Here is a 144,179-nt window from a genome sequence, read left to right as displayed (position 1 = left end):
ACTGAAAATCAGCATGACGTATGAAGTTAGGTGTTGCGCCACCACAAGCTGCCACTAAAGCTTTGCCATAGTTTCTACAAGAGGAGAGCTCGATCCAAAATCTCCCATAGATGTTCAGTTGGTTTGTGTTCTAGCATATAATTTACATCATTTCCACACTCATCAAACCCTTCAGTGACCCCTCAAACCTTGCAAATGGGAGCATTGTGAATGTGGAATAAACCACTAACATCATGATAGAAATGTTTTGTCATTGGATAAAGGTGATCAGTCAGAATGACTTTATAATGATTTACAGTCACCCTTCACTGAACATGCACTCGCCCACTTGTGGAGAATTGGTGAAGAATGACTCTTCTGACCATATCACTCTTTTCCAGGTCTTTGTTGCCCAGTGACTTTTAACAGTAGACTTAAGCGCAGGTGTCACTTTTGTCACTGTTCCTTTAGAAAATATAGTCAGTTGAGCCGTCTTTGAAGCTCCTGCCATCCATGCCTCAGTAATAAACGCTCTTTCAAAGTCATTTAGATCTTTTGCCATCTTGATTCAAAATTCATGTTGACTGGGTCTGTTCAGTATTTTATATACTCCACAAAGCCATAGCAGAATGTTGCTTAGTTACATTGAACGGTACTCATATCTGGAAGCTTCTACACTCAACTCATTTATTCAGGTTTTTCCTTTGTCACTCATCTCTATTGTAGTATCTAACTTAATAGCCATCACATTACAAAGGTAATTTCACTTCAAATATCAAGATAACATTTATGTTTACATTTACGTTTACATTTACTCTAATCCCTTGGAAGAAATGGTTAAAATTCTACACAAGATGAAAAGTTTTAAAAGCATTTCTGATGGAAACCTCTCTCTCTCTCTCTCTCTCCTTCAGACTTGGCGTTTGTGTCTGTGTGGGTTTTGGAGGTCATTGCTCTGCTCTCGTTGTTAGCAGGCTTTCACATCTACAGCAGAATCCACAGGAAACAGAGCACCAAACAGCCCAAAAGAAGAGTGGAAAGTAAGAGATCTGTGTTCATTACACTGTATAAGAGTCAATAACCTTAACAAACCTTAAAAAAGTATTTATTAAAGGTTCTTTTGTAAAGGCCAGTGGTGAACCATGATTAGTAGAGCTAGGCCTTCAATTTGGGCCTTAAATATCAAAACTTGGTCAAACCATGAGAAAAAAAGCACCTCTATAATAATGCTAATTTCTGCCAGCATCACTTTGGGATTCGGGTAGTGTGTTATTACTAAGCCTTACATAAACAGACATTTACATATACATTTTTTGGCCATTCTAGATTGAACACAGATATTTGAAACTTCTTAAACACACTCCATGTTTTATTTGAAGCACATTTTGTTGATGTTTAAACCTTCACATTAAATAAAAAAGTACACTGTAAAACATGGTTTGTCACATCAACCTAAAAAGTACTTCATGTAGTAAGCAGTAAATTAACTAATTTTATTCAACCTAAATAAACACTTTGAATGACCATTCTTTTAATCAATGTAATTATTTTGAGTTGAATAAAACCAGCTCAGTTGCTTGTTATTTTTTTTAGGTTGATCTGACAAGTCATTTTTTACAGTGTAGCAAATGCACACAGGTTCATTTACAAAAAAATAAAAATCTGCAGGGACAATATCCTACCTTAGATTCTACCTTAGATTTGGCCGAGCCCCAGATCTTTATGTGTCCAGCCAATGTCCATATGAAATCAGACTTTTCTGCTAAATGCAAAGGCCAAATTACTTTTTAAGTGGAAACATAAGATGAAACCTATTCCACTCTAGTGCAAGCTGTGTAAAGCTGTGCTAAAATACAGTCCAGGTAGGTTTTGAGAAAACAAAAATCTCACTACTTATGATTTTAAATAACATTCAAGAATAACTTCTTAAAACAAGACAGCATGAATATTTTCTGGTTCCACAGCCATATCTTGCTATAAAAGGCTTATCTGTGGAGATACAACTCTTTGCCACCATCATTTAGCTTGATAAATGATCATTTCAGACTAATAAAGCCAGTGCACAGGACCATGAACACTCAGAGCCAGTTCAATTGAAGGTGAGATTCTGAGGGCTGAGGTTGTTTTTAGTGTGCAGTTTATATAATTCAGTGTACTTCTGTAGGCAGAGTGCTTGAAACTAAAACTTACTGAAATACAGCAAAAAAAAACAAAAAAAAAAAACAAAACTTCTGCAGTACACATCGCACCCCAAACCGCAGCATCTGTGACCTCGGTAATAAAGTAAAAATTAACAGTCATGAAACCCCTAATATAGAACTGTGACAACTGTGACAAACATTTGAAATGATGAAGAGTTCTAAGTACAGTCAAACAATGAAAAATCAAGGTCACACAGTGTCATTGATCCAAAGCACTACTATTATGAGGCAACAAAGGCCATTTGCTTGCTAATAGCTCCCCCTTTGTGGAAACTTTTCTGCCTGCTAAACATAAGTGAGTAAGTGTGTGACTAGGCAGCTCCATCAACATCTAAGAATAGATAAGAGATAGATGGCTTTTTGTTAAAAAGGTAAGATCTAGCAGTACAAATGCAAAATAGCATCAGTGAGGCTTTGTTTCAAGGTGATTATTTGTTGATAATGGCTTCAAAAACATCAGCTGTGAACTAATATATAAGAACGATATTTTACCCAATGTAAAATCCTATGTATTTATTATGGATTCCTTTTATCTTAAAATGTTGTGTTAAGTCAGATACCCACAAGAGTTTACAGGAATTATGCAAAGTAGGAAATGAAATGAAAGCTTATTGAGTTAACTCAGCTTGGCGACACCAGTGGTCACCTAAATCGAACTACTTAGTCAAATGTTCTGTCAAGGTTCAGAGGTGATTCGTCCATTATGGGTGCTGGGGCACCGCCTTACATGTTACCCCAAGCAAAAAAGCACAAATAACCACACTGCTGAAAAGTTTAACATAAAAAATGACTTCATTTGGTAACAAGCAATTAAACTATTAAACTTTTTTAGATTAAACTGACAAACCTTCTTTTCACAGTACATATATAACTGAAATATTTCAGTATTTTGGCACTACATTTTTCAAAATGGTAATAAAATACTACAATTTTTTTCTACGTAACACTTTTTTGTTTGTTTTGATATGTCTGTAAAACTGGCCTGTACAAGTTGTACATGTTGTGAACATGTTTACAACAACTAGAACCTATGGCCGTGGTCTCTGATCACGGATGATCAGTATGCAAGGAACTGTGTACATCTGCCTTTAGAATAAATCTTGAAGATTCTATTTTGGTGCTATTTTTCCATTGTGATATTAAAGTATTCTTTTCCATTGTGATGCTAGGTAAGGAGTAGGAAGTGTTGGAAGCTCTGTACACCAACCTGGATCACAAAGAGGACATCATTCAAACACCATTTTGTAGATAATTTCAGTGAGATGTGTGCTATCCATTTTTTTTATTTTTGATAATATTTATGCATTTTAAAAATATTTTAGGTGAAAATGATTTTCATATGAAGTTGCGTGGTGGAATCTAAAGTTCAAATTTTAGCTTTACATGGTAAAACTTTCCTGCAACTTTAGTTGCTTGAAACCTACATGAAACCAAATTGCATTTGACTTGCAAATGTGAAGTGCCCTGCAACTCATTTGAAACTGAGCCGCAACAGCTGCAGCCATCTTAACTTTGAGAAGTTTCATGGAGAAATCAAACAAAACACCGTTAATGCATCATGTGATCATGTTGACCGACATAATGCACAAACAATTAATTTCATGTTGTAGATCTGTTTTAAATACATTTAAACATCAGATAGATTAGCAAATCTGCTCATTTATCTGATGTGCTTATAGTTAAAGTCATAGTTAAAGCAAAAGGGGTGATGTTAGCCAATGTGCAATGGAGTCAAACCACCTTGAACATAGTAAAATCACTGTAAAACACTGCCTCAAGTGGCTTAATGCTTTTATAAAATGCAGACAAAATGCAATATTATAAAATGTAATCTTAATAATTAAATTATAAGTTAAATTCAATACTAATTATCGTTGCAATTACAATTTTATTCATTGAATATGTGTGCCAATGTGTGCTGTCCCCTTTTTACTGCTATCTGTAGCTTAACTGCGAAATAGGGTCCCATGTAATAACAGTGTTAACATTTATGCCAGTAAAAAAAGTTTCAAATGAAATATGTAAGAGAGCTCACAAAAAGAGAAAAGTATGTGTGCAATATCCTACTTGTATGTGCGATACCTCCGTCCCACATTTCCCCCTGTGTACTGTTCATCTCTTTGTCTGTTACAGCATATTGTTGTAGTGTGTTTTACTGAATTTTTTAATGTCCTGTATTCTAAATGCAATTGACAATAAACCATCTTGATCTTGATCTTTTGATGTTGACATTTATAAATTTGGCTTTATTCATTTTATGCAGTTGTATGCAAATGTTTGTGTCACGCATCCCTCCGGCTCTGAGACGCTCACAAACTCCATCTCCTAGAACCCTCTGGGGATCACATGACCGATGACTCTTCTCAGCGCTCCAATCACCGATCTCATTCTCCTGAATGCTAATCTTGTACACCTGCGCTGTCATGTGTCTAGTGAGATTTAGTATAAAGCCCGGGCTTTTAGATTTGTTACTTAGACTAGTATTGCTTCTTCAAATGAGAGCTACTGAGCGTTTTTTCTGTTTGCCTTCATGTTACTGTTTTGTCTGCCTGGAATTTTCTGACTTTGTTTGCTTGTCTCTGCCCCTTTGGATCTGGGTGCCTGGTTGTTATGGTGTTTCTTTTCTTTGTCTTTGGATTTTTTTGGATATGACCTCTGCCTGTTTTATGACCACGAGTTTCACCCAAGCCCTTGACAATAAAGCCTATCCTTTTGATTTTTACCGCAAGCATCTGATTTGTCTGGTTGTGTCACAGTTTAAGCATGCCTGACCAAATTCCATACTTTGTAGATTTTTGAGGTGAAAAGAAGTAAATGCCTCTGTAGCAAATTATTAAAACTTTTTCCTGCAAATGCTAATATTACAAATACTTTGCATTTGATTAACTTAAAAAAATGTGGCATGTGCAAAAGTTTGTATACCTTTCCTTTTGTAAAGGCTCAGAAAATAATTTACTTTTAAGGAATTAATGAACTTGTTAGGCCTTATTTGACTGTTAGGTCTGGTTAGGCAGGTCAAGTATTAGCATTAGGAATTGTCAGCTGGTGACAATAAACTTTCTTACTCTTTAAACATTGTGCTGCCACTCAGCAAGCATGGGCTCCTCTAAGCAGCTGGCTGAGGACCTAAAAAATTAAGCTAAGTGATGCCTACAAAGCAGGGGCTATAAAAAGTTGTCACAGTGCCTCCAACTCACAAATTACACCCGAAAATATCATTAAGAAATGCCAATTAAGAGAAAACGGTGGCTGTCAAAGATCTAGAAGACCAAAGAAATGCTCAGACAGAAGTGCTCATGTGCTCAGAAAGGCAAAGCAAAACCCCCATATGACAGCCACAGACTTGCAGGAAGGTCCAGCTGACACAGGACTGGTGGTGCACCATACTACTCAGCAGGCTTCCTTGCACAAATATGATCTGCATGGAAAAGTCTTTAGAAGGAAACCTTACCTGTGACCTCATCACAAAAGTCAACATCTGAATTATGCAAAGCAACATCTAGGGGTCATCAACGGTCCAGAAGCAGACCCAGAGAAGTGAGCTAACTGAACCAAGCAATTCTGTAGCTAAGCTGATTAACTTAATGATCTGTTTAATGACAACTTCAGTTACACACAGACACTCAAGCCAGAAATGAAATGAATACCATTCGCCGAACAAAATGGGCTGTAAGATGCTTCACAGACTGGCTGAAACAAAACAACATTAATATTGATCTAGCAAAAAAGACAACACTGAGCTAAACTTGATATTGCGGCAGTTTTATGGCTCAGTCTGTATTTCAAAAGGCGAGGCTTACAGCAGACTGTGCAGTGAATGAGCGTACTGTGATGTAGGAACAAACCAACTATAATTTGGTGGAAGGAACTGCTAACATTAAAACATATTAAATGCCATGTTTATGGTCCAATTTATTTATTTCTTACTTTATTTATTTAACTCCAGTATAAAAGCAATAGGACACTCAAGGTTGTGTGTTATCGTGAATAACATCACGTGGTGTCATTTCACGATAACGCACTCCCTCTCTGTTCTGTTCCTTAAATAAGTCAATTTAAGCCAAGTGAGGTCAAGTGGTGAGTACTGACATTCTAAATACACACACACACACACATGGATGGACTAGGCAGCTGTAACAGGCAGCATGGGAAGTTCCTTAAAACAAGCGTAGTTATGTTACATTTATGGACTTTGCATAATCAATAATCTTGGTAATTTCACTTATGAGATGTTTTTTTTCTGCCAATTAAAAATTCACAAACATGCAGATCCGCTGTTCACCATTCTCTCTCCATGGTGTGTTAATGTTTATGATAACTTATAAAATAAAACATTACAGAGAAAGTGGTGAATAATTAGAAGAGAGCAGAATGTGTGGCTGTTTATTAGGAGAAATAAACAGCAGCAAATTCAGGAAGAAAATTTGACATCACTATGGCCAAGTCTGACTCTATTTTGGTCAGTAAAAGCTCTTACATGAATTGACTGAGCGCCCTTCTTTCCACTTGAGTAGATTTAGGTATGTGATTTATAGGTATTGCTATTACACTTGAAATGTATTGTAGGTTTACTAATGGATGAACTGATACATTTCAGTGCTACATTTTGACCTATACTACAACTAAAATGCACTAAAATCTATTTTTGAATTAGATTTCAATATGGTTCAATAATGCTAAATATTATTATTTGATGTATTTCATCAATACTGAATATATTCAACAAATAAAACATAAGTAAATGTGCCTTTACAAGAGATAATTGAGTATACACTAAATGTATTACTTATGATAAACTAAGCAAAATGCATATGCGCATAAATTATTTTTGAAGTAAAAAAAATGTTTGTAAAGTATTCCTTTATGGGAAGGAATAGCAGCAATTCAGATAAATACTAAAGCAGACTATACACTTGTGGTCTATCACTTCAGTATAAGAGTCAGTGAAAAGATCAGAGGTTGAGGAAAGATTGCTAGTACCACTTTAAAATACGACTACCCTTATAGTTTATGAATGGTTCAATATTAATTAGTTAATCATAATTAAGCTGCAAACACCTTAAAAGCCATTAAGTACTTAGGATACATAAATACAAAGCAGTTTAATAAACAAAAAGCAACAGTTACCTGCTGCTTGCCAAATAGTAAATCCAACTGAATCTATATAATTAAACCTCAAAGCTCTAGCAACATCTTAGCAAACACCAAAGGTTTCATAGCAATAGTTTTCTGTTCAAGCCAACTGAGTTTGTTAAGTTTGCTTCCTGTAGATGTCTCAGCTTATTTTCACTTGCAATTTAATGAGGGGGTGTTCAAACTTTTGCATACAGCTTTACTGTACATAATTTCTTTCCATCTGTGGGCATTATACCTGTAGGCTTCATCAGATATTCTTACATTCTGTGCATTTATTAAAACGAAGCAGGAACTGGGCTCACATAAATGTGATGATACTTCCTGTTCTTCTATTTATAATTTCAGTCTCATAGCTCATCATCAGAGTGAGTGTGAGTGACAGAAGGACTGACTATGTGGATAGATCTTCAGAGAAAAGTCTGGGAAAAAGTTAAACGAGTATGCTGGTCATCTTTGGGGTCCTGGTGTTGTTTGCTGGAGATGCGATGGGTAAGTTTCCTCCAGTAGCATGCAGAGATGAGCAGTAACTAGTAGCATTTTTGAGGGACACTTTAACTTACTCAAGTGTATTTGTAAGGAAAGAAATCTGCTTGTTTTCTCAGTTATACTGAAGACTTTTTAGCCAGACCATTCAGATTTGAAGTTGCAAGTGATTTGTATGGACAGACTGGTCACATTTGCTTGCATGTCCATATTGGTTGCTGTAGTAATGATGCATATGCTGACTAGGTAGGAGCAAAACTTAGCAAACCTTATGATAATAGCTAGCTAATAGAATAACCACACTATTTTTCATGACAGTGTTTCTTTTTTTATTAACTAAAGCATTAACAGAACATGAAATGTGTGTACATTGACCTGGTCAATAGACTCCTAACAAGATATAAGGCTGTATTTGAATTTGGTTTCAGCCTAGCATAATTATGATATTTAGTCTTCTGTTTTGCTAACTGGCTGTTACTCAAAGGGACACCTTTGCACTAACCTAGTTAGCTAACAACATTTGTAGTTTAATATTGCCAATCAGAGTTAAATTGATTACTGATGTTTGGTAGGAAGGCTGGAGTAGCTTGATTTCAGTAGCTTCAAAAGTACTTTTCCTAAATCTGATTGGAAGATATTAAACATTTCGTAGTAAAGAGGTGAACCATTTCACAGGTTTTGTGGACAAAGTGTATTGTCTTTTAACAGTTTTTAGAAGCAGGAAGCAGGAAACCCAAGCAAACCAAAGAAAAAAAAGAAAAAAAACAAAAAAACAAAACAGGAAGGGTGATGTCATTATGAGGGACATCAGTCTTTGGAAGAGTTTAGTTTGCTAGTTAATAGGCTTTACCTTGACTTTCATCTTTGTCAGGAAAAAATCAGAAGTTATCTTGATAATTTTGTTTTTATTTTAATGCCCTGGACATTGGTTGCACTCATTCAGAGTGGGTATTGGTTGGATTCATTCAGAGTGGGCATTGGTTAAATTTATTCAGAGTGGGTATTGGTTGGATTCATTCAGAGTGGGTATTGGTTGGATTCATTCAGAGTATGTATTGGTTGGATGCACTTAGATTGGGTATTGGTTGGATTCATTCAGAGTGGCTATTTGTTGGATTCATTCAGAGTGGGTATTGTTGAATACATATAGAGTGGGTATTGGTTGGATTCATTCAGAGTGAGTATTGGTTGGATTCATTCAGAGTGGGTATTGGTTGGATTCATTCAGAATGGGTATTGGTTGGATTCATTCAGAGTGGGTATTGGTTGGATTCATTCAGAATGGGTATTGGTTGGATTCATTCAGAGTGGGTATTCGTTGAATTCATTTAGAGTGGGCATTGGTTGGATGCACTTAGACTGGGTATTAGTTGGATTCATTTAGAGTGGGTATTGGTTGGATTCATTTAGAGTGGGTATTAGTTGGATTCATTCAGAGTGGGTATTTGTTGGATTCATTTAGAGTAGGTATTAGTTGGATTCATTCAGAGTGGGTATTGGTTGGATTCATTCAGAGTGGGTATTGGTTAGATTCATTCAGAGTGGGTATTGGTTAGATTCATTCAGAATGGGTATATGTTGCCCTCATTCAGAGTGGGTATTGGTTGGATTCATTCAGAACGGGCATTGGTTGCACTTATTCAGATTGGGCATTGGTTGGATTCACTCAGAGTGCGTATTGATTGGATTCATTGAGAGTGGGCATTGGCTGCATTCATTCAGATTGGGCATTGGTTCGATTCATTCAGAGTGGGTGTTGGTTGGATTTATTCAGAGCAGGCACTGGCTGCACTCATTCAGAGTGGGCATCAGTTAGATTCACTTAGAGTGGGTATTGGTTGGATTCATTCAGAGTGGGTATTGATTGGATGCACTTAGATTGGGTATTAGCTTGATTCATTCAGAGTGGGCATTGGTTGTTTTCATTCAGAGTGGGCATTGGTTGCACTTATTCAGAGTGGGCATTGGTTGCACTCATTCAGAGTGGGTATTGGTTGTTTTCATTCAGAGTGGGCATTGGTTGGATTCACTCAGAATGGGTATTGGTTGGATTCACTCAGAATGGGTATTGGTTGGATTCACTCAGAATGGGTATTGGTTGGATTCACTCAGAACGGGTATTGGTTCAGAGTGGGTATTGGTTGGATTCACTCAGAATGGGTATTGGTTGGATTCACTCAGAATGGGTATTGGTTCAGAGTGGGCAGTTAATGCCAAACTTTCAATACATATCACATTTTTTGTTTGTAAGTAGAAAAAAAGGTGTTCTTCCACATACAGTTTTGTTTTGCAGAAAGAAAATCCTTCTTTTATATTTTTATATTTGTAGAAGCAGATAAAGATTAATTAACGCTGGTCTCCAAGAAGACTTTTTTTTTGGATTTCGATCTTGACCCAGTTTCACTTTCATTTGGACTCGTCTTGTTTCGGCTTCACTTTTAGTTGAACGTGATTTCCTCACTTTGACTTGGTCTTGCTTTCATTTAGCCTCGGCCTTGACTTTAGCTTTAATAGCCTAAGAGGCTGTAATAGTAATGTAAAAGCAGATTTTAGATGGCTGTCTGAATAATTCCTGAGTCACTTTTTATTTTTAATTTCATTGAAAAGAAAAAAATAGTGCCTAACAAACTTAAATTCATATGCTTAGAGTTGCGGGATGTTTCAGTGCAGTTCTATAAGTTATTTAGTACAAGTATTGACCTAATGCTAAGGTCATTTTTATAAAGTTAATTTTACATTTACTACAGTCACTGAAGGGTTTAGGCCCTACACACATCTGGTAGCATGTTTTATGTTACAGTTTGTTAAAAGATCAAAAATGATAAGCAGAGATGGAAAAACACAGGACAACTATAGTATACTTGAATGAATGTACAGGCACTGTGTAAAAATCATACTCAATTATATATATACAATATACATATTTTTGAGTAATTAGGATCGTACCAAGGTCCATGTTGCAGTTGCATCTTTTCACCTTAAGAGGCGATATTTATTATGCTCATTTTTAATGTTTCAAATTTCCTTTTTTCTTCAAACTGTCCTGCAGTTTGTAGTCTAGGACACGCAGAGTAGAGATAGGGTATAGTGTGCTTTGGCTGTATTCATACAAAATCTTCCTGTAGGATTGTATGGATGTGTTAGAATGTAACTGCTGTGAAACAATCAGAAAATAAAGTTTTATTTCTCTTCTAACAGAGAAGAGGGCTGGAATGAGGCATTTCAGGCAGCTGAGAAAAGTGGTTTCTGTGGGAGAGAGTTACTCCCTCTGGAGTGTACTTTGAGTTTTGTAACTGTTTACATGCACAAATCTATATTATATCCACTTATTTTCAGCAAAAAACACTTTTTATCATTGTACCAAAATAGTGAAAACTCATTTTGGACTTCATTTGGACTATTGCTTTGAATGATGCTATACTCAGTAAAAAAAAAATAATAAAACAAAAGATTGAACATTACATTTTGTCAAAACAATCAAAGCACTACAGAAACTTTACCAAATAGTTAATAGCAAAACAGGTAATGACAATTTCAGTTAATTTTAAGAATGCCAGCCAGTAAATGACCAGCAAACACAGCTTTGAACAGTTGTCCACACTTTAAATCATAATATTTTTACTAAAACAAACAAAACCATATGTAGTTTTTTTTACTCTCTCCCTCTCTATCTCTTTCTATTTGTCTCTCTTGCTCACTGATTAATGAAAAAGCAGGCTATAAAAATACATTACAATAGGTTCTCTTTACCAAACCCCAGGTCGACTACTTATACAGTTAATGAGACAAAATACACAAATGTACCTTCTGATTGCTTAATTAAGATCATATGTCATCAATATGCTGTTTAACAGAGAACATCTTCATGCTTTTTGTAGTATTTTATGAGTAGATAACGCAGTACAACAACACTGAACTACTATTCATTTCTCATTTAATCATTCATTTACCCAAAGTACAGAGCCTGTAGCCTAAACTGAGCAGCTACACTGTTAGAAACAAAGGTTCTGTGCAGGTATATTCTTTGTTAATTGAGGTACAAACAATGTAAATGTACCCTCAAAAGTACAACAGTGGTTTTAAGGTCCAATTTTGTACCTTACATACGTTTAATGTAATGTTAAATCTAATGTTTGAAACAGAACAATAAAATAAAAGCCTGGAGATGAGACAGGGTGTGTGGAGTTAACACAGCTTAGATAATATAATTTCAATGGATTATGGTACAACTATGTTCCCTGAGTAAAGGCACTGAGATCTATACTTGAGTGCACCACCACAGTGACAACAGAGGTACTGCCCCAGTGACAGTTTTTATTTTATTTTTTTATTTTTTTTATGAGCATGTACTGGATGAGCTAGAGCTAGAAAAAAACATGCTGAGTAAGCTATCAACCAGTAGTCCAAAAAAACATGATAGAAAGATAGAGGGCAATTATGTTGTCACAGCAGCAGGAACTTAAAAAAACAAAAAAAGGAAAAACAAAAAATTAACAAAGCAGACGAATCATCATTGTTAAGTATCTCCATATTTGTTGGTTTTTATTTTCCTAAATGATTTGAACACAGCAGCTGCCCTTTTCATTGTGTGTACATTTCATGATGAATAGACCAAAAGAAAGGCTTCAAAACAGCTTGGATTAAAATCGTTTTACATTAACTTACATTTACAAAAGTGAAGAAGATTTTTGCTTTGTCCTGGAAAGTTGCCATTTTGGAGGGAGATAGGGTATAGCCCACAGTATGTGTGTTGCATATATCTGAAAAAGTCAAAGTCACTTTGGTTAGTATAGCATCTCAGAAGTAAAAATAGCAGGAAGTTAGGTTTATGGCCAAACCACAGCTATTCTGAGATCAGCTGACAACCAGTCAGTGTTGACTGGTTTCCTTCACACTGCATCTCATAAAGCCCTTCCGTACTCAGTGTTCTTATGCTAGTTATGGCCATGACTTGAGTGAAGGCAAAAAAAGTATTTACAATTAATAACAATTTTCATATTAATACGTATGTATATAAAAAAGTAGCTGTTTGAACATATAATATTAGAAAGTGTCTTCTTTATTTGGTGGTGTGGGGTGGTGTGGTGGTATTGGTTGTGGTGATCAATGAACAGTACTGGTACTTGCACAAGATATTGGTGTGGGCAGTTTCATTAGCACTGATAGGAATTCCATTGGATGTCTTAAAAACATTGTAAGTTTAAATGCAAGGAAAAATGACTAAATGAGAGAAAAGAGAATTGTTGACCCAGTTTGGATTAAGATTCTCTTATAACTGTGTAATTACACATTAACAATACATGCAACAACAATGTAGCTGTGGGTGATGTAGTCACTGTTATAGATGGATCATGCATATCTTAAGTGTATCTTTTAACAGTCTTTTTTGTAATGACATATGTGTAATAACACAATGATAATTACATGTGTATGAACTCTTATTTTCCTAACAAGCATTTAGTAATTATAACAAGAGCAATGTAATTACCTACATTATAGAGAGTAGTAACATTTAGCTAGCTTTAGTAGTTTGTTCTTATACCAAAAATAATACTTAAGTACACTAATGATGTTCAGTTAATTGAGTAATCAATGATTAAAGGTGTGATCATAAATATTTAACATCAACCTATTTGTTTGTTTTAGCAGTATAATTTCATTATTTTATTATAGTCAAACACTTCATCATTTGACATAGTTAAAAGCTTTGCTGTAATGAATAAAACACTTGTTGACTTCCTTCTTCAATCTTAATATTCAATTATTTACTGTGAACTGCACCCTACTATTCAATTACAACTGACTGTATTAGATTGTATCAGATTAGTGGCAAATGAATGTTTGTTTTTCTCTGCAGGTTTGCTGTTCATGATCCCTGACTCCAGATTTACTCAGAGTGATCCATCTTATGCAGCTGTGGGACAACCACTGTACCTGCAGCTGCCATCTAAGTATGAATTAACCTTAAAGAAGAGCTACAGTGGAACCGCTGATCTCATTTTCAGATTCAGACACCAAACAATCAGACAAAACCCTTCAGATTATCCAAGATGGCAGTTTGTTCCTAATAACAGCACCATGATAATAAGCAGTGCAGAGAAAAGAGACTCAGGAAGATACACTTTAGATACATTTGATTCAAACGGGACATCAAAAGGCATTTATCATCTCCAGCTGATTATTGAAGGTAAGTCTACATCTCTAATCACATCACAAAGCTTCAAAATATATACTACACAACTGACTTTTGTCAAATAAGACTACAGCATGCTGTTAGGAGCCAAGATACAGTACCCTCCACAATTATTGGAACCCTTAGTAAAGATGAGTAAAAAGTGTTATAAAAAGAGTTATAAGAAATTCCCATTTTGGTGAATTAGCTTTATCTTACATTGAAAAAACGAAAAAAAAATAATAATAATAATAATAATAAAAAAAACTGATCTTTAACCCTTTAAAAGGCCTGGGCAGGACCTAAGAATAGCTAAACCATTTGGCATTGAAGTACATGTAGTAACTGGGATTTTAAGGGGTTAATTGAAGTAAATTTATTCCCCAAAAAAATTAAATCCCTGAAATGTTCCTTAAATATCTTTGTAGCATTGTTGTTTTTTGGTTATTGCTTTTGGAGTGAACTAAGAGTGACTCATTATCAGTTCTCTTATTTGTTATTGTACAAAATTGGTGTTGGAGAAATTCAGGCCACCAAACAATATGAAAAGAATAAAAGATAGATACAACATGTAAGATAGTTACATTATATATATATAATTATAACTTTACAGGAAAAGGAAAAAATCTATTTTACTTTTAATGTAAGTCAAAGGAACCAGACTTTATTACAAGTCATTGTGTGGCACTTCTTTTAGTCCATTCTTCATGAAATTCACATCCAATGTAAAGGGCAACATTTTTTTAAAGATATGAAACACAGTCCTGTATAAAGTATCCAGGGTGCCACAATATGAACAATATGATTGGAAACTGGATGATACATCTAGAAATGGAAAAGACAAAAGAGAAATATATGTTGAAGTGAAACTGTAACAATTAAATCCATGAAACATTACATGAAATAAAGTGTAGTGACTGATCTGATTCCACTAGTTCTCTAATAGTTCTGCTAATCTGCTGGGTTAGTGCATAGTGTTAGGTTAGAACTTCCACTCTTTGAAAAAGAGGTTTCCCACCTCAGAATGCAAGTAAACAAATAATTTGTCACCAAGCTTTTACACAAGAAACGTCTCGTGATGGGTAGAGGTAAAACCTTCTCAAGGCTTTCACGACAATATAGTTCTGCAGCTTAGAAATGGTAGTGGTTACAGATGGATTTCTCAACTCCTAAATGTTCATATAAGCACTACTGGACATTATCCACAAGTGGAAAGAACATCAGGCGAGCATCAACAAGCCACACACAGGAGCTCCTCACAAGATTTCTAACTGTGCAGTCAGAAAGTTAGTCAGAAGAGTAGCCCAAGAACAAAAGACCACTCAAAAAAAAGCTAAAGAAAGGCCATGAAGCAGCAGGTAAAGTCATCATACAGAGTCATCCACCACCACGGCCTCTATTTGCAATCACCCCAGAAGATTCCATTACTGAAGAAAAGGCATATTGAAGCTTGTTTCAGTTTCACTACAGAAATTTTGGAGAAGCCAGTAGATTACTGGATAATGTGTCATGGTCGGACAAGAAAAAAATGGAATGTTTGGCAATAATACAGTGTGCCATGTTTGGAAGAGAAAGGGCTCTGCATACCTACAATGAAGTTCAAAGGTGAAAGCTTCATGGTATGAGACTGTTTTCCATGTTATAGTAATAGCAGAATCCAAATTTTCAAAGAGAAGATGAATGGAGCCATGTATCAGGAAATTCTTGGGAACATTCTGTTGCCATCCACCAGGATGAAGATTATAACACATAGCTAGAACTTCCAGCAGGACAATGATCCAAAACATACTGCAAAACACACTATAAATTGGTTCCATAGGAAGAAAGTAAAGATATTGGGATGGCCCAGTCCATCACAAAACTTAAACCCAATAGAAAATTTGTAGAAGGAACTAAAGATCTGGATTCTCCAGCAATCCACAGATCAATGCCCCCCCCAGAATCTTAAAGATTTAAAGACTGTTTGGGCAGAAGAATGGGCCAAAAACCCACTTGAACACTGTGAGAGATTAAAGTGTTACCATTTCTTCCTTCTTCAGTTAGTGTATTCAAAAAAAAAAAATCCTGTGTTATTCCACTTTATTACATTTTTTCTAACGGTCTGGAATGTTAGGATTTTTTATCTGTGTAGTTTTAATCAGCTAATGCCAATATCTAGTCTAAACTTAATGTGATTACTGCACTGAAAATATGTTTAATGAATAAATGTTGACCTCTTGAATACTTATCTCCCCCACTATATTTCTAAATTACCGTTTACATTTATGAAGTGTGCTTACATCAAATTTCCAACTCCCAGTCAACTTGCTTTGGCCCACTGGTTCAGAAGAGAATCCATACAAGGTGATGAAGAATTTGGGCACTGGTAACATCCCTGAGATCAGTAACAGTGGGACACCAGTTCTGAGGCAGTACTTAACGACATCAGTTTCACCAACGTTAACAAGACAGCTCTTCCTGAACAGTCTCCCAATAATTTCTATAGGGAGCAAAGTTCTGCTTGGACATATTGTAATTTTTTGGATGCAATATTCTATTTTTTTTTTTTTTGTTTATTTGTTTGCTTTTTTTGTTTTTGTTTAGACTTTAAGTCTTTGTGGATTCAGGGGCAGCCAGTAATTTCACTGACATTACCCTGGCCAAGTACCTCCAATTGCCCCTGGTTGACCTTGAATCCTTTGTATCCCCCTTGGTACTGGGCAGGTTAAACAACAGACCCAGACTCATCACTCTGTCACTCATGCAAAATATAGATGGACACACACATCGACCAATTACAGGCAAGAGGCAGATAAAAGACACACAAATCCACCAGTTACACATGGTGAGAGGCAGATGGCATGTGTCTCAACTTGTCTTCACTGGCTCATAACTCCAGATGTGAGCCACGTATGATCTCTCAAAAGCACAGACTCTGTAGATTCAGGAACTGGTTGAATCATATTTCTTTGCTGTATTATGGCAAATATATTAGTAAAACCACAGATACAAACACATCTAATTTGATGAGCTGGCATGTTTGTCAACCCCAGAGGGTTAACGTACAGTTTCTGTCAGCTCAAAACAGTCTGGCTATTCTGATTTGACCGCTCTCATCAACACAGCAATTCTGTCCACAGAACTACCACTCACTGGATGTCTTTTCTTTATTGCAGCATTCTGAGTAACTCTAGAGACTGTTGTGCATGAAAATCCCAGGAGATCAGCAGTTACAGAAATATTTAAATCAGGCTGTCTGGCACCAATGTTCAAAATCACGCCATGGTCAAAATGACTTTTTTCCTCATGTTGATGGTTGATGTGAACATTACCTGAAGCTACTGGCCTGTATCTGTATAATTTTATGCACTGCATTGCCACCACATGATTGGCCACATGATTCGCTAAATGTATGACTGGCAAATAAAACTATCTACATCTCAGTAAACAAAATGGAAAAAGAAAATTGGAATATTGCATCCCAGTCTGAAAATATGTCCAATCAGAACTTTTTCAACACCAACATGTAAACACAGCATTAGCAGCATTAACCTCCACTGTTTCTCCCGGGAGCTACATGAGCTGTTCTAGTTCCTATGGGCTACTCGGCAGTGATACAGCAAAAATTTGTAAGTAGGTAGGCTTCTGGTAAATCGTGCTTTACTCACTGTAGTATGCTGTCAGTTGTTAAAGTAACTAACGTAAGCCAATGTATTGCTTATGGAACCAAGTGGGTCATTTATTAAATGATATTTTTCACGCTATTGGCTAATTGGTGGTTGCCGTTCTCTTTACAGTAATCTAGACATAGCTGTGATCTAAACTAAGCTGTAAGCCAGACCAAGCTGTAATCTATAGTTAACTGTAATCTACATTGAGCTATATTGTTATTTGAGATAATCAAGACTGAGCTGTAATCTAAATTGAGTTGCAATCTAGACTAAACTGTTGATCTGTAATCTGCAGCTGCAGTGTCCTCAGTGGAAGTGGAAGACAGCTGCTTCTCCAGTGTGAAAAGGAAAGTGTCCTGTTCCTCTGATGGAGACCAGCTCCACATCAGCTGGACACTTAGTGGATTCTCACTTGGACACCAGTTGGCTGATGGGAACAAGACTGTTCTACTGGAGAAAGACGATGCTGGAAATGTCACCTGCTATGTACAAAATCATATTAGCCATGGAAACAAAACTACTGAACTGAGCCAGTGCCCTGGTAAGATGCTGAAATGATTCATTAATTAATAGATGGATTGATAGATCAACAAATTTCTATTAAGTGATGAACAGATCTAATGTTTAGGAGAACCTGTTCATTATATCACATGTACAGTACTGGTAAAAGTTTTCGGCATCTGAGAAAATGATGTGCAAAAAATTATTTAACTGGGCAGAAAGCACTGATATCAGTGATGTCCAAAGTCCAGCTCCTGGCCAAGAGGACATGGACAGTTTTAACTGGTTTGGGGCTTCTGTCATACAATGCATGAATGGTAGCCTCCCCAGTATGTTGCAGTTTCACTACTGACCATTAACGTACAGTGTGTTTTGGTTCACAAAGTTAGATAAAGCGTAAGAGTCTTTTTTTCTCTGACTAGAATCTGCAATTGAATTTACTTAATCACATTTAGTCATGAATACAGCCAACAAAGAAAAAACTGTCACTGATGTAAAGCACCAGCATGTAGTACCCCATAGGACATCCTGCTGGTCTGGATGTACACAGGCGTTATTAGAGAGCCAGTAGCTCCCCTTTGTGGACAGTCTTGTTGAATGAGGGTGAGTGAGTGAGCTAATAAGTGTGTGTATGTAGGTTACAAGGTTCACAAGGTGCTTCACATCTAAAAACCATCAATCCGAACAGGAACCGCGTCATCTACAAGATGGATATCAGAATACTCTGAGAGCCTCATTGTCATTATGTCCCTCATTATGTCCCAATATATTAATGGACTGTAATGAATTGAATACCAAAAAGTATTATGAAAAAAAACATGGACAGTACAATAAATAGTCAGGGGACGAGAGGGCAGAGAAACCAAAGCAGCTGGAAGCTACCCAGGTCTTGCAACAGCAACTTTTAAGGGGACTTCAACAACATAGTTATATCTGCAATCTAATGTCATTGTCTTATAAAATAATATTTAGAACAAGAAGACAGACAGTCATGAATGTCCTTATCACATGAGTCGGGTTTCTTGTTACTCTGATCAAACAAATCAATAATTTGCTTAGCAATTTGAACTGCGTTCATTAACTTGAGTTGCATCCAACAATAAATTAATTTAAATTATCATTTAAACATTTCAAAAAAAGCACCTTTTTTACTGCTTGAAGTTTTCAATCTGATTCCTTACTAAAATATTACCACAGTACTTGATTACAACTTTCTTGTAATAACATTGTTTTTGGTGGTGTTACTACATGTGGATGTGTCAGATTAATGACAGAATGTTCTTGCTTTTCTTCTTCTGCAGACTTTTTTTCAGTGATCCCTGTTTGCAGATTTACTCAGAGTTATCCATGTTATGGAGCTGTGGGACATCCACTGCACCTGCAGCTTAAATTTGAGTATGAATTAAACTTAAAGAAGAACAACAGTGGAACTTCTACTAATCCCATATTCAGTTTCAGAAGCCAAGACTTGACAAAAAAGCATTCAGATTATCCAAGATGGCAGTTTGTGACTACTAACAGAACCATGATAATAAGCAGTGCAGAGAAAAGAGACTCAGGAAGATACATTTTAGATACATTTGATTCAGCAGGGAGAGACAGAGGCGTTTATCATCTCCAGCTGGTTATTGAAGGTAGGTCTACACAACCTTTAATCAATCTAATCAACTATGACATTGTGAACATAATTAGGTTAGCTTGCCCAAGCAGGGAGTTGAACCCAAGTGTTCTGCATACAGGGCAGCAGTATTACCCACTGTGTTATAACAATCCTAAATAATGTGGAATTTATGTATCAAAATGTATATAACACTCAAGAATAGTTAATGTTGTCTCAACAATTCTTTTACCTCTGTGCATGTGTTAAGCACATAAAGTACATTCATCGTTCAACCATAAGCCATGGTACTTATATTCAGCGAGTATTTCAATGTTGGGTCCCTTCAGGGTAATGCTAAAATCAATATTGGAAGCTCTTAAAAAAATGTTATGCATTAAAACTAATTTATAGTTGAATAAAGCAGTTCTTACGCCACCCCAAAAAGCACTGCGGTGTTTTTGTTGCTGCATATACAGATTCAGTATACAGATTCAGTAGAACAGTATAAAATAGTGTCATCTGCATAGTGATGCACTTTGCAGTCGAAAATGGAGGAAAATAGATATCCATAGATATTGAATTTAATCAACCCTAAAATTGTACCTTGAGGAACACCAATAGTTACTCATAATCTGTACTGAGTTGTTGTTCTACATTTTTGTAGCTGCAGTGACCTCTGTGGAAATGACAGACAGCTGCTACTTCAGGAAAAGAGAAGTGTCTTGCTCCACGGATGGAGATCAGTTCCACTCAAGCTGGACTCTCAGTGGAATCACACATGGACACCAAATGGCCGATGGGAACAAGACTCTGAAGCTGGATAAAGATGATCTTGGAAATGTCACCTGCTATTTATACAATCATGTTAGCCATGGTCAAAAGACCACTGAATTACACCAGTGCCCTGGTAAGATGGATTTTTTATTGATAAGTTTCACAAGAGCTGTTCAGTACATGTATTCTGCCTGTATAATGTACTGAAAATCAGCATGACATATCAAGTTAGGTGTTGCGCCACCACAAGCTGCCACTAAAGCCTTGCCATAGTTTCTACAAGAGGAGAGCTCAATCTAAGATCTCCTATAGATGTTCAATTGGTTTGTGTTCTAGTAATTCAGAAGCTCATAACGTTTAATTTACATCATTTCCACACTCATCGCACCCTCCGATGACCCCTCATGCCTTGCAAATGAGAGCATTGTGAATGTGGAATAAACCACTACCATCATGATAGAAATGCTTTGTCATAGGATAAAGGCGATCAGGAAGAATGACTTTATATTAATTTGGTATTTTCACTTCAAATATCAAGATAAAACATAACATTCATTTTGTAATCCATTTACATTTACTCTATTTCTTCCCTTGGAAGAAATAGTTAAAATTCTACACAAGATGAAAAGTTTTAAAAGCATTTCTGATGGAAATCTCTCTCTCTCTCTCTCTCTCTCTCTCTCTCTCTCTCTCTCTCTCTCAGACCTGGCGTTTGTGTCTGTGTGGGTTTTGGAGATCATTTCTCTGCTGTTGTTGTTAGGAGGCTTTCACATCTATAGCAGAATCCACAGGAAACAGAGCACCAAACAGCCCAAAAGAAGAGTGGAACGTAAGAGATCTGTGTTCATTACACTGTATGAGAGTCTATAAACCCTTTAAAATGTGGTTATTGAAGGGTTCTTTTGTAAAGGATAGTGGCAAACCATGAATAATAGGACTAGGCATTCAATTTGGGCCTTAAATATCAAAACTTGGTCAAACCATGAGAAAAAAACCTCTACAATGATGCTAATTTCTGTCTGCATCTCTATGAGGTTCTAGTAGTTTGTTATCACTAAGCATTACATAAAGAGGGATTTACATTTTTTGGCCATTATACATTAAACACAGACATTTGATGCTTCTAAATGACATTCTGTGCTCTATGTGAAGCACATTTTATTGATCTGTAAAACCTCACATTAAATAAAAAACAATACACTGTAAAAAGTGGCTCATCAGATCTACCTAAAAAATCACTGAATGTAAATGTAAATTAACTAGTTTTATTCGACCCAAATAACTACATTGAATGACCAATGCTATCAAATAATGTAATTTTTGGATAAAAAAATTACATTAATTACATATGTTAAATAAAACTAGTCCAATTGCTTGCTACTACATGAAGTGATTTTTTTAGGTTGATCTGATGAGCCATGTTTACGTGTCCAGCCAACGTCCCTAAGAAATCAGATTTTTCTGCTAAATGCAAAGCCCAATGTACTTTATTAGTGAAGAACCTACGTGAGATGAAACCAGTTCCACTCCAGTGCAAGCTGTGACAAAACTGCGGAAAAACAGTCTTGAATGCCAGACCAGATAGGATTCAAGAAAACAATAATATTACTACTAATGATTTCAAACAACATTCAAGAATAATGTCTTAAAACAGGACAGCATGAATATTTTCTGGTTCAGCAACTACATATTGCTCTTAAAGGCTTATCTGTGGAGATACAACTGTTTAGCTTGATAAATGATCATTTCGGCCTGATAAAGCCAGAGCATGGAACCATGAATACTCAGATCCAATATAAATTCAAGGTGAAATGCTGAGGTTGTTTTTACCGTGCAGTTTACATCAGATTCTGTAGGCAGAATACTTGTAAAACTTGTTGAAATACAACAACAAAAGTCTTCTGCAGTGCACATCACACCTCAAACTACAGCATCAGTCAGCTCACCACCCCATTAGCAAACTACTAATAAAATACTTGTCACAGATGTCCAGAACACATTTTTTAAAAATATGATGACTAGTTAACTAGTAAAAATTAACTGTTGTGCAACCCCTGATACAGAAATGTGACAACTCAAGGAACTATTTGAAATAAAAAAGAGTTCTTAGTGCAGTTCAGCTACAGTTGTAAATCAGTTGTATATTGTTCTTTAAAGAACCTTTTAAAAACAAAGTCACGCAGTGTCATTTATCCAAAGAACTATTATTTTGAGGCAACAAATGCCATTTGCTTGCTAATAGCTTTCCGTTGTGGAAACTTTTCTGCTTGCTTAACATAAGTGAGTGAGTGAGTGAGTGACAAGGCAGGTCCATCAGGTACCTAACATCTAAAACTGTTTTTTTTAGTACCATGAAGTGTTTTGTTAAATCATAGAACCATGTTTAGTACTATGTAAATGCCTTTTCGTTAAAAAGGTAAGATGTAGAGGCACAAATGCAAAATTGCATCAATGATGCTCTGATTCAAGGTCAGTTTCAAGTTATTATTTTTTGATAATGGCCTTAAAAACATCAGCTGTGAACTAATATATAAGGACAATATTTTACCCGATGTAAATTCCTATGTATGTATTATGGATTCCTTTTACATTAAAATGCTGTGTTAAGTCCCACAAGAGTTTACAGGAATTACGCGATGTAAGAAATTAAATGAAGGTACGTCTACAGCTTAACTCAGAGTTAACTCAGCTTGGCGACACCAGTGGTCACCTAAATCAAACTTCTTAGTCAAATGTTCTGTCAAGGTTCAGAGGTGTTTCATCCATTATGGGTGCTGGGGCACCGCCTTACATGTTACCCCAAGCAAAAAAGCACAAATAACCACACTGATGAAAATGTTAACCTAAAAAATTCACTTCACTTTTAGGATAAATCTTGAATATGCTGCTATTTTTCCATTGTGATGTTAAAGCATTCTTTTCTATTGTGATGCTAGGCAATGAGTAGGAGGTACTGGAGGCTCTGTACACCAACCTGGATCAGGAAGAGGACATCACCATCAGAAGATGAGACCCTCCATCTCACACCTCAACAGCAGAAGAGAACCATCCAGTCAGGACAATAAATGCATCCACAGAACATAATCAGGCTCAAATTGTTCACATAATATAGGACAACATGGAGCAATCAAACAAAACCCTGTTAATGCATCATGTGATCATGTTGACCAACATAGTTTCAAACAATTCATTTCACCGCATTACTGGACAAGAAAGTAAAACAGAAGATGGTCTATTGGGTGATTTAAAAGGAGATCCTCCCAGTTAACTTAATAAACAGTTGGTAGTTTATTTTGTCAGTTACCTGAACGATCAACAAACAAACAAGTTTCTCGAAACTAACATTTCTGTAATTGGCAGGCTTAATTAGCAAGCTGATGCTAACAGCCATGTACACACCTACTTGTACCAGCATGTATTCTTCTATGTTAGTCTTCTGTGATCATGAACTTGCTAGATTTTTTTTTTGCCCTCACTTGATGCCCTCTTTGGAAATATAATTGGAAATCAAAGAATGATATGCAGTTGAAAAGTAGAATTTTCTATATTTCTGCATGTATTTATGTTCACTTTTCCATGGATTGTATGGTGGAATCTTGAGACACATTTGAATTCAGCTGCCGCAGAAGATGTCATAATTGAAGCTGATTGACTGCTCTGTATGTTTTTACTCTTCTCTGCTCTCTCTTTTAACCTATTTTCATGTTTTTAGCCTTATCTCCTTGTTCATCTCTTTATTTTCCATTCGTCCATCTTTGCAAATCAAGCAGTTGATTTAATTTTTTATTTATTAAACTTCAATTTTTCAAAGACTTTTTGGGGTTATCTTTGAATTGTTTCTGGTGCTTCTGTAAAGTGACACTGGTTCTGAAAATTGCCTGTGACAACAAAACCCCATATTCTGTATCTGTCTGAGCTACAAAGTATAGCAGAAAAATGGAAGCCATTTTTCACAAAAAAGATCATCCAAGCTCTTCTAAAGCTTGTAAAAATGCATGAAATTGCCCAAAACCATCTTATGAGACAAAATTTGAAGTCTTTGGTCTGAATTTTAAAAAGATATATTTGGCACACAATTCACAGCTCATCAAGTAAAACAATGGTTCTCAGCTTGGTCCTCAGGGACCACCAGAATGTCCTGACATATTTTTGCCCGAACCTAACTTGTTGGAAAATTATTAGGAAAGTCTGGGCCATTTGAGGTTTCCTGAGGACCAGTTTGAGAACAAGCAAACTGAAGAATATCATGCCTACAGTGAAGCATGGTGGTGTGAGCATCTTGTTTTGGGACTGTTTCTTTTCCACCAGGCTGTCCTGACAGATATTTGCCCCAACCTAACTGATTGGGGTACAGCAACAATCTGGGCTATCTGGGGTTTCCTGAGGACCTGTTTGAAAACAAGCAAACTGAGAAATATAATGCCTACAGTGAAGCATGGTGGTGGGGCTGCTTCCTTTTAGTTAGGACAGGAGCTCTAGTCAAGATAGACCAGATAACTACTAGTTCCAAATGTCAAGATTTTTGGCAGAAAACCTGCTGGCAACATGGTAACAATTTAAATCATCAAGTCAACCAAGAACTGTGTTAAAGAAATAAAAGCGGCGTCTCTTTGGCATCTTAGCCAAAGCCTAAATGTCAATTGCTAGAATGACTTAAATTAGACTGAGCAGAAAAGATCACCTGACAACTTGAAGGAGCTTGAACTTTTTTTCAAGGAAGAGGCTTTCCACCATAAAAACCTGCAAATGCAGATGTGTAGACTTTTTCTATCCAATGTGCGGTTTCTTGTTTAGAAAGAAAACAGGAAGTGATATAGAAACAAAGGTACATCCCCTTTTTCTCACAAAAGCAAATATGAATCTCACAACATCAAGTCGGCTTGAGACTTTCTGATGCTCTTTTTCATCTGTTCTCTTGATTAAATGAAAAATACTGGTCATCTTTGGAGTCCTGGTGATGTTCACAGACGCTGCAGTGGGTATGTTTCCTCCAGGTGCATGATTTGTTTTGCACTTGTAGAGTTTGTGCTGTTTATTAGGAAAGATTATGATGATGATTGATCAAAGAACAGTTTTCAAAACACAGCAGACATTTGTATGTGTGCTTAGGTACATGTGGAGTCTTTACAGTCGTTTTTCCGACTGGAATGACTGTGTAGTTGTGCTTGTAGGTCAATGTATAACACAATCACACATTTCAGCACAGTCAGTGAATGGAAAAGAAGCCATAACATCATTTTGATTGTTAGAACCCAACAACAGTCAAAACTGTGTGAATCACTGTCACAGTGATCTGAGGTGTGAACCACTGTCACAGTGATATTGTTTTGGGTGAAATGGGTGGGATGTCACCCTTAAAAACAATATCCATTTACTCTAAAGCTAAACTTTATCTGTTTAGCATGTACAGAAAGATAAAGAATAAACCTACAAGCAGTTAGAGGAAGTAAACTGGAGCAGAAGACAGTTTTGTTTCTGTAGTGCAAAAAGAAAAAACCTTAATGACACTGTCACTATTACCTTACACTGTGTGGCATATCTGAACCAGAGAGTGAACATACGCTAAACAGTAGGGCAGTTTTAAAAGTTGTCAGTTTAAAGACTGATTATTAATATATCATATGTACCATCCTCTACATATTTATCACCAAGGTTTACTTAAAAATCTTCAGAAATAGACAAGAACCCCTCATCACCACAGCTTGGTGAGTAGTTTACTTTAATGTAGAAATATGATTATATATATATATATATATATATATATATATATATATATATATATATATATATATATATATATATATATGTATGTATAGTCTCTTTGCTAGTTGTGGTGTTCATTAAACCCTGTGGACTCCATTATACTACATGTATATGATTTTTTGTTTTAGCCGAAAGAATTCATATTGAAATGAAAACACAGTTGTATGCAAAAGTTTGGGCACCACTCATAATTTTAGTTTTTTTGAAATGTGAAAATAAGTGAACACATCTTCTACAGAGAACACACTTCTGAACATTTCAATGCACAGTTACTGTTTTTTTTTATTATTATTTAACATAAACTGTGCCCTGTGTAAACTTTATGGCACATTTTATATTTTATATAACGTATTAAACTTGTTTCCACTTCATCAACAAAACATCAACAATCAACAAAACATGTAAATTGAAAACATTTATGCAGGCAACTCTAGATCAACTACAAGACTCAACCCCAACCTATTTACAGGATATATTCCAATGGGACTCCCATGAGGGAGATACCCCTTGTACATTCAGTTGAGTAAGTGCACATTATGTCATGAGACTGCCGCCTCAGACTACAATTCCCAGAACCCCTCGCTGTCTCACATGACTCTGGACTCCAACAGACCAACCTATCAGCGCTCATCCTCACCAGACTTCCAATCACACACACACCTGTTCCTCATTTCATGCCTTTGTAAGTTTAATATATAAGCCTGGGCTTTTATTTAGTTATCTGTGAAGTACTGTGTCAGCATGAGCATATCGAGAATTCTTTCTTTGCCTGTTTATTGATTTCTGTGCATGACCTGTTTTTCCTGTCCTGACCTTGATTTTTGCCTTGCCCTTTTGTCTTGTTGTGGAAAATCACAGATAATCATCCAGATTATCAAAGGTGGCATTTTGTTACTGATAGCAGAACCATAATAATAATCAGTGCAGAGAAAAGAGACTCAGGAAGATACATTTTAGATATATTTGATTCAGGAGGGATATCACAGGGCATTTATCATCTCCAGCTGATTACTGAAGGTGGTTCTACACATTTTTTGAAGTTAAATTTAATCTAAATTAAAGAACCATTCTTTCTTTACCACAGCATCTTTTAGATTGAATAGGGCCAAAATATGTTATTCAGAGCCAAATACATGAGAATTTATGGCAGTGTTTACAGTGAACTCATAATATATAAAAATAAGAAAAAATCCTAATAAAATATAAAGTTATAATTAAAAAAAATAAATTTTAACATTATTAGAAATGTTTTGTGATATTAGAAATATCTTGTGGTTGTAGGTTCCTGTATTCAGGCAGAGTAACATATACATAACTTTCATTTGCTGTTTTAGAAAATTTAGTGGTGGTGAAAACAGGCAGCCAAACTATGTCATTAGCTCGCTGAACTGATACACATACTGTAGCTTTGGCCAGACTGACTTGCAGTGTAGACAGAGCTGTGATCTAGATTATATTTTACAGTCTAGATTATAGCTCATTTTGTATTACAGGTAAAACTAGATCAGTGATTTTGTGTAGGTTCTATAATCTAGACTAGGCTATAATCTACATTGTGGTTTAATCTAGATTAACCCCTTAAATGGCCAGGACCAGCCAGATAATGCCATAGTCCAGATTACAGCTCCATAATCTAGATTACAGTTTTATCTAGATTATAGTTTAGAGCAGATTGCAGAGCTGTAGTCTAGAGTGCACTATAATCTAGACTAAATTTAAAACTATATCAAGATGCAATGATTAACCCCTTTAAATGACCAGGGCCAGTCTCAATATAGATTATAGCTCACTCTAAATTACAGCTCTATAATCTAGATTAGAATTTAATCTAGAGTGTAGTGTACATTATAGAGCTATATACTGTAATCTGGATTAAGACCTAGATTAACCAATTAAATGTAGTTAGTGAATAATATGATTAGAATGTAATGAACCTGTGCTATTACGGAGTTAAACTGTGATGTAATAAAGATATAATCTAGCCTAAACTCTAATGTAGACTAAACTGTAATCTAGGCTGGGAGGTACTTAAATAGATAGATTGCTAGACAGCTGAGATCTAGATTAAACTATAATATAGACTGAGCTGTAATCCAGAATGTGTTGTGATCTGGAATGAGTTGTATCCTAGATAGCTGTAATCTAGACTGAGCTGTAATCTAGAATGTGTTCTGTTCTAGAATGAGCTGTATTCAAGACAGAGCTGTAATCTAGATTGAGCTATAATCTAGACTGAGCTGTAATCTAGACTGAGCTGTAATCTAGATTGAGCTATAATCTTGATTGAGCTCCAGTGTAGACTAAACTGTAATCTGTAAACTGTTGCTCTATAATCTGCAGCCGCAGTGTCCTCTGTGGAAGTGACTGACAGCTGTTTCTCAAGTGAGAAGAGGAGAGTGTCCTGTTCCTCTGGTGGAGACTCCCTCCACTTCAGCTGGACTCTCAGTGAAATTGCACAACTGACTGATGGGAACAAGACTCTTCTGCTGGATAAAGTTGGGAATGTCACCTGCCATGTAAAGAACCATGTTAGCCACGGACACAAAACTATTGAACTACAAAAAGTGCCCTGGTAAGATTCATTCTGTCTCTAAATTTGAGGACGGCATGACCTGAAACATGTCTGCCATAAGGTTATTTTAAAAGAAAATGATTTAAGCAGCTTTAATCTCTTGCTTATTTAATTGTAGATTATGGGCCTCCATGTTCTTTTTAATTGTCGTATTCTGGAGAGCCAGTGCACCATTGTGCATGTAAAAAGTGTAAGGTAGAAGTTCAATTTTGTCTCCTAAGACAAACCAACTGAATTGAGACTGTTTTATTTCTATTTTTACGTTTGATTATTTCTGTGTCTAATGTGTGTAAAAAACAACCCAAACTAAGTGAAAGCAAGTTGTTACAAAACAGGTAAAAAACAGGAGAACCTGCTGCCCATTATGATTTTATTTTTCTTTAATTTTCCATTTCTTTTTTTATTTGATAGCTGACATAATTTTTATCACAGCAGCACCAGTGCCTGCAGTGACCATATGTGCACAGATGACACATTTGGATACTGGTACTGGTACTTAACCTCTTATAACTTCATATATGTTTCTTCTAATTTCAGTACAACTCAATGAAATTAATCTTACACTATGCAGATTGTGATATATGATAGTTGTATGTTTGCTGTAATGTTTTGCTTTTGTTTAACGATTACAGAGTATTTTATCCATCTTAAGGTTATAAAGTTTTTTGTCAGTTGTAAAATTTAACTAATAATTTAATTGCTGTTATACAGTTGTATGCACCACTGACCAAGTAATGTATTTAGCTGAATTTTGAAGTGAAACGAAGAAGTAATCAGCATTTTTCTGTAAATGTTTAAGCACAGTTAGAATAGGCAAATTAATAGTAATTGTGTCATGTGCAAAAGTTTGGTCACCTTCACAGTTGTGAAGACTCAGAACCTAATTAACTGGTTGAGCCTTAACTGACTTAGAAATGTTTAAGCAGTTCATGAAATATCTTCAGGAATTGTCAACTGAGGACAATGTTGAAGCATAACACATTCTCTTACTCTTCAAACATTTTGCTAACACTCAACAGCCATCTGCTTCTCTAAGCACCTGGCTGAGAATCTGAAAATGAAGCTAACTGATGCCTTTAAAGCAGGGGGAGGCTATAAAAAGATATCAAAGCACTTCTAGCTCATAATTTCCACTGTCCAAAAAAGGGGAACTGTGGAGGTCAAAGCAAGATTTGCAAGACCAAGAAAGCTCTCAGATAGAACTGCTTGTATGCTGGCCAGAAAGGTAAAGAAAATCCTGCATGACAGAAGTCACTCTTTAGAAATCTTTAGTCACAATAACCAAAGGTATGTTTGGAGAAGAAAAGCAGCAGCATTTGATGAAAAGTACACCTTGCCAAGTGTTAAGAATGCAGGTGGGTCTGTTATGCTTTGGAATAGTGTCGAATCCAGTGGCATGGAAACATAGCAGAATTCATAGACAAATGAATTCCACTAAATATCTGCAAATTCTGGAAGCAAATGTGTCACCGTCAACTTCACATCATAGAAAATCTGTGAGTAGATTTTAATAATGCTGTGCATGCAAGACGGCATATCGCAGAACTAGAAGTGTTCTGCAAGAAGAGTTCATGAAACTTCCTAAAACAAGAATTGAAAGACTCTCACCTGTGATATCTGCCACAATTACTATCTATTAATTAATCACATTAATCGCAATTACAGCTTACTACTGCATAATTACAGTGTATTACTGTAAGTGTACAACAAAATAATAGCTACATCACAGTTATGTTCTGGTTCAGAAGTGTGTGGAGTCAGAGTATACAGGTGTTTTGGTTATTTACTGTTAATGTTATAGTAAGCTACTGTTATAGCAATTTACTGTAATTTTATACGGAATTTTTACAGTTCTCTCTCAGTTCATGGTCAGTTTGGGCCCCTGATGTTGGAGTCTAGAAGTCAGAGTGGCCAAACAGCTTACTCTATAATTTCTACATGAGTAAAGGTGTGAATGCTTTTGTATGGTACCCATAAATAAATGTTCCTCTTCCACACACTATAAATAACTACTGCAAAATATGTGACAGTAGTTTTTACAGAACAAAGGCATGCAGTTTGAAACTAATAGGAAGCTTGATTACATAATGCCATTATTATATATGTAAAACTGTATTTTTTCAAATATAAGTTTAAATGATGTGGTCACAGGTTGAGGAAGCTTTGTGTAAAAGCTTAAATAAAGCAGCAATATTTGTAATGCCTTGTTTTGAGGTTATTATGCTATTCTATATTGCTGTTGTTGGAACAAACCTCATATCTCCAAAATGGTAACTTTACAAGAGAAGGAAAAAACATACTTTACTTTTAATGTAAGTCAATGGAACCAGACAATTTTCCAAGTAATTTTGGGCCAATTCTTGAGGTCCATTTATCATGACATTTACACACAATGTAAAGAGCAACAAAATGGGACTTTCAACTTATGTCAGAAACTGAAAAATGGAGATACAAGGGCCAAAAGGAAAAGTTTTAGACTTGTTTGAGGGATTTTTTTGAGGGATTTTCAGGCATTCTTGTTTGCAAAATGCTTCTAGTTCTGTGAGATTCTTGGGCTGTTTTGCTAATTAAGATCTGAGACTTGGTAAAAGTTATCCGAGAGCTCAAATCTCCTGGGGTGCCCAACTTTTGCATGGCACTCCTGTCCTTGTTTTCACTGTAAAATGGCACAAAACAAAAATAAAACACAATATTGATTCAAATGTTGAAAGAAATGCTCCATCTTTAACTTTATGCCTTTTGGAGATCAGTTCATCTTCAACTCCAGGGATGCCCAAACTTTTGCATGCCACTGTATATATGCATAGCCAAGCCCAAAAACAACCATAGTTTTAGTAATTGGTTTGGCCTAGTCAGAGTCCAGATTTAAACCCTGTTAAGAATAACATTTTAAACACAAACTAGCTTGGCAGTGTTTGAAGCCCTCAATGCTGAGTGGAACAGTATTGACTCTTCCTTCTGTAAAAGATTGTCTGTTTACCCACCAGACCTTTTAAAGGAACAACAGATTTAAGAAAATTGAAGGGAAAAAGCTAAAGCATACCAAGTTACTTCATCATTAATGGCTTAACGTTTTGCCACTTTGGGCTTGGCCCATCACGATACATAAAAGTACATACATATACATCATCACTGTCCAAAACCATATATATATAATGCATATACTGACAATCTGACCGTACATGCTACATAGTAGTGCAAACTCATGTCTTTGGTCTTTGTTTTAGACATCTGAGAAAATTATATGCAAAGCACTTATAATATATATATATATATATATATATATATATATATATATATATATATATATATATATATATATATATATATATATATATAATGCTTTTTATCCAAAAACTGATGCATCTATTCAGTCCTTCATTACATTAAAGTCAACAACCAAAACTGTATTCTTTTAACCAATAAGTTAACAATTTAATAATTTTACTGAAAACAAGAAACTGTTGAGATAAATAGTTTTAAACAGCTTTCTTGGGTGTCTAAGAACTGTATATGAGGTTGCCCGTTACATGTGTTGCTCTATGTCATGCCCAATGTTTCGTGTCCATATACCAGCTTTGTGTTTAGACAATCTAAACATTTACAGTAAACACTGTAAAAAGAATTCTGATGTTTTGATATTTGAGTCTGTATATCATCAGATCAGAGGGCAATATGGAGCTCCTCTCAGGAGCAACAACCCACTGCAAAGCCTACTGCTGAAAGAACCTGCTTTATTTTATATCAGGATAGAGGAGAGTGGGGTACAACCTGACAAGGGTAAAATGAAGTATGGATTCCCAGATTCAGGTGGCATGTGCTTTAGTCATCTTTTCATATTTCTTTATGTTTTAGGGCTTCAGAATGTGAAGTCATGATGCAGTTTCTTATGATGAAAAGTGTTCTTAAAGCTTTACAAACAGCTGCACATTAGTGACACCTGGTGAACCAAAAGGCAACCAGCAGCTATAAATCTACCCTGGTCGGGGGATAATGCAGCAGGGTCTTAGGATAAAAGGCCCAGATCTGTCCCTGGGCCATTTGTTTCTAAAGTAGTAATGGCAATTAGTGACATAAACATGTCATTTGAGTGTGTTACATGTTCCAGCTGGTATTTGAAGAAAACCTCCTGACTAACCACAAACATACTGTTAAGAGTATTAATGTTTACATGGCTGGAAAACAATAGCTTGTGCAGGATAGGAATATTCTAAGACGGAAGGTTAGATTTAGTGTGAGACAAATTCAGGACATATTCAGGGCAAACTCCTTTAGTTAAATTAGTCCCTAAACGTCAGTATTTGAAAGAAAGTTGCTTCAATAATTTTGGTCTGTAGTTGGTGTATTAAATTCATATATTAAATCCATATATTGAATTTGAGTGACTTTTTTCTTTAAAACTTTCCTTTAAATCCCTTAAAACAGACAGCAGGAAGTGTTACTGTTTTACAATCTTTAATTGGAGACCTTAATTGTATTTATGTGTGTATTATTTGCATTTTACATGTAAACCATAATTCACTGATATGCCTCTGTCATAACACTGAGTCCCAGCTTTTAAACCTTCTCTCCTCTCACAGGACAAACCTTCAACACTGCCAAGAAGAAGAAATCCAAGTAAGAGTCTCACTTTAATTTCAAAAATTAGTATTAGTAACATATAAGATAGAGAAGAAAATGAGAAGGTGCAGTAATCGATGTTACATTAAAATGTACGTACAATAACATATATATAATACCGTATTCTATCTTGTATTCATTGGTATATTTATTACTAATGGATGATTTGGTTTTACAACCCCAATTCCAAAAAAGTTGGGATTCAGTGTAAAATGTAAATATATGTGGATTAAAACAGAATGCAATGATTTGCAAATCTCATAGACCCATATTTTAATATTTTATACACAGTAGAACATCGAACACATATCAGATGTTGAAAGTGAGACATTTTACCATTTCATTAAAAATATTAACTCATTTAGAACTTGATGGCATAAATCAAGACCTTGCTGCAGCACCCCCCCCAGACTAGGATAGATTTATAGCTGCTGGTTGCCTTTTGGTTCACCAGGTGTCACTAATGTGCAGCAGTTTGTAAAGCTTCAAGAACACTTTTCCAGCCATATTTAAAGGAAATTCTCCTGCTTCAGGTACTGAAAGTCATCTTTCTATACAGTCAAATATCTGAAAAGCTTGGACACTCTAAGCCAATGTTTGCAATGGTCAATGAATAGCATAAGCTAGTGGGGTGTAAAGCTCCTGGCATTGTGTTGAGAAGCAGTGAAACTATGCTCATTGATGGAGCTCCATAGCTTTGGGATGAGTTGAAGTGGTGTTTGTGATCCACAACTAATCAACCAACATCAGTACCTGACCTCACTTTCAATGTGTAATATGCACTGTTCTTTCAAACTGTTTGTTTCAATGATTGTAACATCTAATTATTGATGGTAATCTGATCTAACCAGATACATCAGACGTTCAGTTTATTGACACATACAGTTTGAAATAACTTGTTTTTATGTAAACAGAACAAGCATTTCCAAAATTATAGATGTCCTAAAGAAACCACAGATATATCTAAAGATGTAGATTGCTGATGATGTCACTATATACACAGTAAAGTGAAGCTACTTGTGTACTGTATGCTCCTGCTATAATCCCTAATTCATGTGCTGTGGCAAGACATTTCATGTGCAAGTATTTATGTAGAATTATTTCATGTATTGAAACCATGATCTAAAATCACTGCTTTCTGTTTTTATTTGCATTTCTTATACTGTCCTAACTTTTGTGTAGTAGGTACACCTATATATTTATTTGCCCTTCGGAACAACATGATTTTATCTGTGCATGGATTGCAGGATGAGGTGTGATCTATACCAGTAGTGATCTGTTCCACCTGATGTATGTTGTTGTATATGCACTGTACACAGAGGTGGAAGAAGTACACAAGTCCTTTACTTAAGTTAGAACTGTTTTTTAACGACTTACTTTTAAAGTATTCGTTATAACTTTTTGTTGCATTTTAGTTGCAACATAACCCAAACTAACTAGCAATCAATTATGGATATCAGTACTTATTGCAACATAAGTTGATTAATTTTGGCATTAAATATGTATCTCATCAATACTTCAAAATAATTTAAACATATATAACTTGTGCTTTTTCCTAATAATACTTTTAAGTGTATACTTACCTATTTTTGGTACACTAAACTAAGTTTCATTTATGGAATGTCTTTAAGTGTATTTTGTTTTATAGCAAAATATAATGTACAATGCATTTAAATGCGGTGTAACTCAACACGTGGCACTGAAGTGTATCAGTACCTCCAGGCTTATGTGTGAAATCAAGCCCACCAGCACCTTTACATATCATTTACATGAATCAGCCCAAAATCATATAAATGCTTTGGTAGGCATGACAGCATCCAGCATCTAATGAACCAATGGATGTGCTTGTAGGCAGAGCTGACCAATCTTTATAGTGTTAAAATTATGATGACTGGAAGTAATAAAATGGAAAATTAATATTTTAATGCTGTATTATTGCAGCGTTTGCCCTGGCTGGGTTTTGTATTTGTTATTTTTTGGGTGGAGTCAATAGGATAAAATAAAGCCACAGTGTAATAAGTCTTGGAATAGAACATGGAATAGTTGCAGCTTTTGTTTACACCAACATTCATGTAGAACAAATTTGGTGCATGATGGTGGATGCATTGTTTTATGATAAATTTTAGACAAGATTTTGATTCAAAACATATTTTTAAAAGGCATTTATGGTCAAGGGTTACATGCAGGACACTGTAAGGCAAAAATATGAAAAGAAAAACATATTTTTCAAATTTACCAGTATTTTATATGGAGTGACTAAGGTGATATGGTGATCATTTTTTAATAAGGTGTGGCCACATATTACATAATAATGCCACAAATTAATATGATAGGGTCACAAATTACACAAACAACACCATGCCTTATTATAAATGAACATTATGTTACCTTAAGGCCTGCTTAATTTTAACATTATTAACATTACATAAAATAGCTTAATAGTTGTTTGGATAGTAAACAAAATAGTTATATTTCTGTTGTAGACATTGTGAGTCCTGGTTGCTATCACCATCACTGTAAAGTAAGTTTCTCTAGAACTGAGCATTTTACATGAAACCTCTCTGAATCAATATGTTTACATCTTTACTTACATTGTACAGAAATTTTGAAAAATTACTGGAATTCCCCTTTACGTATGTTCGGGTGAATTTCCAGCTTTGCATACTGTTTAGAATTATCTCAGTGACTGAATTGTGCAGAAATTTTGAAAAAACACTGGAATTTCCTTTTTAATATGAGAAATTTCTTCCCTCTAGTGGATAAAGCAGAGCAATGCAGGCGACTGGAGAAGAACTGTCAGTTTAAAGATCAGAGGTTGATGAAAGATTGGAAAATAGTTCACAAACAGCCTGACTTGGAAATTATAATGCATTTTTCTTCCATATTATGATGAATTTTCTGCAGCAAAAAGTAAAATATTTTTTCCGGTCTCTCCTTTTCCCTTAGAATTCAACAGGCTGATTTTGTCACTGTTCATTTAAGACATATATATGTCAATGACCTATTCTCTGATTGGCTGCCCTGCATTTTGCTTTATTATAAAATCAGTCTGGGCTGAAACACTTAAAAATTCAATGCACATCATTTGGGCTAAACTATTGTAGGCTGAAACAGTGGATGTAGGTACAACTCTGTTTCCAAAAAGTTGGGATGGTGTGTAAAATGTAAATAAAAACAGAATGAAATGATGTGCAAATCATTTAAACTTATGTTTATTTGAAAATAGTACAAAGACAACAAATCAAATGCTGAAACTGATATATATATATATATATATATATATATATTATGTAATATAATACTCCATGCAAAGAAGAAACCATGTACAAGCGTGATCTGGTAATGCTGCGACTTTCTCTGGGCCCAAGCTCATTTAAGATGGTCTCACTAGAAGTGGAAAAGTGTCCTGTGGTCCAAAGAATCAAAATTTGAAGTTTATTTTGGACATCATGGACACCACATTCTTCAGGCTAAAGAAGAGAGGGGCCATCTGAAATCTTATATCAAGCAAGAATGGGGAAACATTTTACATTCAAAATTACAGAAGAAGGTCTCTTCCGTTCCCAAACCCTTACAGAGTCTCAACTTTTTTGAAATGTGTTACTGCCATCAAATTCAAAATGTACATATATTTAAAAAATAATAATAAAAGTAATAATAAAATTTCTAGTTTCAACTTTTTATATGTTGTCTTTAAACTAATTTATTTTTCAAATAAATACAGAGGTTAAATGATGTGCACATCATTGCATTTTGTTTTTATTTACATTTTGCATCCCAACTTTTTTGGATCAGGGTGGTAAATGAGATTGTTCTCATTTACTTGTGATATCAATCAAACTGTGAATTCAAAATGAATCTGTTTACAGTTTATAGATTCTATGAATTGGGTAGTGAAACACAGGTCTTTAACAAAGTTCACATACTTTGTGAAAATCTGTGGTGCACGGTGACATAATCAAAAAGTCATGCTTAATATGGCAGAGACAGAAGCTAAGAATGTTAAAGAGGTTATAAATATTGTGGCATGATGTTTTTCATGGAACTGCTTTACACCAAAACCAAATTTCCAGAAACTGAAATGACAAAATGAAGTCCAATTATACATACAATTATAAAAGTCTCTGCATGATAGTAGGAAGTGACCTCTCAGACAAATAAAATGACGCTTCCTCTTTTTCATTTTTTTGTTGCATAAAATCTCCGAGTGATCAGAGTGGAGGCGACGCCTTAACATTTTGTACTTTTCTGTGGACTAAATGAAAATGCTGGTCATCTTTGGAATCCTGCTGATGTTCACAGAAGCTGGAATGGGTAAGTTTCTGCAGTGGAATTTCATTTTATGATTTAACAACTTCACACATTTTGATGACAGTAGCAAAGATGTTTGTTCATGTGACAGTTTTCAATTTATATCCATCTTTCTACTGAATTGGTGCAAAGTCAGAGTTCAAAACACATTCTGACTTTGGCTTTAGATGAAAATCATTTTGCTTTGACTGAATCTATAAATTAATTAGGCTAATTTTATTAAAACAAATGATTGTTTAAGAAGTGACAAAATGAAATGCTCAATCATATCACTACCAAAACTTTAGCAATTCAGTAGTGACTGTTTCAGTAGTGACTGTTTCAGTAGTGACTGTTTCAGCTAATTTTGAGCAGAACTCAAAACACCAGTACATGATGAGCAAACACAGCTTTGAACAGTTGTACACATATAAAATCATAATGTTTTTCATTGAAACACAAAAAAATATGTGTCTGTGTTTCGGTAGTGACATTTCTTGATGTTACACACTGATTTTCAGACTTTGGGACACATTTACTTCAAAACAATGGGATCTCACTGCTCACTGTGTGGCCATGAGGGACAGGGATGCAGTCTTACTTCCTGCTCTAAAATGCAGGGGTGTGGCTAAAATAAAGTTCCGCCTACAGACTAAAACTGTGATTTGGTAGTGACATGAAAATGTGGGACAGCAAATTTTGAGTATATATATATATATATTTTTTTTATTTTAAAATGAAATTACGATAAATCTAAATCTTTCAACTTTAAAAGAAATAAAAAGGCCACAGTCTGGGCTGGTTAGGCAACGTCTCTGACAAGCTGTTCATTTATAAGCATTTATCATCAGTGTTGTTTTACAATTATATTTTTCTTCTAAGTTTTAACATGTAATGTTGGTTAAACAGTTTATCTTTGGAAATTATTTTACCTTTAATGTATTTAAGACTTTTGTTTTTGGACAAAACTTTCACCAAACTGTCTTTTAGAGATACTACCAAAAAGATAAATACACTAAGATACAAGAAACAAGCACAGTTTGTAGAATTAGGCTCTGATAAGAGTTCAAAGGTTTAAAATAAGTAGAAAATGCTTTTTTTTTTGGATCAAATGATTGGAAATCAGACTTGCTACAACCCAATAGTAAGTGAAATACACTGAATACACTCTATTTAATGTAGTTTATTTTACTAGTAAATTACTACATTTTGCGATTTCCTGACAAATTTGACACATAAAAACATAAACATTGATGCATAAAAAACAATCATGATCAATTTAAGAATATATCATGAATTCAAAGATAGAAACTAGTGAATAATTTTAAAACAATATAATACACAGGATAATTTGCAGTGTATTAAACTCTTCAGATGTCTGGTTCCTGTCACCACCAATATGAACAACTCTGACTCTGTTTGTTGACTTTGCTTTCAATGCTCCTTTTTTTACAGTGACATTAAAATATTTATTGTTTAAACAATTAAAACATCTTAAATTATTCTGCACATTTCTTACATTCCTGATGTCGTCTCCCCAGAAACATTCACTCACTTACACATTAATTTATTCACTGAAAACTGTCACTCAGTGTTTAATTACAGCTCTCTGGTATAAACAAGCTGTTTAAAGTGTTTTAGAGGTGAATACAGTAGACGACACTTCACTGTATCAGATTAATGACAGAATGTTCTTGCTGTTCTTCCTCTGCAGGTTTGCTGTCCATGAACCCTGATTGTAGATTTACTCAGAGTGATCCATGTTATGGAGCTGTGGGACGACCACTGTACCTGCAGCTGGAATCTGAGTATGAATTACTCTTAAAGAAGAACATCAGTGAAACAGCTTCTGTATACATTTTCAAATTTAAAAACCAAAAAATCACACAAAACTATTCAGATTATCCAAGATGGCAGTTTGTTATTAATAACAGCACCATGATTATAAGCAGTGCAGAGAAAAGAGACTCAGGAAGATACATTTCAGAAACATTTGATTCAACAGGGACATCAAAAGGCGTTTATTATCTCCAGCTGGTTATTGAAGGTAAGTCTACACAACCTCTAATCACATCACACAGTAACAAAAACATAAAACTACTATATTTACTAATTAACTCATATAAATTCCTAATGGAGAATTTTGGTAGAACAAGTAGGACCACGATATGAGTTCAGTACTGCTTTTTACAAACTGTATAATGACATTAAATTCTGGATTTTTAAATTATATCCTGCAAAGACTGGTATATTGGCAAGTGGAGATTTCTGAAATCTTGTAGAGATATCTAATATTTCTCATGTTAAGACTGTTGTTAGCTTATTATAAGATTATTTAACTTGCCTCTAGATATTTTTTAAGTGTTGTTAATAAGTGATATTGTCTCACTATACTGGCAGATAATTTGGCCTGTTTCATACAACAAGAAAATTATCTCCCGATATAGTGAGATAATAGACTAACTAAAATCACTATAAACAAGTAAAAATATCAACTATTATAACTTGCAATATAATAAATTTACGGTAATCACAATAAGAAATACTAAATGAATCAAATAGATTTAAGCTAATTTTAATTGTCAAGATACCATTTTTTGCCCCGTATGTATAAATATCTTTCAAGTTTTTGCAAATTAGCAGTAGCTTTGATTATAAGTTCTTGTATTCAGAAAAAATAAATAAATAAATTTAGTTGTAGATACGTAACGGTCATATTCAGTATTTAACAAAAAATAAGTGGTGGAGAAATTCAGGCAGGCACATAACATTATTAGCGCATAAAAATAAGAGAGACTAAGTGACAAATTGAGGTGTAATCTAGACTGTGCTGTAATATAGACTGGGTTCTAATCTAGACTGAGCTGTAATCTAGACTAACCTGTAATCTAGATTAACGTGTAATGCAGATTGAGCTGTAACCTGGACTGTGCTGTAATCTACACTGAGCTGTTGATTTATAATTTGCAGCTGTGGTGTCCTCAGTGACTGTGACAGACAGCTGCTTATCTATTGAGAAGAGGAAAGTTTACTGTTCCTCTGATGGAGATAATGTGCACTACAGCTGGACTTTCCCACATACACACCAACTGGCTGATGGGAACCAGACTCTTCTGCTGGACAGAGAAGCTGTGACCTGCTATGCTCAAAATCATGTCAGCAGTGGACATAAAACTGTTGAACTACAACAGTGTCCTGGTAAGTACTGTCGTTTTTAAGATTTAAAACAGCAGCAACAACAACAGTGATGCAACTGTGAAAGTGTTATTAGACACAGCTTCTAAGTCAGAACCCAAAGCAGGTCATGTGTGAAATTAATTGATCTCTCATGCTGTTATATTTCCTAGGTTTTTCATTTCACCATGTGGTGCCTAATGCTTGACCTAAAGATCTACCCACATGGACTTACTTCATAAACTAATCTAACATAGTTCATGTAGGTAATCAAAGTTTAATCAAGGAGAAGATTCTGGGTAAATGCCTGCTCATCACTACAAAATAAAAATTGTTTTTCCAGTCTAATCATTCTGAACATCACCTACACACAAAACAAAGAGAGCTAACAGCATAAAGATGTCAGTCTTCAGTAAACACATATTTAGTTATACACAAGATGGGATTGGTATCTACATACCAATCCCATCTTATTTTCTCAGGTCTCCAGTCACTGCTTAGCAAACACTGATAGCAAGCTTCAGGTCTTTAGCAGTGCAGCATTGTGTTGTGCATATATTTTGAATTGAAAACTTTGGCTATGGTCAAAAAATGTGCCAAGCACTTATAAAAAGTGAAACTACCCATTTTTACTCATATTTTCTACTTTTTTCCAAAGCTAAAAAAATGTAAGAACTGTTGGCATGTGCTAAAAAGTTGCAGTTTCATTGTTGTCTTTATTCTGTGAATGTAGTGTCTGCACAGGAAGTCATCAAAGGTAAGATATAAATGACACATAAACCATTTTTCAGGCCTGCTGTTTCAGTCTGCTTTAACCAAAGATGCTGGGATGCTTGACAGTTTGCTGTGTTTTTACTTGACGTCTCAGCTGTTTGATTTGAAAAGTAGACTGAACGCATACTTCATAATGAAGGGTAGCTAGAGTGGTGAGTTTATGTGATTTCAGCATATTTGCTGTATAGACTTGCCATTGTTTTGTATCTATAAGGCAGAAGCGTATTGTTGTGTCATCTTATTTTAATGACATTGCAGGATATTTAGAAAATGTAACTTACCCCGCAAAAAGACACTACCTAAGTGACAATCACTTTTCTCTTTATCACAATTGATGCTCTGTTGGTGTGTAATTACAGAGCCTACAACTATGACCCCCACTACCACTCCAAAGTCCAAAATGAGCCCATTAATGCAATCAGGCAAGGGTAAAAGTCTCAGAGTGACTGATAAAGAGGCTCAGAAACCCACTTATAATCGTACTTCCAACCCTCAAGTTCATCTCAGTTTTCAGAGTAAGTGAATAGCTTGATAAAGACAACACTGCAAAAAAAACGGTGTCACAAAAGAACTTAAAACCTTATTTAGTACAAAATTTCTTGAACTAAAATGTTTGAATGAGCTTCAAGCTCAATACTAGAGAAACTTTGTTCTTAAGTAAAAATGTCTTAAATTAACACTATATTGCTCAAAATAAGATACATTCCTGAAAATGCTCCTCAAAATGAGGCACTAATGTTAAAAAACACATATATAATAATAAACTGCTTTATTAACTCCATAGAGTTAAACATTTGATGCTCATGTGGTGACACTGCAAACAATGAAATCTTAATGAGCCTGAAAATCTTTGTGTTTTCATTTTAAGATCAACAGACTAGACTAGATTTAAATGTAAGACAATAAATTTGAGTTTAGAATTTCAAGACAACTTCACTTATTTTAGAAATGCAATGTTTTTGGTATCTTTTGAGTTTATAAAGCAGGAAATCTGTCCAGTTAAGTTCTTAAAATAATTGGTCTTGAAATGTCTCTTTCATAGTGGAGAGCTTCAAAAATATTCTGACATCAAAGTCTAAAAGCTCCTTACTCTAAAAAAGGTTCTTGTAAAGAAGTAATATCACTTAAACAGTGACATGGTGGTTTCATTTCAACTTTGTGGGGCACTGCTCATAGCATCTCTCTCAACCTATTGTAAGTGTTTTATACTAATTATTAATGTTAAAGATGTGTCACTGTGGCATGCGCCCACCCCCTGGGCCCCGACGATGACGGGCGGGGCCCGAACACTCAGCGGCGACGAACCTCGGCCAGGACTGAAGAGAGAGAGCCGCGAGTGAAGGTGGGAGGAGGACGACGACGACGCTGCCGGCAACAAGAGGCACGAGGACATAGAGCGAGTCCCGAGCTCCGCCGCCCGAGCCCCGCCCCCTGTTCCGCAGCGAGGCGGCTTCATTACACCTCACGTTCGACCCAGGCGGCCGAGCTGTGAGCTGGGGGCGGTGACCGGGAGGCGGAGCGGCGAGCTTTCATTCCCTCTCGGCTCAGGTGCTCACGCTGCCCTTAATGAGAGCCAGCTGATTCTGATCTGCCTGGCAGCATGAGCGCCTTTTTAAAGAGCTGAGAGAGAACAGAGTGAGAGAAAGAGAGGGACAAGCAGCAGCAACAGAAGTGAAGAGCTGAAAAGCTGAAGCGATACAGGACTGAAAAGTCTAGCTAGTGGAAGCCACTGAAAAGTGGCCAGCAGAGCTTTGATTATTTGGTTTGTTTGAGTTTGTATGGTTCGTTTGGATTTAGATGACTTAAAGTAAATATGGCTGCTGCAGCACTGAACCCTCCCTCCAGCGTCCTCCTTGAGCCTGGGGTGGCACATGCCGTGCTACAGTTACATTATTAATGTTCAAGAACATTAAGATGCGGAGTCACTTAACCAAGAACAGAGAAGTAGAGCTGTAGTCAAGACCACATTTATCAAGTTCATGACCATAACAAGTCAAGATCAAGTCAAGACCATGTCTGGGGCTTAGCCAAGAGTAATGACAGTGAAACCTAATATATCTAGTTCCCTTTGAGAGAAAGTCTTAAATAGTCTTTATTTCCTTCCAATAAATGAAGGATTTTCTTTACACAAAAATACAAACTACTTCCATTTCTATTTACACAGATGTAATTTGGATTCAAAGTTTGGCATTCATTTCCTGCTCTGAATACACCAACAGCATCAAAATTAGATCAAGATATAGGTTGAAAGTCAACAAGCATCAACTGTTGTAAAGAATGATTCCCTTAATATGACATGAAGAATTCTTCCTGTGCTTTTTAACTGCATGCTTGGTGCAACTGTCTCCTTTTAGATTAATATAGTACAGTTTTTTCTACAGAACATGTGAAATGGTTACTGCAAAGTGTGTAATACCATCAAATTAGATTTAGAAACATGCTTTTCAGACTACTGAAACTTCTGCCTTCCTACCTAACACATATTTACAGCATAGTCCTGGTGGTTGACCACCATACTAGCATCCAAAACACAACATATGCTGATTTTGCTGGTGACCAGACATGCTGGTCTGTGCTGGTTTTTTCTAACAGGGCTCTGACCTCTCTAACACATTTCAGTGTATTCATTAGACAGCTGAAAGTCAGAAGTGCAATGACAGGGCTAGAACTGCACTTTATCCACTTCAACAAAATCAAATGCCTTTAGAGTGAGACTCAACAAGAAGTACCAGTTGAGAGCACCAACTGGATAATGAAGGTCAAAACTAGACTCTCTGCTCCAAAACCAGACACCTGTGAATTATAGTTAGACATACATAAATGACACACAGACACAGAAGTCAACTTTAGCAACCAAAATCAATCACAACACATTGTTAAATAGCAAAGTCTGGATGTGTTTAGAGTGGATCATTGGGAGGGGCAGTTCATCCCCCTCACAGCACGTCCCCCGCCCCTGCTCCTGTTAAATCTATGCCTGTCAAAACATCCCACTCCTAAAAGTTCACCCCAAAACAGCTCAGCTAGGTTTTCCTCTCAACTTTGAGATATGTCATCAAGAAGGGGATTTCCTAGAGTTTAAACTGGTAAGGCCCTCTCTAGAGACTATTGCAGCCTCTCTGCAGCAGTCGAGTAGATATGTTTATAGATACAGCACATTTTCAGGACTGAATTTCCTTTAAAAAAAGTCTACAATGATTTATTTATTACATCCATTAAGCACTTTATTTCAATTATTCTGTATATTTCTGCATGGAACATAGTAGAACTAAATTCATATTCATCTCATTTTCATTGTCGTCATTGATGTTGTTACAGTTACTGAGTAAAATTCCATTCTCTCTGTCTTTAATCCAGTTTTTCAATTTCTTGTTTACTGTGTTTACAGCAAATGTAATACTTTAAGGTATATTTGATGTTTAATGTCTCTCTCTCTCTTTCTCTCTCACTCTCTCTTAGGAGACAGTGTGTTTTTCTCTGTGCAGGTTTTGGAGATTATTATTCTGCTCTCATTGTTAGGAGGCTTTCACATCTACACCAGAATCCAAAGAAAACAGACCAACAGAGCAGCAGAAAGTAAGAGATCTGTGTTTACTACACATTAAAGGCACATTCAGAAAGTATCTTTAACCAGAATAAGACTCAAGTATAGGGCTGTCACGATCATGAATTTGGACCATGCCTTCAACATATGGTGCTAGTATGAGGGAAGGTTGATTGAGGGAGAACTTGGGGTGGAGAACTGGGTGGATTCTGTCTGGAGCTATGAGGCCAGACCACCAAAGAACTCCAGGATGAATTTCAGAACTGTTCTGGAAGATCTGGAAGATGCATGGGGAGTCAGGTTTTGGCCAGTAGGGCAGTAGCGTGGAGAGACAGTAGCATTGATGCTGCAGGAAGTGGTGAGACTAGCTGAGCAGTCAGGTCAAGAGTAGAGATTAAAGTTTGAAGCATATATAGGTGCAGGCCAGAGGAAATAGAAGGAGGCACTGAGGGCCATGCGTTGGCAATGGAACAGCAAACGGGTGATGGAGCAGGTAAGGACTGGGTTGGTGGCGGCAGCTGAGGAGTAGGAAAGCTGGAATAAGGAGGTACAATTGATTCAAGAGGTGAAGAGTGTGGGATGAGGGATGAAAAAGGAATGGGTGAAAGGAGAGATAGAGAGGGATGTAGAGAGAAGAGCAGGAAGAAAGGAGATGAAGAAGAAGGGAGGGATAAGAGATGAAAAGGGCTACATTAAAGAAGAGATAAAGAAAGTGGGATGTAAAAAGAAAAGGATTGTAGAGAGGGACTGCAGAGAATGGGAAATTGACTATAGGAGAGGATAAGATCAGTAGGTCACGAAAGTATATAATACAATATGGAAGGGATAAAGGATAAGAAACATCACGAATAGGTAAAAAAAGAAGGTCAGTTAACACTATCAACGGTACATGATGCATCATGAAGGAGGAAACAGACAATAGCAGGAGAGTGTGGAAATGGCAGCTTGTTTCACCACCTGGAGTGGATGTTGATGGGGTGAAGACATCACGTAGAATGCACATTGGCTCTGTGATGTCATCTTCACGTAGTTTGCATGTCCACGCAAGCTGAGGGTGGTTCAGCAATGGCAACAGTGTCCAAGCAAAGTGATTAGTCCTTTGGGTGTGGGGCAGGAGTGAGTCTTTGAGACCACAGCCATCTTGCTGGATGCAGTCTGGGCAAGGCTGGGGAAGTCAACCAGACATAACCATGATTAGGTGATTCTGTACTAATTGTGACAGGCCTAGTCATGTAAGAGTCTTTATACATAATTTAAAATTATGTAAATACGAATGGCAAAGGTGGTGTCAATGTTGCTCAGTTTCAAGATCATCTCACATTGTACATTTGTTAATAATTGCCTTGGCCATCAAATGTTAGCTAAATATGAAAGAGCAATGTTGTAGCAGCTAATATTATGCCCACTGTAAAGTCCCGACCTGGATTACTTTCAGAATGTTGTGGTCAAATTGTCAAAAATTATTGAATAGGTAATTATAACCACTAAGAGCAATTTTATCAGATTTCATGCAGTCAAAGCCGTTAAAAAGTCTTGAAACTTGTTATTAGCTCAAATCTTAACAATGGTGCTATGTTTCCATTGTGAAGTTAAAGTATCCTCTTCCACTGTGATGCTCCTAGGTAAGGAAGAGGAAGTGAAGGAGGGTCTGCACACCAACCTGGATCAAGAAGACAGAGAGCAACATTAGAGGAGATAAACCATCAGACTCTCCCACCTGAACCATCAGCAAAAGAGAACCATCAACTAGGGAGAAAAGAGGAAATAGGCCAATAGAGGTCATTCAGATAATTAAGGACACTGGTGGACTGAATTGACAGTGAAAATTCACCAGTCTAAGTAAGAAAGTTATTTAGTCTTCTGAATTGAATTTAATCATAGACAAGCACTTTTAGTGATTGTTTTTGTCTGGAAAGATCTGAATGCTACATGCTTAAACTAGCAGGATGAGTCCAATCCAACTTCATCACTTGAAGAAATTATGGCCTTCAATAGCTTGAAAAAGACATCTCTTCAAGTGTTTCACTCACTGCATGCTGTATTAATACAGAAGGTGTAGAAACTGATATCTTGGCGTTGCTTTCGACTGTTGTTTTTTGTGTCCCCCTGCCTTATTGACAGCATTAATCCCTTGAACTATGTATTCCTTTACACACTGCATGTACATTTCAACCAGACTTAATGTGTGTATCGTAGCGACATGGTATGTGCAGAGGCTCATAAAGAGGGATTTCTTGTTAATGTCACTGTTTGTTAGTTTAAATGTATGTATATGTGTTATTGTGCGATTCTATTTCAGGGGTTGTGAGTGTTTTGTGTTGGGGGGTTGGACTACCATGAGTTCAGTGCTTTGTATGTACCTTTCTGCCCTGGTGTTCAATAAAGTCTTCTTTGATTTTGGAATCAGAGCCTCCCTTGTGTCTTACTCTATTCCAATGCTACAGTATATTTCATCATTTTACCTACTGTTTCAAACTGAGAATTGAGACTTGAGATCTGATGATTTTGCTGATCAGTCACACTTTCCAAGTGTTCCATCATGTCTGTTGTCACACGAGTCACACACAGACACTGTACAGTTCAAAGTCAAAGTGTTTACTGTTATATGCACAGTTCAAAACAAGTTTCTCTGTACAATAAAATTCTCTAATGATACCATATGCAAGATAACAATATACAGAAACAAAACACAAAAGATTGTGCAAAAAATCTGTACACAGGCACTGGGTAATATCTGTGAGTGTGCAGTGTGCAGTGTGCAGTGTGCAGTGTGAAGTACACCATATGGACAAAAGTATTGGGACACCTACATTACATCTACAGGAGGTTTTATGACATTCCATTCTAAATCCATAGGCATTAATATGGAGCTGGTCCCACTTTGCAGCAATAACAGCTTCCAATCTTCTAGGAAGCTTTCTACAATATTTTGGAGAGTGTCTGGTGGAATTTTCGCCTATTCATCTAGAAGAGCATTTGTGAGGTCAGACACTGATGTTGGACGAGAGGGTCTGGCTCACAATCTCTATTCTAGTTCATCCCAAAGGTGGGATGTTCCTCTAATGGGTACAACCTCCAGTTCAACTGGTTTTTCAGTGGAATCACACTCGGACACTAACTGACCAACTGTTTTTATTTGTTGTACAACATTTTCAATTATGTTGGCTTGTATTAAGAGAGAAAGAATCCAGTTTACCAGTTTATATATATATATATGGACAAAAGTATTGGGGCACCTTGTTTTATTATATATTGTTGTAATATGTATATGTAAAAAAAAATGTTTGTAATAAAAAATAAATCATAAAATCACAGTTCAACATCATGACTGTAAATTTACTACTGTAAATTCTGCATATTTTTATCTTTCTCTTTTCTTTTTTTATTTCTTTTCTTTGTTTACAGAAATGACGACTCACATAATGTCCACCACAGTAGTACCAGTGTCTGCGGTGACCAGACGAGCACAGTCTACACATTGAATACTAGTGGGACTGTCATTACACATCTTCCAGCTCAATATGTGTCTGCTTTAGATTTCAGTACATGTCAGTGAAATAAATGTTACAGTATGCAGGTTTTGATGGATGATACATGATAGCTGTGTCTTGTTATCATTACAGTACTATAGTGTATCCATTATGGGGTATTAGTATATTTTAGCACTTAGCTTGTTAAAATACATAGGAAATGCATTTATTAACGTGCTATGCCTTCATAGCATCTCTGTTCTGTCCACTTCCTTTTTTTTTGTCTTTGTCAGGTTTCACGGTGTTTGTGTCAGTGTGGCTCTTTGAGGTCATCATCCTGCTGTCACTGTTAGTTGGAGCGTTTTACATCTACACCAGAATCTTCAAGAAACAGAGAGCAGCTGCGAGTAAGATTTATACATTCACTGAGTTGTATATTAATTACAAATTTGAAAAAAATGTAACCAGAAAATATTAACATCAATATTGGAGAATATACACTCACTGGCCTCTTTATTGGAAACCCATACCTTACTGTACTCTCATTCACTCCCCACTTTAAATGCTCAACCTACCTTATAGCTCCACTAGTTTCACTGGTTTTCTACCCAGTTCATCACTGGTCAGTTTTTGACCACAGCGCTGCTATTGTTCAGATATTATTTTGGTGGTGGACCATTCTGAGCACATTAGTGACACTGACATGATAGTATGTTCGGTGCTAGAATGAGTGTACAATGGTGTTGCTGGGGTCTTTACATTCATCATGTCACTGCTAGGTGGGGAGTGGTGTATCTATCTAAATGTTGAGTTGATCCAAAGGATGCATTAAAATGTTACAAATACAGTGGTCACCCAGACTGCCCTCTTCACTCTGATGCTCCTAGGTAAGGAACAGGAAGGAGGAGGAGGAGGTTCTGTAGACCAACCTAGGCCAAGAAAAGAAGGAAGTCGTTTTTAAAAGAGAAGAATAGCTACCATTAGACTCTCGGCAGAAGAACAGTGTTTCAAGTGAGAAGAATATACAGTGTTTGGTAACACTTTATGGAATCCTGCTGCAAAAGATTGTATATATATGTCCACATGTCGAATAATAGAACAGTCACATTACCATTACCAGTAATGGTCATATGTTACAATGTTTAAAGCCATGACACCTGACTACAGTATGCTTAGCAATGATTGGCTTGTTATGTTAAGCTGTCATGATATCAAACATTATGGGATCTGTCAAAAAGTGGGGCATCTAATGACTCTGGGAACTCTAGGCCTTCTGAAAATCCCAGATATGTCATTGAGTGCAAGTATGAGTGCAAGTCTAATCAGCGGCTCATTGGAAATGAAAACTTCAACAACTTCAGCTCTACACCAGGGCTCGCTACTGAAGGAGTCACTGTGAAATGGCTAAAAGTTAAACTGTATGCTAATATGTCTGTCACAAGCTTCAAGTAAAATATGGACTGTGTTTTAGAAGCTTAAAATGTCTGTGCTTAATCTAGAATCCCATAGAGATACTAGCATAAGTTAACATTACTGTAGAGGTGGGCTTTTTTCATGTTTTTTTTTAAATAAATTTAGGCATCAGATAGAGAAATCCTAAGACTAAGTGTTTATAGTGAAATACAGCAATAAATCATGAAAGGCTGTTACTGTGATTCTAAAACAGTTAAGGGGTGATGTTAGCCAATGCATAATGGAGTAAAGCCACTTTAAACATAGTAAAATCACTGTATCATGCTGCCTAAAGTGGTTTTATAATATGCTTTTATAAAATGTTGACAAAAAGCAATATTATAAAATGCACAAATCTTAATAATGAACTAATTATTTAATGAAATTCATGAGTAATAAAGATTGCAATTACAATTCTATTAATCTGTGTTCATCAGTGTGTGTTGGCCTCTTGTTACAGCTATCTGTAGCTTTCCTGCTACAGTTCCACTTAATAATAAAGTTTTTTTGCCAGTTAAGCTTTTAAATTAAATAGTGTAAGAGAGCTTACAAAAAGGGAAAAGCATGTTCAATATTCTTGTCATATGTGTGATACCTCCCTCCCCATCTCCACCTGTTTACCTCTGTTTATCTGTAACAGCATCTTGTAGTTTCAATATATTTTTGAATGCTCTGTAGTTGAAGTGAAAAGAAGTAAACACCTCTGTGGAAAACTATTAAAAAAAAAATCTGCAAATGTTAATGTTACAAATACTTGATTGTATTTGATTAACTTAAAAAAAAAACAGAAAAAAGTCATTGTGGCATGTGCAAAAGTTTTGACACCTTTCTAGTTGTAAAGGAGCAGAAATGAATTAACTCGTTAGGTCTTAATGAACTTACTAGATTCAAAACACACTGTGAAATGCAAGCTGAAGCTTTTGGAATGACCCTCACAGCCCCCTGACTTCAACACTATTAAGAATCTGGGTAGATCTTAAACGTGCATGTAAGACATTAAATCAGTTTATATTTATCATTCTTATAAGTCATTAGGGTCATTATTCACTACGGCCAAGTCTGGCTCTATTTTGCTCAGTAAAAGCTCTTGTGTGAATTGACTTCTGCATTTCTCTCATTCTTTAACACTTCCTCTTTTGTTTCATCTCTCTCTCTCTCTCTCTCTCTCTCTCTCTCTCCCTCTCTCTCTCTCTCCCTCTCTCTCTCTCTCTCTTTCTTTCTCTCTCTCTGTCTTTGTTTCTCCTCAATTTACTTTTGATTGTATAAGCAGCCTATTTGTAATGAAGTTTCTGCCCTCCACTGGAAAACCCTTGTGAAAAGAAATGCATTTCAGTGTAGTTACTATGTATGTACTATGTATTAATATATTTGATATACATTCATGTACTGAAACATACTTTAATGAACACTACATATATTATTTTGAAACACCTTATGACAATGCAAGTGTATTACAATGGTAATTAAGCTATAATTAAATATGTTAAATGCTTCATGTTGTTTTTTCTTTGAGTGTCCTTTTTCCAACAACTTAAGTGGCACTTAAGTAGATTTAGGTTCATAATTTGTAGATATAACTGTTATTACACTTGAAATGTATTGTAATGGTAAAATGTCTCACTTTTAACATCTGATATGTGTTCAATGTTCTATTGTGAATAAGAAATGGATCTAGGAAAATTTGCAAACTAATGCACTCTGTTTTTGTTTACGTTTATTTGCACGTTACACAGCATCCCAACCTTTTGGGAATTGAGGTTGTAATTGAGTTTATTTAGGAATAACTAAGCAACATACATACGTGCATAAATTATGTTTTAAGTAATGTGAAATACATGTTCTCTGCCCATAAATGCTTTTTATGTTATAAATTAGAACAACTTATACAACTTAGTACTTTTAGTATTCTGCACATACTTTAAGTAAACTGTTGATGTACTTGCATGAGTAAAAAACATGTAAAGTATGTTTTTTTGGTAAAATATAGCAGAAATTCAGATGAATACTAGAGCAGATTATACACATGTGGTCTATCACCTCAGTATAAGAGTCAGTGGAAAGATCAGAGATTGACAAAAGATTGCTAGTACCACTTTACAATAAGACTACCCTTACAGTTTATGAATGGTTCAATATTAGTAAATTGATGGTTATTATTAAGTCACAAACACTTTGAAAGCCATTACATACTTAGGATACATAAAAACAAAGCAACAAATTAGTGAACCCACATTAATCTATAGAGTTAAACCTCAGATCTTAAAGACTCATAGTCGTAGGATCATAGAACCGATAAAGGAATAAGGGGCTTGGTCTTTTGGGACAGATCACAAATGCAGTTCACATAGAACATTCTTTCAAATATTATGTTTTGCCCATAAGAAATGAACGGCAGAATGTGGAGAAAATTATAATCTAACAGCCACAAATGATGTCACAAAGGACACCTCTCACATTGACTGTCATAGAGATGCATCCAGACTCACATACATGATAGCACATATACATACACACACATCAGCAACATCTGGGATACCACAGCAGTGGCCAAGCAACACCTTAGCAACCACATCAGATCCCATAGCAATGGCCCAGAAACACCTTAGTTACCAACTGGGATACCATAGCAATGGCCTAGCATGACCTTAGCAACCACTTAGAACACCAAAGCAACATCATAGCAACACCATAGCAACAGCATAGCAACACCTTAGCAACCACCCAGAATACCATAGCAATGGCCCAGAAACACCTTTATTAACACTGAATGGTAACTGGGTGTGAAGTGTGATGATACTTCCTGTTCTTCTATTCATAATTTCAGTCTGGTAGCTCATCAAGTGTGAGTGACTGAAGGACTGACTGAGTGGAAAGATCTTAAGAGAAAAGTAAAACAAGTATGCTGGTCATCTTTGGGGTCCTGGTGGTGTTTGCTGGAGATGTGATGGGTAAGTTTCCTCTGGTAGCATGCAGAGATGCGTAATAACGAAGTATTTTCGAATCGCACTTTAACATTATTAAGTACATTTGTAAGGAAAGAAATCTACTATTTTCTCAGTTATACTTTAGACCTTTTAGCCAGACCATTCAGATTTGAATTTACAAATGATTTGTATGGTCAGACTGTAGTTGGGTCTGTTTAGATGTTTAGATTGGATGCTGTAGTAATGATGCATATGCTGACCAGGTAGGAACAAAACTTAGCCAACCTGACGATGATAATTAGCTAATAGAATGATCACATTAAATTTCATTACAGTGTTTCTTTTTTTATTAACTACAGCATGAACAGAACATGACATTAGTATAGGCTGACCTGGTCAACAGACTCATAACTGGCTATAGGCTGTAAGGCTATAGTACTCGACTATAGTCCCTTTTTTAGTCTTGTATAATTATGATATTTATTCATCTGTTTTGCTAACTGGCTGTTACTAAGTGTACTCAAAGGGACATATTTACACCTAGCTAGCTAGTTAGCTAACAATGTTTGTAGTTTAATATTGCTAATCAGAGTTAAATTAATTACTGATGTTTGGTAGGAAGGTTAGAAGTTTCAGCAACTTGCAAAATGTGTTTTCTAAATCTGATTGGATGTTATTGAACATTTAGTAGTAAAGAGGTGAACCATTTCACAGGTTTTGTGGATAAACTGTACTATCTTTACCAACAGTCTCTTAGAAGCAGGAAGCAGTCAACTCGATCATATAAGTAAAAGGGTCAGGAAGGGTTCTTGATGTCATTATGAGGGACATCGGTCTTTGAAACAGTTGAGTTTGCTAATTAAAAGGCTTTACTTTGACTTTCATCTTTGTCAGAAAAAAAACAGAACATATCTTGATATAATTTTAATGCTAATGGTTTAAAGCCATGGTTTAGTTGAATTCATTCAGAGTGGGTATTGGTTGGATTCATTTAAAGTGGGTAAGTTGGATTCATTCAGAGTGGGTATTGGTTGGATTCATTTAAAGTGGGTAAGTTGGATTCATTCAGAGTGGGTATTCTCACGTTTCGCGTGACACCACATTATATAGTCGCCGCCATTTTGAGGACCAAATCAGGGAGTGACTGCACTAGAACGATGCCTTCAATTTGCTGTGCTTTGTGAATGATTCACCTGCAAGACGCAATAGAACCCGAGATCTCCAGGCTTGGAGAACCCCCTGCACTGTATAGTTTAGTGTTTTTTCTGCTGTGCACACCTCGTTCAGGTCAAGAAGGGATTAATTAGCTATTAGACATATTTTAAACAGGGAAACCAAAGTTATGCAGTGCAGGGGTTGCAGGACTGGAGCTGGGAGCTCTGCACTAACTACACTAGCAAACTTACTAAATCACATCTGTTGAAACACGATGTCATCTTCCAACCCACGACATTCAGTCTTATATTTAATGTTTATTTTTCTCCATTTAAACATCATTACAATTTCCAGAAGCAGAGAAGTGAAGTTATACCTGGCTGTTTGCAGCTCAGTTAGGGGGGCAGTAGTTTATCTCTCAGCTGTTAACATTAGCAAAAGTTATCTAAAGGCTAGCATTGTTCACATCTGTGTTAGTTAGCTGGTGTCACCTTGCATTTCTTATGATGACAAAAGAGTTTTTTTTCTCCTCTTTATGCAACACCATGGGATCCTTTACCCACCCTGATATGAAGAGCCAGTGGGCTTCTGTGCTTTTAAATGCTTTGAGAGAATCTCCAGAATAGGGACAGGGGTGGTGTATGAAATAAATATAACATTATATGTCAGGAAAACACAAATTTGGTAGCTTTTCACCAGTTTAAGTGGGACCAGGAGTTCGGGGGGAATTGTATAAGGATCACAACCTATTTTATCGACTTTGACGAGGTAACGTTTTTTTCTCTTCCAAAGTATAATGAGTAATTTTAGCCATTTTTCATATATAGTTATGTTTCTGCACAGCAGTAAAGCCAGACATTCAGTCACAACAGAACAATCATGTGACTGAAACCCTAGGATTGATTGGATTCACTCAGAGTGGGTATTGCTTGGATTCATTAAGAGTGGATATTGATTGGATTCATTCAGAGTGAGTATTGGTTGGATTCATTCAGAGTGGGTATTGGTTGGATTCATTTAGAGTCGGCATTGGTTGGATTCATTCAGAGTGAGTATTGGTTGGATTCATTCAGAGTGGGTATTGGTTGGATTCATTCAGAGTGGGTGTTGATTGGATTCATTTAGAGTCAGCATTTGTTGGATTCATTTAGATTGGCCATTGGTTGGATTCATTCAGAGTGGCCATTGGTTGCATTCATATTGGGCAATGGTTAGATGAATTCAGAGTCGGTATTGGTTGGATTCATTCAGAGCGTTCAGAGAACTGACTAGGACTTTAGACTAAAATCATTTTGCTTTGAACGACATTATACCCAACTCTGAACTATGATTCATTTCTCATTTGATCACTAATATAGCTAACTACAGACCCTGTAGCCTAAACTGAGCAGCTACTGGAGCTAGACTGAAGCACGCTGAAAAAAAAATAAATCAATAAAATAAATAAATAAATAAATAAAACATGAGGTTTGCATTTTATAAGCATAATCTTGTAACTGCCCTCATAAACTTTCATGATGATAGATAGATAGATAGATAGATAGATAGATAGATAGATAGATAGATAGATAGATAGATAGATAGATTGATTGATTGATTGATTGATTGAACATCAGGAACTTTTGAACAAACGAAACATATCATTGCTGTCAAGTATCTCCATTTTTGTCAATTTTGGGCACAACAGCTTCCCTTTATATTGTGTGCACATTTCATGATGGATGGCCCAAAATAAATGCACCAAAAGGGCTTAGAATAAAATTTCTTTACTTTAACATCTACAAATGTGAAGAAGGTTTCTGCTTTGTCCAGTAAAACATTTTGGACACAGTTTTGGACATTAATGATATATTAAGTATCCACAAACCAGGTGTGGCCTACAGTATGTGTGTTGCATGTATGTCTCAAAAAGTCAAAGTCACTGTGGTTGGCATAGCGTCTCATACAGAGATAGAAATAGGCAGTTAGGTTTATGGCCAAACCACAACTATTCTAAGGTCAGCTGAAACCAGTCAGTGTGGACTGTCTTTTTTCACACTGCATCTCATTAAGCCTTTTAATACTCAAGGTCCTCATGTCAGTTATGGCCATGACGTGAGTGAAAGTACAAAAGTATATACAATTAATAAACATATGTATATGAAAGTAGATGTTTGAACAGACAATATTAGAAGGTGTCTTCTTTGTTTGGTGGTGTATGGTATGGTGTGGTAGAATTGGTTGTGGTGACCAATGAGTGGTCATATTACTTGACCAAAAAAAAAAACCCTATATACAGGTAAACATATTTGTGTATATAAAAGTGGATGTTTAAACAGATTATATTAGAAGGTTTCTTCTTTGGTTGGTGGTGTGTGGTGTGGTATGGTGTGGTGGTATTTGTTGAGGTGACTAATGAGCAGTACTGATACCTGCACAAAGACATTAGTGTGGGCAGTTTCGTTAGCACTAATAGGAATTAATAGGATGTCCTAGAAACGTTATAACTTCAAATGCAAGGAAACTGGACGGAAAGTGAAAAAAGATACATATGACTGTTACAACTGTGTAATTACACATTAACAATACATGTAACAATGTAACAGCTGGTGATGTGGTCACTGTTATAAATGGAATATGCAAGTGTATATTTCAACAGTCTTTTCTCATTTAATTACATACATGTAATAACATGAAGTAATTACATATGTATAAGCTACTGTTTTCCCAATAAGAATTTGATAATTGTAACAAGATAGGTATAATTCTACTCATATAGTTAATAAGAATAAATCCACCCTAATGTACCTGCTGATTTCTTAATTGAGATCATACCTTGATGGTTCTTGATGTCATTATGAGGGACATCGGTCTTCAGTTCAGTTTGTGAGTTAAAAGGCTTTACATTGACTTTCATCATTGTCAGAAAAAAATCATATCTCGATATAATTTTAATGCTAATGGTTTGATGCCATGAAAATTTGTTGGATTCATTCAGAGTGGGTATTGGTTGGATTCATTCAGAGTGGGTATTGTTGGATTCATTTAAAGTGGGTAAGTTGGATTCATTTAGATGGGTATTCTCACGTTTCGCGTGACACCACATTATATAGTCGCCGCCATTTTGAGGACCAAATCAGGGAGTGACTGCACTAGAACGATGCCTTCAATTTGCTGTGCTTTGTGAATGATTCACCTGCAAGACGCAATAGAACCCGAGATCTCCAGGCTTGGAGAACCCCCTGCACTGTATAGTTTAGTGTTTTTTCTGCTGTGCACACCTCGTTCAGGTCAAGAAGGGATTAATTAGCTATTAGACATATTTTAAACAGGGAAACCAAAGTTATGCAGTGCAGGGGTTGCAGGACTGGAGCTGGGAGCTCTGCACTAACTACACTAGCAAACTTACTAAATCACATCTGTTGAAACACGATGTCATCTTCCAACCCACGACATTCAGTCTTATATTTAATGTTTATTTTTCTCCATTTAAACATCATTACAATTTCCAGAAGCAGAGAAGTGAAGTTATACCTGGCTGTTTGCAGCTCAGTTAGGGGGGCAGTAGTTTATCTCTCAGCTGTTAACATTAGCAAAAGTTATCTAAAGGCTAGCATTGTTCACATCTGTGTTAGTTAGCTGGTGTCACCTTGCACTTCTTATGATGACAAAAGAGTTTTTTTCTCCTCTTTATGCAACACCATGGGATCCTTTACCCACCCTGATATGAAGAGCCAGTGGGCTTCTGTGCTTTTAAATGCTTTGAGAGAATCTCCAGAATAGGGACAGGGGTGGTGTATGAAATAAATATAACATTATATGTCAGGAAAACACAAATTTGGTAGCTTTTCACCAGTTTAAGTGGGACCAGGAGTTCGGGGGGAATTGTATAAGGATCACAACCTATTTTATCGACTTTGACGAGGTAACGTTTTTTCTCTTCCAAAGTATAATGAGTAATTTTTGCCATCTTTCATATATAGTTATGTTTCGGCACAGCAGTAAAGCCAGACATTCAGTCACAACAGAACAATCATGTGACTGAAACCCTAGGATTGATTGGATTCACTCAGAGTGGGTATTGCTTGGATTCATTAAGAGTGGATATTGATTGGATTCATTCAGAGTGAGTATTGGTTGGATTCATTCAGAGTGGGTATTGGTTGGATTCATTTAGAGTCGGCATTGGTTGGATTCATTCAGAGTGAGTATTGGTTGGATTCATTCAGAGTGGGCATTTGTTGGATTCATTCAGAGTGGGTGTTGATTGGATTCATTTAGAGTCAGCATTTGTTGGATTCATTTAGATTGGCCATTGGTTGGATTCATTCAGAGTGGCCATTGGTTGCAGTCATTCAAATTGGGCAAGGGTTAGATTCATTCAGAATGGGTATTGGTTGGATTCATTCAGAGTGTTCAGAGAACTGACTAGGACTTTAGACTAAAATCATTTTGCTTTGAATGACATTATACCCACAAATTAAAAAAAAAAATTCTCTTCATCTTTTTCTGTCATGCTATTCAGGAAGGTAATCTACTCATACAGTTAATAAGAATAAATCCACCCTAATGTACCTGCTGATTTCTTAATTAAGATCATAATCTGCCATTTTTATTCTGGTTAACAGAGAACATCCTCTTGCTCTTTGTAGTATGTTATGAGTAGATTATAAAATACAGCAACTCTGAACTACCATTCATTTCTCATTTGATCACTAATATAGCTAACTACAGAGCCTAAACTGAGCAGCTAGTGGAGCTAGACTAAAGCATGCTGATTAATCTACCAGCAAGTAAAACAGGAGATTTTATAAGCATAATCTTGTAATTACCCTCATAAACTCTCATGTTGATTGATAGATAGATAGATAGATAGATAGATAGATAGATAGATAGATAGATAGATAGATAGATAGATAGATAGATTGAACATCAGGAACGTATATAAAAGTATATACAATTAATAAACATATGTATATGAAAGTAGATGTTTAAACAGACAATATTAGAAGGTGTCTTCTTTGTTTGGTGGTGTATGGTATGGTGTGGTAGAACTGGTTGTGGTGACCAATGAGTGGTCATATTACTTGAGCAACTATATCCAGGTAAAGATATTTGTGTATATAAAAGTGGATGTTTAAACAGATTATATTAGAAGGTTTCTTCTTTGGTTGGTGGTGTGGTATGGTGTGGTGGTATTTGTTGAGGTGACTAATGAGCAGTACTGATACCTGCACAAAGACAGTGGTGTGGGCAGTGTCGTTAGCACTAATAGGAATTTGCTTGGATGTCTTAGAAACATTGTAACTTCAAATGCAAGGAAACTGGACTGAAAGTGGAAAAATATACATATAACTGTTACAACTGTATAATTACACATTAACAATACATGCACCAACAATGTAAATGCTGGTGATGTACTGTTACAAATGGATTATGCAAGTGTATATTTCCACAGTCTTTTCTTATGTAATTACATATGTGTAATAACATGATGGTAATTACATTTGTATGAACAACTGTTTTCCTAATGAGCATTTGGTAATTGTAACAAGAGGGGTATAATTAATATACTCCTCAAGCTAGCTGCAGTACTTTGCTTGTGCTGTGGCATGGTCACTTAACCGAAGTTCTGGCTTAAAATGATTCTGTAATGTGACGCCTCTTGTTATAACCAGAAAAGTCTTGTTGGTAAAACAGGGTAAACAGTTTCATGACAACCTTTAATACAGCACGTTATGTATACACTGAATTAATGAACAGTAAACAATGTAAACTGAATGAAACTGAAAACTGATCATGAGAAACAAACAAACAAATAAAACTAAGAGTTAAGTACAAAATCTATCAAAAATAGTACTTAAATGCACCAACAATGTACAATTATATACTAAATACTATATAAATAAACTTGCCTTGCATAGTGATGTACAATTAATTATTTTCCACTCTTGAAAAAATGCAGTGATCAAAAGTCTGATTATTTATTTACCATCAGCTTTTAGATTAAATTTTAATCAATTAATGCTTTGCTGTAAACAATAAAACATGCGTTGACTTCTTTCTTGAATCTAAATATTCATTTATGTACTGTGAATTAAACCTCAGTATTCAATTACAACTTGTAATAATGGGGTGTCTTTCAAATTAAATCTTGCGATTAATCTGATTGTATTAGATTGTAAAAGATTAATACCAGATTAATTTTTGTTTTCCTCTACAGAACTACAGTGGAACTGATTGTATTTTCAGATTTAGAAACCAATAAATCACACAAAACCCTTCGGATTATCCAAGATGGTGGTTTGTTACTAATGGAACAATGGAAATGAATGACAGAATGTGGAGAACAGCCACAAATGATGTCACAAAGGACACCTCTCACATTGAACGTCATAGAGATGCATCCAGACTCACATACATGATAGCACATATACATACACACACATCAGCAACATCTGGGATACCACAGCAGTGGCCTAGCAACACCTTAGCAACCACATCAGATCCCATGGCAATGGCCCAGAAACACCTTAGTTACCAACTGGGATACCATAACAATGGCCTAGCATGACCTTATCAACCACTTAGGACACAACAGCAACATCATAGCAACACCATAGCAACAGCATAGCAACACCTTAGCAACCACCCAGAATATCATAGCAATGACCTGGATACACCTTAGTAACCCACTGGGATACCATAGCAATGGAGCAGCATGACTTTAGCAACCACTTGGGTCACCACTGTGACAGCATAGCAACAACTTAACAACCACCAAAGAATTCATAGCAACAATTGTTAAGTTTGTTCCCTGTAGAAGTTGTCTTTACCTTATTTTCACTTGTAATTAATTTAATCCATCTGTGCGCATCATAACTGTAGGCTTCATCAGATATTCATCTTCATCAGATATAACAGCTCACTGGTGCCCTTTTTATTTGTGGGCTATAAGTGCTTATTAATCATTTTAAGGATTTTGTGACCTAATTAATAAGCATCAATAAACCCATTGTGAACAATTGATAAACGCTTATAAGGATAGTCTTATTGTAAAGTGGTACCAGATTGCCTAAATAAAGTAGCACAATTTTTTTTTCCATGGATCTGCTGAGCACCTAACCTAACACTACAGGAACTAAGGAGCTAGAAAAGTGCAAACATTCATCATTTTAACATTCTGTCCAGTTATTAACACTGAACGGGAACTGGGCTCACATAAGTGTGATGATACTTCCTGTTCTTCTATTCATTATTTTAGTCTGGTAGCTCATCAAGTGTGAGTGACTGAAGGACTGACTGAGTGGAAAGATCTTAAGAGAAAAGTTAAACGAGTATGTTGGTCATCTTTGGGGTCCTGGTGGTGTTTGCTGGAGATGCGATGGGTAAGTTTCCTCTGGTAGCATGCAGAGATGCGTAATAACAAAGTATTTTCGAATGACACTTTAACATTATTAAGTACATTTGTAAGGAAAGAAATCTACTATTTTCACAGTTATACTTTAGACCTTTTAGTCAGATCATTCAGATTTGAAGGTACAAGTGATTTGTATGGTCAGACTGTAGTTCAGAGTGGGTATTTGTTGGATTCATTCAGAGTGGGTATTGTTGGATTCATTTAAAGTGGGTAAGTTGGATTCATTCAGAGTGGGTATTCTCGCGTTTTGCATGACGTCACATTATATAGTTGCCGCCATTTTGAGGACCAAATCAGGGAGTGACTGCACCAGAACAATGTCTTCAATTTGTTGTTCTTTGTGAATGGTTCACCTGCAAGACGCAACAGAACCCGAGATCTTCAGGCTTGGAGAACCCCCTCCACTGTATAGTTTAGTGTTTTTTCTGCTGTGCACACCTCGTTCAGGGATTACTTAGCTGAAAACATATGAGGTATTTTTTACTGGGGAAACCAAAGTTATGCAGTGCAGGGGTTGCAGAACTGGATCTAGGAGCTCTGCACTAACTGCACTAGCAAACTTACTAAATCACATCTGTTGAAACACGATGTCGTCTTCCAACCCACAACATTCAGTCTTATATTTAATGTTTATGTTTCTCCATTTAAACGTCATGTAAATCTCCAGAAACAGAGAAGTGAAGTTTTACCCGGCTGTTTGCAGCTCAGTTAGGGGGACAACTGTTTATCTCTCGGCTGTTAACATTAGCGAAAGTTATCTAAACACATCTGTGTTAATTAGCTGATGTCACCTTGCACTTCTAATGATGACAAAAGAGTTTTTTTCTCCTCTTTTTGCAACACCATGGGATCCTTTACCCACCCTAATGTGAAGAGCCAGTAGGCGTCTGTGCTTGTCGGCATTGCTTGGATTCATTCAGAGTGGGTATTTGTTGGCTTCATTCAGAGTGGGAATTGGTTGGATTCATTCAGAGTGAGTACTGGTTGGATTCATTCAGAGTGGATATTGGTTGGATTTATTCAGAGTGGGTATTGGTTGGATTCATTCAGAGTAGGTGATGACTGGATTCATTTAGAGTCAGCATTTGTTGGATTCATTTAGAGTGGCCATTGGATGCACTCATTCAAATTGGGCAATGGTTAGATTCATTCTGAGTCAGTATTGGTTGGATTCATTCAGAGTGTTCAGAGAACTGACTAGGACTTTAGACTAAAATCATTTTGCTTTGAATGACATTATACCCACAAACCAAAAAAATTTATTTATTATTATATCAACTCTGAACTTCATTTCTCCTTTGATTACTTATATAGCTAACTACAGATCCTGTAGCCTAAACTGAGCAGCTACTTGAGCATGCTGATTAATCTATCAGCAAGTAAAAAAAAACAAAAAAAAAAACAAAACAAAACATGAGGTTTGCATTTTATAAGTATAATTATAACTGCCCTCATAAACAATCTTGATGATAGATAGATAGATAGATAGATAGATAGATAGATAGATAGATAGATAGATAGGTAGGTAAGTAGGTAGGTAGGTAGACAGATACATATCATTGCTCTCAGGTATCTCCATTTTTGTCAATTTTGAGCACAACAGCTTCCCTTTATATTGTGTGCACATTTCATGATAGATGGCCCATAATAAATGCTCCCAAAGGGCTTAGAATAAAATTTCTTTAAATTAACATCTACAAATATGAAGAAGGTTTCTGCTTTGTCCAGTAAAACATTTTGGACACAGTTTTGGACAGTAATGATATATTAAGTATCCACCAACCAGGTGTGGCCTACAGTATGTGTGTTGCATGTATGTCTCAAAAAGTCAAAGTCACTGTGGTTGGCATAGCGTCTCATACAGATATAGAAATAGGCAGTTAGGTTTATGGCCAAACCACAACTATTCTAAGGTCAGCTGAAACCAGTCAGTGTGGACTGTCTTTTTTCACACTGCATCTCATTAAGCCCTTTAATACTCAAGGTCCTCATGTTATTTATGGCCATGACATGATTGAAAGTACAAAAGTATATACAATTAATAAACATATGTATATGAAAGTAGATGTTTGAACAGACAATATTAGAAGGTGTCTTCTTTGTTTGGTGGTGTATGGTATGGTGTGGTAGAATTGGTTGTGGTGACCAATGAGTGGTCATATTACTTGAGCACTATATCCAGGTAAAGATATTTGTGTATATAAAAGTAGATGTTTAAACAGATTATATTAGAAGGTTTCTTCTATGGTTGGTGGTGTGGTATGGTGTGGTATGGTGTGGTGGTATTTGTTGAGGTGACTAATGAGCAGTACTGATACCTGCAGAAAGACATTGGTGTGGGCAGTGTCGTTAGCACTAATAGGAATTTGCTTGGATGTCTTAGAAACATTGTAACTTCAAATGCAAGGAAACTGGACTGAAAGTGGAAAAATATACATATAACTGTTACAACTGTATAATTACACATTAACAATACATGCACCAACAATGTAACTGCTGGTGATGTACTGTTACAAATGGATTATGCAAGTGTATATTTCCACAGTCTTTTCTTATGTAATTACATATGTGTAATAACATGATGGTAATTACATTTGTATGAACAACTGTTTTCCTAATGAGCATTTGGTAATTGTAACAAGAGGGGTATAATTAATATACTCCTCAAGCTAGCTGCAGTAGTTTGCTTGTGCTGTGGCATGGTCACTTAACCAAAGTTCTGGCTTAAAATGATTCTGTAATGTGACGCCTCTTGTTATAACCAGAAAAGTCTTGTTGGTAAAACAGGGTAAACAGTTTCATGACAACCTTTAATACAGCACGTTATGTATACACTGAATTAATGAACAGTAAACAATGTAAACTGAATGAAACTGAAAACTGATAATGAGAATACAGTGAAGAAAGAAGAACAATTGCCAGCAGCTTTTGTCAACATAAACAAACAAACAAACAAACAAACAAATAAATAAAACTAAGAGTTAAGTACAAAATCTATCTAAAATAGTACTTAAATGCACCAATGATGTACAATTATATACTAAATACTATATAAATACACTTGCCTTGCCTAGTGATGTACAATTAATTATTTTCCACTCTTGAAAAAATGCAGTGATCAAAAGTCTGATTATTTATTTAACATCAGCTTTTAAATTAAATTTCAATCAATTAATGTTTTGCTGTAAACAACAAAACATGCGTTGACTTCTTTCTTGAATCTAAATATTCATTTATTTACTGTGAATTAAACCTCAGTATTTAATTACAACTTGTAATAATGGGGTGTCTTTCAAATTAAATCCTGCGATTAATCTGATTGTATTAGATTGTAAAAGATTAATACCAGATTAATTTTTGTTTTCCTCTACAGAACTACAGTGGAACTGATTGTATTTTCAGATTTAGAAACCAATAAATCACACAAAACCCTTCAGATTATCCAAGATGGTGGTTTGTTACTAATGGAACAATGGAAATGAATGACAGAATGTGGAGAACAGCCACAAATGATGTCACAAAGGACACCTCTCACATTGAACGTCATAGAGATGCATCCAGACTCACATACATGATAGCACATATACATACACACACATCAGCAACACCTGGGATACCACAGCAGTGGCCTAGCAACACCTTAGCAACCACATCAGATCCCATGGCAATGGCCCAGAAACACCTTAGTAACAAACTGGGATATCATAACAATGGCCTAGCATGACCTTATCAACCACTTAGGACACAACAGCAACATCATAGCAACACCATAGCAACAGCATAGCAACACCTTAGCAACCACCCAGAATATCATAGCAATGACCTGGATACACCTTAGTAACCCACTGGGATACCATAGCAATGGAGCAGCATGACTTTAGCAACCACTTGGGTCACCACTGTGACAGCATAGCAACAACTTAACAACCACCAAAGAATTCATAGCAACAATTGTTAAGTTTGTTCCCTGTAGAAGTTGTCTTTACCTTATTTTCACTTGTAATTAATTTAATCCATCTGTGCGCATCATAACTGTAGGCTTCATCAGATATTCATCTTCATCAGATGTAACAGCTCACTGGTGCCCTTTTTATTTGTGGGCTACAAGTGCTTATTAATCATTTTAAGGATTTTGTGACCTAATTAATAAGCATCAATAAACCCATTGTGAACAATTCATAAACGCTTATAAGGATAGTCTTATTGTAAAGTGGTACCAGATTGCCTAAATAAAGTAGCACAATTTTTTTTTCCATGGATCTGCTGAGCACCTAATCTAACACTACAGGAACTAAGGAGCTAGAAAAGTGCAAACATTCATCATTTTAACATTCTGTCCAGTTATTAACACTGAACGGGAACTGGGCTCACATAAGTGTGATGATACTTCCTGTTCTTCTATTCATTATTTTAGTCTGGTAGCTCATCAAGTGTGAGTGACTGAAGGACTGACTGAGTGGAAAGATCTTAAGAGAAAAGTTAAACGAGTATGTTGGTCATCTTTGGGGTCCTGGTGGTGTTTGCTGGAGATGCGATGGGTAAGTTTCCTCTGGTAGCATGCAGAGATGCGTAATAACGAAGTATTTTCGAATGACACTTTAACATTATTAAGTACATTTGTAAGGAAAGAAATCTACTATTTTCACAGTTATACTTTAGACCTTTTAGTCAGATCATTCAGATTTGAAGGTACAAGTGATTTGTATGGTCAGACTGTAGTTCAGAGTGGGTATTTGTTGGATTCATTCAGAGTGGGTATTGTTGGATTCATTTAAAGTGGGTAAGTTGGATTCATTCAGAGTGGGTATTCTCGCGTTTTGCATGACGTCACATTATATAGTTGCCGCCATTTTGAGGACCAAATCAGGGAGTGACTGCACCAGAACAATGTCTTCAATTTGTTGTTCTTTGTGAATGGTTCACCTGCAAGACGCAACAGAACCCGAGATCTTCAGGCTTCGAGAACCCCCTCCACTGTATAGTTTAGTGTTTTTTCTGCTGTGCACACCTCGTTCAGGGATTACTTAGCTGAAAACATATGAGGTATTTTTTACTGGGGAAACCAAAATTATGCAGTGCAGGGGTTGCAGAACTGGATCTAGGAGCTCTGCACTAACTGCACTAGCAAACTTACTAAATCGCATCTGTTGAAACACGATGTCGTCTTCCAACCCACAACATTCAGTCTTATATTTAATGTTTATGTTTCTCCATTTAAACGTCATGTAAATCTCCAGAAACAGAGAAGTGAAGTTTTACCCGGCTGTTTGCAGCTCAGTAGGGGGACAACTGTTCATCTCTCGGCTGTTAACATTAGCGAAAGTTATCTAAACACATCTGTGTTAATTAGCTGATGTCACCTTGCACTTCTAATGATGACAAAAGAGTTTTTTTCTCCTCTTTTTGCAACACCATGGGATCCTTTACACACCCTAATGTGAAGAGCCAGTAGGCGTCTGTGCTTGTCGGCATTGGTTGGATTCATTCAGAGTGGATATTGTTTGGATTTATTCAGAGTGGGTATTGGTTGGATTTATTCAGAGTGGGTATTGGTTGGATTTATTCAGAGTAGGTGTTGATTGGATTCATTTAGAATCAGCATTTGTTGGATTCATTTAGAGTGGGTATTGGTTGGATTCACTCAGAGTGGCCATTGGTTGCACTCATTCAAATTGGGCAATGGTTAGATTCATTCCGAATAGGTATTGGTTGGATTCATTGAGTGTTCAGAGAACTGACTAGGACTTTAGACTAAAATCATTTTGCTTTGAATGACATTATACCCAACTCTGAACTACCATTCATTTCTCCTTTGATTACTTATATAGCTAACTACAGATCCTGTAGCCTAAACTGAGCAGCTACTTGAGCATGCTGATTAATCTACCAGCAAGTAAAGAAAAAAAAACATGGTTTGCATTTTAGAGGTATAATTATAACTGCCCTCATAAACTCTCATGATGATAGATAGATAGATAGATAGATAGATAGATAGATAGATAGATAGATAGATATGTAGGTAAGTAGGTAGGTAGGTAGACAGATACATATCATTGCTCTCAAGTATCTCCATTTTTGTCAATTTTGAGCACAACAGCTCCCTTTATATTGTGTGCACATTTCATGATAGATGGACCAAAATAAATGCACCAAAAGGGCTTAGAATAAAATTTCTTTAAATTAACATCTACAAATATGAAGAAGGTTTCTGCTTTGTCCAGTAAAACATTTTGGACACAGTTTTGGACAGTAATGATATATTAAGTATCCACAAACCGGGTGTGGCCTACAGTATGTGTGTTGCATGTATGTCTCAAAAAGTCAAAGTCACTGTGGTTGGCATAGCGTCTCATACAGATATAGAAATAGGCAGTTAGGTTTATGGCCAAACCACAACTATTCTGAGGTCAGCTGAAACCAGGCAGTGTGGACTGTCTTTTTTCACGCTGCATCTCATTAAGCCCTTTCATACTCAAGGTCCTCATGCTATTTATGGCCATGAAAGTACAAAAGTATATACAATTAATAAACATATGTATATGAAAGTAGATGTTTGAACAGACAATATTAGAAGGTGTCTTTGTTTGGTGGTGTATGGTATGGTGTGGTAGTATTTGTTGTGGTGACCAATGAGTGGTCATATTACTTGAGCCAAAATAAATAAATAAAAAAAAGTATATACAATTAAAAATATTTGTGTATATAAAAGTAGATGTTTAAACAGATTATATTAGAAGGTTTCTTCTTTGGTTGGTGGTGTGGTATGGTGTGGTGGTATTTGTTGAGGTGACTAATGAGCAGTACTGATACCTGCACAAAGACAGTGGTGTGGGCAGTGTCGTTAGCACTAATAGGAATTTGCTTGGATGTACTAGAAACATTGTAACTTCAAATGCAAGGAAACTGGACGGAAAGTGGAAAAATATACATATGACTGTTACAACTGTGTAATTACACATTAACAATACATGTAACAATGTAACAGCTGGTGATGTAGTCACTGTTATAAATGGATTATGGAAGTGTATATTTCAACAGTCTTTTCTCATTTAATTACATACATGTACTACTGTTTTCCTAATAAGAATTTGGTAATTGTAACAAGATGGGTATAATTCTACTCATACCATTAATAAGAATAAATCCACCCTAATGTACCTGCTGATTTCTTAATTAAGATCAAACCCCGGCAGTAGTTTGCTTGTGCTGTGGCATGGTCACTTAACCAAAGTTTGTTATAACCAGAAAAGTCTGGTTGGTAAAACAGGGTAAACAGTTTCATGACAACCTTTAATACAGCACATTACACATACACTGAATTGATGAACAGTAAACAATGTAAACTGAATGAAACTGAAAACTGATAATGAGAATACAGTGAAGAACGAAGAACACTTGCCAGCAGCTTTTGTCAACATAAACAAACAAATCAAACTTGGAGTTAAGTACAAAATCTTTTAAAAATAGTACTTAAATGCACCAATGATGTACAATTATTATATACTAGATACTGTATGAATAAACTTGCCTTGCCTAGTGATGTACAGTTAATTGAGTATTTTAAACTCTTGAAAAAATGCAGTGATCAAAATTCTGATCATTTATTTAACATCAGCTTTTAAATTAAATTTTAATCAATTAATGTTTTGCTGTAATCAATAAAACATGTGTTGACTTCTTTCTTGAATCTAAATATCATTTATTTACTGTGAATTAAACCTTAGTATTCAATTACAACTTGTAATAATGTGGTGTCTTTCAAATTAAGTGCTGGGATTAATCTGATTGTATTAGATTGTAAAATATTAATAACAGATTATTTTTTGTTTTCCTCTACAGGTTTGTTTTCCATGAACCTTGATTGTAGATTATTTAGAGTGATCCATGTTATGGAGCTGTAGGATGACCACTGTATATGCAGCTGCCATTTGAGTATGAATTAACCTTAAATAAAAAGTACAGTGGAACTACTGATCATATTTTCAGATTAAGAATCCAATAAATCACACAAAACCCTTCAGATTATCCAACATCGTGGTTTTCTACTAATGGGACAATGGAAATGAATGGCAGAATGTGGAGAAAATTATATTCTAACAGCCACAAATGATGTCACAAAGGACACCTCTCACATTGACTGTCATAGTAGGAACAAAACTTAGCAAACCCGACGATGATAATTAGCTAATAGAATGATCACACTAAATTTCATTACAGTGTTTCTTTTTTTACAATGTTTGTAGTTTAATATTGCTAATCAGAGTTAAATTAATTATTGATGTTTGGTAGGAAGGTTAGAAGTTTCAGTAAGTTGCAAAATGTGTTTTCTAAATCTGATTGGATGTTATTGAACATTTAGTAGTAAAGAGGTGAACAATTTCACAGGTTTTGTGGATAAACTGTACTATCTTTACCAACAGTCTCTTAGAAGCAGGAAGCAGTCAACTCGATCATATAAGTAAAAGGGTCAGGAAGGGTTCTTGATGTAAATATAAGGACATCGGTCTTTGAAACAGTTCAGTTTGCTCGTTAAAAGGCTTTACTTTTGACTTTCTTCTTTGTCAGAAAGATATCAGAACATATATTGATATAATTTTAATGCTAGTTGTTTAATGCCATGGACATTAATTGGATTCATTCAGAGTGGGTATTGGTTGGATTCATCCATAGTGGATATTGATGGGATTAATTTAAAGTGGGTAAGTTGGATTCATTCAGAGTGAGTATTCTCGCATTTCGCGTGACACCACATTATATAGTCGCCGCCATTTTGAGGACCAAATCAGGGAGTGACTGCACTAGAACGATGCCTTCAATTTGCTGTGCTTTGTGAATGATTCACCTGCAAGACTCGACATAACCCAAGATCTCCAGGCTTGGAGAACCCTCTGCACTGTATAGTTTAGTGTTTTTTCTGCTGTGCACACCTCGTTCAGGTCAAGAAGGGATTAATTAGCTGAAAATATATGAGATATTTTGACCAGGAAAACCAAAGTTATGCAGTGCAGGGGTTGCAGGACTGGAGCTGGGAGCTCTGCACTAACTGCACTAGCAAACTTACTAAATCGTATCTGTTGAAACACGATGTCGTCTTTTGACCCCAGACATTCAGTCTTATATTTAATGTTCATGTTTCTCCATTTAAACGTTGTTTAAATTTCCAGAAACAGAGAAGTGAAGTTATACCTGGCTGTTGTTTTGTCAAAACTTTTTTTTAAGTTCCGGGCAACAGGAACTTAAAAGAAGTTTTAACACAACAAACATATCATTGCTCTCAAGTATCTCCATTTTTGTCAATTTTGGGCACAACAGCTCCCTTTATATTGTGTGCACATTTCATGATAGATGGTCCAAAAGAAATGCTAAAAGAGGGCTTAGAATAAAATTTCTTTACTTTAACATCTACAAATGTGAAGAAGGTTTCTGCTTTGTCCAGTAAAACATTGTGGACACAGTTTTGGACATTAATGATATATTAAGTATCCACCAACCAGGTGTAGCCTACAGCATGTGTGTGGCATACATGTGTGTCTCAAAAAGTGAGTGTCACTCTGGTTTGCATAGCGTCTCATACAGAGATAAAAATAGCAGGAAGTTAGGTTTATGGCCAAACCACAACTATTCTAAAGTCAGCTGAAACCAGTTGGTGTTGATTTTCTTTTTTCACACTGCATCTCATTAAGCCCTTTAATACTCAAGGTCCTCATGCCTGTTATGGCCATGACTTGAGTGAAAAGTATATACAATTAATAAACATATGTATATAAACATAGATGTTTGAACAGACAATATTAGAAGGTGTCTTCTTTGTTTGGTGGTGTATGGTATGGTGTGATAGTATTGGTTGGGGTGACCAATGAGTGGTCATATTACTTGAGCAAAAATAAAATATAAAAAAAACGGTAACACTTTACATTAAGGGTCGCTAATCAATCATTAAATATATAATAATAATTATTTAGTTATTAGTTAACTCTTCATTAAGCATTAGCTATTACTTAGTAATTAATTAAGCACTTATCAGTTAGTAATTAAGTACACTGTTGATAAGTTAGTTTGTCGTTAGTTTGTGGCTTACTTACTCATTATCTGTGTGCTAATTGCTGCTTATTACATTGTTAATTAACTAATAAGTATTTTTCTTCACATAAAGAAGTAACGTGATAACTTACTAGCACTTATGTGTTAATCCCGCTAATTATCTGTTAATTGACTTTCCATCACCTCCATATATTCAGTTGCTTCACTTTTCTTACTTTGGTTCTTGTTCATTATAGATGCTTATGGTCACATCTGACCGTAAGATGAGCGCACACAAATTCATGGACGGTTTTGTTATTCATCACGTTCATCTTGGCATATCTGTACTCATATCTGGTAGGAGTGCATGTAAATTTGAGCATAAATGCTGGACATGTGGCTAATTAACCAAAACTATTATCAATATAATCTGTAATTGCAAAAATAAGAACAACAATAGAAAATTTCAATATTAATTTGTGTGCATGACAGTCCAGTACTAAAGTGGATGTACTTACTTTACATGCACATTGAATTAATTACACTAAACAATCACTCTACTATGTTAACAACATCGAGTATTTTGTTTTATTTCACATTTTATTTTTTCCAGTTGTTTTCATTTTAATACTAGTAAGTTTGGTCAGCAGGGGAGGAGTGCACTCACTGCTGGACATCAAACTCCACCCACGAGCACGGCCATTAGCTTTCATGCCAAACACTGCCGTTTTATTGGCTGGCTACAGAAACATCTGCATGAATTAGGGTGTGCTTCATGTAAATGATATGTAAATGAGGTGCTGGTAGGCTGGTTTCATGCACTGAAGCTGATTTATCATTTATGCTCAAATCTCAACTTGTTTCCACATCGTACAAAACTGTTATGAATCAGACGCAGAGCAGTTCATACCATATAAAAGGCAAAAAAAAGGTGTTCTTTTTTTTTACGTAACTTTGATAATTAATGGCCATTAGATCTTTACATTTTGACCATTCATTGCTTCTTAAATTCCTCTTACTTAATCATTAATTACTGCTTTTGTGTCCCTCCAAGTAAAGTGACAACACAAAATCAGTAATTAATGGTTAAGGAAGAGGAATTTAAGAAGTAATTAATGGTCAAAATATAAAGATCTAATGGCCATTTTGTCATGATAGTGCATGAAAACTAACATGTCTGTTGTAGCTCAGTATTTGAGCATTATAGTTCACTGCTAATGCTTAATCCGGACGTAATCGCGACTCTTTGTGAAAAGGGCCCATTGCCATTAGATCTTTACATTTTGACCATTAATTACTTCTTAAATTCCTCTTACTTAACCATTAATTACTGCTTTTGTGTCCCTCCAAGTAAAGTGACAACACCTAATGGCCATGGGCCCTTTTCACAGAGTCGCGATTACGTCCGGATTAATAGTTAGCAGTGAACTATAATGCTCAAATACTGAGCTACAACAGACATGTTAGTTTTCATGCACTATCATGACAAAATGGCCATTAGATCTTTATATTTTGACCATTAATTACTTCTTAAATTCCTCTTCCTTAACCATTAATTACTGATTTTGTGTTGTCACTTTACTTGGAGGGACACAAAAGCAGTAATTAATGACAAAAGGAAGTGAATGGAAGCACTGATTTAACTGTAAACACAGCTAAAATGCTGTGTGTGGTGGAGCCCTGCTTACTGCTGCTGCAGCTGCTCACATCAAGCAGTGTCTCTGTAGTTGTACAACATGCCAGCGATTTCTGTAATATTTTTGTTTTCAAAAGAAATTAAAGTTCTTCTGTGTAGTATGAATTTGGTAGACGTTGTTTAGCTGTAGCTAGCTAGCAACGCTAGAAGCCATTTCTAACTGTAGCTGTGTTCCCAAAATAAGGAAGCTAGTTAGCTTTCATTAGCTGCTGCCACCAGCCGGCTAACGTGGAGCAGGTTCTGTGACACATTTAGCTACATGATGGCAGCGACTTCTGACATAAACACAAACAAAAACTTTTATATGTAAAGTCTATTTGACAGACCTCGTTTAAACTGTATTAGCTTACGGTAGGCTAGCAGGCTACAGTCGCTAATTAGCTAGCCTACCATTAGCAGTTTGAGCACCAGCTTCGTATGAGTAGCAAACCTTAAAGCTAAGTTAGCTCTAACGCTAGCTAGGTTAGCGATCTGCCAAGCAGCATTATTCTTATAATTTCATGGCAAATTTTGAAGCAGCACTTCAAAAAACATCCACCTTTCACTGCTCAGTCAAAACCGAGACTCCTAGCTGAAAAAAAAAAAAACATCTGAAAAAGCTGATTCATGTTAGCCGGGCTAGTTTGGTTAGCAGTAGCTTCTAGCCAGTATGGCTAGCTTAATATAAACAGAGTCTATAAAATTCATGCTACATATAAAAGTTCTTCTTTCTTTTGAAAACAGAAGATTACCGAAATCGCTGGCGTGTTGTACAAAGACACAGAGACGGCTTGATGTGAAGCAGCTGCAGCAGAACTGCAGTAAAAACAACATGCAGCATCTCAGCTCTGTTTACAGTTAAATCAGCGCCTCCGTCCACTTCTTACTCTCACTGTCACAGCTGTGCAGGAAAACTAAAATACAGCTGTTGTAGCTCAGTGTTTGAGCATTACAGTTCACTATTAAACATTCTGACATTGCGTCTGCAGTAGCTTTATGGAGAGGAAGTGAGTTTTACCCTGCTAATGCTTAAACCGGAAGTAATCACGAATCTTGTGAAAAAAGCTCATTAATCATCAAAGTTACGTAAAAAAAAAAGAACACCTTTTTTTTTGCCTTTTATAAGGTATGAACTGCTCTGCTTCTGATTCATAACAATTTTGTACGATGTGGAAACAAGTGGAGATTTGAGCATAAATGATAAATCAGCTTCAGTGCATGAAACCAGCCTACCAGCACCTCATTTACATATCATTTACATGAAGCACACCCTAATTCATGCAGATGTTTCAGTAGCCAGCCAATAAAACGGCAGTGTTTGGCATGAAAGCTAATGGTCCTGCTCGTGCGTGGAGTTTGATGTCCAGCAGTGAGTGCACTCCTCCCCTGCTGACCAAACTTAATAGTATTAAAATGAAAACAACTGGAAAAAATAAAATGTGAAATAAAACAAAATACTCAGTGTTGTTAACATAGTAGAGTGATTGTTTAGTGTAATTAATTCAATGTGCATGTAAAGTAAGTACATCCACTTTTGTACCGGACTGTCATGCACACAAATTAGTATTATTGAAATTTTCTATTGTTGTTCTTATTTTTGCAATTACAGATTATGTTGATAATAGTTTTGGTTAATTAGCCACATATCCAGCATTTATGCCCAAATTTACATGCACTCCTACCAGATATGAGTACAGATATGCCAAGATGAACGTGATGAATAACAAAACCGTCCATGAATTTGTGTGCGCTCATCTTACGGTCAGATGTGACCATAAGCATCTTTAATGAACAAGAACCGAAGTAAGAAAAGTGAAGCAACTGAATATATGGAGGTGATGGAAAGTCAATTAACAGATAATTAGTGGGATTAACACATAAGCGCTAGTAAGTTATCATGTTACTTATTTATGTGAAGAAAAATACTTATTAGTTAATTAACAATGTAATAAGCAGCAATTAGCACACAGATAATGAGTAAGTAAGCCACAAACTAACGACAAACTAACTTATCAACTAACAGTGTACTTAATTATTAATTGATAAGTGCTTAATCAATTACTAAGTAATAGCTAATGCTTAATGAAGAGTTAACTAATAACTAAATAATGGGAAACTAATAGTTGATTATTATATATTTAATGATTGATTAGCGACCCTTAATGTAAAGTGTTACCAAAAAAACAAATACATTACATTTTGTATAAAAACTATAAACAATTAAAAATATTTGTGTATATAAAAGTAAATGTTTAAACAGATTATATTAGAAGGTTTCTTCTTTGGTTGGTGGTGTGTGGTGTGGTATGGTGTGGTGGTATTTGTTGAGGTGACTAATGAGTACAGATACGTGCACAAAGACATTGGTGTGGGCAGTTTCGTTAGCACTGATAGGAATTTGCTTGGATGTCTTAGAAACATTGTAACTTCAAATGCAAGGAAACTGGACTGAATGCGGAAAAAGTCATTATAACTGCTACAACTGTGTAATTACACATTAACAATACATGCAACAATGTAACAGCTGGTAATGTAGTCACTGTTATAAATGGATTATGCAAATGCATATTTCAACAGTCTTTTCTTATGTAATTACATACATGTAATAACATGAAGTTAATTACATTTGTATAAACTACTGTTTTCCTAATAAGAATTTGGTAATTGTAACAAGATGGGTATAATTCTACTCATACAGTTAATAAGAATACATCCACCCAAATGTACCTGCTGATTTCTTAATTAAGATCATACCCCTGTAGTAATTTGCTTGTGATGTGGCATGGTCACTTAACCAAACGTCTGGCTTAAAATGATTCTGTAATGTGACGCCTCTTGTTACAACCAGAAAAGTCTTGTTGGTAAAACAGGGTAAACAGCTTTATGACAACCTTTAATACAGCACATTATGTATACACTGAATTGATGAGCAGTAAACAATGTAAACTGAATGAAACTCAAACCTGACAATGAGAATATGATGAACAAAGAAGAAGAACAATTGCCAGCAGCTTTTGTCAACACAAAAACAAACAAACAAACAAACAAACAAATAAAACTTGGAATTAAGTACAAAATCTGTCAAAAATGATACATAAATGCACCAATGATGTACAACATTTTTATACTAGATACTATATAAATAAACTTGCCTTGTACAATGTTATGACCCAGTTTAGGGTGAGGCCATAATATAAAAGGAAAGAGAGAGAGAGAGAGAGAGACATGTGCCCTTCCGATTCCCTCAACCATGCATACGACATCCAGCTTCACAATGATAAAGATTTATTGAAGTTGAAACAAAGATGAGAAAACTGAACCAAAACAACATAACAAGAAAGGAGGGTAGGAGAAAATCACAAACACAACAAAGTTAACTAAGTTTTAACAACTAACTAAATCTAACCAACAAAAAGAAAAGAAAATACATCAAATGTAACCTAACTCCTTAACTAAACCAATAACCAGGAAAAAACAAAGAAACAAAAACATCCTCCCTCCCTAAACTGAAGAAGTAAAGATACTGCAGTGTCTAGGCCTCACAGACTTTGGTGGAGATTATACAGGAGTTTCAATGCCATTTGAAACATACGTTTTACATACCACACTGAAAACCTTAACACCTTGTAAAACTACTCAAGTAACACAGCCATCACAGCCTATTAGTTACTCTAATGAAGCATGAGCATTTCTCAGGTTGGTGGTGGAACCGGGAAGCAACAGCGTGTAACCCTCTCTTTCGCCTCATGCTTCCACCTGGTCGTAATCCAGCTTTTATAGGTTGAGCCCCCTGCTGGACTGGAGTCATCATGACACTGCAATATGTAAAACAACAACAAAAACAAAAACAAAAAAACAACAAAGAACATTGCAAAGAACAAGACATCATGACCCCTAGGTTCGTAACAAAAATGATACGCTGTAGCGTAAGTACCCCTGTTATCGGCCACCTCATAACAAAACATCGGGAATCTAAGCTAACTGTAAATAAATGAAAGCACTTTACTCACCCAAATCAATGTTTTTCGGGAGAGATACGTGTGTAGATTAATGTCCAAGAGTCATTTGACATGATGAGAAGACAGTTTTTTCAATAATAATGTTTTTGTCTACTTTGACACTGGTATCGCTAGAATGATGGTCCCCCAATATCGGCCACCTCACTTCCGGTTTTCCGTAACTCATCTTTCAGCCTAAAATTCAGCATATAAAATTGTAAAAAAACATAAAATATATGTATATATTCGTTAGTAAAATGTGATGTTATTGTATTGTTTCATTATTCAACTTGATTTGCTTGTTTATCTAAGTATAGAGCTCAGCTCTTTGCTGCGCACCTGGTTGTGCCAGTCAAATGAGAAATCGCGTTTACGCATCATTCCTACCAGACTCAATGCTTTACAGTGGTTTACAATGAGGTTAAGTTTGTCCTCTGTGGGCACATATATGTACGCCATATATGTACGCCATATATGTAACACTACAATGGCAGCAAACTGTTTTTTTACCTCAGAGAAGAGAAAGCTAACCGATAAGCTAACTTTCTACACAGACCAATATCCATCATGGAATGAAAATGGGTTGTGTGTTCCATGCGGTTTTGTACACGCAGAATTATTATTAGTGATATTTAAATATTGTTTTCAGATATGATTTTTTGCTAGAATAAAGTTTAGATGCCCTTGTAAGGTGCAAGCTTATGTGTTTTGAATTTCGCCTGAGCAATTGGCGGAGAGAGAGAGAGGAATTGCGCAATACGCGCAAGTGGCCGATGTTGGGGGACGGCCGATGTTAGGGGTAGCTATGTTATCATAATAATAATGCTTTGCTGTAATCAATAAAACATGTGTTGACTTCCTTCTTGAATCTAAATATTCATTTATTTACTGTGAATTAAACCTCAGTATTCAATTCAGTTTCATTCAGTTTACATTGTATACTGTCCATCAATTCAGTGTATACATAATGTGCTGTATTAAAGGTTGTCATGAAGCTGTTTACCCTGTTTTACCAACAAAGACTTATCTGATTATAACAAGAGGCGTCACATTACAGAATCATTTTAAGCCAGAAGATTACTCCATTACTACAATAATGGAGTGTATTTTGAATTAAATGCTGGGATTAATCTGATTGTATTAGATTATAAAAGATTAATAACAGATTCATTTCTGTTTTTCTCTACAGCTTTGTTGTCCATGAACCCTGATTGCAGATTTACTCAGAGTGATCCATGTTATGGAGCTGTGGGACGACCACTGTACCTGCAGCTGCCATCTGAGTATGAATTAACCTTAAAGAAGAAGAACAGTGGAACTATTGATCATATTTTCAGATTTAGAAACCAAACAATCACACAAAACCATTCAGATTATCCAAGATGGCAGTTTGTTACTAATGGAACCATGGAAATTCGCAGTGCAGAGAAAAGAGACTCAGGAAGGTACATTTTAGAAACACTTGATTCAGAAGGCACATCGAAAAGCACTTATTATCTCCAGCTGGTTATTGAAGGTAGGTCTTCACCGCTTCTAATCACATCACACAGCTACACAATGTATAACTACACAACTGACTTTTGTCAAATAAGACTACAGTATGCTTTTAGAAGCCAAATACCGATCCCCTTGAAAATTCCTGGCACCCTGGTAAAGACCATTTTCAGGTCCTGCCACAGCATCTCAATGGTGTTCACGTCAGGAATTTAAGTAAGCCACTCAAAAATCTTAATTTTGTTTCTTTTAAACCATTCAGCAGAGGACTTGCTCTCATGCTTTGGCATGTTGTCCTGCTGCATAAAAAATGCATAACTGCAGTTGAGCTTTGAATCATGACTGATGACCAGACATTCTCCTACATGAATTTCTGGTAGTAGAAGCCATGGTTCCACCAGCAAATTAGTCTTTACCCACTGTGGTATACTGTCACTTTACTGTAGTAATTAACGTTAGCCAGTTTATTACCTGAGATTATGTACTGGGTTGGCTAGTTGGTGGTTGTCATCATCATCACAGTGATGTCTATGGGCCTTAGTACTTGGTAGACTCCCCCTCCCCCCCTGACATTGATCTAGAATAAGATCTAGACAGATCTGTGATCTAGACTGAGCTGTTATCTAAGTTCAAGTCAAGCTGTAAACTATGCTGACATGTAATTTAAACTGAGCTGCGATCTAAATTGAGCTGTAACCCTGTCCAAGCTGTAATCTAGATTGAGCTATAATCTAGCCTGAGCTGCATTCTTGTTTGAGATAATATAGACTGAGCTATAATCAAGACTGAGCAGTAATCTAAACTGAGTTGCCATCTAAACTGTTGATCTGTAATCTGCAGCTGCAGTGTCCTCAGTGGAAGTGGAAGACAGCTGCTTCTCCAGTTTGAAAAGGAGAGTGTCCTGTTCCTCTGATGGAGACCAGCTCCACATCAGCTGGACACTTAGTGGATTGGCACTTGGATACCAGCTGGTTGATGGGAACAAGACTCTTTTATTGGATAGAGATGATGCTGGAAATTTCACGTGCTATGTGCAAAATCATGTTAGCCATGGAGAAAACACTGCTAAACTGAGCCAGTGCCCTGGTAAGATGCTGAGACAACTGATTGATTGGTAGATGGATTGAAAGATTAACTGATTGCTTTCTAGTGATGAACAGACATCATGTTTAAGTGGTTCATTACATCACTTATACACTACTCGCAAAAGTTTTAGGCACCTGAGAAAATAATGTAAAACAAAAAAAAGTGGGCAGATTGCTCTTATATCAGCGTTGTCCAAAGTCCAGATCCTGGCCCAAAGGCAAGCCATGGACAGTTTTAATTGCTTGATGACTTCTGTCATGCAATGCATTCTAGGTGGCCTTTCAATAACTATGTTGCAATTTTACCTTTTAGTTGAGAGTGGCAACATGAACATATAGTGAGTTTAGTTCACAAAGTTAGATAAAGCGCAAGAGTCTTTTTTCACTGACTGCAACCTGCAAATGAATTTACTGAATCCCATTTAGTCATGAATACATCCAACAAGGACACAAAGAGTCACTGATGTAGTACCCCGTAGGACATCCTGCTGGTCTGGACATACACAGAACTTACTAGCAAGCCAGTAGCTCCCCCTTGTGGACAATCTTGTTAAATGTGGGCTAGTAAATGTGAGTGAGTATGTGAGTAGGTGCTTTGGCTTTCTAAAAGCCATAAAGCCAAACAGGGACCTAAATCATCTACAAGATGGATATCGGAATACATTTTTCCCTGAGAGCCTCATTGTCATTGTGTCTCTCATGTGTTTATAGACTGTAGTGAATTTAATACCAAAAGACATTATGAAACAAATCATGGACAGTACAATAAATAGTCAGGGGATGAGAGGGCAGAGAAACCAAAGCAGCTGGAGGCTACCCTGGTCTCGCAGCAGCAACTTTTAAGTGAACTGCAACAGCATAGTTATAGAGTTATATCTGCAATCTACTCTGTTCTTTGTCTTACAAAATGACATTTTGGAAGAAGAAAACATTCATGAATATACTTAACACAAGAGCTGTGAATCAATAATTTGTTGTAGATGCTTAGCAATCTGAACTGTGCTTCAAATTAACATGAGCGCTCACTTCAAATAGCCACAGTGCATCCAACAGTAAATCAAGCCTCATACACTGGATTATCATTTAAACATTTCAAATTAAGGACCTTTTTTACTGCTTGAAGTTTTCCCACTCTGATTTCCTTATTAAAAATTCTTAACTGGTGGTGTAAAAGTGAATGAACTACACTACATTTAGACTACACTACATTTAGATGTGTCCGATTGATGACAAAATGTTCTTGCTTTTCTTCTTCCTCAGACTTGATTTCAGTGATCCCTGTTTGTAGATTTACTCAGAGTGATCCATGTTATGGAGCTGTGGGACACCCAATGTACCTGCAGCTGCCATCTGAGGATGAATTAGACTTAAAGAAGAACAACAGTGGAAATGTTACACGTATTTTCAAATTTAAAAAACACAAAATAACAAAAAACCATTCAGATTATCCAAGATGGCAGTTTGTTACTAATAACAGCACCATGATAATAAGCAGTGCAGAGAAAAGAGACTCAGGAAGATACATGTTGGATACATTTGATTCAGCAGGGACATCGAAAGGCAACTACTATCTCCAGCTGGTTATTGAAGGTAGGTCTACACAACCTCTAATCACAACACACAGCTACAAAATGTATAACTACGCAACTGAACTACCTTCACAATAAGAGTCCTTAACAGAAAAAAAAAAAACATGAATAAATGCTGAAAATGCATAACTTAAAATTCACGTCAAAAACATTTCCTGAAAACTTAATTTTAAATTTATCCCATGCAATATTCCATCGTCTGATGCATAGCAGGTCAAATTATGGGTTTCCATCAATACATTTTGCAAGTCTTCTCAAAATTGTTCTTCCAGTAATATTTTCAGTTATAAATGTTTTAAAGCAGGGGTGCCCAGTCCTGGTCCTGGAGGTCTACCACCCTGTAGAGTTTAGCTCCTACCCTAATTTAACACACCTGATCCAGGTAATGAAGACCTTCAGAGACACCTGAATGTTAGAGCCAGGTGTGTTGGACCTGAACTCTCCAGGGTGGTAGATCTCCAGGACCAAGACTGAGCACCTGTGTTTTAAAGATTGCCAGAGTTGGATGAAAATCCCATTTTAAAAATTAATTTTAACTGCTCAACTAACCAAGCTTAAAGTTTAACTGGATATAAATCCAAAGTCCAAAAAAGTTGTGCCTGTATAGAATTCCAATTAAAACGGAATGCAGTGATTAACAAGAAATATTTTTTCAACTGTTCAGCCAACCTCTGTTATACAGTGATGGTGGCTATTATTTACAAGGTAGCCTATCCTTCATAACCAAACAAATGATTGAAAAGAATGATAAATATAGCTTTGTGATTATAAAAGAAGTAGCAATGAATTAAATTAAAAGAAAATAGAAAAATAGATCATGTTGAAACAGTATAGAAGACAAACTGTTTAAGAAATTAAAAAGATATATATATTGAACCTAAGTCTGCTGCATACAGGGCAGGGGGTATTACCCATTATAACAATCATACATGGAATGCATCTAACAAAATGTATATGACACTCAAAATAGATAATTATGTTGCCTCAATAATTCTTTTACCATTGTGCATGAGGAAAGCAACTCTTTTTTTTTGGAATCTCTAGAAAAGAATATTTAAAACTAATTTAGTTGAACTAATTCATTGTGAAAAGCGGTCTTTAGGCCACCCCAAAAAGTATTGCAGTGTTTTCATTGTTGCATATACAGATTTAGTGTACAGATTCAGTAGAACAGTATAAAATAGCATCAGCTGCATAAAGATGTCCTTTGCTGTCAAAAATGGAGGAAAATAGATATCCATAGATATTGAATAGAATTGACCCTAAAATTGAACCTTGAGGAACACCAATAGTTACTGGTTATCGACACTGAGCTGTTGTTCTATATTTTGCAGCTGCAGTGACCTCAGTTGAAGTGACAGACAGCTGCTACTTCAGAAAAAGAAAAGTGTCTTGTCATTCAGATGGAGATCAGTTGCACCTCAGCTGGACTCTTAGTGGAATCACACTCAGACAAGCGGTTGATGGGAACAAAACTTTTCTGCTGGATAAAGATGATGTTGGGAATGTTACTTGCCACATATACAATCACATTAGCCGTAAACGCAAGACCGCTGAATTACACCATTGCCCTGGTAAGATGGATTTTTTATTGATAGATTGATTTATTAATGCAAGTGAGAAAGATCTGTTCAGTACCCATCTGTATGTACACCGATCAGGCATAACATTGCGACCACCTTGTTTCTATGCTCATTGTCCATTTGATCAGCTCCACTTACTATATAGGTGCACTTTGTAGTTCTACAGTTACAGACTGTAGTCCATCAGTTTCTCTGCATACTTTGTTAGCCCCCTTTTACCCTGTTCTTCAGTGGTCAGGACCCCCATGGACCCTCACAGAGCAGGTACTATTTGGGTGGTGGATCATTCTCAGCACTGCAGTTACACTGATGTGGTGGTGGTGGTGTGATAGTGTGTGTTGCGCTGGTCTGAATGGATCAGACACAGCAGTGCTGCACTGAAAATCAGCATGACGTATGAAGTTAGGTGTTGCGCCACCACAAGGTGCCACTAAAGCTTTGCCATAGTTTCTACAAGAGGAGAGCTCGATCCAAAATCTCCCATAGATGTTCAATTGGTTTGTGAAGCCAAAAAATGCCAGCAACATGTCCCCCTCCCTATCAATTATAACAGAGCCGCTGGACCCCTCACTGTAGGGATTCAGCATTCTGGCCTGTACTGTTCTTATGGTGAACATCTCTGAACATGCACTCGCCCACTTGTGGAGAATTGGTGAAGAATGTCTTATCTGACCATATCACTCTTTTCCAGGTCTTTGTTGCCCAGTGACTTTTAACAGTAGATCTAAGCGCAGGTGTCACTTTTGTCACTGTTCCTTTAGAAAATATAGTCAGTTGAGCCGTCTTTGAAGCTCCTGCCATCCATGCCTCAGTAATAAACGCTTTTTCAAAGCCATTTAAATCTTTTGCCATCTTGATTCAAAATTCATGTTGACTGGGTCTGCTCAGTATTTTATATACTCCACAAAGCCATAGCAGAATGTTGCTTAATTATATTCTATGGTAGTCACATCTGGAAGCTTCTACACTCATGATGTTTCTCAACTCATTTATTCAGGTTTTTCCTTTGTCACTCATCTCTATTGTAGTATCTAACTTAATAGCCATCATATTACAAAGGTAATTTCACTTCAAATATCAAGATAACATTTATGTTTACATTACATTTACATTTACTCTAATCCCTTGGAAGAAATGGTTAAAATTCTAGACGAGATGAAAAGTTTTAAAAGCATTTCTGATGGAAATCTCTCTCTCTCTCTCTCTCTCTCTCTCTCTCTCTCTCTCTCTCTCTCTCTCTATCTATCTAACTATCTCACTCTCTCTCTGTCTCAGACTTTATGTTTGTGTCTGTGTGGGTTGTGGAGATCACTGCTCTGCTGTCGTTGTTAGCAGGCTTTCACATCTATAGCAGAATCCACAGGAAACAGAGCACCGAACAGCCCGAAACAAGTGCAGAAAGTAAGAACTTTGTTTAGAACCATGTACAAGAGTCACTGTAAGAGTCTATGAACCCTTTAAAAAGTGGTTATTAAAAGGGTTCTTTTGTAAAGGATCGTGGTGAACCATGATTAGTAGAGCTAGGCCTTCAATTTGGGCTTGTAGACACCAGTGTTCACCTAACTCAAACCTCTTAATCAAATGTTCTCTCAAGTTCAGCAGAGGAGTTTTGTCCATTATGGGTCCTGGGGCACTGCCCTACAGGTTACCACAACCAAAAAAGGACAAATAACCACACTGTTATTAGCTATTACAGCTAGTTTTATTCAAGTCAAGTCAAATAAATACTTTTAGTAAAACAATGGTTCATTCAAAGTATGTATTTGAGTTAAACAAAACCAGCTAATTTGTTTGATACAACAGTGAAGTTTTTAATTTAGATTAAACAACACTGACAAACTACTTCTCACTGTGCATAAATAACTGCAGTATTTAAGTATTTTTGTACCAAATACTTGGTAACAAAATACTGGTATTTTTTCTACTTAATATATTTTTTTGTTTTGTTTTGTTTTTTGTTTTTTTTGTTTTTTTCCTGTAAAACTGGCTTGCAGTTTGCAAGTTAAACATGATGTAATTATGTTGACAACATCTAAAATCTACGGCCATGGTTTCTGTTCACATGACCCTGCACACAGTATGCAAGGAACTGTATACATCTGCCTTTAGAATAAATCTTGAAGATGATGCTATTTTTCCATTGTGATGCTAGGTAAAGAGCAGAAGGTAGTGGAGACTCTGTGCACCAATCTGGATCAAGAAGATCATCACAAGAAAATGACATCACAATCAGATGACGAGACTCTCCACCCCACACAACCTCAACAGCAGAACAGAACCATCACCTACGGAGAATAAACACATTCGCAGAACATAATCAGGCTCAGATTGTTCAAATAATATAGGAAAAAGTGAATTGAATTACAGTGCACTATATATGTTTTTTCTGCTCCTAAAGCATTTAATACTCCTCAAACTACCCATTCGAATCTCATTTTGATGAAAAATGATTTTCTCATAGATTTGCATGGTGGCATTTTCTCATAGTTTAAATTCAAAGATTGTCTTTACTCAGTACAACTTTGCTGCAAATTTAGTTACTTGAAACCTACATGAAACCAAATTGCATTTGACTTGCCCAATGTGAAGTTGCAGCCATCTTAACTTTGAGAAATTTCATGGAGCAAGCAAACAAAACCATGTTAATGCATCACATGATCATGTTGACCGATATAATTTCAAACAATTCATTTCACTGCCTTAGTGGACAAGAAAGTACAGGAGATGGTTTATTGGGCAATTGAAAAAGAGATTCTTCCAATGAACTTAATGTATGTAGTTTTTTATTTTGTCAGTTACCTTAACCATAAACAAACAAGCATGTTTCTCAAAACTAGCATTTCTGTAATTGGCAGGCTTAACTAACAAGCTGACACTAACAGCTGGGTGCACACCTGCTTGTACCCACATGTATTCTTCTATATTAGTCTGCTGTTATCAATATCTCGCTAGATAATTCATTTTATCCTCTCTTGATGCCCCCTAAAATTAACTGGAAATCAACAGATGTAAATTATCATAGTAGTAATATGACATGACATTTGTATAGCACTTTGCTAGGACTCAAAGACACTTACAGATTACAATTAGAGTCACAAGAAACAAATACATAACAGCATACAAACAGATGACACAGTAGAGACAGAGATATATGTTCACAGCACAGATGACGAACTAACATGAGCTATAGTAGTTTAGGATAGGGGAAGATTGTATGCAAGACAGAACAGATGTGTTTTAAGGTTGGATTTAAATGAGGACAGAGAATTAGATTTCGGAATATGAGAAGGGAGAGGCGTGGAGCATCACTAAAGCTGTGGAGGTTGTTGGGGGGGGCGGTAAGCAGACCGGCGGTAGAAGAACGTGTAGGCTTGTAGGATTAGAGAAGATCAGAGAGATAGGAAGGAGTAAGATTGTTGAGAGCTTTGCAGGTGAGAAGAAGGATCTTAAACTGAATACGGTAGTTTATGGGAAGCCAATGGAGGTTTTGGAGAACAGATGTAATGTGGTGATGAGACCAGGTGTAAGTGATGAGATGAGTTTTGAACTGTCTGGAGTTTATGAAGTGAAGAGGAGCTGATGCCTGCAAGAAGAGAATTGCTTGTTAAAAGCACTTCTACACTGCCACTGCTACACAGCTAAGGAACTTCTACATTGCACATTGCTCTCCCTTTCAGCTTTCTTATGGCTTTATGTCCTTGTTTACTCTTTTCTTCCTTTTTTTTCCTTTCATTTTATTATATTTCTTCTTCAGTGAGAGGCGTCTACTTTTAGTTGTTTAAAGTTGTTCACTTTTCCATAGACTTGTGTGGTGGAATCTTGAGACATATTTGAATTCAGCTGTTATAGAAGATGTCATAATTGAAGCTGATTTAAAGTTCTGAATGTTTTCTATTGTACTCTATTTTCCATTTGTCCATCTTTGCATGTCAAGCAGTTGATTTTATTTTTTCAGTATTTATTAAACTTAAATGTTTCAATGATTTTTTTGGGATTATCTTTGAATTGTTTCTGGTGCTTCTGTAAAGTGACATTGGTTCTGAAAATTGCCTGTGATAACAATACACCAAATTCTGTATATGTCTGATCTACAAGGTATAGCAGAAAACATGAAAGTCATTTTTCACAAAAAAGATCATCCAAGCTCTTCTAAAACTTGTAAAAATGTATGAAATTGCCCAAAACCATCTGATGAGACAAAGTTTGAAGTCTTTGGTCTGAAATTTAAAAAGATATTTGGCACACAATTCACAGCTCATCAAGTAAAGCAATGGTTCTCAACTTGGTCCTCAGGGACCACCAGAATGTCCTGACATATTTTTGCCTGAACCTAACTTGTTGGGAAATTATTAGGAAAATCTGGGCCATTTTGGGTTTCCTGAGGACCAGTTTGAGAACAAGCAAACTGAGGAATATCATGTCTACAGTGAAGCATGGTGGTGGGAGCATCTTTTGGGACTGCTTCCTTTCAGGTAGGACAGGGGCTCTAGTCAAAATAGACCAGATAACTATTAGTTCCAAATGTCAAGATATTTTGGCAAAATGGTTACAATTTAAATCGTCTGAGTCAACCAAGAAATGTGTTAAAAAAAATAAAAGCGGCATCTCTTTGGCATCATAGCCAAAGCCTAAACATCAGTTCCATAGAAAACCTGTAGAATGACTTAAATTAGACTGAGCAGAAAACATCACCTGGCAGCTTGAAGGAGCTTGAACCTTTGGCAAGGAAGAGGCTTTCCACCATAAAAACCTGAAACAGCAGATGTGTGGAGTTTTTCTGTCCAGTGTGTGGTTTCTTGTTTAGAAAGAAAACAGGAAGTGATATAGAAACAAAGGTACATCCCCTTTTTCTCACAAAAGCAATTATGAATATCACAACACCAAGTCGGCTTGAGACTTTCTGATGCTCTTTTTCATCTGTTCTCTTGATTAAATGAAAAATGCTGCTCATCTTTGGAGTCCTGGTGATGTTCACAGAAGCTGCAGTAGGTATGTTTCCTCCAGTTACATGATTCATTTTATACTTGTAGAGTTTGTGCTGTTTATTGAGAAGGGTGATAATGACTGATTATGTAACAGTTGTATGTGTGCTTAGGTACATGTGGAGTCTTTATAGTCTTCTTTCTAACTGGAATTACTATGTAGTTGTGCTTGTAGGTCAATGTACAGACAGATCAAACATTTCAGAACACTCAGTGAATTGAAAAGAAGCCATGACATCATTTTGATTGTTAGAACCCAACAACAGTCAAAACTGTCACAGTGATCTGAGGTGTGAATCACTGTCACAGTGGTGTTGTTTTGGGAGGAATAGGTGGGATGTCACCCTTAAGAACAATATCCACTTAATATAAAGCTAAACCTTACCTGTCGAGCATGTACAGGAAGATAAAGCTTAAACCTACATACAGTTAGAGGAAGTAAACTGGAGCAGAAGACTGTTTAGTTTCTATAGCACAAAAAGGAAAAACTTTAATTACACTATTACTACTACCTTTCACTATTGGGCATATCTGAACTGGACAGTTAATGTGGGCTGAACAGTAGGACAGTTTTGCTCGAATTTATGACTAAAAGTTATCAGTCTAAAGACTCATTATTAATTTACTGGCATATGTACCATCCTCTACATAGTTATTACCAAGGTTTGCTTAAAAATCTTCAAAAGTAGACAAGGAAGCTGCATCGCCGCAGCTTGATGAGTAGTTTACTTTAATGTAGAAATATGATTTTCTGTCTCTTTGTTATTTGTGGTGTTCAAGGCAATCTCTAACATTGCCAATGTTCACACAGGCTGAATAGGAAGCATTAAACTTTGTGGACTTTTTTTCTCCTCCATTGTCCTACATTTAATATGATTTTCTGTTTTAGCAGTTTACTTTCACTGTAGTCAAACTCTGGACCAGTGGCCAATAGAATACATATTGGAATAAAAACACAGTTGTATGAAAAAGTTTGGGCAGCACACATAAATTTGCATGTTTTTTTGAAATGTAAAAATAAGTGAACACATCCTCTACAGAGAACACACCTCTGTAAATTTCAATGCACAATTACTGTTTATTTCTTGAATTTAACATAATGGGGGTGGGGGGGTATTAAAATCTAAAATGTGCCCTGTGCAAAAGTTATGGCACATTTTATATTTTATATAACTTATTAAATTTATTTCCATTTCGAAAATCAACATGTAATTTGACCAGGGGTGTCTACACTTTTGCAGACAACTCTAGATCAACTACAAAATTCCACCCCAACCCATTTGCTGGATATTACTCGAGGGGACTCCCATGACGGAGATACCCCTTGAGTAGGTGCACATTAAATCAAGACAAGTCAAAGTTTATTTTCATAGCACTTTTTAGAACAGGTGTTGTCACAAAGCAGCTTTACAGAAAAATCTGGGTCCAAGCCACCATGAGCATCGCCAATGGCGACAGTGGCAAGGAAAAACTCCCTAAGAGCAAGAGGAAGAAATCTTGAGAGGAACCAAGTCTGAAAAGGGGAACGCATCCTCCTCTGGTCGACACTGGATAGCAAAACAACAACACACAAGCAATTTGAACAGAGAAATGAACAGTTCAGCCCAATTTAAAACCTTAAATATTACCGAATGCGTTGTAGACATTAACACGTATTCGCCTTCTACAGTGGGGCCATAGTTGTCTCCAGAGAAAGATGTTCTGGTCTAAAGTTTAGGGAAACACAAGGTCTTTGGGGCAAAAACTTGAGCATTATTTAATTAAAATGTCTTATAAAAACAGGCTGTTTAAAGTGTATAGATTGCACTCCATTGTATCAGATTGGTTACAGAATCGTCTTGTTTTGCTTCCTCTGCAGACTGGCTGATGATCCCTCATTACAGATTTAATCAGATTGATCCATGTCATGGAGCTGTTGGACACTCACTGTACCTGCAGCTGATATCCAAGGCTGATCAGTTGATCTTAACGAAGAACAACCGTGGAGCTGATCCTGATCACATTTTCAGATTTAGAAATCAAAAAATCACATTACACCATCCAGATTATCAAAGGTGGCATTTTGTTACTGATAGCAGAACCATAATAATAATCAGTGCAGAGAAAAGAGACTCAGGAAGATACATTTTAGATACATTTGATTCAAGAGGGACATCACAGGGCATTTATCATCTCCAGCTGATTACTGAAGGTGGGTCTACACAATTTTTGAAGTTAAATTTAATCTAAGAACCATTCTTTCTTTACCACAGCATCTTTTAGATTGAATAGGGCCAAAATATGTTATTCAGAGCCAAATACGTGAGAATTTATGGCATTGTTTACAGTGAAATCATAAATAAAAAGTTTAACATTATTAGAAATGTCTTGTGGTTGTAGGTTCCTGTATTCAGTGGTAGATTGAGCTGTGATCTAATTCTATTTTACAGTCTAGATTATAACTCTTCTTAACCCTTCTAAATGGGCAAGACTAGCCAGATAATGCCCTAATCCAGATTACAGCTCCATAATCTAGATTACAATTTAATCTAGATTATAGTTTAGAGCATATTACAGAGCTGTAGTCTAGAGTGCACTATTATCTAGACTTAACTTAAAACTTGATTAAAATGTAATGATTAACCTCTTTTAACTGACCAGTGCCAGTCAGATTATAGCTCACATTAGATTACAGCTCTATAATCTAGATTAGAATTTAATCTAGAGTGTAGTGTACATTATAGAGCTATATACTGTAATCTGGATTAAGATGTAGATTAACCCATTAAATGTAATTACTGAATAATATGATTGGAATGTGATGAACCTGTGCTATTAAGGAGTTAAACTGTGATGTAATAAAGCTATTATCTAGGCTAAACTCTAATGTAGACTAAGATGTAATCTAGACTGAACTGCAATCTAGATTGAGCTATAATGTAGACTGAGCTGTAATGTCGAATGCATTATAATCTAGAAGGCGCTGAAATAGATAGATTGCTAGCTGAAATCTAGACTAAACTATAATCTAGACTGAGCTATAATCTAGACTGAGCTGCAATCTAGACTGAGCTGTAGTCTAGATTGAGCTATAATATAGACTGAGCTATAATCTAGATTGAGCTATAATCTAGACTAAGATGTAATATAGGATGTTTTCTGATCTAGAATGAGTTGTATTCTAGACTGGGCTGTAATCTGACAGAGCTATAATCTTGATTGAGCTCCAGTGTAGACTAAACTGTAATCTATAAACTGTTGCTCTATAATCTGCAGCCACAGTGTCCTCTGTGGAAGTGACTGACAGCTATTTCTCAAGTGAGAAGAGGAGAGTGTCCTGTTCCTCTGATGGAGACTCCCTCCACTTCATCTGGACTCTGAGTGAAATCGCACAAGTGGCTGATGGGAACAAGACTCTTCTGCTGGATAAAGTTGGGAATGTCACCTGCCATGTAAAGAACCATGTTAGCCACGGACACAAAACTATTGAATTACAAAAGTGCCCTGGTAAGATTCATTCTTTCTCTTAATACAAAACTAATAAGATTAAGATTAAGATTAAGATAAAGATTATAGCTGAGTACATTTTTCTGGAAGAATGGCTTTGAGGACAGCATTACCTGAAACATGCTTTCGGGTAATACCATAGAGGGCCAAACTCATGATTTTTGAGTGTGGGCCTCCATGTTCCTTTTGAATTTTGTATTCTGGAGAGCCAGTGCACCATTAAGCATGTAAAAAGCATGAGCTGGAAGTTCTATTTTGTCTCCTAAGAGACTTTTCAGTTGTAGAAGTTAACTAATAATTTCATAGCTGTTATACAGTTACATGCACCACTGACCAAGTAATGTATTTTGCTGAATTTTGAAGTGAAACGAAGAAGTAATCAAGATTTTTCTGTAAATGTTTAAGCACAGTTAGAATAGGCAAATTAATAGTAATTGTGTCATGTGCAAAAGTTTGGTCACCTTCACAGTTGTAAAGTCTTAGAACTTAATTAACTGGTTGAGCCTTAAATGACTTAGAAATGTTTAAGCAGTTCATGAATTATCTTCAGGAATTGTCAACTGAGGACAATGTTGAAGCATAACACATTCTCTTACTCTTCAAACATTTTGCTAACACTCAACAGCCATCTGCTTCTCTAAGCACCTGGCTGAGAATCTGAAAATGAAGCTAACTGATGCCTTTAAAGCAGGGGGAGGCTATAAAAAATATCAAAGCACTTCTAGCTCATAATTTCCACTGTCCAAAATGTCATTAAGAAATGATAGTTAAGGGGAACTGTGGAGGTCAAAGCAAGATTTGCAAGACCAAGAAAGCTCTCAGATAGAACTGCTTGTATGCTGGCCAGAAAGGTAAAGAAAATCCTGCATGACAAAAGTCACTCTTTAGAAATCTTTAGTCACAATAACCAAAGGTATGTTTGGAGAAGAAAAGCAGCAGCATTTGATGAAAAGTACACCGTGCCAAGTGTTAAGCATGCAGGTGGGTCTGTTATGCCTTGGGATAGTGTTGAATCCAGTGGCATGGAAACATTGCAGAAGTACATAGAATAATGAATTCCACTAAATATCTGCAAATCCTGGAAGCAAATGTGTCAAAGTCAACTTGACATCACAGAAGTGTTCTGCAAGAAGAGTGTATGAAACTTCCTAAAACAAGAATTGAAAGACTCTCACTTGTGATATCTGCCACAATTACTATCTATTAATTAATCACATACAAAACTGCTGAATGACAACATTTGCAGAACAATGTTATTTTTGTTTAATGCAGAGGTTGCATCACTTTTTGTAAGTCGCTCTGGATAAGAACGTCTGCTAAATGATGTAAATGTAAATGTAGGTTGTGCTTACTTCCTTTCACTTCAACTTTCTCATATGACTATATTTGTGTTTTGAATTATTGATAGTATTGATAATGATATTGATAGTCATAATATCATAATTATGTACGCTATCCAAAACAGAGTATATACTCCTTTGAAGATGGAGGGATAGAGCAAGAATATACTACACATACTGCACCTGAGCACTTCCTGTGAGTTTGTTCTATGTTAAGTGCCCTGCATGAGATGAACCACAAGTAAATATAGCCCCTTCTCACAAGCCTGTGGAAGTCATTTTTGACCACAGTGTATGTGTTTTCATTGTAAGTATGCTGCTGCAATATATCTGCCACTTTACAGTTTTGTTTGTTTAGTTTCTGTCCTGTTTTTGGATTGTTTGTTGGTATAGTGTGATGCTTCCATCATATCAGAGTGACTTTCCCCCCATGGCTCAGAGGTTTCTTGGGGTGGCTGCATAAGCGATGCCACGATCACAGGCTTACCAGGTTGAGCTTCTCATATGGCTAAGGACACTTTCTGGGCTACAAGGCTTCCTGGGCCATGCACTCAAGCATTGCTACATGGCAGCTATGAAGCTGCCTTGGCCAGCCCCTGGAATTATGCTAGACTGCAGCAACAAGGGCTATCTTGGGCTGTCTGCTTGAGCTGTGCTACATCTCAGCTATGAAGCTTCCCAGGCTGCCTGCTCGAGCTGCGCCATGTCACAGCTATGAAGCTCCCCACGGCTGCAATACACCACCGCTGCAAGGTTGTGGTTGATTTGGTGTTGTATTGTAACTGCAAATACTGGCTTTTCTTAAGAAGAGCTTTGGAAATGGTTCACACACTAACTAAATCAAATCACAATGATGGCCCTGGCCCTAATCCTAAACTTAACCTCAACCTATAACCTAAACCATGTCCTTACCCTAGTCCTAAACCTAACCCTGGTACTAAAACTAACCCCAACTCTAATACTACTAAGAATCAACTGAGTTTCAACAGCTTTATTGATAATTTGCCTATCCACAGACATACTGCTGGGGGCTATCCAAATAAAGTGAAACCAAATAGCTTTACAGATCATTTTCTCAGATGCCTGGGAGATTTCTGCAGTGGAATATACTAAAATACTATCGTTATTTACATAAAAAGTAGAGTTTGTAAACAAATCTGTGTCGCTGTTGACAAAAGTCCACCAATCCAAAAATATCCATGCAACAACCAATCATGTGAGAGATAAGGGGGTAGAGGGGCAGAGGAGGGGGTTTGTCATCTTAATGGATGTTGCTGCACTGTGCTTTAGTTCTAGTTCTTTATCAGAACTGGCCTGGATGGTCCAACTGACAGGTCAAGCCTCTGTCTGGAAAATCTCCTGGTACTCTTGACGGGCAGTCTGAGCCTGAGGAACCCAATAGGAAATGCATATAATATAAAACTGACATATAAAGATCACTGTACTGAAGAAGAGAGAGCCCCGATCTTACTCTCTGTCGCCTACTGCTGTTGACCAGAAGTTTCTGCAGTCCTCACAGCAAAAACTGTTTTTCCCAGTGTTTATGGTGTTTGCATGATTTCAGCTGGGAGTTGATTGAGAGATATTATTAAATCATTTTTTTTTAAACACCAGAATAGTATAGTTTTGAATAGTAAAGTAGTATTCAATTCATGACCAGTAATATGTGACCAACAATATCTCCAGTAAAGATGATGTGCTTTTTAAAAGTTTTTAAATTAAATTAAATATTCAGACCTTACATATTTACAAGAATTATGGGTAACACTTTATATGAATGTCACGTTTGTAAGCATCTATAAACACATTTATTACATGTTATAATGTATTCATAAGGCATTATAAACATGGTTATACATTACACTTTATAGCCATGTTTATTATACATTATGAATTGTTAATATAATGCATTATAAATAGTGTTGATAACATGTTATACTGTCAGTGCCAAAGAAGTCAGTCCCAGCTTGGAGAGCGTAAAGTAAAGAAAAATACCAAGCTAACGGTGGTGTACATTACCTTTCCCACATTGGGTAAAACACTGATGGCAACACTAGTTTAAACTCTGACATTTGAAGCCTGTAATGTGCTTTATTATGTAAGTTTTAGTGTTTCAGTAAATTCTTCACTAAATACTTCAACTTGAAGCCTCACTCTGAACACTGGAGGAGGCTTTAGTACAGTACGCTTCACTTTACTTAGAGTGGACAAATACAACTTATGAGCTCTTATAATTTGTTATGAACAGTATTTATAATTTATTATGTTAACAATTTATAATGCATAATAAGCATGGCTATAACGTGTAATGCATTTTTATAGATATGTATAGCCATGTTTGTAATGCCTTATGAATGCATTATAACATGTTATGAATGTGTTTATAGATGCTTACAAAGGTGACATTCATAGAAAGTGTTACCGAATTATGTTATGATCTATTTAAAATCAAGGCATTAATTGAGAGTGCTTGTAATGTAACAGATCCAGTCAGATGCTCATGGTAACAAGTGAAAAGTAAGGCTTTATTATAAAAAAAAGCAAAAAGCAAAGTCAGAGAGTCCAAGGCAAGATCATAACAGACAAACAGAAATCAGACAAAACACTCAATAGCTCTCACAAATAGAGGCAATACCTCGCCAAAGAACCTGAGCTAAAAGTCCGGGCTTTATACTAACTATAATAGATAACATGACAAAAGATACAGGCGAACGAGATTAATACTCAGGTGACTGCAAGCAATGATTGGAGCACTGTGCAGTGTCATCAGTTACGTGATCTTCCAGAGGATTCTGGGAGATGGAGTTCATGGATTCTTCAGAGTCGGAGGAATGTGTGATGGTACTAAGCTAAATATTTATCATCATTTATAAGATATCTTCTATTAGGAGGTGCCAGTCCCAAATGCTAATCACTAAATTTTAATTTGTGAAAAAATTAAAACTTGATTTCTTTTAAAGTGAAGTAGAAGGACTACATAAATTTAGCATGATTTTATTTTTAAATAGATAAAATTATGTATAAAACGTTGCCCCATGTTTTTATGTCACGACTGAAACAAAGATTTTTAGTCTATATTTATTTTAGCCACACTCCTGCATTTTAGAGTGCAGAGTGAAGTGAGATGCCATCCCTGTCCTACACGTTGAGCAGTTAGATCTCATTTTATTTTAAATAAATAAGTTCCAAAGTCTGAAAATCAGTGTGTGACCTGATGAATTGTCATTACTCAAACACATATTTTCTGCAATTAAGATTTTTTGTGTGTGTTTTCATGAAACTAGTATGCTTTTATGTGTGTACAACTGTTCAAAGCTGTGTTTGCTAGACATGCACTGCTTAGCATTTTTGAGTTCTGCTCAAAATTAGCTAAAATTGTCTCTACCAAAACAGCCATTCCTGAAATATTTGGTAATGTTTTGGTAGTGTTATTACTGTTTTGGTGGTGACAAAATAGAATGTTCAATCATTTGTTTTAATAAAATAAACATTATTAAGGTAATGGATCACTCAAAGCAAAAGGAGTCCAAGTCAGATAAAAGTCCGAAATGTGTTTTGAGCTTTGACTTTGAATCAGTTTGAGAGAATGATCCATATATTGTTCCTCAAGCATGGTCATTTCTGGAAAATATAACCATGGAAATGATCACCTTGGTGGCCCTGTAGTATAGCACATGGTACATCTTAGTAATTGCTGAATACTGGATACTCTACTGGAGTGTAAAATAGGCATAAAATAGTACTTTAAAAGAGCAGCATGCAGGTATATACTAGTATATCATACAGTATACAGTACTTTATTTACAGCATAGTCCAGGTCTCTGTCTCACTCATTTTTTCTGTGTTTGTCAGGTTTCATAGTGTTTGTGTCAGTGTGGCTCTTTGAGGTCATCATCCTGCTGTCCCTGTTAGTTGGAGCATTTTACATCTACACCAGAATCTACAAGAAACGCAGAGCAGCTGAAAGTAAGACCTGTATGTTTCTTCTTTATTATATTAACAATATGTGAACTTTAAAATAACAGGCCTGTAAATAACAGCTTTAAAAATATGTTAATAAATACTCATCATTCAAAACAGGCCATAGACAATTGCTATGTATTTATTCATAATTATCAAATTTATTCATAATTCAACTGTTTTCAAGCGACTAAGTAAATGTTTAATATTTCACATTTTATAAAATATATGTATTAAGTAACCAAATCAACAAACTATAGTCAATAATTAAGTTCCTACAATTCAAAGTAATGATTGATTATTTGTATGTCACTCAATCAAGGGTTACCTGTTCCAGTGATAATGTTTATTATTAACAGCCATTAAAGAGCAATTACATATTAAGTTGTTTTTAAGATCTTTGTTAGGGTCTGTTATCAGTGTTATCAATAGTATTAATATTGGAGAATGTACACTCACTGTGCACTTATTTGGAAACACCCACAATTTACTTTCTCTGACTGGCCGCTGTATTAGAAACGCCCACCTTATACTTCCACTCAGTGGCTTTTTTATGGGCTCCATCTATGATGATAGAGGTGTCCAGTTACAGACCGAGGCTCATCTGTTTTCAGGCACTGTTATTAGCCTCCCTCATTCATCAATGGTGAGTTTTTTACCATAATACTGCTATTGTCCAGATATCACTGGGGTCGTGACTTCATACTCACTGCTAGGTTGAGAGTGGCCCGCCTCCTAAAATGCCCAAATAACAGTGGCTCTGTGGTCAGAAACCTAACACTGATGAAGGGATTGGCAGCATTATGTTCTCTACGCTCATTGAAAAATGGTTCTTCAAGGGTTTTTTAGTAAAGAAAAAATGTTCTATAAAGAACTGTGAACACTCAAAGACCCCTCTGCATGATTAAAGGATTCTTTACATCAAGAAAGATTAGATTGATCGAGAATGTGCTGTAGACAAAAGGCTTCTTCTATTGTTATAAGATTTGCATTGTAACAATAGAAGAGCCCTATTGTTGTGCTATATAGAACTCTTTTCAAAAAGGTTTTCAAAAAGGAGTGTTCATCATTCTTTATAGAACCTTTTTCTTTACTAAAGAACCCTTAAAGTACCATCTCTTTCAAGAGTCTAGATAAACTTTAAATGAGGCTCTGTAGACCAATCTGGATCATCAAAGGAGAAGTAGGAGAGAAACCATCAGACTCTCGACCTTACACCACCTCAATCATCAGCAGAAAAGAACCATCATCTTTTTTTTTTAGCTTTTATTTGTTTATTTGTTTGTTTGTTTTTAACATTTTGTGCAAAAACCTACAAAACACCCAAAAGGAAAGGGAAAAACCCAGAAAGCATAATAGGTCCCCTTTAAAGTACAAGCCTAAAGTGGTCAAATTGGCTGATAAGATATCTTGCTTAGCTGTTCATACTTAACCCTCTTAGGATGACATTATTGTACTCGACATCAAATCATGTCATGCATAAAACAATAAGCATCTTGGGAACACAGCATTCTACAGATTTACTTTCATTTTTTTTTCACGTAAGGCTAGTGTTTTGCCATTTCAATGAGGACTTCACTGTTTCTCTTCATAAGTTTTTTAATCCAGTCTTGAACTGCAAAAAAGTCTTTTTGGAGACATTTTATGACAAATTCAAATCCAACGTGAAGGTCTTCTGTGATTATACACTGATCAGGCAACACCATCTGTTTCTTTGCATACTTTGTTAGCCCCATTTTACCCTGTTCTTCAGTGGTCAGGACCCCCATGGACCCTCACAGAGCAGGTACTATTTGGGTGGTGGATTGTTCTCAGCACTGCAGTTACACTGATGTGTTGGTGGTGTGATAGTGTGTGTTGCGTTGGTATGAGTGGATCAGACACATGCAGCAGTGCTCTGTGAGGGTCCATGGGGGTCCTGACCACTGAAGAACAGGGTAAAAGGGGCTAACAAAGTATGCAGAGAAACAGATGGACTACAGTCTGTAATTGTAGAACTACAAAGTGCACCTATGTAGTAAGTGGAGCTGATAAAATGGACAATGAATGTAGAAGCAGTGAGGTGGTCATTATGTTATACCTGATCGCTGTATATGTTTCTCAGTGTTGAAGAGTTATTGTTGCCATTGGCACCTTGGGTCAAGTCTGTTGACCAATAAGTCAGGCTGTGTTCCTGACTCGTTGACCAATCATCCTGACTCATCGCCAGAACAATGCTACCCTTCCTGGCAAAATGAAAGTACTTCTCTAGCATGCAGTGTTCGCTAAATATTTTTCTTTTATCTGTGACACGCTTTGATGTCTCATATGACCTCATCGTGTGAGCAGGTCAATAGCTAACAACTGATGGCAGAAACAGCTTAAGCTCAAATGAACAAACGTTGCTCACTGTTGCCCTCTAGAGGTGTTCTAGCTCAAGCCAGTTTCATATGACCCAAGACGCTTTGTTATGCGTTGTTTAATTTACATATATTTGGCTGAAAAGCATCCATCCATATTCAGCCATACTGTTGGAATGTAAACATAGCATTGTGAAAGCAAACAACTGTGGAAAATAGTTGCAATCAAGCAATTATTTAATAATTGTGTGAACACTGATAACAAGTAGACCAACAGCAATTTTAAAAAGCAATAGTTTCAAGTGTTTTAATTGAACAGATTAAGTTTTTATCTAAGAATCTTTGTTTCCTATGGCAGAGAAAGCAGAAGTTCAGCTAACATAGGACAATGGTAAATTTAATTGAGAGTGAAAATGTTTTCAACAGATGAGACCAAACTAGTCGGCCTTGTTTTACTTCTGTCCTTGCTTAAGCATGCTGTCCTCACTTTGTATCAGAGGAAATGTTTCTCTGTGAATGGCTTTGGCTTGAAGGATGAACTGCTTTCAAAATAGCCTGAATTATTGCTCTGCTCTGTATTGATTGTCTCACTCATTGATGGAGAAAATCTACCAAAGCAATTTAATTTTTCTTAGTAAATTCCACAGATTTTCCAACATTTCTGCATAGTTAAATGGCACAATAATGAAGTCATTTGAAATTAATTTTAATAATTATAATAATCATAATAAAAGGGGTTTTAGGCTAACAGGACAAATGAATCTCTAAATGAGTTAAAGTTTAATAATAATGCAATTGGTGAAAAGGCAAGAATCAAACTTTTTTGTCCAGTAAAATACTGTGGTCTTCATTTTATTGTGAAATCAACTTATCTTAAGATGTTTTCAGTAATACCACAGCAAATTACTGAGCTGTACCACACAGCATTATGGGATATCACAGCAATGGCCAAGGTCCACTGGTGGGCCTAAAGGTTTATTACACACTTCTTTAGCCTAAGAATAGCTCAGCCAGTTTGCTTTGAAGTCCTTGTAATTAGTGCATAGTAAGCTTTAATATGTAATAAGCCTGGGATTTTAAGGGGTTAAGTAGACACAAACATTTTACTAAAAATTATTTGAAGTGTTTTATTCTAACCATTCAGGTTTCGGAAGCCACTTAAAGTCTTTTTATTATTGTTGTTGTTGTTGTTTTTGCTTTTTGTTTGAAAAAAAAACACTGAGCAGTGGACAAAAATGATTAGTGTTTATTAGTGTTGGCAGATGTGTTTTTGGTGATGTTTGTTCTGTAAAATGTGAGATGCGTATGCATATACAATGTGGTTCCTTTTTCTGTAATAATATTTTTATGTCTGGTTAAATGAAAAGTAATTTTTCATATCATTTTTGTGTTACTTTTACAGTTAGGTATAAATACAGGGAATTACAGCTTATTACTGCAAAATTAAACTGTAAGTGTTCAACACAATAACAGCTACATCACCGTTATGTTGTGGCTCAGGTGAGTGTAGTGTCACAGTATAAAGATGCTACTGTTATATTAATGTTATAGTAAGCTACTGTTAAATTAATGCAACTAGTATCCAGTAATTTACTGTAATTTTACACTGAATTATCACAGTTCTCTTTCAGTTCATGTCAGTTTGGGCCCCTGAAGTTGGAGTCTAGAGGTCAGAGTGGCCAGACAGCTTACACTCTAGTTTCTACATGAGTAAAGGTGTGAATGCTTTTGTATGGTACCCATAAATACTCATATCCTGTAAAGACAGTTGTGTTCCTCTTCCATACACTATAAATAACTGCTGCATAATATGTGGCAGCTGTTTTTACAGAACAAAGACATGCAGATAGAAACTAATAGGAAGCTTTTTTACACAATTTCATAATAATAATAATAATAATAATAATAATAATAATAATAATAATAATAATAATAATAATAATAAATTGTTTTGAGGTTATTATGCTATTGTATGTTGCTGTTGTCGGAACAAATCTCATGCTTTGGAAAAAACATGCTTTACTTTTAATGAAAGTCAATGGAATCAGACTTTTTTCCAAGTAATTTTGGGCTATTTTTTGAGGTTCGTTTATCATTACATTTACACACAAGGAGTAACAACATGGGACTTTCAACTATTGTCAAAAAACATTAAAAAATGACAAAAATGGAGATACAAGGAAAACTTTTAGACTCCCTGCATGGCCAGTACTTAGTAACCCCCACTTTGGCGAGTATCACAGCTTGTAAAAGCTTTTTGTAGTCAAGTAAGAGTATTTCAGTTCTTGTTTGAGGGATTTTCACACATTCTTGTTTGCAAAAGATTTCTAGTTCTGTAAGATTCTTGGACCGTTTTGCATGCACTGTTGTTTTGACATCTATCCACAGTTTTTTGATGATGTTTAGGTCAGGAAATCATGATGGCCATAGCAAAACCTTCAGCTTGTGCCTTTTGAGTTAGTCTATTGTGGATTTTGAGGTGTGTTTAGGATCATTATCCCGTTGTAGAAGCCATCCTGTTTTTCAGCTGTTTTACAGATGAGGTGATGGTTACTTCCAGAATTTGCTGATATTTAATTGAATCCATTCCTCCCTCTACCAGTGAAATGTTCCCCTTGCCACTGGCTGCAACACAAGCCCAAAGCTTGTTGGATCCAGCCCCGTGCTTAACAGTTGGAGAGATGTTCTTTATGTGAAATTCTGCATGCATTTTTCTCATTGCAGCCAAAAACATCCACAGGACCTGTTTCCAAAATGCATCAATGTAATTCAATTGTTCCTTTGCACACTTCTGATACTGAATTTTCTATTGAGGACACAGGAAAAGTTTTCTTCTGATGACTGTTTCATGAAGATCATATTTGTGCAGGTGTCGCTGCACAGTAGAACAGTGCACCATCTCTCCAGAGTCTGCTAAATCTTCATGAAAGTGTTTTGCAGTCAAACAGGGTTTTAATTTGCCTTTCTAGCAATCCTACAAGCAGTTGTGTCAGAATTTTTCTTCTTTCTTCTTCCAGACCTCAACTTGACCACTACCATTCCTGTTAACTATCATTTCTTAATTAAATTACCAACTGAGGAAAAGGCTACCTGAAATGCTTTGCTATCTTCTTATAGCCTCATTCTTTGTGGGCATCTATTATTTTTCAGAATGCTTGACAGCTTCTTTGAGTAGCCCATGGCTGCTGATTGTTGTATTCATAAAACTTTGAAACTTGCATCTTCTGGCCTTTCCCAATGATGATTGTAAACAAGCCATAGCCCTAACAAGCTAATTAAGATCTGAGAGATTAAATCTCTTGGGGTGCCCAACTGTTACATGTCACTTCTTTCCTTATTTTCCCTGTACAAACTTTTGCATGCCACTGTATATATACATAGCCAAGCCCAAGAATAACCATGGTTATAGTAATTGGTTTGGCCTGGTCAGAGTCCAGATTTAAACCCTATTAAGAATAACATTTTAAACACAAACTAGCTTGGCAGTGTTTGAAGCCCTCAATGCTGAGTGAAACAATATTGACTCTTCTTTCTCTAAACGGTTGTCTGTTTACCCTCCAGACCTTTTAAAGGAACAACAGATTTAAGGAAATTAAAGGGAAAAAAGCTAAAGCATACCAAGTTACTTCATCATTAATGGTGTAACGTTTTGCCACTTTGGGCTTGGCCCATTTTTTCACAATACATACATATATACACATATATATCATCATTGTCCCCAAAACAGGTATCATATGTATAATGCATACACTGCTGAGATAAAGAGGTTTAAACTGTTTTCCTGGGTGTCTAAGAACTATATATGAGGTTGGCTCTTATATGTGTTACTCTATGTCATGTCCAATGTTTCATCTACATATACCTGCTTTTGTGTTTAGACTATCTAAACGTTTCAGTGGGCTTGAATAGCTCTTATGACTGATAAGCTTTTATTCGCTCTTATGACTTATAAGCTTTTATTAATGAAGTCTGGATGTCAGAGAAGAGACTGACACAAACAAAAACAACTCTAATTTATTACTACAAACACACTGTAAAAAGAAGTCTGATGCTCTGATATTAAAGTCTGTATATCATCAGATCAGAGAGCAATATGGAGCTCCTCTCAGGACAACAACCCACAGCATAGCCTACTGCTGAAAGAACCTGTAAAAGAACCTGTTTCTCTTTCTGCTTCATTTTGTATTAGGATAGAGGAGAGCAGGGTACAACCTGACAAGGGTAAAATGTAGTATTCAGATGTTTCATGTAATTAAACACATTCAGGTAGCATGTGCTTCAGTCATCTCATATTTCTTTATGCAGTAGGGCTGGAAAAGTGTTCTTTAAGCTTTACAAATAGCTGCACATTAGTGACACCTGGTGGACAAAAAGGCAACCAGCAGCTATAAATCTACCCTGGTCTGGGGGATAATGCAGCAGGGTCTTAGGATAAACGGTCCACATCTGTCCCTGGGCCATTTGTTTCTAAAGTAGTAATGGCAATTAGTGACATAAACATGTCATTTGAGTGTGTTACATGTTCCAGTTGGTATTTGAAGAAAACCTCCTGACTAACCACAAACATACTGTTAAGAGTATTAATGTCTACATGGCTAGAAAACGATAACATGTGCAGAATAAGAATATTCTAAGACGGAGGGTTAGATTTAGTGCTTTAGATTAAGAATATATCTTCAATCCAGTAGAATATTCAGGAAAAACTCCTTTGGCTAATTTAGTCCCTAAACATGTCAGTATTTGAAAGAAAGTTGCTTTAATAATTTTGGTCTGTAGTTGTTGTATCAAATTCATACATTCAGTCAATAATTTGGGGGACTTTTTTCTTTAAATCTTTCCTTTAAATCCCCAAAGACAGACAGCAGGACATGTGACAACTGTATTACAATCTTCAATTGTAGTCTTTAAATATGTTTGTGTGTATTATTTGCATTTTACATGTAAACTGTAATTCATGTTAACTGTAATTACATGTAAACTGTTATGCCACTGGCATAAGACTGAGTCCCAACTTTTGAATCTTTTAAACTCTCCTCTCACAGGAAGAGGAGAAGAAAATGAGAAGGTGCACTAATCAATGTTATATTAACATGTATCTACCATAACATATACAGTATATACTGTATTCTATCTTGTATTCACTGGTATATTTGTTACTAATGGATGCTTTGATTCTACAACCCCAATTCCAATAAAGTTGGGATTCTGTGTAAAATGTAAATATACGTGAATAAAAACAGAATGCAATGATTTGCAAATCTCAGACATATATTTTTATATTTTATACACAATAGAACATAGAACACATATCAGATGTTGAAAGTGAAACATTTTACCATTTCATGAAAAATATTAACTAATTTAGAACTTGATGGCATAAATCAAGACCCTGCTGCAGTACCCCCCCAGCCCCCCCTACCCAGACTAGATTTATAGCTGCTGGTTGCCTTTTGGTCCACCAGGTGTCAATAATGTGCAGCTGTTTGTAAAGCTTCAAAACACATTTCCAGCTATATTTAAAGGAAATTCTCCTGCTTCAGGTACTGAAAGTCATCTTTACATACAGTCCAAGATCATAAGACACTGCATCATGACATCACATTCCCAAGCCCCATTGACTAAAGCACATGCTACCTGAATCTGTTTAATTAAACATCCATACTACAATTTACCCTTGTCAGGTTGTGCAATTCAACACCAATCAGGCTTTTGAAAACGTATAACGATGTCAATACATTAATCTGCACTAAATTGTAGACAGACAGTTCTCAGTCACTCTTGTTAACAATAAGAGTTTAAATGTAATTTCATTTGAAATGTTCTGTTCACTCTGTAGCCAGACATGAGTTTGTGCTACAGTGTAACATGTATGGTCAGTGTATGCATTGTACGTGTGATGATGTTTTAATTCTGACATTACACCTACATTTGTGTTTTTATTCCTTTCAGAGCTCTTGATTGCTTAAATGTTTGTCAACTCACTTTAATTATGGAATATTGACATTTGTCCAAGCTATCTACTATGTATAGAGACTGATCTCCACGACTCTACACTGGGGTGATGATTCACCACTTTCTGATTGATTAACATCAAAAAGAAAATCTCTACTCTGTCTAAATTGCGCAGAGCATTGATGTATAGACATAAAGCAGATACTTTTGTCTGGTCTGTTCCAATGTGTGAACACTTCACCCGTTTTCAGGTCTGCACCAAAGAAATTAATGGTGGTCTGGAAAAAGTCACTGGTCTCAGGCCACTTCAAAGTGACCCTTGCTTCAGTTGGTAGCTTGGAAAAACACATTTTTTGTGAAATGAGAATATTCAACACTAGCATGCTGTGCACTGCACTGCCTGTTTTGACATTTTACTCTTTTAAATGCTCATAATTCCTGAAGCACACGCTGCTGTTAAAAAGCAATAAAATAACAGCAAAGGTATGCTTTTAATTTTGGCACATGGATCACACAATGTTGTTTAGGCCAAGCATCAGCTACCTGATTGGTTACATTCAAATTGGTAAACTAACCATAAAGGAACAGATGTTAGGTAAGGTTTGTTTTTATCGCTTTGATTGTTAGTCATATTGATGACAAGCGTCTCTATTTTCAGTTTCTATGGTGGTAAATGTGAGAGTAGCAGAGCGCTTGCATCCATGCAAAATTTCTGACCAATTAACAAACACCTACTTAGTCTACTTTAGCCCCTGCAGTGTGAACCAAACCAAACTAAATAAAAAAGATGCAATATCACAAAAACTGTGGTGCAGACTTCAGAAAAAAGAATTGGGTACAAAAACAGCCCCATGTTCTTCAGAGATGTTAGCTAGTAGAGTTTGCTATCTGAAACTGAACCTACTGAAGCTCAGGGTCAAACAAAAACTGACCACTGTTTATCAAAAGGTTTATAAGGATGTGTTGTTAGCATGACATGAAAGGTAGTTGGTCAGTCAGTCAGTGGCCTAGTTGCATTTTGTCACTCAGCCAGATTTATTTATTTATTTGTTTATTGATTGATTTATTGATTGATTGCTTTATTGATTGAAACAATACGTTTTGCCCCACCACTTTTGTGGTTGTGGTGCCACCCCTTTGCAAATTGCCTTGGCATTTGTGTCACACTTGATTGAGTCATCAGTGTCTCAATGTACCTGCTATTGGGTATCTAACCAGTCTAGAGATGAGTTATTAGCACAACATGAAAGGTAGTTAGTTAGCGATCTATCTACACCATTTTCATTTCACAGGTCCAGCATCTGTCCAGGCTTTTCCCTGTTGAGTATTACTGACTTGTGTTGAAAGGTTTGTCCTTTGCTGGCGCTGATGGAATAAGACCATTCATCTCCTGTAGGCTTTATACTTATAGCAGTTTCCATTGCGCAGTTTCTTGTTGGTAGCAAACTGGAGACGAATGTTCTGTTTACCCTGACTCTGTGCTCTCCTTGTTCATGCTGCTTTTGAATTGATGGCTTGTGGTTGCAGGTGTTTCTCAGCGATGGAAAGTACGGACAGCTGTCTTTGGCTCATGAGAAGCTGGGCCTGTGAATTAAAATTTTCCACCGGTGCATTCCAACAAATTGAATTACAGGAACTGTCTTTGTGCACAAGCTTCGTCAAGAATCATCTTCGCTGTCTGCATTTTTTTTCCCAGCAATAGAAGTCCCAGGTTGCTGCAAAGCCGACAAACTTCTGTGAGGAATGCTGGGGACCGTTGTCCGAGACTAACTTTTCAGGCACGCCATGTCCTGCAAACACTGCCTTGAGCTTAGAGATCTCAGCTGCTGTAGTGGTGGAGTGAAGTCTCTCCAGCTCAAAAATCAGCTGTACTAATCAAAGGCTATCACATAGTCTTGACCATTCCAATTGAAGAGGCCAGTGGCAATGACTTGCCATGACCATTCCAGGATTGGGTGTGGGATCATTAGTTGCTTTGGGTGGGACTTGCAGTGCTGTAAACAGATGGATTTCTCAACAACTAAAATCTCTCAACACTAAGTTTTAAGCTCAGCTTTGTTTTTGGGTGACTCCTTTTCTTTCACGGCTTTGACTTTTTCTGGGTCTGGTTTGATGCCATCGCAAGTCAGTTTGAGCCCAAAGTAACTGAGCTCTAGTACACATATTACACTTCTCTCAGGATTCATCGAACTCCTCTCTGCTGTATCCTCTCTAGCATGGCACACTGATTTGCATCATGCTCCTTTTTAGTTTGGAGATATACCAGTATATCAGCGACAATGGCTGTCAATCCACTGAGTCCCTCATAGTTTTCATCGATTCTCCTCTGGATTTTGTCTTGAGCTGAGATTGGGCCAAACGGTAAATGAAGGAAATGGTGTCTTCCTAACACAGTGTTGAACGTGGTGAGTGTAGAAGACTTTTCTGTGAATTTGATTGCCTAGTAACCAGACCCATTACACCAAAGAACTTGGCTTCTGCCAGTTTCGGGGGGGATGTCATCTAAGGTAGGTAGTGGATAGTGTCTCCTTTTGATTGCCTTGTTTAAGTATCATGGATCCAGGAAATTCTCAGGATTCAAGAGTGAGGTTTTTCTATGACATCCAGTGCAGTATAGCAGTCACTGGGTTCTGTTACCTTTGAGATGATGCCTAGCCATTCCATCCAATCAAGCTCGTCCTTCAGACGGCTTCACAAAGTGAATGGAATCCTCCACAGTGGGTACACCACAGGAACAGCTGAGGGGTCAAGATGTATTCACCTGCAACTCCCCTATACCTTCAAAGACATCCGCAAACTCCTTCATAATGTCAGCATGTCCATCTGAGTCTGCATGAACCAACAAAACAAGCTTGTTTAGATCCATGTCGATGTAAGCCTTTAAACCAAGTATGGGGTGCCTGTGTGTTGACGATATAGAATTCTAGCATAGCTGTAATTTCAACGTATTTGCATTTTACATCCAGCGGCTCTCCATTATAACCAGCAAGATGTGAGATGTAGCTCAACATTGCAAAAGACGTTTTTGAATATGATGGCTATTATTGTGTTCAGTTGGGCCCCCGTATCTTACTTGAATTTAATTTTGAAATTTAATTTAATTAATTTTTAAATTTAATTCTGCATCACATCCCAGGAACATAGAGTGCCAGTCTGTGCGTCTGCAACGGCCTAGTGCTCACTTGCTCAATAGCTTGTTTTCTGTGTGTTTGATTGTGTAACTCTGTTATTGCTGTTGACCTTTGCTTGTACTCTGACCCTGAGATCGGTTTGCCCTTGTACTGTTTAACATTAGTCCACCTTTTGTATATATTGTGTATAAATTCACCAGTTGTAGGGTTGGTTGCCATTTATTTTGGGAGGGTAACAGAGGGTACAACTGTTTAATGGTTAGGTAGGGAGTTATTATTATTTTATAATAACTGCATGTCTGTTCATTTTTTTGTGCCATTGTGGTCTTTTTTAATAGCATCAATGTAAAACTAATCTTGTTCTTCTGAATTGGTATTCTCAGCTGCATGCACTACGCATGGCCAATGTTTTTGCTGAGACCTGCATGCTTTATCAAAGTGATTAAGCTCGCCACATTTTTTGCACTGGCAACCCCTTGCAGGGCATTGGTCTTTGTGGTCTTGTGCAAATCGACCACAAACTTTAGCTCTTGGGCTGGCTGGGTTAGTTTTAGGAGCCTTTGCTCTGAAAACTTTGGCCACTTTGATGTTGGTCTGACTGGTGCTATTTTAGAATATGGCATGTGCAGAGTTTGCACTACCTCTACAAATTGTTTTGTGCTTACCAAGATTTAAAATCTTAAATCAGGAAATATGAGATTATTTGTTGTGTTTTAAAAGTTTAATAGTTTCTGTCTTTGAATTTATGGTATATTGTTAAATTGTTCATGTCTTTTATGCCTCAATTAGTCAGGAAATCTCAAAATTGCGTAATTTACTGGTAAAATAAGCTATATTAGGTAGATTTTTATTTAAATGGCAATGGCCCAACATACTTCACCTTTGATTTTCACTGCTTAGACATAGGTGACTGCAGCCTCTTGGAAATTTAATGTCACTTTACCTTTCTGTTTGCACTTTCAGTCATTTGTTGTGCACCTGTGTCTGAGTAGCTAGGACTTTCCATTTCTTTCAGTTCCCTCTGTTGAGGCTTTTTCATTCACAACATAATCATTCTTGACTGGATTTATGTAGTTTCCACTTAAATTAGTAATTTGTTTTCTCAATTCTTGGACTTAATTTTTTCAATATGCTAAAATTGAGAAGACAAAACAAAACTGAACTGAGAATTATTTGCGAGTTTATTTCTTGTATTTGAGCTAATCATTTTTACAGTGACTGTTCAAGTTTAACCATGGTTTGTTACTGCTCTTTTGCAATTTCCCACAAGTGTGCAATGTCAGTAGTCTTTTTCAAAGTTAAATCCGGTCCATAGTTCAACAGTTTTCTTCTGAAACTTATTGGACAAAGATGTGATTTTTCTTTGCCATTATGTACTCCTCAAATTTCTCATAGTACATCTTAAGCAATTCTGCAATTTCTGAGTTAGTGCTTATGTATTGTACACATCTTTCTCTTTCAGTCTTAACCAGAGAAGAAGGTAGCCGCACTGTTCTTCTTCCATTTTCTGCCTGAGGGGACCCTTCAACATCAACTCGGTGCTGGCAAAATCTCCTCCAAGCGTCTGCTTAGTTCAAAGATTCCCAGTCCATGGTTGACACTGGAACTGGAACTACTTTTTTGGCATCCAAGAACTGACTCTCCTCTAAACATGACATATATGAGTTGTGGTTGAAATTTGTGTATGCACCTGAAAATCTGACTGCAGTCACCTCATCAAAGTTGGCCACCCTGGCTAGGCTAGAGAAGCCATCTAGCAGTAGCCTAGCTAGGAGGTACCAAATACCACCGGACACTCCAACACCTGCCATTCAACTTTGCTTACTTAGATTTCACTAATTATCATCTAAACTTATGCCAGTCTAGCTTTGGTTAGCCATAATTGACCTGGTCAGGTAATGAGCAGAGATGGTAGCATGCTAAACTAATGCTCTTGAGCTTCTCTCTCCTAACTAGCATCACTTTTTTACATTTAGCAAAATTTGTTAGGCTTATTGTTTTTTTGTTTTTTTTTGAACTGACAGTCATGGACTGCTTTAATTCATTTGGTGACCATGTGAGCAAACTGAACTTATTTGATTGTTTTTGCTTTTGAAGTAATGCAGGATGGCACAATAGCTAGATAATCAGTGAACAGCTGGCTGTCATTACTAGGCCTGGATTGGATCATCTAATGGGTTTTATGGGTGTGTACTCAGAGGCCCAAGCCAATGAGTGCCCCCACAATCAATTATGAGAAAATCTAAACAGCTGTTCTGACTCCTGGTGGGAAATTTACTATTGGCACAGTGTAAAAAATTAACTGTTTTACCACTGTGTTGCCGATCATTATCCAGACACTCTCCATGTGTTTCCTAAATAGTCGCTTCATTTTATCCTCCAGTCACTGCTTAGTAATTGTTACACTAGCTGCCTATACCTAGGTCATATTCTCAGGGTTTTAACCATTGAGCTAGCATTCTTGTGAATGTACTTTGAATTTAAGCTCCAGATATTCAATAGACATGCTAGGGGGATCTGTGAAAGCGAGATCTGATGCTTCAACAGAGTAGAGGATGCCCATTTCTAAAGCCAAATATAAAATTTGGAATTAAAATAAAATGTAAAAAATTACATAATCCTTATCAGCAGTCTTCTTAGAGCTGTCATCAGAGGTAAGATATAAATGAACATATTCTTGGTTAGGATACTTGAGAGTATGCTGCTTTCTTCTGTCTTTATTTACATTTCAGCTGCCTGCTTTTAATTTATTTTGTCTTTGTTGCGAGATGTTATGAACAGCAGATTCATGCTTTGTAGGGAAATGTTGCATTTGTTGTTGGGTTTAAGTTAATCTGTGCTCTTGTTAATGTGGCTGCTATCGTACTATTCTGTGGTAATATGTATAGTGTTGATGTGCCAAACGCTGTGGTCAGTGTGCTCCCATGGTGGTGCTGCATAGGCTTTGTGTAAACTGTTGTAATATCATAAAAAAAATTCACTGACCACCGAAAAAAGGTAGCCAGGTAGGGGCCCACCTAAAATTTGTGTCCAGGGGCCAATAATAGATGATCTGGGCCTTGTCATTATGTCAGCCCTGAATATAGGTAGCTAACTGTGTTGAGACTGAACATGGCTTATTAGCATACTTAGCCAAACCATGTCCATGTGGAATGGCACTGAACTAGTTGGTCATTTGGCCCTACAATAGAAAAGCCTATGTTTGTATCTTACTGACCAAATGATGCAGAACGTTTGTTCCCCTTTGAATATGTAATCAGTTTTATTTGTAGCTTAGTGACTAAACAACAGTGTTATATGTAATAATGCTATTCTAATATGTATGCTGAAAAAAACTATGTTTGTAAAAGATTGTTAAATACATTAAATTTCATGTACATGTTTGTGAAAATGTTGATAAGCCATGTTTATTACTGAAAAAAATAACATTTCTTTATCTGAATCAATATTGCCATTCCATGTATTTACCATTACATTAGATGAGTGTTTTCCAACCCTCGTCCAGGAGGCCCACTGCCCTCCACTTTTTAGTGTTTTCCCTGCTCCCAACACACCAGATCCAAATAACCAGCTCATTAGCACCTCATTATTGAGTTAAAGTGGCTGTATTACAGCAGGAAACACACTAAAATGCACAAGGCAGTGGAGTGGGCCTGGAGCAGTGTTGAGCAATTGGATGGATTGAATCATTCATCAGATCATTATTGACCTTTCCCATGCTCTTTTTAAAACTTCTGTCCACCTTATGACACAGACTTTTCTTTCTAAACAGAATGACGAAAACTGCTGACCACGTCCCAAATTCTTCACCACTTCTCCCTTGTTCTTTATTTTAGCTTCAGCTCAAACTTTATGCTCTACCAATGCAGATTTTACAGCATTAGTGGTGAAGATGCTTGCATTGTTGACAGCCAGCCAAAATCTGCTCCCAGTCAAGTGCAACTTCATGCAAATGAGTTTGTCTATCACTGAAACCATAAAATGCATATTCACCACTTTAAACTATGCATTCTTTTTCCTCAGTAACGCTGATGAAATATGTTTCAATGGAAATATATATGTGGACCATTTTACCAAATTAGTTCAAACTGCAGTCCCACAGAAAAAAAAAAATAAAGTTTGGAACTTTGCAGTGAGCAACACAACAGAGGATAGGCTATTTTTATGCGCTATGTGTTTCATACTTGGTGGCATCACTCTGCGCATGATCTGTTGTTTCGTGGCTGAGCTGTTGCTGCTTCTAGAGGCTTCCATTTAGACAATAATAGCACTGAGAGTTGATCGGGGCAGATCTGACAGAGCAGAAATTTCACACACTGATTGTGGCGTCCTATACAAGTGACCCATTTAAAGCCACTGAGCTGTGTGTGCATCCCATTCTGTCAATGTTTGTGAAGTCTGTCAATGATTGCATGTGTGCTTGATTTCATACAGGTGAAATGAGTATGGCTGAAACATCTGAATTCAGTAGTAAGGAGGGGTGTCCACATACTTTTGGCCATATATTTTCCATCCACTGAATCCAGAATTTTGTCGTCAAATATATAATCAGCGGTATTTGTAGCTTTATTACTAAACAACCTGGTTCCATGCAGGAATCCTATCCTAATATGCATGCTAATCATTTTTCAAATGTTTTTTATAACACGATTAATGCATTTCTGGGTGATGTACTGGGACATGTTAGTGGAGGAACGAATCTTTAGCCAATAAATTGAATTTAAGAGAAGATGGACGTTTCAATAATACAGTGACCCCAAACATAAAAATAATATGACTCAAGACTGGTTTCTAAAAAAGAAGGTGAAGGTGTTTGCATGGCCTAGCCAGTCTCCAGACTTGAATCCCATTGAAAAATGATTGAGGACCCTCATAACACTGATGAATTGAAAGTGGTTTGCCAAGAGGAACAGGCCAAAATTGAACCATAATACTGCAAAAGAAAATACTTCAGTTACACTTTATTTGAAGGATACCTATGAATGGACTACATAACACATGAATAGTAACCACAATATGTCTGTTCTGTGAAGTAAATGACTTCATTGCATTGACATAAGGGACCTTAAACTTAAGTCTGATGGAGATTTGTTCCATTTATAACACTATTATGAAGCATCTTTCCCAAGTAAAGAAACTTAGAAGGAAGGTCTAGTTTAGAAGTTTATGTCAGTTCTACGTAGTTCTGCATGAGTTAAAGTACAAAACCCTAATGTCAGTACAAAGTAATTTACTTCAGCTCATGATATGGTATTGCTATTACTGGCATAAGCTGGTCATAAATACTCAAGTATTGCTTTATAAATATGTTATTCAATGCTTATGCGTATGTGATGACCTTATGTAGGTAGTCTTCAAATAAAGTGTTACCATTACTTTTTACTGTAGATGTCTCAAAGCTGTAACTGCCAATAATGGCTTTGCAACAAAGTTCTGTTATTGTTATTCATTTGTGGTGCCTGAATACTTTTTACCTACCAATTTATTTATATGTATGATTTTTTGTGCATGTTTACAAGTACAAAGTCAAAAGACATTATGTGTGAATATTTGAAGTGGATACATACTCTAGAACAAAAACTGGAAAAAAATATACTACAAATAAAAATGTCTTAATATTTATTTCTCCTCACTGCATAGTTGCATGTAAAGATTTGTGCACCCCAGTCAAATTGAATGTTTTGTTAATTTTCTAAAAGAAATTGACCTCCTCTACAGAAAACACACTTCTGCAAATTCAATACACAATTAGTGTTTATTTGATTAATTGAACAAACTGACGGGACGAAACATGTGGCCTGTGCAAAAAAAAAGGAGCCTCTGAAGGGATGTAGTGTATTTTTCTTTTAGGTAAAAATCTGGTGCACACCAGATACTATCAGGTAAGCACTAGATACTATGTGGTGTGCACCAGATACTATCAAGTGAGCTGTAGCTCCTATGTGTGTCTGGTGCACACCTGTTAGTTTTGGGTGCTGATACTATGTGGTCTAGTGCACACATGATAGTATCTGTTGTGCACTTGACAGTGTCAGGTGCTCAACTCTTAGTATGTGGCGCTCACCTAATAGCATCTGGTGTGCACCTGAAAGTATCCAGTGCTCACCACATAATATCAGGTGCATATTTGATAGTATCAGGTGCTTAACACATAGTATGTGGTAGTCACCTAAAAGCATCTGGTGTGCAAATGAAAGTATCTGTCGCTCACCTGATAGTATGTGGTGATTTTTAGCTAAACAAAAAAGCCAAGTCCATTCAGACATTGTGTACAAAGGTTATAGCACATTTAATAAGTTGTATATAGTTCAGCAAATACATAGAAAACCTCGTATCTCCAAAATGGTAACTTTACAGGAGAAGGAAAAAACCTACTTTACTTTTAATGTAAGTCAATGGAACCAGACTTTTTCCCAAGTCATTTTGGGCCATTTCTTTAGGTCCATTCATCATGAAATTTACAATCAATGTAAAGGGCAACAAGTATTTTCAAATAATGCCAAAAACTGAAAAACAACAAAAATAGAGATACAAGGTTTTCTTTTGACAGCAGCGATATTCATTTTCAGAAAAATGCCACAATTAAGTTCTCTGTAGAGATTCATTAACTTATTTTCACTTAGAAATGTAATGTAATTTGACTGGGGTTGTTCAAACTCTTGCCTGTGACAGTCTATTTTATCATTTTAATATATTTTTTTATTATTATACACCAAAGACATTACACATCATTACAATTGTGGAACTGTCTGTGCATTTAAGAGTCAGTGGAAAAGTCTAAGAGTTTAAATAAAGTGCTCACATGGCCATGCTAAGCTCTGAAATGAACTTTCCCTTACGTACAGAAACTGTTAATTGTAGAATTCTGTCTATTTTATTTAGAAAGAAAAGAGGAAGTGAGCTCTTAACCAAATGTAATGGTACTTCCCCTTTTCTTGCAAAAGCATTTTAAGTCATGTAAAATATTACCCAATATCAGCCTCAGAGTGAGGGAGGAGGCAGTGTTTGAAAGAAAAAGAACTCAGAGTCACAACTGCTGTTTGACAGCAGGTTTCAGAGAGATAACGGCTGTTCATTTTCTTACACTTACGCTTAAAGACTTTCTGATGTGTGATTTCCTTCTCTTTTCTGGACAAAATGAAAAAGTTGGTCATCTTTTCAGTCCTGGTGATGTCCACAAGAGCTGCCATGGGTAAGTTTGTTCCTATAGCATGTTTTATTTTACACTTGTCTACTTGTCCTTGAGCATTAAAAAACATTACTTTATTATTATTTACAGACACAGTGATATTAGCATGTCACAGTGATCAAAACTTACATTCAGTTTTCAGGAGTTGTAAAATTGAAAAAAAAAATGTGAGAAGGAAAGTTAGGCATGATTTTCGCTGCTATTCCTTGCTGAAATCCAGCATATGTTGGCTTTCTGGAACATCTCCACTTCCACTCTGGTCTGTTGCTCTCCGGTTAGTTCTATGCTGCTTCTGGAATAATTCAATGGGATCCGCAGGGTAATAAGTTTGAATCGTCTTATTAACGTAAGGTGATCGGGTTTGCATACTGTTTATGTTTTTAACATATGTTTTAACATATCTTTAACATATTTTTAACATACGTGCCCAGTTTTCCCCCTTTGTTTGTATTTGTCAACTCGCGCTACTGTATCCAGGGCCGGAATGGGGCTAGGAGTTACAATTGTATAAAAAAGTTTGAAATCCCTGGTCATATTATATGTTTTGCTGATTTTCCAACTTAGAATAAGATCCCACATGGGAGCAAACTTAAATACGGTACATTTTCTGTACACAATTTCGTTCTTGCTGAGGCTAACATATTGGAAAACATAAAAGATACAATTTAAAATGTACCGTAACTTTTGCCCAGACCATATTTTATGTATTATTTTATCCCGATATGATACATTCAGCAAATAAACAGTAATGGTGCATTAAAATGTGAAAACAAGTCTGCTCTCTGTAGAGAATGTGTACTTATGTTTACTTAGAAAATCACAAAATTGCATGTTATTTGTCAGTGGTGCACAATAGCGGCACGCTGTAACTCCGGGGTCACCATCTTATCCACAAAGCGCCGATGTGGCTGCAGGTTTTTTATTATTACACAACACAAGCACACTTTATATAACTAATCACTTATTTTAAGACTCAGCCCAACTAAGTAATTGGAATAACATGTGATTATGCTTCAATGGAATAAAAACCTGCTCTTTATGGATAACATCGATGGCCGCTGCTTTAACTGTGCATTCTCTGCTACCTTTTTGCCCTTTATCAGCTGTAAAACTCATCTGACTTTGCTCTTTGCCTAAAGCAAAGACCAGGAACAACAATACAAACTGAAAATGAAAGTTTTTGAAAATAAACACTACAACAAATCTTCTTCCTTAAAAGAAAAACACACATTCTCTTGTATACATGTTAGTGATAACTAAAGCAGTAGTTAACTTAATAGTTTGATACCCCTGCTTTTAGTGTTCTTAATACTGGTTAATTACTTACTAATTAGATATTTGTAGCCTGTCAAATGAAAACTGGAAAAGCTTTTGTGAAATGTGAAACAAATGTACATTGCCATTAGTGTCAGACAGCCCTAGATGCCGAGTTTCAGAGGCCATGTCTGCCCACTCTACCACACTCATTAGCTAACAAACCAGGCTGTACCACTTGAGCAAGTTTTCATTGCTCAACATGGCAAAGCATTTCCTTGACATGCATACTGACCGTTCGCAGGCCATCAAATTTGCATACAGGCAGGTGGCCCTCAAAACCAAGCTACAGCAAAAAAATCCACTCAACAAAGTGGGTACAACAAACTTATATACTTGCTGGTAAATGTGCAAGGATTATCTCTCATCTCATTTCCTAGTTACTAAATGCTTTGATGAAAAGTCTTAAGTTTTTAAGATGTGATGCCTTAAACTTCATGAACATTTGTTAACCAGCGACCACATCTTGCTCCGAAAGACTCATTCATCAGTGCAAGTAACTGCTTTCAAAAGTGCATTTCCTGTCGGACACATGAAAACTGCTGCACGGAAGTGTGGATGGCCAATCAGAATGGAACTGGAAAAACCCAGATAGTTGTGACCGTCTTAGCATGCAAAAGATACGAAATGTTCCCTGTAAATCTGTGGGTGGAGTGTCTGAGGCTGAGACTAGACGGCATATGACGATTTAATTATAAAAACAGACAAGCTTATATCACCAGCCTTTTCATTATCCACACTTTTGCCAATTACTGCATCTTCCAAAATCACCGTATCTTCCATGTCAGACTCTTCCACAAGGATACTTTGTCCAGTTGTACAGAATGCATTGTGCAAAATACAGGTGAAAACACAGACAAATACTGCTCATCCAGTAAAATAACAGAAATAATCTGTTATTTGTTGTTTGTTAACAGTATTACATATATACATCATCTAAACCGCTTATCTACCACTTTTTGATGTTACTTATTAAGCTCATCTACCAAAATGGGTTCTATATGATACTGAAAAAAGGGTTCTTTGTCACATAGTAGTAGTGGAACCCTTTTTAGGTGCTATAGAACTGTTTTAAAACAGTTCTTTTGTATCATAGAGGAGAACCATTTGAAGATTTGATGCAAAGAAAAATGTATGCACTCAAATGGATCTTTGAGTGTTCATGGTTCTATAAATAACCATTGTCACAGTAATTCACCCTTAAAGAACATTTTTTAAAAGTGTAAGATGCACATGTACAGCCTGAAAATGAGATTAACCCCAATGTCTCAGTGGTGAAACATTTAATAGGATTATTTTTAGATATGATATGACATCTAATCTATTAAACATTATTATTAGCAAACAGTCCCATAAAGCTGTGTTCTCAAACCGGCTCTCAGGGACCCCAGACTGTCCACGCATCTATAAAACCATTTAGACCCAAAAATATTCATGCTTATGGTCTGCTATCCATGGCTTGCTAGCTCTGAACCATCACCCTATAGACCGCAAAACCATTTGAACAATGTCATACCACTTTGACAATATTGCATGTCTGATTTTGTGTGTTCAAACAACAAACCAACATTACCCAACTTTGTAGCAGATTTACTTATGTTTTGCAGTTGTAAATTTTGACATTAAAAAGTGTCTGTAGAGATTTACTAAATAGGCACAACGCTCATTTAAAAGAACCTATAAAAGGGAGCTCTCACACTTTTTGCCTCTTCACATGTGCATTTATAGTAGCTTCCCTCTCAAAGCGTAAAATAGAGAGAGGTGATTATTATTATGAAACACTTACTTGGATGTACTAAGAGTGAGGACTGGATAGGCAGGGACATTGGGCCTCATTCACCAACCCTTCTTAAGAAGAAATTTCTTCTTAAACCCCACTTATGCAGTTTTCATGAAAATTTTGACATTTACCAATGTTTTCTTATTTGAGATTTGTCCTCAGTTAGGAACAGAATCTACACATAATCAAGAGCAGAAAGGTGTGAACAATTCTGAGCTTTAAGAACACATCATGGATCTGAAATAGACCTTTCTTAGGACCTTTCTCAAGAAAACATTTAAGAAAACACTTAGAATGATGTCGGCTTACGAGGCCTGTTGAGATACTGATGACTCAGTTAAGTGTGACAGAACAGTATGCAATACTATCATGTACGTAGTACGGATGGTGCTCCAACTACAAATGTGGTGAGGCAAAACTTTTTCCACAATAAATAAATAAATAAAAATATAAATACAGCTGGCTAAGTAACAAAATGCAACTAGACCACTGACTAACTAACTACTGTTCATGTCATGCTAATAATACACTTTTATAAAGATACAAACCTGTTCATGAACAGCATCAGTAGGTTCAATTTCAGATCGCAAACTCTACTAGTTAACATCTCTGAAGAACACCGGGCTGCTTTCATACCCAGTTCAGTTTCTAAAGCCTACTCCAAAGTTTTTGTGATTTGGTGTCCTTTTAATTTGGTTTGGTTGGGGTTCACACTGCAGCAGATAAAGTGTACCAAATTTACCCCCATGAAAATAGCAAAAAGAGAAAATAGAGACGCTTGTCATTAATGTGAATTACAGTCAAAGCAATAATAATAAACCTTACTTAATATCTGTTTGGTTTACCAATTAAATTGAACCAATCAGGTTGCTGATGCTTGGCGAAAAATATGGCTCATCTGCTGTTATTAGCAGCAGCTTGTGTTGCAGGAATGATGAGGGTTTTTAAAGAGTAAAATGTTAAAACAGGCAGTGCAGCGCTGATGTGCACTGAGGAGTGCGTGCTCTGGTGTTGAATGTCCTTGTTTGGTGTGGACCTTTATTAAAACACATTTCCCCAAGCAGCAAACTGCAGCAGGGGTCACCTGTGATTTTTGCCGGACCACCGTTTAGTTGTTTATTGTAGACCTGTACACTGGTGTAGTGTCACATCAAAACAGACCAAACTATAGTTTCTTTTTTATGTTTATATGTCGGTGCTCTGTTCAGTTTGGTGAGAGCGGAGATTTTCTTTTTGATGTCTGCATCCCGAACTAGAAAGTGAAGTCAGAAAGTGGTGGGTCATCACCCCAGTACTTTGAAAAGTGGTGAGTCAAATGCCTGCTTGCCCCCGCTGTTCCAGCAGCCCTGGTATGCAACAACATAGTACCAATAACACTAAGTAGGAAGCTCACACTTTGTGTTGCGCTTAACAATCTATATTGACTATATTGATCTACAGGTTGGGATATTCATTGTTTACACCTTAAGACCCAGAAACAGCCATGTGTCAATCACATATAGCAATGATTAATGCAATGAAGCCTTTCTGTGCTTAATTAACACCACTAGCATAATGCTAATGTCTGCTAGCATTGTTGTAGTATTGTTCAGTGTTATGTTACCACCAAGCTAATTGTGGACTACTTAAGTAATCAATGGAAGCTGTAGTTAATTGTCATTTGATGTCTGAATAGAGATTGAGTTAAGTTATTTGCTTGTTGCAGGATAAAAATAATAATTTCCTGTTAGCTATTAGCCTGTTAGCAGATTTTTCATGTCTCTTTTCATTCATGAAATCCATATTTGCACAAAACTTGTGAAATGTAGTGTGTTACAAATTATTTTATTAGGTAGTTAGTGACAAAAAATTCTCTTAATGCGTGTAAGTAGTTAAAAAAAAGTTGTAAAAGTTAAATCAGGAACAAACACAACTAATTGTTAATAGCTAGCAGGTTGCCATGAGCATTTCAGTAGAAAACAACTTAGGCACGAGGCAAGTGAGATAACATGTAGTGTTCATTTTCCATTTTAAAACTTTCCAAAAGTGGAGCTGCAGATGTGACATTATTTCTGGTCAGGAAGCCTAGTGACCAGTCAATACTCATAGTGAATGGACAACGATCACTAGACTATATGGGGCATTGCGGGAACTTTTAGGTAATGATAATTCCAGACCCTTTTTTCAATTTTTTTTTAACATGCCACTTCAACTCACGACTCACAGCTGTGAATTAATGTGAATCACAGCTGCATTACACAAGTGGTCACTCATGGCAGAAGTGGAGGAGGGAAGAGTGTGGAGCAGATTATTCCAAAGGGAACACTCACCCTCGGCTAGGCTAGCCTCACTGTGCTAAGCGGTTGCTAGTGCTAACCGTCTTGACAATGCAAAATGTTTTTTATTTTTTTATTTTATTTTTTTTTTTAAACGCTTGAGCATAAAGTACATGACATTTGTGAGTAATTGCTTTGTCCTGCTTCTGCTGAGGTGTGTTACCTTTCTTTTTGTCGTTGTTATCCATGTAATCTTTAGCATGCTAACTAGCCAGCTAGCAGAAGAAAGTGAAAAAGTTGTATCAGCAGTCATATAAAACCTGAATCCCAGGAAATCAAATGTTATGTTTTTTAAGTGTTTGCTATGCTGTACAGTTTTGTCTGCCATTACTTTCTTATTGCAAAAGTGCATCAACTCGCAAAGATTTCTGGATATCGGTCTGGTCACATTATTTTTTAATTAGATCTAAATATGGAAATTAAAAAAGCAATGTTTCAAAACTTTGTTATCAAAATTGTCTTTTGCAAATGATTGTGAAAAGCATATACTAGAACTCTTTGTAATGAAATTACTTATCATTTTTGTACGCTGTGGCTTCTGTGCTTGCTGCGGTTTATGTGTGCACTGTGGCAGAAATGTCAGCCATTCTTTGATACACTGCACAAAGCTAAGAGTTTATATTCAAAATCATATAATTTCCAAATGATAAAAGTTCCAGATACACTCAGGACAGAACTCAAGTTTGGTTAACTCACCCCTCCAGCTGAAAATGACCGTCAAAATAATGAGTAGTAATTTAATTGAACTCGGCTACACAACACCGACATAACCAGGCTTTAAACATGCAATGGCAGATGTCACATGCTGTCAAGACTGATAATATTTCAGTAATAGCTTCATGATCCATAATGCCACGTATAATACAACAAATCTAATATAACAGTGTAATGTTCCCATTATCAGTAATTGTTATGCCTCCATCTCTGCACTGTCAAATGAATGCTTGTCTATGAGCAAAATGTCAACACATTACCAAAAAATATAGATATGACAAAAATGCTGAGGTGTAAATTGTTTTCCTGCAGCAATATCCAATTCATGGGCTGTGGCAAGACATTTCAAGTGTAAATATCAATACAAGTGTTTTATTTTATGACTAATGTAACTCAACCTAGACTACCTGATCTATTGTTTCATAGAAATGGGTACACATGTATATCTATTTGTATACATATAGCTTACTTCAGGTTTCTTACTTACTTGCAGTTTGAAAAAAATGCAGGAATGTAAGTAAAATAAACCCAATTCTTAAAAAGTTGGGGCAGAAGGTAAAATGCAAATAAAACACACTGTAAAAAAATGCACTAAAAAAACAGTAAAGAACTGGCAGCAGGGTTGCCAGGAACTTACCATTAAATTAACGGTATCCTACTATTGTAAAAATGTGCAGTTTAATACCGGTTTTACATTTACAGTATAAAACTGCTAGAGGTTAACAGTTCATTACCTTTTTTTTTTGATGGGGTTGCAGTAACTTTCCTGACAGGTATAGCTACAAATTTTTTTCTGTACTGTTAAAACACATTGTGTTTTGACTGCTTCTTAATGTTGACAAAAAGGTAACATGCATGAAAGGGTTAATTCCAGTCATGTGACTTTACAAAATGAGACAAAAGCAGAGTATATCTTGCAAAATGTGTTGCTTTGTTACAAACAAAGTCTTGATAATTCCACTTGCAAACCATTTGCACTTTTGTCACATTAGAAAATGTAATTTCAACAAAGGAAAGCATTTAGGCATGAAAATAAACAGCAAATTAACTTAGATATTACCCATATAAAAATATCTGTTTAATTGATGAAGGAACACTCTGTAAAATAAGGGAAAAAATATGGGTAATAAACTGCCAGTACATTTTCTGTAATTTTACGGATATTTTTTACAGTGTATTGTTAAAGCCTGTTGTCTTTGAGTGTCACGTCAGCATAAACTTGAAACTGACAAAGATCTTTGTACAACAGTCTATAGCTGTAAAATCCTGTCTTGTCTTGCTTTGTCTTTCCTTGTTCCTGTCTGTGTCTGCCTTTATCTTCCAGTCTGTATCTTGTTCCATATGCTTTTGTTTACATCTGCCATGTGCTTTTGTTGTTTTGGTCTGTCACCTTCCCAGTCATTTGTCCCACCTGTGTGTAGTCAGCAGCTCCGCCCTCTTGTTAGCCCTAGGTGTTTTTCATGTGTTCTTTTGTCTACTTATTCCCCTAGATGTGGTCTGTTCCTTGTTTGGTGTTGTTTATGGTATGTTTGTCATGTGTTTTACTGAGGTCGAGTAGTTATTCCTGTGTATTTTATTCTCTGTTCTTTGCTTTTGGTGGTTCTTTTCATTTCTTTAGTGCATTTTGCTTTTCTTTTGTTTCTGGTTATTTATTTGCTACTTTCTCCATAGACAACAATAAAACTGCTAGCTTGCACACGTGGATCCTGCCTTCTCGGCTTTCAGCTTGTTACAACATGTATGACTACATTTACTTTTCAAGGATTTCCAGCCAGCTTTGTCAAGTCAACACAAAATTTGCCCACAAATTTCCCTCTTCTAGTTTTACTTATTATGAAAAATATAACTAAATCATATTAATAGTAGACTGCCATTGGAGTACACTTTGAGAGAGAGTGATGTCACATGGTTGCACTGGACTCAACACTTGGCCTCCTTCACTGATTGAGTAATGGCAAGCTAAACACCTGGAAACAACTAAGAAGGTTGATTGGAAGAGATGTAGCTAGCTGTTTCTCCTTCAATAGACAAGAACCAAGTGCAAGGTCCAGTGCAACCATATGAAATCACACTGCAACAATGGTGACTCACTATTAGAGGCATTTTGAATACATGTTCTAGTTAACTTGATTTATACAACATATTTGAATACGACTGGACTTTATAACTATATAAAAGCTTCAAGTTTCATCAGTCATGGTTCCATGTGAATTGAGTGTGAATACTTAACCTTTCAATGAATTTCAGTATGCATGAAACTTCTCTTTGATACTGAAGATTGAAGCTGTATGTAGAAAACACAAAAGCAGGCCTGTTTAAGAAAGGTGGCTGCTCTTACAGATGATGTGTCCCTCACAACTGACCATCCAGCATTCACTACAACTTGCTGTTTTCTCACATAAACATAACAAATGAAGAGGCAGCAGGGATAGTGTTATTTTGCTGAAGTACAAACTTGTTGTTGACTTATGCAGATTCTTTATAAACATAGCAAGCAGTAGCAGCTGAGGAGTTTCCAGTAGGGTGAGCATCCTCTTCATGTCAGCTGCAGTAGCAAACAACTAGAACATGTGTCAGTTTAACTGTTTAGTTAGGCAGAATAACAACAGCATGCATCACACACATGTATCTGTCCCTCACTGAAGTACCAGCATCGCTACTCAACAGATTCGTTAATTTACACTCTTCAGAGCCTGTTATATTAAATAGTCTATCAACCTTAGGCCAGCATGCTGCAAATGCTTTCAGGCCTCAACTAGCAATACTGCATTAGTGTGGAATTTGATGTAGAGAGAAGCTGTTATGTTTGTCAGGCCAAACATTGCATATTGTCGCTGTCAAATAAAAAAAACAAGTATCTCCAATATAGTAACTTTACAGGAGAAGGCAAAAACACTCTTACCTTTCAATGTAAGTCAGTGTAAAAAGATTTTGTTCAAAGTGATTTTAGAGCATTTCTATTGGTCCATGCATGATGAAATTTTTGCACAATGTAAAGGACAACTGTGTGTTGAAATGATGTAGAAAACAAAAAAATTGACAAAAATGGAGATACATGGTTTTCTTTGGACAGCGACGATGTGTAAAACGTTTACTCTGACAAAATTGTGATTTCAGTTTCAAAAAAACACTGACATGACCACAGAATTCAGCTGGAAGCTAACTTAGTTAGCTAGTTATCAAATACTCCCTCTCTCTCTGTATTCTCCTCTGTACATCAAGTTCAGCCAACACAAACCAAATATAACAAAATCAAGTCTACACTGTAAAAAGTGGCTCATCAGATCTACCTAAAAATGACTTCATTTGGTAACAAGCAATTGAACTAGTTATATTCAACTTAAAAACCTAAATTGATTGAAAGAAATGTTCATTCAAAGTATTTATTTAGGTTGAATAAAACAAGTTCATTTACTTGTTACCACATTAAGTATTTTTTTAGGTAGATCTGACAAGCCACTTTTTACAGTTTATGGCAATTGATATATTAACTAATAGATATTAATATTGAAGGAACTTACTTTGTCCAGTGTTGCACAGGAAGGAAAGGCAAGCTTAAAGGAAAATGCACTGCTAAGATCGTCTTCAGTCTTACCAGTTGTTGAAGGTTCTAAAAGGCCAAAAAACGTAGGCTCCTACAAAATGGTAATGCAGATGATCCAGGAAATGTTACAGTTGAGTTTTGTATAACTTCACAAGCAAAATGAAACACGATGCAATAATGTAAAACATGAAGGTGGATGAAAATCACAACGAATTGTCGATGAGCTGCTGTTATCTTTATATCACACAACATCTGTAATGCATTAGTTTTACAAGAAATAGCTGTTTTTAAGGATAACGTGATAATACCGTAAAATAACAAAAATAGTCAAAATCTCATGAAATAAAATATTTTTTGAAGATTTCTTTGGAAAAACTCGAAATTATAGTTCAAATACTCTCATTAATGTGATGTTAGCACTACTGTAAGTGGTATTAAATCTAGTGTGGAGATGTCAAAGTACACCTGGGTTAGCCTGGTGCTAACATTTTATACTGATTCCCCTAGAGATGCTAGCGAAAATTAGCATTACTATACTAAAAGAAAGCAAATAAAATATAGACTTTTCAAAAGAAAAATACTTTATAGTAGAAACGTTTAGATGACTTCGCTGACTTTTAACCTAATGAATCACTGTTTGAAGCAGACACAGTGTCCTATCTGACAGAAATGGGCTTACTATAAAAAGCACAGGAGCCAAGCATGTGGTTATTTTGTGCTGATCATATGTTAATTACACCAGTGTTCATTTGAATGGATTTTTTTAGTAAAATGTTGGTTCACTCAGAAATTATTGCCTCTCTTAGTAAATCTGCCCCTTTGCTGATAGAAGGCTAATGGCTTTTGTTGGGTTTCTGTGATAAAATACACACTTATTCTACAACTTCCTAATTCAGGTAGTCTCCTGGGTAACATAATGCAATGAAAAGTAATCAATTATGAAAGATTTTATGAGGCTGACATATCCACACTATGTTTGAGAAGCATTAGGCCCACTATATCACAGTTATAACTCTGAAAGTTATGAGTTACAGGAATAATGTGGACTGAGTCTATATGTGTTCATAGGTTCTTCACTAGCAGCAACTTTTTCCCTGGTTATTGTGCAATCTGAGTATCTTTATCATGATGTTTCCAGCATCCTGTTGAGTGATTCAGTCATGAAGTATGAGGGGTGATCAGATAACAAGATTACTCAAGATTACAGTATGAAAGTGCAGCAGAATGACATGATTAGATTGGTGGGAATGTAACATTAGGGTTTGAACCCTGCTCAAGTACTATTGTTTTTAACTACTACCCTGTAATGATGCTTTTAAAATGATGACTATTTTCATTCCTGATATTGGGACAGATTCATAAAATGCAGCACTGGATTAACCCTGACCATTAGAGTAAAGAGAGTGGAATTTACTGATTCATAAATAAGGATTACTGGCAAGTTTGATCAACTGCGCAATGTGAGGCGTGGCCACCTGTTTACTTCATTTACATATCATGGTAGCCATTCATAACACAACGTAATCCTGCAACAAATAACGGCTGAAGCGCTCTGATGGTAATTTTCCTTCTATGCAGCTGATGTCTATTAAATGTTTTCTACAATTTTTAAACCTCTTTGGCCACACATGCAACAAAATGCACATACTGATTAAGCTGATTGATTCTCATCAGCTGATTAAGTGATATGTTTTGATCTGTTTGGATGGAGCGGCATGACAAACCTTCTAACTGCTGTTTTAGGAGAACAGAGGAGAAAAAAAGCCTGGCTTAAGTAGAATTTTAGATCTGCAGATTTTCACAGGCACCAAACTTAAAACAGTCTCTTACAGCATTCAATTCCATTGAAGAGTAATTTGGCATGTTGAGATTCTAATTACGTGTTCAAATTGATTTTAATTTTACGTGCAAACATTTTAGCTTTAAATCCAATTTTTCAAAAAATTCTGACCTAATTTTTACTAGTCATAATATTTACTTGTAGAATTTAAATTTACACGTGTAAACAGAATTCCTGAGATCAAGAAAAATATTAAATAAAAGCTAAAGCAGTTGCCATAGTAATTAGAATTTCAACATATTAATTCATGTTACATTTTGAAATGTTTAATTATAATAAAAATTACCAAATATTAAACTTTCATTCATGTTAGAAAAATGTTACAGCATTTATAATTTATAAAAAAAATATAATATATGTGTTACGAATCAAAACAGGTAATGGTCAGTACCAGAGAGCAGCATAACCAAAATAAGAGGGTCATCCAGAGATAAACCAAAAACTAGATCAATGGAAGGAGTTGGCAATACTTCACAATGAACTTAACTAAAGCCTGGGCCTAAATACTGTCTAACTGATTAAATAAAATGACAAACAGGATGCATCCTAGGTGTGTGACAATATGTAGGATGCATCCTAGGCAGAAGGTGTGACAATGTGTACACTTTTATCCACAATTAAAATTTACATTTTAAAATCTTATAACTAATTTTTTATGCACGTCATTTTTTATAGTTTAAACAACATTTTCTGATAAAGAAACTTTGTTTCTTGATTGAAAGCTAAAAGCTTCTTTAGTAAACAAGTTCCTATTGTTTGTAGTGCTGCATCTGAGAATTTTGTTTTTCTTTGATTCTTTTCTTTTTGTTTCCTTTGGCAGCCAACCAGAGCTTCACTTGGCATAGGTCTTTAATATGTATGACCTCTATTACAGGTCAATTCTGATTGGCTTTGCCTAGGACACAGGTGAAAATACTGCATCATTAAAAAAGATATTGGTGCACAGTCCTGGGCTGGAGGTTAGGGAACCAGCCTTGTGACCAGAAGGTCACCGGTTCGATCTCCTGAGCCAACAGTATGTGACTGAAATGCCCTTGAGAAAGGCACCTAAACCCCAACTTCTTTTGTTGATTTTCTAATAGAAAATAAGTTACTACATCCTCTACAGAGATATTTCAGCATATTTTAGTGCACAATTACTATTTATTTGACAGACTCAAAAATGAAACATAAAATGTGGCCTGCATAAAGGATGTTGGCACATTTTATTGTTCATGTTTTTTCAGTATTTTAAACAGAAATTGTGCACTAAAATTTGCAGAAAAATGCCATAGTTTAGTTTGTTTTCAGTAAAAGAACTTGTTTTCACTTGTAAAACATGACAATATATATAATTTGTAAATTGCATTTATTTATTTATGTATTTATTTATTTATTTATTTGATTGTTTACATATGTCATACTTTAATAAAGATTTCAGCCCCACAGTGCACAAAACCTGTGCTTATCATTGCAATGAATTAGTCAATAATATTTAATTTTAAAATTGTTTTTGCATTTTTCTTTAAGGAGAGGTTAGTTAGATTTCTGTGTACACAACAAAATAAGTAAATTAATAAAGAAAAAATGCACTTGTGGCACATCCAATCAGAGGCACACTATTTTAAAAAATAATATATCCCTACTCATATTGTCATTGCGATATCCAGGAGCTTTACAGAACATATTACATAATTATTATTCTAGTTTTCAATTTCAGTTTAGTTTCAATTAATTTTAAGAGTGTGCTAATAGTTTTAGTTTTGGTTTTATTTATCTGAAATTTTTAATTTAATTGCATTTCATTTTCTTATGATGAGATTCGCAATGCTAAATTAGAACAACAGCAGATTATTTTAGGTTAAGCTAAATGCCTCAAAGACATCTCCATTACATTGCCCGAAGACATCTCCTGGACATTACCTTGACTTTGGGGATTCACTTCTACACCATCTTTTTTTCCCCTCCATAACACTATTTCATTTTTCTTGCAGTGGACATTATACATTCTTAAATATACAAGTTCCTAAATACTTGGCTTGGACATATGATTTTAGAAGACACTGTTAATTGGTAGAGAACATATGTGGATGTTTCAAGGTTTTAAAGTCAACCTGAAATCAAAATGGACCCTTGTTTATTCCCATTTGTTCATGTCATTGGTCTTTTTAAGCACAAGCTACTGTGTCATCTCTGTAATCTTTAATCAAAATGTAGTGATTTTTGCCTGCCTCTAAACACCATCCAATGTTTGATTGCATCACAGTGTTCCAGCAGCAGGTAAAAAATTATACTAACCAATAATATCTTAGTATGTTCCCTTGCATCACCTTTCATCATGTCACTTTACTCTTTCACTTTCGGTGTGTGAACCAGTTGTAAAATAATCACTTATGTGTTATTTCAATTTGTTTATGTTGCCAACCTGTGTTCATGTTAACCTGAGTGAGGTAGCTCAAATATCAGTAATATTTGTACTATTTTCTGAAGTTCTACAGTACTATAAAGTTGTAAGGGAGGTCAGATGATGATCAACATTCACACATACAGTCCATCTCTTGCTCACGCATTAGGTAGTTACACTCATAAATGGATTCATTTTTACTATAAGCTGAAATTTTATCTTCAAGTCTTCCTCTCTTGCTTTTGCTGAAAGTGTAAGAAAAGCATGGATGCTAAAAGTCTAGCCTGCTAACTGGTGCTTCACCTCATCTGTTTCTTAAAAAATGTAAAAAATACATATTAAAATTAAGCTTTTAACAAACAATGTCTCAGAAACTAATAAAAATGTAGCAGTACTTTAATTATTGACCATAATCACTTTTTTTCCTATGGATCACCCACTTTTCATGCTTCACTCAGAAATATGTCACATTAAAGATGAAAAATGCCTTCTGATTTCTGATTCACACTGACTGTAAAAAGTTCTTCACACTCAGACCTTTCATTTACAAAATGATTCTTCAAAGAATCATCCATTAAAAGTTCTTTAGGGAACCAAAAATGATTCTTCTATGACATACAGTCATTTTACTGTCTTATTAGAGGTGTAGAATAAATTTAGTTGTATCAGATTAATAACAATGTTCTTGCTTTTCTTCCTCTGCAGGTTTGCTGTTCATGAACCCTGTTTGTAGATTTGCTCAGAATGATTCATGTTATGGAGCTGTGGGACGACCACTATACCTGCAGCTGGAATCTGAGGATCAATTAGACTTAAAGAAGAACATCAGTGGAACTGCTTCTGGATACATTTTCAGATTTAAAAAACAAAAAATCACACAAAACCATTCAGATTATCCAAGATGGCAGTTTGTTACTAATAACAGCACCATGATAATAAACAGTGCAGAGAAAAGAGACTCAGGAAGATACACTTTAGATACATTTAATTCAACAGGAATATCAAAAGGCATTTATCATCCCCAGCTGGTTATTGAAGGTAGGTCTACACAATCTCTAATCACATCACACAGCAACAACAATGTGTATAGTTACATGTAAAAGTCTGGGCACCCCTGGTCAAATTAGACATTTTGTTGATTTTTAAGTGAAAATAACATATCCCCTACAGAGAACACACTTCTGCACATTTTAATGCACAATTACTGTTTAGTTGCTAAATTTAACATATTGGGAAGAAGAATAAATGTAGGTGTATATTTTTGTTATGTTAATCTCAGCAAATAAATAGAAAAATAAAAATAAGATGCCATATTTAAGTGTTTTCTCTTTAGAGGATGTGGTCACTCATTTTCACAAGACATGTAATTTGACAGAGATGTTCAAACTTTGTATATGACTGTAAAACAACTTACAAATCAATTTATTTGCTTAATCCACTGCCTGGGTTTTATAAAGCCATTTTTGTTTACATTAGAAATAAAGTAGATAATTACTTGAGCTGTGGCCTAGACTGAGCAGTAATCAAGACTAAGCAATAATCTAGACTGAGAAATAATCTAGTTAATTATTTCATTTTACTTAATCAGATTATGCAGATTATGTTGTAACAACTTTTTTGAGTAAAAACTATTCAATTTTGATGCATTTCTAGGTATATCAGCTTAATTATATTTTGTAAAATTTCCAAGTGTAATTTTCACTAAATTTGGTCATGTTCATTCTATTTAATGAATTTGTGTAAATTTTTATAAACACAACTTTTGAGTAAAACTATTCAATTCTGATGCATTTCAAAATACAGTTACTCATTGTTTATTAGCTACATCAGCTTAATTATATGACAGAGCATTTAATAGTAATGTAGAACTTTATATGTTATTTCTTCATAAACTATTTTCACAAATTAAACTTTAACTAGACTTATTAATGTTCAATCTATATATATGTATAATGCATGCTCAAGGCAATGACTATCATGACAAAAGAAAAATTAACAAAGTGACTTTAGTAGGTCACATAATGTGCATATTAGGATCAACTGAAATATACATTTGCTTTACCAATATAGAACAACACTGAAGTTTAGGTAATAAAACAAGACTGTAGACAGAATAAAATAGAGCAATAAAATAAAATAGAATAAAGCTAAACTGTTAGTACTTCTGTTTAAGCACTGCACAGGTATTATTGCTTGCGTATCACTGACAAGTAAGCAATAAGTTCTTGCTGAATGCAGATCTGGTTGCTATGGCTCACATTTTTACAATGTTGTCTTAGGAAATCATTTAAAGGCTAGCGTGTCACCAACAAACTCTCACACAAAACAGTTACTTGAATTTTAAAAGAGATTTAGACAAATACAGCCATTCTTGTTTCATGTGACTTCAGCGCTGTTCTAAAATTCGTTTTTTAATTAGTTCACTTTAGTTGAGCACACTTTAGGGGAGAGCTTTGCAACATGCACTGGCATGAGGACTGCACAAATTCATAGCAGTACTTCCGCTCATTGTGGTCAGCCATATTCAGTGTATAGATTACTCCAAGCATTACTGCAGTCTGGCGCAACTGATTTGATGTTTTCTAGAATAGTGTCTCCACCAACAACAACGTCAATGTCTTCATATTCTCCAAGAGCCCCACCCTCTTTTTGATGACATACATGCCCATTTTACTCCCAAGATGTCATCACCTTGAATGTCCTACAAATTAAATCTTGTTATAAATACTTACTCAATTGTTCTACTTGTTCCATTAAGAGTAAGTTCAGCTTATTTCTCATTTGAGCTCTTCTAAAATACTTAAACTTGACCTCCTCTAAATACTTGCAGGCAAATACTTATACAAATACTTATTTTTTATAATTAATGTAAATACAATCAGCCCCCATCTCCATAAAACTCCCTTCAATGGTAAAATACACATCATACAATGGGGAGTTCTAGTTCACCCTGCGCCCACTAGCACCTACAATCTATGTTTGGTGCTAACATGCTAACACACCAATGCCTCGTTTGGGTTTGGATTTACTGGGCAGCTTAACAGTGGAGGTAAGAATGGTGTGAAGAGATGAACAGAAATCATGAGGAAATGTTAAGATGAGAGATTACTTGCAGTTTTATGTAATAGTGATAAATGGCAAAGTGAATGCAAGAGTTTCAGCTGTTTATGTTTGAGAAGTGCCATACGGCACACTGAAAATATACATACGACGTTACATTGTGAGTACCTTGTTATTGAAAATATTGCCAACATCTTACATTTTTTAATTAACCACTCATGGATATTGTATTGTTCTGGCTGCCGTTCTATAAAAGCAAGAGAGCACATGGGGTTGTTTGTTGTCATATATAATAGAATGGCTGTGATTTGTTCATAGTCACAAGCCAAAAGACATTGATAACACTCTCCCTCTCTTGTTCCATTGCTTTATTACAGACACTGTACACACACACACACCTCAACTGATACAGACAAAATAACTTTGTAATGAAAATGCATTCCTAAAAGGCCAAAGCACATCTGGTTTTTAAATGTGGCTGAAGCACAGAAAATCAGTTGAACATCATTTTTGCCTTTTCATCAATGTTCTCAAACAAGAGAGTTGATAAATTCATTACAATGTGTATTAGCCAAGGAGTGTGTGTACAATGTGTGTAATGTGTATTTTACCATTGAATAGTTATATATGGAGTGCTAAATGGGAGAGGGGGCTGATTTTATTTAGCAAATGGTACAAACAATTGATATAAATACTGTCTGGGATGCCTGGAAGCCACACAAAAAGTATTTTGAAGAGCTGGAATAAGGTGAACTTACTTAGAAATTAGAAATTACTAATTACTAATTACTAATCACAAACTGGTGTCCTAATTTACAAAGAAATCTACACACAATGTCGACTTCCATGCTTAACCATATTCATTTGAGCTATTTTGACTTACCATGTACTAAATAAAAAATTCATGATCCTTGTCAAGATGAGGACAAAGAGGTTTGATGATGGCTTCTCTTTTCAGGTGGCCATCCTTCCTCTGCACTTATTAATTGCATTTATTAGAATATACCTTCAGCTGTTAAAAAAAAGTCCTCAAAACATTTCTTAAAGATTATGGTTTTGAGATTATTCAACTGTACCATGAATGTGGTTTCAAGTGGCACCATTGTGCACTAGAAGTCAGCACGTATCCATTACAAAGACAAAAAAAATCAATAAAAGTGCAACATGGTCAGTAATAAAGCAGTCTCATCACCTCTCCCATCTCCTATTACACATCTCTATTCACCTCACTGCCAAAAATCTATATTGATATTTATTTGATTTTCTTTTATGAGACTTAAAACTATTGTAAATGTTGGATCAGTCTTTGAACATACAAAAGACAGTCTCATTATTTTGTAAATGATGCCCTATGTTCACAAAGTAATCATGTTCATTCACTAGTTAATTGAATGCATGTAAGTTATATCCAATACTGTGTTGTGTGCAGGTCTATAACCATCAAAACACTGTAAAGTATATAACATTAACGTTAATGATTGTATTCATGCACATACCCAGTCAACATCTCAAGTGACCTTAACATTTCTACAAAAAAGAAGGATATATAATTAAACATTTACAGTTAAAAACATTGCGATCAGCTTTAGTACGTTTAGTGATAATTTGACTTTCTGTGTCTGTGCTTTGAATTTGCGTCGGTTTGAACTAACTTAGCTAGCCAACCAGGCAAGCTTTAAGCCATGTTAAGTCCTCCCTTAACCTTAACTTTTTGGCAATTACATTTATCTGCCTAAATGTCATGTATATGTTTTATGCACGTCCATAACGACAAACAATAGACAGTATACAATATTCTACCTTGTAAATGTAAGATGACAGAGTTTTCTCAGATAAGCAAAATGTTCTCTGAGGTGAGGTGTAAAAAATGGCTGTGCTGTAATCTAGTCTGAGCAGTCATTTAGATTGAGCAGTGATCTAGACCATACAGTAATCTAGTTTGAGCGGTAATCATGATTAAGCAGTAATGTAGACTGAGCAGTAAACTAGTCTGAGCAGTAATCATGATTAAGCAGTAATGTAGACTGAGCAGTAAACTAGTCTGAGCAGTCATTTAGATTGAGCGGTGATCTAGACCATACAGTAATCTAGTCTGAGCAGTAATCATGATTAAGCAGTAATCTAGGCTGAGCTGTCATCTAGACTAAGCAGTAATCTAGTCTGAGCTGATTTCTAGACTGAACTATTAATCTAAAATGTGTTGTAATTTAGACTGATCTGTTGATCTGTAATTTTCAGCTGTGGTGTCTTCAGTGACTGTGACAGACAGCTGCTTATCTATTGAGAAGAGGAAAGTTTACTGTTCCTCTGATGGAGATAATGTGCGCTACAACTGGACTTACCCACATATACAACTGGCTGATGGGAACCAGACTCTTCTGCTGGACAAAGAAGCTACTGGAAGTGTGACCTGCTATGCTGAAAATCATGTTAGCCGTGGACACAAAACTATTGAGTTGCAGCAGTGCCCTGGTAAGTCAAGTCTTTTTAAGATTTAAATATGATTATGCGAAAAGCAACAACAACAACAACAACAACAGTGATGCAGTGGTGATAAGCTACTAAGTTCAAAGGAGAACTCAAAGCAGGTTATGTCTGACTTGAAATCACCCCTCCATGCCTTTACGATTTGAGTTGGTCATTGTACCATGTGGTACCCAAACCTGTTCCTGGAGATCTACTATCCTGTAGAATGCAATATAAACCCAAAACTGATTGAGGTCATCAAGGTTTAACCCCTTAATCTGGAGTCTTATTATTGACTTATAAATCTTAAGACTTCAAACTTACTACTATGAATAATTTCTTAACTGTATGTAACTAATGCATAGTTACAATATACTGTGTAGTTATGAGAGTGAGGAATCAAAGTGTGTGCCCACATATCACACAGTCATGTGCATGAATAATTCTGTAATTCTTTAAATATAGGTGATACAGTTTAGGAAAAATATTTAAAAATTAGATAAAGAAAAAAAACATCAATGGGTTAAGGGGTTTGTCAAGGTGTAGTTAGTTCAGGGTCAGGGCTAAATTCTGCAGGGTGTTGGAGTTGGTTTGAACAGACCAAAGGGCAGCATTCATAAGGCTACATGATGTCTAAAGCCTTTGATGACAACATAAACCGACATCAACTTTAAGGACTTATTTAAACAAGCTTCAGTTCTCATGAAGGTCGCTATTGTCCATGATCGTGTTATTTTATCTGACACCTGATATTTGTTGGAAAAAGCCTTGTCTTATGAACTCTGGCCTTCAGTAGAATGTTACCAACACAGCTAGCCTTGGTTATCCACCAGTGCAAAATGTGTGCTTTGTTTCATATCTATACAATCCTTATTCTTTGAGGCTTGACTCTTATTGTAAATATGACTACATACACATATATATTCTCACAGAAGCTAACATTAGTGATGCTCCATTGCTGTGTAATTACAGATCCTACGACCGTGACCCCCACTAGAACTTCGACGCCCAAGCGGACTCAGTCAGGCAATGGTACAAGTCTCACAGTATCTGATAAAGAGGCTCAGACCCCCACTCATAATCGCACCTCCAACCAAGACCCAGTTACTCTCAGTCCTGAGTGTAAGTGAAAAGCTCAATAAAGGTAGAGATGCCACAGTCTCACAAAATCAATAATTATCAAAACACAAGGTGCGATTACCTCTCTTGATTTCTTCAACTGGTGTAGAATCAAGCTACATCTACCATTTCTATAGTTTCCAATTAGTCATTTTACACTCTGAAACCCCCTTATTCCTACAAGAAAATCCCACAATGATTTATCTACTGCATAGAGGAGAGTGGGGCACAAACATGGGTTAAAATGTAACATGCATATTTTGTGTAGTAGAATATTCTCTTAGTCATGTTCTCATATTCCCATAGTAGCAACAGCTGTGATTTTTTTACAGATATTACTCCATAATCACCTTCAAAACTGTTTCGGTAGCACTTTGCAGATTGCTCATAAGGGGGTAATCATATGGTGATATTTAGTTATAATAACAAAAATTGCATGTTACTAAATATTATGTTATTCCATGTAGTGTTTATTGTGGTTGGTGATAAAATGATAAAAATAAAAGAAAGTTAAACATGTATAAAGATAAGTGTGTTGTAGTGTGATTTGGGCTTTTTCCAACACAACTAATTTCTGAGCTTTTTGTTGGTTTAATGCAACATGAACATAAATGTAATCCAAAATACAAAGGCAAAATCCAATATTTAAATGCAAAAGAAAAAAAAAACAATAAATACCATGATTGTCTAATTGTTTAGCATGACTGTCTAATTGTTTAGTATTACTACTAATTAAATTATTTTGTATCGACTGGAAATCATTTTTAAATCATTTTTACATTTTTACCAACTAGTTCCCACTACAATTACAAACGTATTATTTATGAACTATTAGAAATTTAACATATCATTTTTAGGTTAACTTATCTTATTACTATTATTTTACCATTTGATTGCCAACCTCTTATGGTTATAATTACCAACTTGTTATTTAATAGCAACTAAAAATTTGCATCTAATTTTTAGGTAAACACAGCTTGTTACCATGGTATTATTATATTTTTATCCAGTTGTTACCAATCTGTAAAGTGTTGCCACTGTTCTTATACCATAAATTATTTTTTTAATGTTGTTTCTATAAGCCACAGAATACATTTCTGTATTATTTTAGTTATGGTCTTGGCAGGTGTAACAAAGCATCATTTTGAAGCATGTAAACAACTCACAATAAGAGTTAGCCAGGCTAAAGTACAGCCAACACATGAGCGGGTTAGTTTTACAATGCAGCCTCCTAAAATAAGCAATGAGAGAAATGCATAACCCTCACATAAATTTGAATATTTTATGCACATATTTATCAAAATGCATAATAGATGTAATGTATATAAAATACGTTTCATTTTTTAGTTCAAATTTTAAGTGTTCTACTTTGTGGTTAAAATAAATTCACCTTCTGAAACAAATTCTTTTCACTAATTATTAAAGATGATAAAGATTTTTTTTTTATGTATTTAGCTTGGAACAACAACATAGAATTGTGTTGAATAAATTATATTTTACATTCATTTACCAGACCTTTTAGCGACTGTCACAACTAGCCTCACATATAGGGTTGCTCTTACTTTTTTGCTTTTGGCTGTAATTTTTCAGTTAAACATTTTTAAGCAAAAAAAGACAGAATGCAGTAGGTTGTGCCCTACTCTTCTTTATGTATTAAATTCTTTATTCCCATAATTTACTAAATTTATGTTAGCTTCATTGTCATTCTCATAGTTGTTGCTGTTGTTGTTGTTATTGTTGTTGTTACTGCTGTGGTCTAAATTTCTCATTTAATGTTGTTTTGATACCTTCAATGCTATCTTTAATGCCTAATGAGGTTCATTTCCACTTTCTGTAGATATGTTGCTAATAGTTCTGGGCTCTACTGTTGTGGTCCTCATCGTGCTGTCCATCATATCGTACCTTATTTACAGGAAGAAACAAGCTCCAAAGAACATAGGTCAGCTGATCTCAGTTTCATCTTTTTAAATGAGGCTGGATTGATCTGCTCTTTGTGTATTTTCCACTTATTACATAAGAATGAGCTGAGAAGTTTGCTACGTTTGAGAAAGTGAAACCAGCAGCACTGACTGGAGAACTCCAAACCTTATTTGGTAACACTTTACATGAACAATGCCCATATCATGGACACAACCATGCTATAAATGTCATGGCTGATGTCATATGCTGTCATGACAGAATTTGACCAGTAATATATCCAGTAATGACAGACGTTGTAAGGTTTAATGTCATGACAGCTATGTAGAGTAGAATTAGCATGTGACATAAGCTTATGTCATCTGTTACTACAATAATAAGATGGTAACACAACACTAAAAAAAAATATATATTATAATATAGGGATTCTTCTACCTAATTGGTTCAATATCAGAATTAAAAATACATTTTGGACTTTTAACTGACTTGGACTTTAAATTAAAATTCTTTGGCTTTGAGTGAATTGGATTTTATTTTATTAAAACAAATGACTCAGCATTCCATTTTGTCACAAACAAAACAATCATATCACTACTGAAACATTACTAAATGTTTTGTTTGTGGCTGTTATAACTCAAAAATTCTAGCCAGTATGATAGTAAACACAGTTTTGTATAGTTTGGACAGTTGTACACCAATAAAATCATAAAATATAATATTTAAAAAAATAATATTTTTCATCACAACCCAAAAAAGTTTACTTAGTTGCAGAAAACTTGTGTTTTTGATATTCATGTTGGGACTTTTACTTCAAAACAATGGAATCTAACTGCTCACCATGTGGCTGTGAGGGACAGGGATGCAGTCTCACTTCCTACTCTAAAATACAAGGGTGTGGCTAAAATAAGGCTCTGCCCACAGACTAAAACTCTTTGTGTTTCGGCAATGACATGAAAACATGGGAAAGCATTTTTTATATATTTAAAAAAATAACACTGAAGAAAATACAAAAAAATTAAGTGTTACTTTCACAAATCTAAATTTAGGATTTGGAGGTATGGAACAGCCACCTGCCAATAGAAAGTACTGTATAGTGGATTTTTTTGTATGTATTTAGCTTATTACTATCTCAATTAATGTCTTGGATTTGAATACATTGTAAACATATTCCTCTTAATTATATAAGTTTAAACCAATCCTGTAAAATGGTCCTGACAAACATGACAATCTGTTATGACAACTCATAACAGCGTGTGACATCTTCCATGACATGAACATGGCATGTTCATTTCAGCGTTATGTAGCAAGGTTAAAGTAAAGTGTTACCCTCCATTTGAAGCTGATGTAACCAATATTCAAATAAATATACATTGAATTAAGAGCCAATGATTGAAAATCATCTTTGTTACATATCATAATGTAAATGGAATCAAATGTAAATGGATATATGTGTTATTCATCCACAGGATCTTCTCAGAATGATGGGGAACTACTGTATGTTCAGGTCACCCATAAACCCACTGGTGGGGCAGACAAAACAGGTGGGAAAGGTAAGAGAGTCAATCATATACTGACCACAAGGGCCAGTGAGGCTCAAGGGGTTAGGGTTAGGTAATATTTATTTATATGCTTGCAAAGGAAAATGTTCATCTTGCTTTGGAGCAGCACAGTGACATTAGCAGGGTACTGCCACCTGGAAAGGGTAAGTGCTTTGCCCAAGGGCACAACCAGAGCAGATTTACTAAGAGAGGTGCCACTTACTGACAGTCTACTGACACTTTGTACTGGTGGGGGAGGCCACTTTAGCAAATGTTCTTCTTCCATGCAAATTAACACTGGCAACTTCATAATTAACATATGACTGGCATAATATAACCATGTGTTTGGCTCATGTGCATTTGGTATGAAAAACTGTTTCTGCCAGAAAAAAAACTTTTTATCTGTCAAACTGTGATTCCTTAGGTTCAAATAGTGACCTAATCTCTCAAGAGTTTGAAGAATTAGGGAGACAAAAAATGACATTTAAAAAGGTTATTACTTATTAAGAAAGTATGTAATTTTGGCATAATACATCAGAAATCCGAGAAAATAAGAGCATTTACTAAGAGATAAAATGTGCAAAAGGGCAGCAACCACCACTTTTCAGTCTCCACCTGGAACTTCCCTTCAATTCTTTATTGGATTAAACTAAACTCCAACTGTTATTGAGTCTTTCATGGGTTTCATTGACTTCCTTTTCCAGCATAACCACCACATAGTTAGATATTTTTTGAGGTGGTAACGAGGTAACATTACGTTTTGGCTCATCCTTAATTTATACAGTTTTGAGAAAAAGTGAGTCAACCTTATGTTATTGTATGGCATGACAATGCTTTAAAAAACATGGTCTATTTTTTACCCATGTCAAAAAGAAGCAATAATAAAGTTATAAATAAACAAATAATACAAAAACTGAACTGAAACCACATACTTCAGTCTCAAGGCACTGGAGCATGATACATTGTTATACGTATCACACATTCAGTCTCGAGACCACCCTCCATTTATTTATTTCTAGTCAAATGTTATAAAGTTAGAGGAAAATAAGTGAAAAAAAAAAAAACAGAATAAAGTTAAACATGTAATAGAAGACACAAAGACAATGGGACGCTCTGTCAACCGTGCCAGACCTGGTAGACCACCAAAACCGTTATTAGATAAAGTTATTTTTCATCTTTGAGAGACAGACAGTCAAGTAAGCCAAACTCCACTGTTGCTTCAGATCTGAAAAAAATCCACAAGTGTTTCTATTCATTCTTCCACTGTGAGAAGAGAACTCAATGCTATGGGTCTGAAGGGTTTACGGTCAAAAAGAATCAAAGAATGAGTTCAATGTTCCCTTGTATTGTTTTTTCACCATTTAGCTCAAGCTCAGGGGGATGATGTAGAGTACGCCACGGTCATCACTCAGCCCAAACAGAAGAAGAAAAAGCAGGCAGAGGATGAAGTTCAGTATGGAGAGGTGGCGTTCAACACTGGTGGTGCCAAACACCGGAGAGAGCAACCTAAAGAGCAGGATGAATGTGTGTACTCACAGGTTCACCACAATCGGTGAGGGTGACGCTGGTACAATGTAGAAAATACAAGGCCATAAAGTAGCTAAGCAAGACTTTGGTTACTGTCTTAAGTTGTTCTTATTTAATCCTTAGAAGTGCAAAGTTATTATTATGTTTTATGTTTGTGCTATTTTCTCATTTTTGTTTTACTGTTTACTATTTAGTTTTAATAAAAATCATTTACTCATGTAAGGAACTGCATTACATTTAATTTACATTCAGGTTCAGGTTTGCACTTTTTCTGTTTGTTTTGATGCCACCAAATGACAAACAAATGGCAAGAATTTAAAGAATGAGTAACACTTTATTGGGTCCCCACTCTATAGTGTGTTTCTAATAACTGTGTTGTTACATATTACCAATACATGCAACAACAATGTAACTACTGGTGATGTGTTGACCGTTACAGATGGTAATACAGTTGTACAGCTCATGTAAATATACATGTGTGTCAACTTCAGTTTCAACTTATGTAATTACACAAGTGTATCTTGTCAGTTATAGTGGCACATTTTCTCTTATGTAATTACACATGTGTAATTCAGTAATTACATTTGTATACACTGTAATTTTCCAACAACACTTTACTCTTTGAACCAAGAGGTGTGTAAATACATTTTAAGAGAACGTACACGACAACTTTCCTAACATTTAGCTAGCTGCAGTAGTATGCTTGTGTTGGGACGTATTAGCCTAACCAAAGTTCTGGTTTATACATTATATTATGATATATCTGTTTTTCATATTTCCCCAAAAACAGTACCTGGTTTACCAGTTTGGAATTTCACTGTACCTACATAACAATGATACACTTCAAAGTAATGATTCTTCAAGGGTTCTTTAGTAAGGAAAAGGATTCTATATAAAGGGCTCTTCTATTGTTACAATGTCAAGATTGTAACAGTAGAAGAACCCTTTTTGGTGCTGTTCTATATAGAACTATTTTCTTTACTAAAGAACCCTTGAAGAACCATCATTTCAAGTGTGTACACAAGAACTGCGCTTACTTCAAAGTGCCACTTTTACATAGTTACTGTCACAACACAAGCATACTACTACAGTTAGCTAAATGTTTGAATAGTAGTTGGTTTCTTGTGCAGATGCAGGTAATTACACACCTCTTGTTATAATCAAAAAAGTCTCATTGTAAAATAGCAGTTTATACAAATGTAATTACTCTATCACACATGCGTAATTACACAAAAGTAAATATGCTGTTATATATCAGAATATGCTTGTTACATGAGTAACTGATGTGATACTGTGGCTGTACTACTGTACTCAATCTTTAACAGTGAATACATCACATGTTAGTTACATTGTCATTGCATGCATTGTTAATGTGTAACTACACAGTTGTTAATGAGAATATAAAGCATGACACAGTATTTTTAATATATATAATACATATTAGGGGTATATTAAGGTCTCATTCTTTGTGCAGTAAAGCCCAAATTAGAAACCTCTTCTAAATGAGTTAATCGCTGTGTATTAGCTTTATTCATTATGACCTGTATTAGTTCAGAAATGGAAGTATGTTGTATAAAAATCACTTTGCATTATGAGTTGTAATAATGCAGAAGGCAACCTATTAAGCATGAAGTATCACCTAAATTCACATCTTATTGTGTAATTGGCAACATTTATTCTTAAAGGTACTCTATAGCTTCAGAAGCATCAGGAGATTATTACATTAGAGCTAATACGAGTTTATTAAGTCATTAATCGGTTGTAATTCTAAAGTGCAGTATTTATTTTGGTGTTAATGATCCTGAATAAGTACTGAACTTATTAAAAAACCTGTTTAGTGCTTTTTAGCCTCCAGTTAATGAGCACTAAAACTGCCCTTTAGCATAATGAACACATCTTGAATGATTAGTGACTTATTAAACTCGTAATAGCTCTGAGGCAATAAACACTATCGAGAATCCTTAAGAATAAAATGTTGCCAATAAATTTAGGTGATTAACTTATGACAAATTGTGTGCACAACAAATGTTTATTGTGCATTATTACAACTAATAATAGTCATGTTTACAACACACCTCCATTTATTTACTAATACAATCATAATCATAATATCTACAAACGAATATGAATGTAGTATCAGAATCTCTCTTCTTGTTTCGATGAACAGTGTGTGAAAATTATTCACAACGTTTTTGATCTTGCGAGCGATAACTACAACTTCTAAGTTTCAGAGTGTTAACCATAATGGTGTTACTGTTTTGCAAGGTTGTCTTGGTTAAGGTGACACGATGGCCCTTGGTTTGGGGGCAGCCCACCTTGTTATTCAATGATACTTTAGCTGAACTTTGTAGATCTTCCACCTCGTCACCTAGAAAAGCTGGAGACACTGAATTAAAATGAAAATGAATGCAGAAACCAAAGCTTTTGCTTTCTAATGCCCAGCTAGTCAGAGCTTTTGGCTCAGACACTCAGCATTGGGTTTTCTCTGTGGTTTGCAAGTCTTCAGTTGCTTTAGCAAGAAAAGGGGGAAGAAAGAGTTGCTTCATTTTTCCAGTAAACACTTCTGCTTCTCCGTCACGCTTGCGTCTCTTGGTTGAAAACGTTGCAGCTGTGGCTTGCTGTGTAAAAGTACCCTTCTTTAAGATGTACTGTAGGTAATGTCTGATTATTACACTGGGAAAAGAAGGTTTCCAGCTTTCCTGTGTTCTTCGAAAGCATTTTAATATGATTAACTGGAGATGTTGTTCATTTTTCGTGTGCTAATTGATCATTATTTGTCATATGGCTTAAACTTGTGTTACACAATCAATTATGAGTTCTGCGTAGCAAATGAATGATGAACATTTTGGCTTGAAAAACATGACTTCATTCATGCTGTACACTTACAGTATGTCCACCCCCTGATGGTTGGCACAATATAATAAGGCCGTTTCAAAGAATTAAATGCCAAAAGGAAATATTCAAAAGCTTTTTGTTTAAATCAAACTACAAATGGGGCTTATATAGCTCCCAAAAGGGTTCTTCTATTGTTACGATGTCAAGCTTATACAACACATTCTCCATCAATCTAAAGAACCATTTTGTGCACCATTTAAGGAACCATTAAAAGATACAAGTGTAGGTTATCTATCAAAATAAAATATGATCAAAATAATCCAACTTTTCTTGGTACGGTGTAGCTGCATTGTAAAAGGGGTTAATGAATA

At 35.9% G+C, this 144,179-nt stretch overlaps 2 protein-coding genes across 2 annotated transcripts; both read left to right on the top strand.

Annotated features, from left to right (window-relative positions):
• Nucleotides 1-45,819: 45,819 nt before the first annotated feature.
• On the top strand, nt 45,820-110,275 carry LOC118821035. Its single transcript, XM_036589445.1, has 7 exons — nt 45,820-45,952; nt 48,997-49,110; nt 79,661-79,906; nt 89,918-90,250; nt 91,315-91,545; nt 96,738-96,851; nt 109,730-110,275. The coding sequence occupies exons 1-7, from the start codon at nt 45,820-45,822 to the stop codon at nt 109,780-109,782; spliced, it is 1,224 nt and encodes a 407-aa protein (XP_036445338.1). The 3' UTR covers nt 109,783-110,275.
• Nucleotides 110,276-115,260: 4,985 nt separating this feature from the next.
• LOC118821445 lies at nt 115,261-141,140 on the top strand. Its single transcript, XM_036590051.1, has 6 exons — nt 115,261-115,459; nt 130,052-130,384; nt 134,645-134,878; nt 137,829-137,930; nt 139,375-139,458; nt 140,812-141,140. Exons 1-6 carry the CDS (start codon nt 115,405-115,407, stop codon nt 141,000-141,002), a joined length of 999 nt encoding a protein of 332 aa, XP_036445944.1. The 5' UTR covers nt 115,261-115,404; the 3' UTR covers nt 141,003-141,140.
• Nucleotides 141,141-144,179: the final 3,039 nt, after the last annotated feature.

The sequence above is a fragment of the Colossoma macropomum genome, unplaced genomic scaffold (assembly GCF_904425465.1).
Source record: "Colossoma macropomum unplaced genomic scaffold, Colossoma_macropomum, whole genome shotgun sequence".
Lineage (NCBI taxonomy): Eukaryota > Metazoa > Chordata > Actinopteri > Characiformes > Serrasalmidae > Colossoma > Colossoma macropomum.
The sequence above is the reverse complement of the archived record's forward strand: the minus strand, read 5'-3'. Positions and strand labels throughout refer to the sequence as shown.

Bases quoted from the DNA above. Each gene is read 5' to 3' on its own strand.
- LOC118821035 (XM_036589445.1), top strand. From the start codon at position 45,820: ATGAAAAAGGAATGGGTGAAAGGAGAGATAGAGAGGGATGTAGAGAGA. The intron at 45,953-48,996 runs GTAAAAAGAAAA...TGTCTTTGTCAG, and splicing joins AGAGATAAAGAAAGTGGGAT to GTTTCACGGTGTTTGTGTCA. The intron at 90,251-91,314 runs GTGGGTCTACAC...TATAATCTGCAG, and splicing joins TCTCCAGCTGATTACTGAAG to CCACAGTGTCCTCTGTGGAA.
- LOC118821445 (XM_036590051.1), top strand. From the start codon at position 115,405: ATGAAAAAGTTGGTCATCTTTTCAGTCCTGGTGATGTCCACAAGAGCT. The intron at 130,385-134,644 runs GTAGGTCTACAC...TGTAATTTTCAG, and splicing joins TCCCCAGCTGGTTATTGAAG to CTGTGGTGTCTTCAGTGACT. The intron at 139,459-140,811 runs GTAAGAGAGTCA...TTCACCATTTAG, and splicing joins AGACAAAACAGGTGGGAAAG to CTCAAGCTCAGGGGGATGAT.